The following is a 125,224-nucleotide window of genomic DNA, read 5'->3' on the forward strand; positions in this document are numbered from 1 at the left end:
TGAACTGTCTCCACTATGCACGATAAACTTAATACATGGCTAATTGACATGGCAAGCCGCTGAAAAAAAAAAAAAAAAGGGCAGATGCATTACTGGTCGTGGAGCAGGAAGTCAAGATTGCAGAGGCAGTGATAAAAGAGAGTAAGTGCTCTCAACCTTCCTGCTCGGGGACCGCAGGTTCAGAACCAGCTGTGCACCATAAGTACAGAGAAATGATAAAGACGTGTGTTGAACGTCAGGATACCCTGCAATTGATAAAAGTCCCATGCTTTTACAAATGACACAGAATATCACGTGAAAGTGCATGAAATGAGACGCTAACTTCTGTATCAGCCGGCCTTTTTAAGGCACTCTATATTAGCCAGTAAATGTATTTAGCAAAGATTTTCCAACACAAAGTCAACTTACTTGGCCACCTTGCATGGTCCTCCTCTGGGGATGGAGTTGCTTGGTTGTCAAGAATAAGGTCACCATTCTCCTTGCAGCTAAAAACGCCATGATGGGATGTGGTTGAATTTTTGGAATTGCCAAGTAAGTGTACCTACCTTGCTTTGGGAATTCGTTTTTGCCAAATTGATACTTCCCTGGTCGAGAATGAACTACCAACCTCAGAGGCCAGTATAATTTAGTTTAGTTTATTAACTGCATCCCCATTAGCTGACGCCTTAGCGGCCACTAATCTGCCTGGGGTCCACAGGACGGACCGAATGTAATACATACAAAACTGTGCGAAACATGACAGGAAACAAACAGAAAAAAATAGTACAAACAGAATATTTAAAATTGCAATAGTACAGTTGAGTACTAGGATGTATTTATTGTACAGTGCATCTGTAATTTATACAAAGAAGGATCAGGTGACTACAAAAGCGATGAAAACCGTTGCCTGAGGTGCACCTTTAATTGTTTTTTAAATGACAGATCCTGGATGAGTTATATGAGGAAGTAGTAAATTCCAAGTAGTAGTTGCACAAACAATAATTGTACATTTGAGGAAGTTCATTCTTGGGGTTGGAGGTATCAAATGACCCAAGCTAGCGTTCCTTGTGTGATGGTTATGTCTGTTACAGTATACAGTATGTCCGTCTCTTTGCTGGCTTAACCATGGTGAATACTTGGAGGTGAAAGGTGACAGTCTAGTGACACAACAACAGTATTAAAACCCGACTACAATTTCCTATAGATCTACGGTGAGTTTCCATCTTTTCAGCTCAAACAGATAAACCTGTTGGAGGTAACCTGCACAGCACCAAATAAGTGCTGAAAAGCGTTAGCAACTCCCTGGTAAACATAGTAGAGCACTTAACAACCAAATAGACAGACATTTCAATCCGAAGAAGGTGAAGACAAAAATAGAGCTAAAAAGAGAGTGTGTATAGAGATTTCATTTGCCAGAAACACAACTGCAAATAAATGATATTGTTCGGTATTTGCTGGGTGTGTAAATGCAACTGGTTGTGAACAAATTTGACATGTTAACTAAAAATATGATAATGTTGCTGTTGTGTTTTGTTTCCACTACCCCGTAATTGGCAAAAAAAGAAAAACACAGTAATTACCAGTTTAACAAATAAAAGGCCTCTTTCTACTTGTCCCAGGGTGGTTCATTATTTCATCACAACAGCACTATAGAGTGTTTTGTGTTTTGTTTTCGGACAAACTACGAAATAACTCCTGATTCACGCGAGGTAAAGGTTATACTACCAAAGGTACAGTCCAGTGGGTCTGTCCTGCTCATGCTGTAGACTCAGGCAGTTGGATCCTTGTAGCGATCCATCTTGTCATTGTTGGCCTATTGTGGTTTTGGTATTGTTCTCCGTAGAAAACTGCATTTGTTTTGGTGATTTGTCTTTGCATTCACTCATCTGTCAAATATTATTTCGCACTATCACGAGCCATTGGCATACTGAATAGCCAGGGCAACTCTCTTCTTCTTATATCCAGAATGGTTTGGAAAAGGCTGACATGCATTTTGTTTATAATATAAAATGTTTTTGTTTTTTTTGTTGCTGCAACCGTTCCCACACGTTCCTCAGAGAAACAACATCTCTCACTCTGCTGTATACCTTTCTTTCTGAAGAAAAAAAAAAAATCCACTTTAAAAGACATCCTGACACCTGTCTAGTTTGACGGCCGAGTGAAATTCTAAATCTTTTACATGCCATTTGATGATAAATCATTTCTTTCTTTCTTTTTATTCCTGTTTTTTCTTCTCCCTTTTCCTCCTGCACAGCGTTGTGGTTTAAAGAAGTCTGTTCTCTTCACAGGAGCTCTGTGAGGATGTGCAGTGAAAGATTGACACAGAGCATGATGAGCGCTACGATATTGAGGTGAAGGTGCCCAAGAATGAGAACGAGGTACTTGTCTTTGTAATGGAAATGAACAGAAGTCGAACTCTGTGTCAGAAATTTTGATGAAAGCTAACCGTACTTGTACTTTACCTGCGATAACCTCCAGCCCTTTGAAGATCAAATGCTATACTCTCATCTTAATCCTGCTTCCAAGATTATATCTATTTGCGTCTCTAACCACACCAAAGTGGAATTACGATCTTGATGCACTGCCTGAACTCACAGGGGATTGCAGAGATTGGTATGAAAAGTTATGCTACATGTCAGATTGTATTCTGCAGACTTTGTGATCTGCTCTAATCCACAAAGGACACAGAATATATTCTTCGCATGCTTGTATTTGCCTGCAACGTATCCACACCAGACTTTTGGAAGATGCGAAGAGAAATAGCAGAAATGGAAATATGAACCTGATTTTTTTTCTCTTTCTGTTACTGACCCTCAGATTCATACTGTGATTTTAGAAGGTCTTTGAACACAACCTGAAGTGAGTGAAGCCGTCTGGAGACCAAATCGAAACACCGTGAAGACAGATGGAGGAAGTAAGGCCACAGGCAGTAGCTTACTCTACTTTCTTTTTTCACGGAAGCATGTTATTTTGTATTTTTGTATTCTGTATGTCTACATTTTGAACGCAAGTACGCAGAATTAGGATCAGTGGAATACTTTGATATGGATAATACGTTGAACAAAGGAAGTGCAGTCACACAATGTCATATAAAGAATGTATCCGTGGTTTTCAGTTTTCCTGATAGTGAGAAAACAGAGGCAATGACATCCACTCGGACTAAATGATGAACCAATTAGAATTTGGTCATCAAAGGTTTTTGTGTTTTGGGGCTGTAACTCCAAAATGCATACGCTAATTATGACAATTTCATGTCTAATAGGATGACACGATGAAGGGATTACATTTTGGACGGACATGGATGGAACTGCAGCACGACTGGTTGGCAGATGCGTGGAACAGCGTGACGGTAATTCTAGTTTTTCCATGAGATGTGATTTCTTTCAGATACAGCCACGGGATCAAGGCATCCAGCTTTTTATAGAACAACCCTCGAATAAGTTTACAGGAGGCTGTAGAGAAGAACTAGAGCATTTCTTTTGTATCACATCTACATGTTTTAGTGACCTTCACCTCTATCGTGACCTCAACACGTTCTTATTAGACTGGACACACACAACTATCACAAGGAGAGGAATCTTACAGTTGTCTTCTTCAGGTAGCAGCTCACAGTGTAACTACAGTGAGCATGACACATAGCAGCTCCGAGACTCTTTTGCTGCTGCTGCTGCTGTTTTAGAACATTATAAAACATTTATTTGAAATATATATGGATGGATGGATGGATGGATGGATCTTCAAAACCTAGAGAGAGAAAAGATGTATCATTTTCTAAGATCTTCAGTGTGACACAGCAGAATCCGCAAATTATTATCGCACAGAGTTGTCTTTTACAGGAGTTTATCTACTTTACATTCTGAACTGGTGGTGGCAGTGTAGGTCAGACTGCTGACACCATAACAAATAAGGGATCTGACTCGCCCTGACAATGTTCACTTTATCATAATCTCCACCAGGGGCTGTCCAAGCATCACCCTCCATTCATCCATTCATTCTTTACTGATGCATGAAAAAGGGTTGAAGGAATGACTGGCTGGAAGATTTCCCTTCAGCCCACTGGGTGATTAAAGCGAACTGGCCCGCAAACACAATGCAGTGTAAGTGTGCAATGAGGAAGCCAGCAGCAGAGGGTTAAGTGTTCAGAATTACATGGAGTGAGTGGGTAGAGTTTGAGTGGATTGTTGAATTATTCATGCTGTGATTGCAGGTGGCAGAACTACATGTCCACATGTGCAGTATATATAAAATATACCAAGTGCCAAAAATACAGTTTCCTGATCTCCCATACTCTTCCTCCTGTCATTTCACTTTTTGTATGCTGAACAGATGGCCTTGTTGTGATTGGACCCAGATGGAGTTTCCGTGGCAATCTCAAACATCCCACACAATGTTATATTTGCCCCAGCTTTGACTCCTGAGCAGAAATGATTTCAAAGCTTTATTGTCTGCTGCTGTCTTATGTGTGTCAGGGCAGCTTAGACTGAAACTAGCAAGAAATAAGCTATAGGAGCCCTCATATTTACATTAATTGCTGGTATTACTGTTCAGTCGAATGGCTCGACATGAAATGTCTTTGATCGGCTTTGAAATTACCTCTCGTGTATCAACCAGAGTCTGGGCGGTGAGATCCATCCTGATCCAGATATTTATCTTTTCTGTTTGTTGATGTGGCAGTGCTGGGATTCAGAGGAGCCCCGCTAAAGGTGTCATGGGAGAGATTCAGTTAAACATCTGTGATGGGAGGTGCCCATCTAATAACCCCAGTGACATCCTCTCTCTCTTACTCACTGCTCGTTCTTTACTGTGTATCAAAGCCAGGTTTCTGCATGTGCACTGTTGCTTTTTCACAAGGGACGTCTATATTACTGTGTTATAGTTCATAGGAAAATGAGTTGCAGAAGTCGAGTTGCGATCACAGCTTTTATGAAAAAGTCAAGTGAAATGCCTCATGTGATGATGAACTAACACTCCAGTGATGTCTTTAAATGACATGGCGGGGATATAGCCCCTAACAATACAGCAAAGACCTATTTCTGGGAATTAGATGGATGCCAGTGGTGGATTTTGGGTCATGAGAGCACTTGGCAACTGTTACAGCCAAGTGAGATAAGTTACCAGAGGGACTGTTTATTAGCTCATCTGTAGTCAAATGTTATTTTTGTATTTTCTGTGAGGTGTGTCCAGGGGGTTTAGGTCATAGACGCAGAAAGTTAGAAGCTAGAAATCTCATTCCCATTGATGTATCTTTTCAAAAAGAGGTCAGTTTAATAAGTAATAATGTTAAAATGTCTCTTCGTAATGTTTAATGTGGGCAGCTTCATGCTTTTGGATGTCAGTTCAGAGCTACTTTGATGTCATAAAAGGCAACATTAAATAGTTTTTACCTTTTTAAACCACATTCTTTACATAAATGTAAAAAACAATTTGACAATCTTTCACATTTTCCTGACTATATTCAACATTTAAGTCAACAAACGAGGAATACCGTGTTTGCTTTAGTTAGACTTATAGCTTGTGTGACGGAGGCCCCCAGGGTCCTGTCCTGGGGCCCCTGTACATGTGAAAGAGTTAGAACTTGAGCCAGGTGTGTCTCAGCAAGGCTTTTAATCCCTGTTCGAGCCCTGCTGCACGCTACGTGAAATTGATCATTATAAATCATTTTATATAATGGACATTAGGCGTGGAAGGAGGTCAGAGGGCTCAGTGCAGGCAAAGGATTCAAAGCCGTGTTCATCATGCACATTAACAACGGAGGCTTGAATTTCATTTGGAACAATAACTCCTTCAGTGATCCACAAATATAATCAACCTTGTTCTAACGTTGTCAACCATTAAAGTGATGTACATTACCCATTACATGTCATTATTGTCATCAAGACAGCATGTATGCTTGTGCCCTTCTCACGGATGATGTCAACGTCTATGGCAAACCATCTTAATGGGCTAATCCACACCTTCATACGATCTCGTAACACTGTCTCTTATCTTTGGTGGAAAAGTAGTGCCACGGATGGACACATCAATCTGATATTCTTGTGATAATCATATTGTTTGTCCATGGATCAGTCAGTATTAAGCCAAACATGAACCATGCACTCGGGAAATAATCCAAATGTGTACGAGTGCAGGTATCTATCTTTTGTTGACATTTTTTGTCAAAGTCGACAGATACAGGAAGGAACAGACAAGAATGATAAAAGTCCTAGACTTTACCAAGAATGCTGCAGGTATTTTGGTATGCTTTTGCTACCAATCATCCATGATACATACACAGCTGCAGTATATTTTAATCCATTTCAAAATGATGTCCCACATTGGTGACATTATTTTATTATTGAACAAAGACATGCTGTTTCTATTTAAAGCAGCAGCATTCCTAAATGTATCATGGTTTTCATTGTTGTGAAGGAAACTTTTGTCTCACTAATCCATGATAATGTGGTTGCAGAGTAACATTTGGGACTTTCATCATGAACTCTAACGCTTTTCTACAACTGAATACAACTTTGAAGACAAATCCCATCCTCACCTCTGAAGTCAGTTTCGCACAAGATGGCAACACGGTCTTTCATCTGATTTAAAACAATATGATGAAATGGGAAAATGTCAGAGGCTTTGTTAAAACCCCTATAATTGGTTCTGAGGTGTTTCATCTGACGTAACATTGTGAAGGTGTATGTCAGGTAGATTTGGCAGTAGGGATCTGTCTGGCTGGGGGCTCCAGAGATCTGTGCATCCTTTGACAGCTGCACACAGCGCACAGAAAGCAAAACAACCAAAGGTTATAATGGCTTCTCTTTGGTTTGTGGGCACATAAACATGCACCATTATCCATATGTTTAGTGCTTTCTCGAGTGGTGCTTATAGTTAGGACCTATCTGATGTGTCCATTCTGTTGGAGTAAGGCTCCCCGAGGAGGCCGAGCAGAAACCAAAGTGTGTAACGAAGGTAAACACCTGAGATCATGACGCAAATATGGCAAGTTAGAATCGGCCCTGAATGTGAGGGCTCTACACCAACTATAAACATGCCACGGTCGGAGCATCGCTTTTGGCAATCAAAATATTTCACGAAGCGACTTTGCACGAGGGTCGATGCAGTTCTGGGGCCAAGATGTTGTGTGCCAACTGGAAGGAAAATCTGAAAGAAACCTGCAAGATAAAGGATGACAGGTTTATCTTAAAATACATCATTTTTCAAAGGATTTAAGATAAGGATGGCCTTCTAACCCTCCACTCTGTCTTTGTCTCGTCTCTCTTCTTCTCACTTACACACACACATTCGTTTGCACACAATCAACCGACTGCACTTATTTCCCTTTATCTCAAAGAAACACATGTAAAAGAGCAGCGCTGCATATGGTGCTCATTTCTGCAGCAGTGGCCAAATGCACTTACTGTGAGTTCATTCTTTGTTGTGAGCATCATTGTTTTAAGGGGAAGACAAAGCAGGGCAGTGTCCCCAAGCTGTGGTTTCATAGTAGAAAGTAGAACACTGCAGCTATTGTGTTTGTCACCTCTGAACTCTGTGCATCCTTATAAAAATTGCTGACAGATAAAAGGTCACACATAGCAGGGCTGCATTTGGTGGAAGAACCAAACTTGACACCACACTTTTATCAGTATACCCGGTGCTCGATGGATGATATCATAGTTTGCATTATGAGGGCATTTCAGCAATTGTAGAATTACATTTTAAATATATTAATGCTACGTTTGAGTCACCGACCTAACGTCCACTTTTCCGCGTCACCCACTTGTTTAACTGTTTCACTCCAAAAGATGTTATTCTGAATATGTGCTCTTTTTGAGGAAAATAGTAACTCTGGAAAAAATGGCTGTGAATGACAAAGGTCCATCCTGCTTTTTTTTGCCACGCTAGCTAGCATGCGTCGACGATTATTGGTTGGTTAGAAATTGTCTGTCCCATTCGGGGTGAAATGGAACATCAGGCCATAACTTTTCATCCAGTGTCACCTTGAGGTCAAATTTACAAATTTGTCCATCACTTTAGTTTTTCATCTGCAGAATTAATGACATTAGTGAAACGTAAGCATACTAACACGTCAAACTATCTGTAATGTCAAATGTATTATTACCGGGGTTTTTTGTGCTGTTTAAATTCTCCCAGCATGGGCATAAGTGACATTATTGTGTGCATGGGCTTGTGTCCATATAAACTATACCACCACTCTATAAGTAAACAGGGAAATATACTGAATAAAATAAAATTGTATTCAACCATAAGTTGCTCTAGTTCGATAAACCATCAATGCACATTGATAGGACTGTGTGAAGAAAAGCATGATTTCAACTATCATGACTGCAATTACTAAAACAACACAGACAGCATTGGGTGTGATGGTCATTATTAGTAATAAGTAATATATTGTGTATATTCCCACAACTACACCATATCTTTTCTCCTCTCGGCTCTTCATACACCATATCTTTTCTCCTCTCGGCTACTAACATGTTTTTAATAATGAATAACCGTGAGTGAATGCATTTTTTGGTCCACGTTTATTGATTTATTTTTTTGCAGATGAACAGAATTCCAGTTGTGTTAAAACATGTGCATCTCTTTGGAGTGGTACACATCTCTGAGATTGTTCTTATGATTATTCATGCGAGGCAAAACAAACGGATGTTGAAACCCCCCGTTAACGTCAGCGTTACTATTTACATGAAAGCTTTTAGGCTTATCGGCCGGCCTGTGAGCACACTGCCCTCCCTTTTTTTTTTTTTTTTTTTGGTTCCAAGATTAACATTTCATATGATCGCTCTTGACAGATGATTTTCTTTCAGGGGCCCCCTTAAGGATAACCAAGAAAAAAAAGGGAGGAGGGGGTGCACTTTCTACCGAAAGTCACTTTCGCTTATTAGAAGTTGTGCAACAAGCTGCTTGCAGAGCTGACGCTTGTCATTTTTGCACCGGTGCAGACTTTGCGGACGTTTTGCGGAGCGGTAGTTTAACTTTTCACGGGGCAGAAGACTCGGCCAACAGTAGATGTGCGGTTGTGTCTTAAAGGGAGGGGCTTGAACGGGGTATTCAGTTTGTGTGTGTGTGGTACCATTGAGTGCAGCGGAGGACCGACCGACTGCAGACTGGCTCCCTCTCCTCTCCTCACACCCGACTCAAGAGCTCTACTTTTGTCCCGTTAACATTCACAGGTAAGCGCAACAGAGAAGCTCGGAACACCCGTCGGGGATAAAAAAAAAAACAAAACAAACTCTTTCACACTTTTCGCAGACGCGATTTAGAAGAACGTGCGTGACGCGCTGACGCTTTTTGGCGAATGAAAAGGCGTACTTTTTTTTTTTCTTCTTTTTTTTTTTTGACAATGAGAGATTATCACGTTACGGTTCTCCGCTGCGCGCGTGGGCTGCCGCCGCCTCGATACTTTTCAGGATATCTTGTCTGTAAGCCGCTCCCGCCGTCATGAACTTTTCTGTCGGCCGAGGGCCGACGCTGTCACGTGAATGTTTTTTTTTTTTTTTTTTTTTTTTAACCGCGGGGCAACACAAAGAAAAAGCGCGTGTCCACTCCTGTAGTGCGCGCTCAGTCCTCGGGGGAAGGGGTCCAAAGGGGTCTCCAACGTGTCTCATCGCCTGACAGCACGAGCGGCATTAAATGTGTTGTTGATCATAGTCTGAGCATCCTCCAAATCCTCCCAAAAAATGAATGCTGCGTTGTTCAGCTGCAAAATGTGGACAGACCTGTTGAAATGTGTCATGTGGATGGGAGGGTGTACAAAGTCTGTAGCAAGGATGGGCCCCCCCCCCCATGTTTCTACCAGTACCCCCCTCAAAGTTCAAGTTTTGCCCATAAGACCGTGCAGAGATACACAGGGCGGTCATCCTGTGAGCTTTAAAACATGTCCAGCATCTCCTGCAGACAAAGGCCCCGGGGGCCACTTTAAAAAAAAAAAAGGCCACTCGCAGATGAATCCTCCATCTCATCGTTTCAAGGTATCACATTCTTTACAATCCCACCACCCCTGAGGTGAAAAAAGGCTCCGCTCGACTCTCATTGTACTTTGAGTTGGCCGGCGAGTCTTTTGATCTCGGCTTTATTACATAGTATCTGTGAAATGGAAGCATGGAAAATGGGAGAGGGGTGGAGGGAGGGAGCCGTCACAGGGTGGATCTGTAGGTCCTCTTTTTTCTTTTTTTTCGCTTTCGAAAGCTTTTCAGGGGCCAGAGACAGCGTAGTAATTGTCTATGAAACTGTATCTGATAAGTTGTGCAGTGTTTGGAAAACAGATTGGAGAATGCCCTCCGCTCCTTATAAGGGCGCAGGCCCAACCTGGTGACAGGTGATTGGAATGCGATGCATAACAGTCTGCTGGTACAGCGGTTCACAGCATTTTCCTCTTGTGTACCGTGTTGGTTGAACAAAGGTTCCCCCCCTTCAGGGACGCACATCTGTCACATGCATTTGAATTGATTTCAAACTGGATCATATTTAACATTCAGTGTTATAACAAACAAAACATAAAGTAGATAACAGCTTCTTCATGCGATTGAACTTCTATTTTACTCAAGTTCAAGCGTCGTTGGTCACATGTACACCGAAGAACCCGCCATGTATCCATTACTTTGTGTCAACAGTTCAACCATTATATTTAGCCGATTATTCCAGCAGTTAGTTCGTCACCATTTCCACTGCTGACCCAGAGCTTTGAGCTACATCAAATAGTTTTCACTTTCAATAATTTTTCCTTTTTCACCAATACTTGCTATGCTGTCTATTTGAACTTGTATCCATCGCTTACAGCTAACTATGAAGTATTCTTTGCCTGCTTGTAAACTACTTTTCGCGCACTCTCTCAATCGCAACATGTAGTTTTCCGGTGTTAAAGCTGACTCCTGTTTTCTATTTAGTCAAATTAGTTTCCACATACTACACAACCACTAGATAAGCATATTCTGGGATACAAGTAACCCTGATGGAAATCACTAGACCAGGAGTTTTTTTTCTCCTTTTTTTTCAGTTGTTGCCTGCATGTGTTCACACGCATATATGCTGCTCTCCCACAGCTATTCCTGTGGTGAAACACACACACAGAAAACTGCAGGCAGGCTTTACACTAAAGTGCACGTCGGGCTTTGTAGTGTACTTAAAAAGGGGCTTTTGTAATTGGCACAATATGATATGAGAGCAGAAGAATCTGGAGGTAATTGCACATAGTGATAACAGGGGTTTGGCAGTGTGGGGCGAGAGCCAGGGCCAGGGTTAGGGCTGGGCGGGCAGGATGTAGGGAACACTGCCATGCATTTCCGGAGTCTGGCTCTGGACTGCGCAGTGCGGTGAAGGCTTCTAGTTACTGTACGCCGGCTCCCTCTCCTTCTCCCTCGCTTCTCTCGTGCACTTGATTAAAGTTAAATGTCGGATCAGGTAATTAGTGGACCTTGTTCTTCAGCGTAATCAACGTGTGCTTAAAGCACGGGGCATCCATGAATCCCCCCCCCCCCTCCCTCCCTTCCGCCCCGTGCACTGATGTGTCAACACGCACGCTGTGTATATATGCGAGTGCGTTGTTATATAGTTTGATGCTAGATACTCATAATCCACCACAGTATCAAGTTCCAAAGCAGGAATCCAGAGTTTCCTTGCAAGGCAATAGTTCCTTACCGCCACCGAGCGAAGGCCGCCAACCGAGTGGCAAACTGAATTTGAATAGAATGGAAAACTGGCGGAGGCGATTTTATTTTTTTAACACAAATGATCCAATCATACTGTTATTTTATTTTTTTTGAAATAGATGTTTACCTACATGTGTACTGTAGGTCTTTCCAAGCATTGTTGGGTTTTCAGCGACGTTGGTCCAAACATACATTGTGTCCGCACGGCAGGTGCCAGAGCTATTTTTCTGGTTTCTTCCCACAACACGACTTGCGACTATGTCCAGCAGGTTTCATGTGTTCCAGTCCTTTTGGCTTGATTTGATGCATATTTGTTTGTTCCAAGAATATGGTTTCAGAAAGCGATGCTGCCCTTAGCGTGCTGCAGCTGAAGCACAATGAGCGCTTTCTGTTTCATCAATGGTGTCCTTGTCATCGGCATCGACCAGCCGCTCGGCTACAAAAATTAAGGTTTGTGTCTTCTGGACGACGGCGGGAGCGGGACAGGGTTCACCTCGTTCGAAAGTGACGGTGATTGACAAGCAGCTCTGGCGCTCATGGGACTTTGGCCCTGGACGGGAGCCCCACGGCGTATTCGCTCCGTCCCCCGTCCCCCGCCCACCCCCCTCTCGCCTTTGAATTTGATAGCATGTAATTTGAATGCGCCGCATCCAGAACCGCACACTAAGTTGTATAATATGGTGGGCTTGGACGGACGGACGGATCTGGAGCTTGGAAAAGAATTCTTAACTCTTTCGACGCTCAACAAGCGGGAGGCCAAATAAACTGGTAGAGCTTCTTAATTGCGAAGTCAGATTAAGACAGGAAAACCTCAGAGGACGCTTATTCAGGTCCTGGAAAATATGGCGTAAGAGTTTTGCAGATGTTTGTGCTATAGATTTAAAATTCCTGTTACTTGCCTTTAAAAAAAAAAGAAGAAGAAACACTACACTCCTCATGCTGCCAAGCTGACATGGAACAGTTCTGTAGGGGAATATTCACGGTGCTCTTGGACGTTCTGGCGTTTGTTCCCTGCACAATTAGTCTCTTGGGTGATGGAGAATGCTCAGTCAAACACCAGATTCACCAACAAATTAAATAATATTTAATAAACCACATTTCCAAAGCTTTTCTCAAGCCCCAGATTCAACTGACACACGTGCACGAAGAATTTCATAATGATCCGTCCTCCCTGGATTTCTGTCTTTACTTCCTCTCTCTTTCCAAACTATTTTCCCAAACTTTGATTCTCCTGACTGAAGCAGTCATGTGGGCATGAAAGACCTGTGTATGAATTCCTCTGGGCTTTAGTCACACTCCGGTGAGGAGGGTTTGTTAGATCAGCCTCTCACTCGTGTCGTTTTCTGACTTTAAAGTGCTATCACTCAAGGCCAGATTGCCTAATAGGCAGCATGGCATGTCGGCGTTAGTAATTGGCATATTGGCCCGCCATCTGCTTGTTGCCAGATGCCAACCTCTGCCAGAAGTTTTATAGCTATAAAAAGAGACTATTGTATTTTTGTTCCTCCAGCGAAATCTTTCATTTTTTATTTTTTATTTTCATTTTTACTGGGTGATGATTGAATTCCTGAGGCAGCCTTGTTTTATTTCTTAAAAGGTAAAACCTCCTCTCTTTCTCACGTGGGCCGCATTTTTAGATGTTTTTTTTTTTGTTTTGTGGATGATTGATTGTGTGAGAGTGAGGTCAGTGCTCCTGAGCAGCGCTTCTGATGTCATCCTGCAAAGATGCATGTTCTCCTCGCCGTTCCCCAAAGCCGGTTGTTCCGAGAAGTGTACAACGCCGTTAAGGGGGACGTTTAGCCTTTAGGCTTCTTCTCATCTGATAAAACAAGCACAGGAAATGTCTCTGTTAGCTGATTGGCCTTGTGTTTTCCTTCAGCGTCCTCCCACTGGGACCTCAGACGTGCACAGTGTGTCCCTGTGGCAGAGGAACCACCGTACTCGTCTCCCTCCTAACAGCCACATTAACTTTCCCTTCGCCTCCCTCCTCTCCTTTAACACCAATCTATTCTACCTCAGCCCTTGTCTCTCAAAAGCAAAACGATGACTCTAACGTTCATTCTCACTTCACCCTGCTTCCTCTCGCCGCCAACTTTCCATTCTTTCCTCCCTGTCCTCTCTTCACCTCCCCCTCCCCTTCCTCCTCTCAGCCTCTCGTCTTCCCTCCCATAGCGTCCCGAAGCTAAACAAACACGGCAAATCAAGAGCCTGTCAAGTCACCTTTTCGAAAGTCCCGTATTTTAGGGTAATGGGGGAATTAAGGGAACGTGGACTACATGAGGTGATGTAAATCCCAGCGGCGTGTGAAAAATACCGTTGAGTGTAAACACATGACCGGTGAGGTCATGTGTTGACACAGTTAGCAAGGTTAACCGCTCTATGAATCGCACGGGGCAGTCAGACAGACTCGCAGGGACAGACAGGGCAGTGTGCAGGTCACTTACAGGCCTGCTGGATTTATGCGTGCGGCTATCGAGGCGCCGCGTGTGCTGGAGTGCGTATGGCCAATGGTGAAGGGCAGCTTTGAGAGTCCACATTGGAGGCCTGCCATCATGGGAGGGAGAACTGGAAAGAGCAAGATCGGGCTTGTATGTGGTAATGATGGAAATGAGGACTTACCTCATTCACATAAAACAATCACTGTGTCCTTACATGGGTATTCGCATGAGTCAGACTTCTACTGTGTTTCTCTGGAAGAGCTTCAAAGTTGAGAATATCTTTTATTCCAAGTTCCTAAAACTTGAATATTTATTTGAAGTCCCGGTGTCGAATCTAAGGAGAATACAATATTGTCAGGTAGTCTCACAACGTGTTGCTATTACTAGAGATGTGACTAATGATTATTTACACCATTGATTCTGCCACTTGGGGCAACAGAAATAACCTGCAAACACACGCCTTGTACACATTATCACCATTTTACTTGATAAGGCAAACATCTTCGCAAAAGAGCAACATTATTATTCATTTAGAGTTTTATTTCTGCTCATGTATTGCATGTCCAATATTCTCTCCCTCTCTGGCTCTGTGTTTGGTCTCCACCGACTCCAGTAAATGACAGGTTCCCATCAGCCGTTATGATCATTAACTGATCTCTAGCTTTGTCGGCCTGCTGTTTGGTGCTGGCCAAGTAGTGCTCAAAATATACACCACGATATTAATACAAAAAAAATATGAATTACAGCAGCTTTAAGCCATGCATTGACAATCCAAAGTGTGGGTGACCAATTTACTTTTGGCCGGGTGCTCGTTAAAGCGACCCGGCTCAACAATAAATAAAAGTCCGTGAATTCACAAGTGTCTCAAACCATTTTTGCGTTCCGGTGTCTGATATCAGACTCTACACATGTGTCTCGTACCAAAGGCCCGCTGTTTGAAATGGTCCGCGTCCATCTTTCCCACCTGAATAAGCTAGTCAGGCGGCAGCACAGTCTGAGGTCTGTGTCAGGGCTGCAGTCGGGAGCAGCGGTAATTGTTTAAGAGTGCATTTATAGAGTGTACTCTTTGTGCCTCCTAATCAGAAGCATACTCAGGCATTTACATATGAGCCTCCGAGGATTGCTCAGGAATGCATTACACGCAGGGCAAGAGGACGGGAGAGTCAGAAAGCCGGCTCTAGTGGGCCACTCCGCTGTTGCCATTTCTTTCCACTTCACATGTCACTGCCCTGTTGGGAGGGGGGTGCGATAAGTGTGTGTGTGTGTGGGGGGATGGGGCGGGGGGGGGGGGGGGGGGTTGAGGAGGGTTGAAAGTGATTAAGGCCGAAGATCAAAAGCGCAAAACGGCTGAGGCAAAGCCTTTCCTCCCTGAACACAAGTAATAAATGTAGGGCATGTGTATACATTTGTGTCTTTGAGGCATCGATACCAGCTATTTCTCACCAAAAAGTCGAAATCCAACGCTCTCATCTGTCTACTTATCGGAGACCTTTATAGATTAGATCTGTTTTTGTGGATTCTTTTCAGTATGCATTAGGTAATTTGTCAATTTTTCTCTCTGTACTGCAGCTCGGGTCCGGCAAGTGTGCAAGTTGGACAAAAATATGGCCTCAGAAAACTATTTTAATCAGACAGTCCTCCGCAGGGACAGAGGCTGGCATAGGAGGGCTTTTTACCTCATCAGAGCTCTGCCAGTGGTGATTGGGAGAAACACTCAGTCAGGTTTTTATTGAATAACCCCAGCTCTGTACTGGAGGGGTTTTACTGTAATAGAGCAGCTCCATGGCCGCCGAGGTGACAGCCAAATGGTACTTATTAAACTAAGGGCTGATTCATACTATATGCCCTACTGCAGTTGAACCTTGTTGGAGGCTTAATGTTTGGCTTTAATGCTGAAGTCTAGTCACATTTGTTATGACTGATATCGCACAGTCATGCGCACAATCATCCTCTGATCAGACAGCAGTTTTTGCAAATTCCCCGCGTGAAAAGAAACACACATAAACAATGATTTGATGTGGGGAAAAAATGTGTTCTTAAATCAGTTGAAGTTGTAATATCCACTTGAACTAAGCGTGTGTTTACATGAAAGCGCTCATGGAGATGCACGTTAGCACCTCAACAAGGATAATGGCTGTGGGTCCCATCGTCTGTGCTTATTTACCCAGTACACACAGCTCTCTGCACAAATTGAGCGTGACGTCTAATGGAGTGTGGGCGTGGATTAATTACCCCTGCATTTAGACTAATGGCTCCTTCTCTTCTGATTAATGATGACACATGTCACAGGAAGAAGGGCACAGCTAAAACATACCAACAGTTTTCTATTATAATGAGATGTCTGCCACTTGAATATTATTAGTTTAGGATTAAGGTGTATGGAAACACTTGCTTCTAATGTGACACGACAACCCATCCTTTGGTGCAAAGTCAATGACAGAAATTCTAAACCCATCTGTGACGGTACTGTTTTCTTTTACAGACCCGCAGACACTGTGAGTACCGGTGCTTAAGACCAAAGTTATCCTGTCCTAGTTGTCCTGTTAGCTGTTAGGAGCCGGCGACACAGTCCTGCTCGTCTAAATATCTGAACAGCCAACGTTAACAGAGGTGGCATTGAGATGCAATATGATGCGTTCAAGTTCTGTAGGTATCCTAGTTTAAGCAATGGACATTCAGCGACACGATTGTATTATGTATCGCTTGTAGGAGTCATTCGGTGATGTGTTATGATTTGTAAGTATTGGAAGTGGATGTGCCTTCGCTAACTGATACAGAATATTTTAGGCCAATACTGATATTTAAGTGAGAGAAAGAAAAAATCAGATTTATTGTCGGGCACATGTTGTTTTACATCAATGCGAAATAATTAATGTTGATAATTATCTTAACTATCTCAATTATTATTGTTTTTTTTCTTCTAAAACTTAGCTGAACATTTTGAGGCTACAGTATTAACCTCGTCCTGTTAGCAATACATATGCAATACATGAGATAATATGAATTCATAATAATATAATAGTTTAGGATAGTATCGACCCGGGCAATTTATTGGTCAAGCTGTACTTATGTAGGCTATTGGTGTATTAGCATGGGCTGTACTGTACACGAGCTAAAGGAGAGACAACGGTAGGTGTTTGGGATGATTTTGGAAGGATATGGTTGGAGCAAATGGTTTTAGGTAGCTTGTGGATGGTTCCCTGGATTAGATGTTGAAGAAGGTTCAAATGTGGTCCAGTGCATAAGAGGGATGGGGTGCCCAAGCTGGCTGGCCTCATTAAACCTGCCTTAATGAGAAACACAACACTCAGACGCCTCCCGAGAACAATGGCTTCTTGTTATCAAAGAGTCTGCGTCCCGTGGATGACGAAGTCTGGCTCGCGTCCCGGCAGATTTTTCATGAGACTCGGCGTGCCAGAGTCGAGCCCCTGAGCCCCGCAGTGCCACTCAATTCCGTGACAGCCACCTGGGAGACCACCTTGGAAAATGGTCTCCTATTAGTTCAGGTTAGACTTAATGACCAGTAATGGTACACCGGCCAAGCCAAACTGTGCAAAAGGGCTCCGGGCAGGCCGAAATGAAATACCAGTCACTCAAGCTCTGAACATAAACACAAGGTGGGTGGTGGGTGAGGGTGAATAGGTACGTCTGTAGGTGTGTGTGTGTGTGTGTGTGTGAGGCGGTTCAGCAGACATGCATCTATGTGTTTGAGCGCAGAGGTAATCCAGATGGAGGAGACAATGTTCTAGCGCGAGGAGATGAGTGAACCCCCCCCATGGACAGATTATAACCTGGGGCACGACGACTGTGGTTTTGGATGCATTCCCATTGAGCTCTGCTTTGTGAACCAAATCTCATTTGCAGTTTTGCCATCAGCTCAAAAAAAGCTTGAAGCAACTTCAGCGGAGCAACCAGAGAAGACTCCTAAGAGCACCGCTCAATTATTTACAATTTCATGGTTGTCTGAGATATGTGTTATTCTAATAAATTTAGGAATTACGAGGCTTAAGTACCCCACATATATTAACCTCTAAAGCTGAATTTTATCCTCAATTTAGTAGTAAATGCCACATCATGCTAATGGCGTTCAATGATTGCGTCTTGCATGGTCTAAAAAGTCTGTGGTCTGGAATTAGCACAAGCATTACAAGTAAGAAACTCCACCATTTAAAATGGTATGATATGAGTCAATAAACCGCGGAATAAAATTACTTTTAGCTCCCAGGGCGAATAAGCTGCAAAGCTCCCAGCCCTGCAAAAGGCAGACGGAGAAACATAGTGTAATCTTCAATGAAAGAGACAAAGACAGAGGAAGAGAGAGAGAGAGAGCTTTGTTATGTCTCATGAAGCTCTAGGGTTTCCTGGAATTTCTGGCAATGGATCCCAAAGTCACATAACCACAGAAAGAGAAGAAATAGAGAGAGACGGGTGTGGGGGGGGGAGGGGGAAGGGGGGTAACGCTCCTGAAGGACACAGTTCAAGACGCTCTGCTGACAATAGCTGCTCTGCCACTGTGCACTGTGAATGTGAAGATCTCTCGTGTTTGCGCCGGTGGTCGCTTTTGGCCTCGAGACTGACAGAAACAATGAACACAGTACAAACACACCTGCAGAGAGAATTACCGACTCGATACCTACAGATTAAAGACGCCGGCTCGGGCCTTTCACCTCGAAGGAGGGGGTCCGTCGACGTGTACCCATCCGAGCTGGCTGGCTGCCACACTAATAATAAAAGCCAGCACAGCCACGCACAGATCTGGTAAAGCTTGTGAGCGTTAGCCCAGTAGAGCCCTGAAAGAAAGGATCTGAGGTATGAGGAGAGTGGAATGTATTTTTTGGAAGGAGAGGTGAGCTCTCTGTCACTTAGGGAATGTGCATCCGCTGAGTCCAAAGCAATGCTAATGCTTTAATGCTGCAAAACTTGATACGGCAGGCCGCTTGGAAGATTGAAAGAAATGCCACATTTTCCACCGGGGTGGGATTTCTTTTGGGATTTCATTTTCATCTCATAGAATGTGCTCCACATTTCTAGTTCCTCGCATCATATCTGTCAACCAGTGTAGGTGGACTGGGATTAGGACTGGTTTACTCGACTGCATTTTGTGCTGACTCCCGCAGTCCTTTGTCAAGAGCTATGCTTCACCCTTTTCTATTACTGTACTCTAACTACAGTGTTTTCTCCCCTGTGCTCGGTAGACAGTCGATATGTGCCAGCTTACATTAAGAGAGCAGTATTACTGGAAAATTCATGAAATATTGAATTGGATCTCTTCGATAGACCTAAAAGTACTATTGAACTTTTTGATTTTAATGCCATGCAAAACCAATTCCTGCTGACTGCAGAGTGTGGTGGATTAATGCAAGTGTGTGGTGCAGAAAAACAAGATGCAAAGGTTTCACGCCATTCCTCAGATCAATAATTGTGGATAGTAACAAGCCAAAGAAACTGTAGCAATGCGCAAAAAAAAAGCAAGGGATGGTATCGACTGTGATCCGATGTGAGGAAGTTTACAAATTTGAATTACAGAAATCGCTTTGAAAGAGTTGTATCGGAAAGGAAATGCTTTGACCATGTTTGCAAGGCACTGGAGCTGAACGTGTGAATACGTTTGTCTGCAGAAGGGTTCACGTGACGGGGTGTTCGCAGTTCCCCTCAGCTCTACCAAGCGTTTTTACAGCATGCAAGTTCAGTGATTGGGTTCAGGCCCATTCCTCAGCTTTGTTTTTCGGTCCGAGCAGCTGGCTTAGTTTTGGTTACCTGCCCAGCACCAAACTGCAAAGAGACAGATAACATTTAGCAATTGTTTGAGAAACGGAGCTCAAAGAACAGCAAATATTGGAGTCGCATTTGCCAGGTTTTGCTCGACACATGACTCCGAACGAACGCGTGCGCTGCTAGATCGCTGCTGCACGTGTAAATAACTCGCAATTTAAGCATCCTTAAGGAAGGACACTTGCACAGAATGTCAATGTAACTGTTTGTTTAAGCTTAAGTTTGTTATTTTAAAGCCCAATAGTGAGATATGTTAGGTGTGCAATGTAACTTGAACCTGTTGGATGTGTCTTACTGTTAAAAAAAACACCCAAATGCCTTCCCTTGGTCAGTGTCATGTCAACTGGAGCACATGTATCAGCTGCTGAGTATACTGATCAGAGACATCACACACCTGGCGGAGGAGTCCAAGCTCATCCACTATTAAATGGCTTTGCCCCGCACCAACTCTCAGAGAGCATGTCAGGGCCACCTAGCGGGGGGGGGGGGGGGGGGAGGGGGGGAATAGAGGGGAGAGAGAGAGAGAGAGAGAGAGAGAGAGAAAGAGAGAGAGAAAAACATCTTTTGGCTGTCTCAGAGGCTCTCTATTGTCTTCCCTTTTTTTCTGCCTTGTGTCTATTTTACAAGTTTCTTGTCTGTGTGTTCCCTGAAGAAACCCTCCGATTTCCACCAGTGAGACTGAACTGAAAGCACTGTCAGGGGATTACTCCACCTCTCCACATCCACTGTGAGTAATAGACCAACTCCGGTCAGGTCATCTTGCTCGCCCCCGCCACCCCACCCACAACCCTACCCGCTCCTTAATCTCCTCCTATCTCTCTCCAGGAATGCAGCCCCTTATTTTGAAAAATACCTTGTCATGTAATACCCTTGAAAAGCTTCGCTGCACACTTCAAAAAAATTGGCATTCCACTGCTGTGATTTACTGACTTGTGTGTTAAAACAAGGCAAACGAGATAAAGATTTATGACATTTTGGAGAGATTTAAATAAATGTGTCTACCGCAAAAAGTGACTTCCTTTGTGTTTTCCTGGGATGCGTGTGCAAAAAAGGCAAACTTGTGCCAGGGTTTGCACTCTGTTGTCATGTTTTCAGCAGACACTCAGTATGTGGGGGCATTGCATCATGCTCCACAGCCCCACTCTAACCTCATGTATGTTTCCATGTAAGGTATGATTGGAAGACGCTCTTTCTTACTGTGGTCGTAGCCAGCCACATAAATCACTCCGCCGTTTATATTCCCTTTTTTCATCCCTCCGGTTTTCTCTCCCTCTTCCACCAAAGTGTAATTTCTCTCCGGCCACGGAGAGCCACACGCCCGACACGACAGAAACGTGGCTTTTATAGGAAAGCATGTCACAAATGTTCAGCAGATCCATTTTCTTTCCATGTTTTGCCTTCGAGAAACACATCAGGAACCTCTCAAGTTTTATGAGAAATACATTTTTATGTTCCACTTAATGTTTCCAGCATGTCATGTTATTGCCCGTATACCAGAGGCTGTGGGCTGCTGTGGATCATGCTAATCACATATACTTTAATATTTTAGTCATTGAGCTTTGGTGTATATCCCGAGTGACTTACACTTATTAAAAAAAAGTACAAGTTCGGGCTCTTGCCTGGGGGATCTTATAGGCAGACACGCTGGCTTTTTGTGGCGATTGAAACTGTGATCTTTCAGTTTCTGGTTACAAGAGCTGAACTTTTGCTCGCAGACCTGTAAGAAAGCACAGATTTGAAGCAAAGTAGAGGTCATGTCTGCCCCGTATGTATCCTTTTCCGTTCGACTCTGCTTTATTGCCATCAGCTGGATAAACTGTTCTCTCGCTGCAGCATCGGCAGTAGCAGTGCTTAGACTAAAGCCCGCCATATATCAGCTCTCTGGTTCCACTAGTCTCCCTGGTCAGCTCACTAGTAGCAGATTAATGTCTCGTTGAGGAGACACAGACTCCTTCTCTGGCCTCATATGCTGTGACAGACGGCAGGTGTCAAGACGGTCTGTCCTCAAGGAACGAGAGGAGGCTGCTTTTCCTTTTTATAAATGGGCACAGAGAGAAGGATGAGGAATGGACAAGTCACATGTTCTTCTGCACATCCAACTCTAAATCTAGGACCCTCTGTCTGTTGTCCCTTTGTTTATCTCAAGAGCCGTGCATCCGATTGTATTTCACACTTGGTGGGTGTATTGCTCGGGACCCAAGGGAGTGCTTGTCGAATTTGGTGCAATTTGGACCAGTTAAGATGGAGGCGGGGTTTCAGTTCATTGAGTTTACCATCACCTCCTTTGTCATTGGCCTCATACAGCGTCTGTCTGTCATTATTTATTTACAGTCCTATTTAATAGACTCAAGTCACAGGGCGCCCTACGGCACTGAGAGACTTCATGATGTTGTCCTTGTGTATTCATCATAACTCTGGTTTGTTATGACAGGAAGATTATTTGGAAAACTTGCATGCATTTAGTCATTAGTCCTGGTTTGTCTGATCGTATTAGAAGTGTGTTGTTTCTACAGTATTGACCCTTTGTTCATTGACATATGTTCAGCTGTCACATTTGGTCCTGAGTGAGGAAAAGATGAAGGTTTTTGACTGAAATGTACGTCCTTGTGGACATTACACACTCAACAGAATGTTGATATTGCATGTCAAGTGCAGGGGTGCATATTTATTGAAGTTATTTGATTCTGGCTATTTGCAGCAGAATAGCTGATGTATGTCTTTGACGAGATGCTTATGTAAGAGTGCTGCGGCGCTGAAAGCTAAAACCACCTGAAACCTGAGAATGCAGGAGAATAAATAGCCGGATTGGCTTGTTTATCACTGTGTTCATTGCCGGGCAGCAAAACAAAAGATGTTCATTTTAAAGAGGAATGTTGTTTTAAAAGGAGATATCTCAGTCATGATTTTTTCAATCAGCTTTTGTCCCATCAATCAACAGATTGTTTCTCTTTGGGGAGATTTACAGGCGATTAGCTTAGTTTAGCACAAAGACTAAGCAGGGAGAAAGAGTAGCAAAGCCATATGTTTTTTATGCTGTTTTTTGTGCAAACTAAGCAAAAAAAAAAAGTCTTGCCCTTGAACACAGACCAGGCAATCATAGCGTGCCATCGGCCAGCACTGATGAGGGTCCGACATCCGACCGCAGACTTTTATGGAACTGTGTCAGATTTCCTTCATTCATTTTGGATTTAAGGCTGAATGTGGTTGAACTATGTGTAATAGCAGCGATACTCGTTACCAGCAGAGGTTGGAGGGAGCTAACTAACATAAGCAGAGTACATAAGCACATCATTAACTAGTGTTAGCGCTTCTATGCTATGCTAGCAACTGAGATCCCTTAAGAAACGTGAATATACATATGTTACAAGTCCCTTTATTTGGCCTCTTTTATTTTTCATCCATCGCTGGCAGTTCAAACATCATAATAATTTGATAAGATTCTTGCGAAATGAAATACCCACATTGACTTTTTTTTCAATGGCAGGAGAATGTCAAAGCTGCTCACTATAAGGGAGGAGAGGAGGCGGGGAGTGGAGGGGGGGGGGGGGCAGATAAACAAACTCTCTAACTTAAGCTAGGACTGTGGCGTTTCAGACCGCTCTCTTTTTCACCGAGAGGAATGTTCCGTGGGCTCCGCTCAAAGTGCTCTGCTGAGACTCCGCCGTACGCAAAAGTGAAGAAAGCTTTTGTGTGTTTTACAGGAATAAAAATGAAATGTCAGCGCAGTGAAAGGATCGGCGCGCCGCTCTCTCATGACTCCTGAGTCGTGCAGGTGTTGCGTGTCTGTATATGTGTGTGTACCCAACAGTGTTCGCTGAGATGTCACGGCAGGTCCTGCATCACCATCAGTCATGCTGTTTTGAGAGGGAGCCAACTCTGTGGCCACTGTGTAGTGAGTGTGAGAGCTCTATCTCGCTGTGCACACAGCATGCAAGAGATCTCTCCCCCCCCCCCCTTTTTTTTTTCTTCTTTTTTTCCCAGTTTGGTTACGGGAAAAGGCAGCATTTTTTCTTTCCATATTTGGTCATGTGGAGCACGGCCAGGGAGCAGTAGCCTTTTGATGCCGTACAAACATCCCTATTTTGTGTGGGATTTGTACTTTTTGGAATGCTTTCTCTCCCAATTCTGTCTGTTTGTGGGTGTAGCATCTAAAAGTGCACTTCTAAAAGCGACACAAGCCTTTTAAAAGTCAAAGAATAGAGAGGAGTTGTGCTGGCTCTTGCTGCTGCTTCACAAAGAAGTTGTTTCACAGTATGATTTATGATTTGGGCAGCAAGACTCCAACTTTTAATGCAAATGTCCGTCTTAAAACCAACCTTTTAAAAAGTAAGACAATGTTTTATAACCCTTCTTTTTCTGCCAACCGCGACATCCACTCGTCTTGGACAGCTATTTAATTTGGTAAATTGGACCAGCAGCTGACAAATAAGAATTTATCTCATTTCAGGTTCACTTTTAAGAGCTTCAAGTAAGATTTTTGAAACCTGCTGAAGCTGGATTGAGATCTTCTCCCAAACGAGAATAAAGATCATGTGTTTGCAGTTTAAATGACGCATCTGTGTGCTAAAACCTTCTGTCGGGAAGCTGTGAGACTCGGATGATGGATATGGCATGGTGGGGTAATGTTTTTATTTCAATTTAAGTGTGACTTAGCTTCAGGCGTGAGGTTTAAAGACACATAAACATACTCTCAATCTGAAAGGGGAACGCCGGCTGGTGAGGCTCAGGTGTTTTCAGCCGACTCTCGAGAGAAGGGAAAGGTCATAATACCTTCAGATCTGATGCAGCCCAAATTGTGATGAGCTGCACGAAACTTTCATCCATGTGTGGGACCATGAGAGGAGAAAATATTAAAAGAACAGTGAGTCATAGTCTAAATATATACAACAGATGACAGTGTACTCAGAGTTTAGCGAGGTTATCTTGCTGACAGTGGAAAATCAAACACACAATTCAAGAATGCTACTTTGAGAGTTATTTGTTTAACTTAGGCAACACAAAAGTTTAGAGAGTATCAAACTACAGCGTCCGTTTCCAAAAGAGATTCGTCAGTTTGAAAGATAACTAAAGCAAATGGTATTTCAGAAAATGCTTCTTTGAGAAGGTGCTGACCCATATTCTTGCCTTAAAAAATAGGCAATGCAACATTCACAACATCAGATATCAAACATCTTATACTTGGGCAACAGGTCTTTATACGGCCCTGCACAATGTGCGTATCATTTTCTTTGGTTGTCGAGGGTTCAAGCTGACCTACACAGTACTTAAAAGGGTCATTACAGTTTTTAGGGTCTTGCGTTTTGAAGTTTCAGTCATCATTTTTATTGGCTGTGATAAGTAATTACAGAGATCTGGGAACATGGAGTCATCACTGCAACAATAGATCAGACTGGTTGTAAACATACCAAGAGTCACGCCAGATGATCTAAACCACTTTATTTGGAGGGAAACTGAAAGCATGGCCAAAATGTTGATAAAAATCTTCCATTACGCGTGCACAACGATGGCAAGTACGGTGGGTCAAAGTACAACCAGAATATGTTCTTTAAAGTGAGACCACGTACATGTGCATTGCAGTTGGGGGTGCAATCTTATTCCAATAACAAAAATGAAAAACATATCTATCAATTTGGTTTTGATTGTTGTTTATTTAGTCATGAATATAAATTAATTCCAGCCGTGTTCAGTGTAACCTGTTACCCCCCTGTAAGAGATAATGCATCCAAGGTATTCCATTGAGATTTTTTGGCTTTGTGTGTGTGTGTGTGTGAGAAAAGATAACCTCACTCGGTCTGTCTCGGTGTGTATGATTCACAGGACACAGAGAGGTGTTATGGAATGTGAACCATTGTCTGGGAATGCAGGAGTCTCCTTATTTTTCACCAAATGGAAACTTTACATCTTGAACTACAAAAAAAAAAAAAAATTCCCCTCGCTGGTTCGTCTTCTATCTGAAAAGCTAAAGTCAGCACGCAGGAGATGGGGGGAGGAGATTTGAGGGAGGCTCGTGTCTCATCGCCACATCTAAAGTCCCTCATGGAAACGTATCCCGAGGCATTCGGCAACGTCTGGCCCGTTTCTTGCCCCTCAAAACCATCAGGGCCGTTACTGCGCCGCATTTCACTTGCCACAGTGGCACTAGCTTCTCAGGTTCGCCTATGAACACCGTCTGCTCATGCTCGGAGAATTTTTTTCCTCATTCGAGCCGAAGCCACACTTTCAAAAAATTTGTCTTGGAGGAGATAGAGTGTGAGTGGAAAGCAGATGGTATTGAGATTGAGTCGAGGTCTGATGCAGTTGGCCTCTTCTTATGTTGCCTAAAATATATAGTCGCAGGCGAAGACTTCGGCTCTGACAACATAAGCTATTGTGGTTGATATTCACACTGTGGCAAGAAATGCAGACACAGACAAATGCAGAAAGAAGCTTGGCTGCACGGACATGGATAAACCAATTACTTAACTTAATTCATAGCCAACCCCGAGTCTTCTCATATCTCACATTGGAGCTGAACACAGAGTCCGCAGCTGTTGGCTAAGCTGCTGCATTGTGGTCCAGGAGGAGATAGTGAGACGGTGAGAAAAAGACTGAGCGTTAAAGAAACAGGCGACTGATAAGGTTTTCTTAGGTTGATGTTAATATAAGGGAGAGAGAAAACTACATTAACAACATATCGGCGTATTCTTTTTTTCTTCACATTAACATATAAAACACAAACAGTATTGTTAAGGATTCTTTATGTTTCAATATGTGCTGAGTGTGACATTTTAAAGTAACACCTAAATACTAGCAGCTAATATAACACCAAGTTAGATGAGTATTAATAGTATCAACAACAAAAAACAACATATGGAGCATTTGTGATACAAAATAAATAAATAAATAAATAAGCGTAGCTTCTAAAATTTGTGAATGTTTAATAAAAGCTGTTTTAAAATTACCGCCTACAAAAGTCTCGGCATTTCTGTCCTGCATTTCTGTGACATGCAAGAGCTGTCACTTTCTAACATCCCAAATAAGAGCAAACACATGGTTAAAAACAGAAACAGGGCCATGGCTGTCTTACTTAAGAGACGAGCCACCGTAAAGCGCTATCACGATGAGCTAATGTAAGTTCCTAAACAGCCTTCTCCAAGATTTTTGCACCAGTGGTGATTAAACATTTAATCATGTCCAAAGTTCAAACAGTCATTCAAAATGTCAGATAAACGGTGACAGACATATTACATACCGATACACGGTAATAGTCACGATTGCCAGCCCACCAATGTATCACTCAGAAGGCAAGCAGATTCTACATTGAAGCCGAGAGAAGGCCGATTGGAGAAAGAGAGACATTCTTGGCCTCGATGCACCAAAAACCTCCAGTGAATTTATGGACGCTCATCCACAGCCGCTCTGCATCCTGGGACGTGTTAATGCTGCCGAGGCCTGGACGTGTGAGACACACAGCGCGGGGAACCGCAACCACACGGCCAGCTTTCCAAACACGGCACTGGAGGCGGTGATGGATATCACACGTGTGCACACATGTACGGTTCCATAAACGCACACACACACACTGTGCCTGCAGTGGCTGCGTGTATTTTCAGTATCACACTTGTCATAATATACACAAAAATTCTCGCACGCATTTAAAGTGGATACAAAAAAAGACGCATGCAAGTTGTAGTGCCCCCGTTGCCCATTCAACCACGCACTACTCGGCTGCTCACTTGGGTGTTCGTTCTGACGCGTTTGAATAAAAGACAATCTCCATGTTTATTCTTACTACAACCAAAATAATAGCTTCATCGGCATAACGTAGTTGCCGGTATTCAAATCATAAAACAAACCATACCCAAATGTTCCTTTTCTTCAGCACTGTCCCATACCACGGTCACAAAATGTCCAATACCACGATCACATAAAACGGTCTCATCAAACGTTCCAGTCAAACGGTTAAAAACTATTTGCTTTCCCCAATGAGCAACACCTGACCCCAATTACTCTCCTAATTACATAGGACCGGCCACCGTAGCAGCCGGCCTTGCGCCCCCAGTGGTCCAACATAACCAAAACCTGCAAAATAGCCCTTACACAAGTGTTCTCATGAGCTTCCTTCTTGTACTTCTGCAGACTTTCCACACACACATTTACATAAATACACACAAAACTCATTTATAAATGTAAATCCTGTTTGTTAAATACTGTTTATCGCGATGCACACACCCTAACGCGCAGACTGAACATATTTTAACCGCCCTGTCAGTCTACTCTCAGGAGACTCCTTACCCCTGCAGAAAACGTTAGATTTACCCAACTCAAACTGTCCCCAGAGCCTTAGCCAAAACAGCTGTTAGTGTGCGCTACCTACAGGCATGCAGTGTCTCTCTCTCTTTATCTCTCTCCTCCTCCCTGGTTTACTGCAGACGCTTTATCTGTGTGATAAAACAAGCATAAAATGTTCATTCTTACTTTGCCAAAATACTTACCAGTATATCTTAGCTGAGACCGAACCAATAGACCTCTGCCTCTCTGGTTTAAGTGTAAGTCTGTTCATGTCCTGTCAAGTAAGCATCCAGAAATCATCCAATAAACGGCTTGCATGAATAGACAGTTTACAGTCGGTTGTCCAATAGCTGCATGCAAACGGAGGTGCGTGTCAGTGTTAACCGTTAAATTCCTACAGCGTCCATTAACTCTGAAAGTCTGTGATCTTTAATCATGTGCTCTAGTGCAAAACTATGTCATTCATCTTTTCTTTGGTGGGATAAACTGTAATAACAATATGTTGACCACAAGTGGTGCTGTGGTACAATACAGGACAGTACAGCAGGAAAACCAGAGAAGAAGAAAACTGCTAGCTCGACAAAGTGAATGCTAACAATGCAAAATACATAAATTGGCTTTGCAAACATTTTATGAGGTAGGAAATGCAAAAACCACTGAACATACTCCGGTTGAAGAGAGGCTGTCACAATAAAGGCCTCAAAGAACGAGGAGACAATTGTCTTCAACCTTTGAATAGAAGCCTTTAAATCGTATTATGGCTGACTAAATGTTGATGGATGTGTCAAAATACTTAAATCCTGCTGCTCTTTTCTCACAGTTTAGGGGCCTCATCATGGCATATCCTCAATGATATGCTATGATTCATAGCCTGTTCACTTTTAGCTCTATAAGATTGGACATTATTTATTCTTTATAGAATCAGCTTTCATTTTTTAACAGTCACTTAGCATTTAAACCTCCTGTGTCATCTATTCTCCAAGGTAATTCAAATTATTTCTGAAAACCCAAATGGCATGTGACTGGTAAAAGAGTAGAAGTGGTTCATGAATTCTCTGACATACTGCCGCAGGTGGACAACATTTCTTTTCTTCCATTGATGCAGAGACTAGAAAGACCAGGCTTTGTGCCAGTGTTGTGCCCTCACATTCCAGATACCTGGAATACCTCTCTTCACCTGGACACCGGCACAGCTGTGACTCCAGAGCTGCGAGACAAACTCCTCTCCTCTCCTCAAAGAGCAGTGTGGTCCTCTGGAGGCCGAGAGGAGAGCAGCAGTAAATGTAGCGTGGCTGTGTTTGCTTTAAAATCCCTCCTCTATAAACCCAGCAATGATGCACCATTTGTTTTTTAGGGTGTATGGACACATATAGTAAGTACAGACTGTAGTGTCTACTGGCTCTACTCTTTCACTTTTTACTTTAGATAAAAAATCAAAAGATATAAATAACCAGAATTAAAATTTACAATGCTAAATCTCAAATGTTAGCATGCTCGCAAACTAATTTATCATGGTAAAAATTGTTAACATTTTGCAAAACATTAGCATGCTAGCATTGTTATGGTGCGCGTGTTAGCTTAATGGCGTCACGTCAGCAATCAACTCACGAGCATAGCCTCAAAAAGCTGCTAGCGTGGCTGTCGACTTTTCTCGTCACAGTTGTAAACCGTTCGCACTCTTGATAGGATCATGTTTCTTGTGAATTGATGATACGTGGAAAATGTTTGTCTTTGTTACAGAGACGCCACCTTCCAACTTGTTTTTAATTCTAATAAATAGCTCTTTTTGAACTGTCATAAATGTCACTTTTATTTAAAACCTGAAACCGTATGTAATTTGTGACTGAGCCTCGTAAACCACCAGCTGCAACAAGTCACCATTGTTCTTTTATTTGCCAACCTCACAGCTGGCGAGCACGTAGCTAGTTTTTACTTGTTTATCTTCACGTTAATTCTCTTTATTCAACAAGCAAAACATTCGCTGCACACAAAAAGGGATTCAAAGGAGGAGTCTGTCACTAGCATGTGAATGAGTAATTTGGAGGCTCTTTCAAGTCTCCGCCGCTAAAATCAGAGGCTAAATAGGAGCATTCCTCGCATAGCTCCTTCGACCATAATGTGGAGATTAATGTGTTTGTCTAAAGGTTGTGAGGGGATAGTTGCTCTGAGTATCACAGTAACAAATCTGAGCAGAGAGCTGCAGTTTTTTCCTCTCGCAGAATGCTACGCCAGAATCAGGAACATTTCACCAAAGCCAAAAATAGACGTGCGTCTGGCCCATACTTATTCTTCAGCCGTACTCCCAGACTGTTGCTTGATCTGCTTTGTGCCTCATTTGGCCGATAGGGGCCCATTGTTTTGGTGCTTTTAACTCGAGACTTCGTGAGACGATGGAGGCTTTATAAGGTGGTGTAATCCCAGTGGCTGTCGGGATAATATCAACTTGGCTTTTAAGGCGTTTTAAGAGGCTGGCGCTTAGACACTGGGTCCTGTGCCAGGGTCTGGCAGTCTCGACAGGTAGTAATTTGACTGGTAAATGTGTCATTATAGCCATTGTAGATGGTTGAGGCAGACAGGGAAAGAGAAAGAGGGGGAGGAGGACAGAAAAGAGAGAGACAGAATAAAAAGGGGGGGCGGGATGGACGGATGCTGGATTTTCGAGATAAATAGTGGAATAAAAGGACTGATGCAGCGCAGGAAGGAAGAAGAGGTTTTACAGTGGACAGGCTAAGACAGGCTAAACTTGTAAAAAAAAAAAAAAAGTCTGAAAATGTCACAAACTTGTGACTTCAGGTTGCTCAACTTTATGGAATGCTCTCTCTCTCTCTCTCTCTCTCTCTCTCTCTCTCTCTCTCTCTCTCTCTCTCTCTCTCTCTCTCTTTCTCTCGTTCTGCCTCTGTTAGCTTTTGCAAAGTATGGGTGGTCCCTTCAGTGATATACACAACAGTTGCATTTCTACGTCTTACTGAGGGCCTTGTCTGCGAGCCACAGGCTTCCTCTTCTGCCCGACGCCTGGTGTGTTCTCTCCCATGTGGAGACAAGACAATGTGGCTGTGCAGCGCTCAGTCTCGCTTTCATTGAACAGACCTATTCATACATAATTTATCTGCTTGAAAAATATAATTGTCTCAGGTTTGTTATTCATGTGAGATCTTGTCTAAGTGGTCCACTCGTTGATCATTTTGTTGACAAACCACTTTTATTCAAATTCTCTTGTAAATGACATGTTTTAAATGTTCTATATAATACTTTCTTCTTTTTTTTTTTTACAAAACTAAACGCCAATTAGCAATCTTCTCAGCTGCATAAATCACGTACTATTTGCAATAATAACCCTTAATTTATATGCAGCCGTGCTTGCATTACTAATAGCTTTGTCTTCCTTGGCGTCACTGGTTCTAGGAAGTATATGATTAGACTCGTGACGTTTGGGGGGGCCTAAGATGCCGATTCCCTCCAAAATCCTTCGTTTCACAGACGACACTTAGAGTGCATCTAAACATAGAGAGTGAATTTTTGCGGTGTTTAAAATATCCCTCCTCCAAGGCTTTAACGGTATAATGGAGGGGGTGGAGACAAGTATGTGTTTACTGTACAAGCTCGCAGGGCGGGAGGAGACTGAGTGAGAAGATGCAGCGGGGAGGCTGTGGGTGAGGAGGGTCCCTCGGAGTCATGCTTTCTTTAAACGTTTCATCTTGTGTGTTTCCTGTGTACATTTAGACGTGCTTTGTGGGAAATGCACGCACACAAAACGCTGTAATGTTGCACCTACATGCGTGTGTATACGCAGACACATATACAGATGTGCGTGCACACACGTAGGCTCTCTTTGACGCCCCTGTATGCCACCGCAGATGAAAGAAAAAGCATGCTTACACAGGAAGCTAGGAGTCGTGTCCTAGAACCCGGTTTAGCCAAGCTCTGACATGTATATAGGTAAACAACACAGGAAAGGTTTGCAGTGGAGTTAGGGAGAGAAGGAGAGACAGGACGCGAGAGGGCGGGGGGTAAGTTTGAGGGGAAAGAAGGAAGGAGGCCACTGAGGGATGGAGGGAGGGACGACTAGCAGAGAGGGGAAGGAAACAGGCATTTGCCTTTTCTGTCAGCTGGGAACGGACTGTGGGAGACTGTTGCTTCACGTTGTAGCTCCGTGTCTGTTTGGAGAGAGCATCGTGAGAAGCGGGTATGGTGTGAAGGAAAACACATTGTTTGAAGGCTAATTCAAGGTACGACAGCCGAAGTTCTTCCTTTTTGTTTCTCCAGAATTGTTGCACTCTGCACTTTGAAGCTGCTCATTTTCTGCCATGCTTTCCTACTCGTGTCATACAACCACAAAGGGTAAAGTTGTCTTCCCGGTGCAACTTTACTCCGTGCCGTCTGTTTTGTTGCGTGAACTGTCACGCACCTTTTTGTCTCCTTCCCTCAAGTGCTCAGCTCGAGTGTGTTTACGCTGCTCCTGTGTATAGAAGATGTTGCAGGATGGGAGGCTCTGCAGCTCCTGGGTGGTCTCGGTCCTCACTGTCTCATATCCTAGTGGGGTATTTTTAGTGAGAGTTGCTGTTAACTGATTGAGTTAACATCCTGTGTTGGCTTCTCCCTCCTGTATCTCTGCTCCCTTTTTTTAAAAATTCATTTTCTGCCTCATTCCTCTGGTTTTCACCAGAGTTTGTGGCCATGGCTTTCAGTCTGGCAGTTGTCCCCTATGGCTGAGGCTTTTAATACTCGAGAACATGGCTGCACACACACACTGTGTTTAAAAAGATGGACTGCACTCAAAGTTTTAATCCTTAAGATTGCAATCCTGGTTGATTTGGAAAGAATCGTGCGAACAGAAAGTTTAATAGCGGTTAGATATGACAGCAAACACTCACTGAGCAGCTACTCAACTATTCTTGTTTTTGGGAAGCGTTGATGAAAACATCCTCAAAATGACAGTTTTGATGAACAGTTGCGCTAACCCCCTTGTGTGTCCTGCGGCTGCTTCACAATAAAAGCCTCTCACACGCCTTTAATATGAAGCCGCAGCGGTTGGATGTTCCCTTTGCATTCGCAGAAACATAATACAGCTGTGATATGGCTGTAACGGTAACCCTGGATAAAATGCACGCCTCATTACCTGTAAATCCCTTGTGCGTTTTAATACGTACAGTGTGACTAGATAGCAGAAAACTAAGTCTTCGTTTGACTGGTGAACACATATTTTTGCCCTCTAAGGATGCGGAAATGAATGTGTTCCCGTCTTTCTTTCCTCTCAGCCTTCCTGAAACTGACTAAATAAAAGTGTCTGTGTTTGATGATGTCATCCCTCAGGGCACAATCATGGAGGAAATGGACTTTGAGCGCCGCCGGGAGCTGAGGAGGCAGAAGCGGGAGGAGATGCGCCTGGAGGCCGAACGGTAAAACCCGTTTGCTTGTAGCTCCTTCGCGTTTGCAGATTAGTTCTCCAGGATTATCCAGCTAACTCTGTTTTTTTAAAAGGCAGTCCTCGACTAGGGATTCATTAGGAGTTGTAGGCACAGAACTTGTCACTGAAGATCTTACTACTTAGGTTGTGTGAAGCTGAGGGAGCAGCCTTCGTCGTATAATGAGGCTCTGGTTGTCAGCGCGTATCAACACCTCTGATGTTCATGCCAAGTTGGAACAGGAGGGAGCCAGCTTTAATGGCTTAGACCCTCCTCTAAGTCTTTAAAAACATTGCTCAGCAAATATTGGCTTCCTCTACACAGGCTAAAAGAAAAAAAATAGAGTTGATAAGAAATCTGATAAGCAATGAGATGACCTTTAAGTGGGAATGTTCAATCACGTTCTCCCTCCCCCTTTCCAATTTTCTCTCCCGCCTTGTGAACTCTCTCTGATTCAATGGAAGAAATTGATTAAGTTAAAGTTCATTTCAACAAATTGATTGAGGCAAGTGCAGTAATCAAATCTGGTAAAAGGGGAGTTTTATTGTGAGAACTTGACACAAAGTGTGTGCCAAGGAGGCTTTCTATAGAGCCACTTTCACAAAAGTCTCTCCATGTACACCGGAGCCCTTCCAATTAGCGATGAGCTTGATGTGGATGCAGATACTGGCCAAGGTCACTCGCCCGTTTGATGTATCTGTGAGAAGAGTTTTGTGAGAGCCAGTTGCTCCATCGCTGATGGAAAAACAAGCTGACATAGGTTTGACCACTGAATGCATAGATGTTTCCCTCTGATAATTCTTCTGCGGCACAAAGAAGACGTGTGCAGCAGTTTACCGTCATTGATGAACAGCGCTCTTTGCTCAAGGTAAAATTGCATTTCTTCTATAAAGGAAATCTGCAGAATTGTGCACACCATGCACAATAGTGCAGGAGATATATTAGGTGATAAAATAGAGGGTTAAGACATTGAGAAAGCATACGTGTGCTGTATGAATGGTGACAAGGTTATCTCCACAGGGTTATTACATGGAGACCAATAAGAGTCTTTTCACTCGTCTACTTATTAATTTGGGTAATGAATAAAGCCGATACAGCTACGTGACCAATAGTATTGCTCAACAGCTTATCAGAGAAATAAATCAGCTAATAAGTAACAAGAAATTTCAGTGCATAGATGCCAACGGTGCTGTGTAGCCATTAAATAGTTGTGCATATCTTTTTGTAAGTCCTACATACATACTACTTCAATGGCAACTTTATCTTTATCTTTGTCACCTCATCATTTTTGATAGCTTTACATAAACTTTACATTTGATGGCTTTGTATCGCTGATTTGGAGTAACAGCTATTCATTGTTCTGCCTCTCGGCATGCTTTTAGCTTTTACTTCTTTGAGAATTTTTACGCCTCATTTCCCCAGATGCATTCGAAATAGCTGATTGACGTGAAGGTTAACGCTGTTGTTATGTTTCATGGCTTAAAACCCCCATAAAACCCCTGCTGCTCGAAGTATTTATGCAGTTTTGGTGTGTTTATGATACACGGAGAAGATGGAATTTGGCAGAAAATGTAGACCGAGAAGGGCCTGCAGAGATGAGGACTGTCTGACTGCAAGAGAAATGGACCGTGATCGAAAAAGAGCATGAGTTGTAAGCGCCTTTGACGCGTACATTTTCAGCTCGGCAGGAGTTTGTTCATGACTGTTTATTTGGTCCAGGGAGCAATAATTTCAACTGGCAGGCGACACGCCGCTCCTGTTATTGATGAAAGATTACATCTCTGCACTGTTTCCATTGCTGCCAATATATTGAAACAATCAATATTTACATGCCCCTCTTGGTGGGACTAGTCAAAACCACATGTTGTCTCATTGGCCGGCGTCCATTCAACCATCTCTGGGCACGCTGTGAGAAGACGGAGCGATGCAGGGAGAGTGTGGGGTCATAGAATAGTGGCGGTGGGAATGCCAAATTCCTGGCTATTATAAGTGTTTACTGGCCAGGTCTCCATGAGCTGTTTCCTACATGCTGGGACAGTGAGGTTGTCCGTGTGTGGGAGAGTGCGCGTGTGTGTGTGTGCGTGTGTGTGTGTGTATTTGTCCTATAGTCTGTGTGAGTGTGCTATGCATATGCATGTCAGTGTGGTGCGTGTGCATGCATTCAGATATTAAGTTAGCCGTGCATGCGTGTGTTGATGTGTTTGGATCAGCATCAGGTGATGAAGGTTTTTTTTATGATCTTCAACTCCGTGTGTGTGTGTGTGTGTGTGTGCGTGTGTGTGTGTGCGTGTGGAGGGAGACCAGCCAAGCCGTCCCTGTTCTGTCTTACATCAGCCTCGGTTATAGTTGAAAATGATTGTTTACATAGAGGTGCGCAATTGGCTTCAACTCACTTCTAGTTCCTTTCAGTAAAGCCACACACACACACACACACACACACGCATGGTTTTCTGCTCTGCATAGACTCACACTCTCTCATGCTCGTCAGCTCCCTTGCTCATCAGTCCTATACTGCGTCTCTGTTCAGTGAAACACACGGGAATGTCTCGACTGCCTCTTTTTTTTTTTATTTCCAAAGAGAGCACATGGATGTGGAACTTTCCCAGTCAATCAGTGACCAAACCAAAGGCTATCTGCTTCTGCTATAGAGATAGTCGCATTTTGCGACAGTGATAGTAAACGTTGTTATTGCTGCCTGCAGCTGGAGCGGTTCATTATCCTAACAGGAATATTAACACATCGCACATAGATAGAAACCGCAATGGTGAGTCATCCCTGTTGTATGTCGGAGCAGTTCAAGCAGTTGTGAAATATTTTAATTTGCTGCAAGTTGGATACAATTAATGCCACTCTAGTCGCTGCATCAGGCCACACACATAACCCTCGTAACACCACGACTTGTCGTTTTGAGACATTTTCTGCGGTTTTCAGGCCCGTCCACTCATCATTCTGACGAGGCTGTAGCTTCCTATTCACGGCACAGACATGAGTGCAAGCAATAGACTTGTTTCCTTCAATTAAATATATATATATATATATATATATATATATATATATATATATATATATATATATATATATATATATATATATATGTATTAATGCTTAATGAAATTAATTCAAGACATTGCCAGATTCACAATGTTGATCTTGCAAGGCTTTGAATTTCCTCTTTGATGTCCTTTTTAGGAAGTGTCTATTTTTGACGTTTGGCATTTTCCTTTGTCTCCTCCTCCTCCTCCGTCTTTCTTGTCACACTCCGTCTCCTCCTCTCATTCGGTATGCGTCCCCTCTATCCTCGTCTTCTCTCCTGGGTGTCACTGTCTTTCTTCTCCTTCTCCTCCCTGTCATCACCCCCCCCCCCCTACCCACATCACCCTCCTCATCTTCTTCCATTTTCATTCTCAACCATTCGCCCTTCCTTATTCTCTCCTGATCGTGTTCTTCCACATCCTGGTCCCTCTTCCTCCCTCATCCGATCTCCTTCTCAGTCTCCTCTTCCTTCTCCAGCTTGAGTACTCTCCCTCCACCATTCTCCTCTTCCTCCCATTTCCCCTGTTCATTCTTCACATCTGGGCTGCCCCCCCCCTCCTCCCCGAGGGACCAGGACGGGCCGAGGAAATAACACCCATCCTCCGCGAATGAGCCATGCCAAACAATCCACGCCCCGGGTGAATGGACCCGGTCCTGCATCATAAACCTGTTGGTTCTGTCAGGAAGAGAGAGGGAGGTGCAGATAAAGGGATCGAGAGGTTGAGCCACGTATATATATGTCATCTTCTGACTCGAACAGTCAGCCTGGAAAGGAGTTACGCTATTGCTGCTGATTTCTTTGAGATCAATCTGACTCTTTTACTCCCCCCACAAGCAGCGCAGAATGCGATATTTTTGTTTTAAATGCAGTCATGGGGAATTTTAACATTGTGTATTCTTGGAGGCGGCCCAGCAGAGCACAGGGTGGGGAAGAGAGACAGACGGGGTATGTTGTGGTTCTGCGGGCCGGCAGTAGGAAGGGAAATAGTCCAGAGGGGCCGGCGTGGGAATGGGTCAGCATTTCTAACAGTGTAAGACGAGCCCCCACCCTCTTTCCCTCTCCCTCGCCATCCCTCACCGTCCCTCACTTCTCTCCCCTTCCCCTCCCCTTTTGTTCACAGCAGCTTTTCTTTTGGATCTCACTCCCTACTTTCCTCCCTCCCTTCCCTCCGTCCTGCTCCTCTTGAGGAGGGGTGAAGAAGTCTTTTCTCATGGGCTTTTCCCAAATTGTTTTCACTGACATTTCTGAGATATTTTGCTGTAAAGCAAATATTTGGACATATTTCTCCCTAATAGGCCGGCTGATGGCGATATTTTGGGCGCTGCCGCTTTACAAGCGAGTTACTTTGTGGATGCGGACGCTTCATTGCACTATTTAGCAAAAAACTGGGAATTTATGCACATGTTTGACAAGTCTTTTAGTTTCCTTTTCAGCTGTAACATTGCTGCCTCCCGGAAAACTAAGTGCACACTAGCTGTCAGACAATACTGTGCATTTTGCTTCCCTTACATGCGCACTTTGCATCTGGGCATCTGTTGCATACTATATTCTGACAGAGCCACATATCTAAAGTTTATATCCGTGGCTGCACATCAGTCTGAGCAGGAAAAGATGTCGTGTAGGATCAAACCTGTAGATTACTCCTTTAACCACTATCGTGCACGCCCTTTCCTTTTCCCGCTTTTCATTTCCCACTTCTCCTTTGTATCCTCACTCTCCATTTCACTTGCTTTTTCTCCCCCCCCCCCCCCCCCTCCCACCCCCTCCGATCCCCACTTTCCACCTATCTCCATATTTCTGTGTCAGTATGCTGATAGAGTTTGGGGCCTAGGTAAGGAAAGGGATATTAAATCAGGGCTTTGGTTGTGTACGCGTCTCTCGCCAAGGCTGTGATTGACAGGAATGCTAATTCAGCTTTTAGGAGTTTGTTCTTCTCTCCTACTGAGGAATCTTTAACCCTGAGATTGTCGTCTTCGCCGTCACCAAGGACTCTTTAGTTCCATTTTTAGCTGTTGTCTTTCTCTCTTTCTCATGACATTTGGTGCTGTTTCTGGGATGGCGCGGCCCTTTGGGAGTAAAGGCAGTTGTTTCGCAACTTTTTTTTCCTTCTTATTCTTCACAGAACGAGTTAATGTACTCTCTACTGCAGGGGAACTCGATTGAAGTTGATGGAAGTTGAAGGAAAAAAAAAAAGACCTGGGAGGGTACATTTAAAGCAAGACCATGTAACTTATGAAAGAAAAAATAACACTTTCTTCCTCTTCAAAATATAAAATTATGAGGCAAGCAAAACACTTCTCACTTTAATTCTCACGGGGCTTCGTGTGTTGCAGCCTTGCTTGGTCTGATATGACCCGTAGCTCATTGTGGCTAATGGAAGCTAATGTTAGCAAACCTCGTCAGAAAGTCGGCACACCGACAGTAAGAATATCGATCCTGTCCTCTACTTGTGCGTCGTCATGCCACCTTTCAGCATTCACCATAAAGCAGTGTCTCTGTAACCTGTGAACTCAGTGACAACGTTAAGGCTGAAAAGGATCTGGATGAAAACAGCTGAATTGTCCAGAACTAAGCACACACACACACACATGCACATGTGCAAATCATTGCCTGACGTCACCGATGTCCCTGTCCCGTAGGCCCATCTTGGGCGTGAGCAGATTCATCTGCTCCGTTATGACAACAATCCTCATCTGAGAGGAAGAAACCGGGGCGACGGGAAAGAACAGTGGAGGGGGAAGGAAAGGAAGAAGGAAACTGTTGTTCACAAGCTGTAAAACCTCACATAAACCAAAGCAGCTTTAGCTCGGCTCACCACACATGTTGCAATTAACATGCAATAGCACGCTTTGCTGGCCGACCTCAAAGGCGGCGCTGTGATGTCAGGTAGCTAGGCATGTGGTTAGCAGTGGGAGTGTAAAGGTCAGTCGGGGCAACACAGATCAAACATGGAGCTGAGTTCATAGACGTCAGGCGGTCAGAGAAGCAGCGGTCTGGGAGCCAATTTGATACTCTAACCGTCGTTAGATATGCACTTTTTATGATTCTGTGATTTATAATACAATATTAATCACACTTCACTCTTTTGGGTGTAGCCATTTCCTTAAACTTGCCTACTTCCATTTCTGGTTGACGCTCAGAGTTTCCCAGGGTGACTTGGCCCCAGAAAAGGCCTCAAGTCGTTGCTTTCAATCAAATGTAAGAACATAAGTATACAGTAGCTCACTAGCCAACTAGATTGTGAACAATGGAGTTGTGTTGATGATTGTATGCAGCCGCACCCTTTACTTAAACCATGTCTGCTTTAGATTTTGCGCTATCCAGGATATGGGCGGTGTGTTTTTACAGTGGATTTATCCCCGTTAATGGCAGAGATGGAGAGAGAGTAGGAAGAAGTTTTCAAATTATTCGCGTCTGATGCAGAAAACAGATTTTTACCTGCGATATGTTAGACCTGGTGTAGTGTGCGCTCAACCAGCATAATGAGGAAAAATACATCACTAAAAGGGAACAGAGTTACATATGGCTGAATACTGTACAGAGAATATAGGACATGTATGTTTCTGCCCATATCGCTGCATTTGATACACAGCAGCAGCCGGTTAGCTTACGTCTACAGGAGGAAAACAGTTCTCAAAAACAAATGGATCTAAAGTGTAAATGTATTAATTAAGCTCACAGGATGTGATGTGTTAATTGAGACGTTTTGGAGATGCTCGTCGGCAACGTTTATTTGGCATTTGGGCAGAACCATGGCGATGTTTCCTCTCGCTCCCTGTGGTGTCATATTTTAAAGTACAGATATGAAAGTTCTATTAATCTTCTAATTCTCTGCGAGTGCATTTCCAAAAAGTGTGAAACTGTTGTTTTTAACAGGGAAGGTGCTGAAATGGTTGTCTCAGGCAAAACTGAGGTTGTGTCTAGAATTTCATTAAAACAAAGAGGCATTATCTACAAAACAAAGCTCCCTCCACGTATCTCTAAGTTGTTTTGAAACAAGAGATTTTTTTTTTAAACCCAAGAAAAATGTGATTTCTCGATTTAATATTCTATCACATGCTTTGTAGAAATATAAACTTTCAGGCCCGTTGTTTTCATTGCGCAGACACACAGCAGACCAGTACAAGTTGTGGGCCCAGCAGCTCTGTTTCTCTGGCTCCATCTTATCCTCAGCCAAGCCATGTCTCCGGACGGAGCTTTTATCAGCTCGTGGAAACTGCAGCCGCGATAAGAAGTATTGGTTGTTGCACAGCTGACAGGTCAGCTTGATAGGAGAGAAGAAAAGAAAGGAAAAAAAAAAAAAACTCAGCCCAAATCCACCAGGTTGGGTCACTGAGATGATTACAGTCCAATTTAAAGAATCGTTCACTTTGAAGTTTCTGGTCGGGAGCTAAATTGAGGAAGGAGAGACGGAGGTGAAGGGTTGAAAGTTGAAGCTGTGTGTCCTCACAGTTTCCGTCCTGTCTCCCACAGGCTGGCGAGGAATGATGATGATGAGGAGGAGGCAGCCCGCGAGAGGAGGCGCAGGGCACGCCAGGAGAGGATGAAGGGCAAGGAGAGTGAGGAGCCCAGCGGACAAGCAGACAGCCCGGTCATGACCAACAGCCACAGGTGACACACATATAGCAGCACGGCTTCTGGCCGTGACAAATATAAAGTCAGCGCCCAAATTGGGTCCAGCTGAGGAAGCAAAAGAGGGAACGAGAAAAGGAGGAAAACTGTCACTGTAATATCACCCTGCCCGGTTTTAGTCCTGTTTCCCTGTAAAAAAAATGTCAGGACAACTCGGAAGAATGTCCTCAAAACTTATTTCACAACCTGTGCTTTAAAAAGAGGACAGTATATTGTCGTTTTTTTGACACTTATTTGAAGAATTCTGGGAGGTGGGAAGTTTTATTTTTTCATAAAACAATTGAGACTTCACTGAGTTTAGTTGCAAATGTGAGATTTATTGTTCCAAATGTATTTCTATATTTTTTAACTCTATTTCAGATGGAAATCATTTAAAAAGTAGCTTCATAATTTCTGGCAGGCAGGTATACATAGATATTTTAGCACTCATATGACAACTGACATACAATGTGACAGCATCCAGCTACAACAGCGGATCTAGTAATCATGAACTGGGCTTTTTTTTTTTCCTCTGTCACTACTGTAGGTAGTAGGGTTGTTAGGCAGACATGCTAATCTTAGCAGCTTACATTAGAGCAGATAAAAAACACATTTTTATTCAGATTTTGGGGGGTTTTAGAAAGACAAAACAACACCACAATCCAAAACAGCGCAGTGCACATCACTTCAACAAGTGGAGAAATCCTCGGCGCGACAGGTCTGCTGTGCTCAGTTTCGTTGGCAGCTGATATATTGTAACATTGTCAGGTGTTATGTGATGGCTTTCTGTAAATGTGCATCCTTTATTACATTTAAATCAACCGATTTGACAAAAATTGCACTTTCTACCAAGTCTCAGCTGTCAAGTCGACGACAGACTCATGATCTCATACCTATCCGTCAGAAAGACTGCCATCGGAACAAAAGGGGCTAAATATCCATTTCCATGCCTTTTTCGAGGCCGTTGGATCAATCGTCTTGGCTCCGGTGGAAGTGGTGGGTTGCTCTGACTTCTAGCAACACAGACAGCGCTTTGTGGACATGAGTTTTCCCCCCTCTATGAGCTCAGAGATACATCCTGGCCCAGTGAAACAACAAGGGGATTGTGCAGCAGGATGCCGAGACAGGACTCCGTGTTAAATATCCATTGTCAATTGAGGAGATGCAAGGATAATGTTTGCCAGACTCTGAGGTCAGAATTGTATCAGTCATGCCGGAGGAGGAGGGAGGTGATGGTATTTGGTGGATTGAAAGCGTAAATAAATACATAGTTTTTAGCCAAGCGGATAGTCAGTTGGACAGGTCCAGACTTAAATATAAAAACAACTATTTGGCAGATTGCCGTGGACTTTCGTACAGATTTTCTTGATTCCCAGAGGAGAAATCGTTTTGATTTTGGTAAATCCTTGACTTTTCCTCTTGCATGTACAAAAGAACTATTGAGGAAGGATGACCATGTAACTTGACACGTGGAATCTAAGAGAAATACACTCATTTTCTGTTTATTTTTTAGGCCTGACCAATAGTTTATTTTAAAGAATATCTGTGGTGAAGGCCTCTCAATACAGCCATTTGTCAGCATTCTCCACATACTGGCTGGATGACTGACCCATGTGGCCGCTCTTTAATTTCCTTTTGCAACCCAGAGGAGGTCTGCTTGAACATTGTTGCTCCTTCAGCACCTTTTTGGGGGGTATTAGTGGAAAGTCACAGTCGTGCAATGGATCACCTGCCAAACAGTTTGAGACGCTTCACTGCAAAATGCTTTTGTTGAGTTTTGGGAATAAATATGTTTTCTGTCACGTCCATTGTTTTCCATGTCGGCGCTCTCGTCCTAAGTGAGTCAATTGGAAAATCGTGTGTTTATTTCAACAGCCGGCGTCTGCTGCTGTGACCTCGAGGCTTCTTCATCTTGAGCAGAAGACCCCACAGTGAAACGTCTGTCTCCTCTCTCTCCTCCTAGTGTGACGGAGGCGGTGTCTGTGAGCAGCTCCTATGGCGGCGGCGGCAGCGGCGGAGCTGAAGACGAGGACCAGGCCCTGCTGGATCGCATGGCCAAACGCGAGGAGCGACGGCAGAAACGCATGAAGGAGGCTCTGGACCGACAAAAGGAGCTGGACCCCGCCGCCGCGGACGCCGACGACGGCATCGTCGTGGAGAAAAACGACGCGGAGGAGGAGAGGCCGCCCTCCTGGCGTAAGGGTCGCTACCGCGACAACGACGACGACGAGGAGAAGACGGAGGCGTACAGCTCAAGGAGAGAGGAGAAGAAGCGAGAGGAGCCGAGGGAGGAAGAAGAGGCCGCTCCCGGCGGCGAGGAGGAAGCCGATGAGGGTGTTGAGGAAGAGGAGGACCCGAAAGTGGAGGTGGTGAAGGACAACCCGAGAATGTCTTACATGAGAGAACAGGTGAGTCACCTGGTCATTTATTTCTGCCATTTATTGTGTTATCTCGGTCACTGACAGTCGCTGCAAATGTAACGCTTGTTTCTGTAGGAATCAACCGAAGAACCTAACATGCAAAGCAAGGTATGGTGTTTGATTTGTTCCCTTTCCTCACGCTACGAGCCAATCACGGATCTTCCTTTCAAAGAACTGCTATAAACCTTTTTCGTAGGAACTCGCTGAAGAAGCAACACATTCAGTAGACAGGGAGGTTTCAAACCGAGCCGAGTCCACCCTTTCAGAGGCCGAGGAGGATGCAGTAGCATCAGAGGAGGCGGAGGAGGTACCTGAGGATGATAATGTAGATTATTCTTCAGAGTCCATGACTCTCATAAATGAGTCTGAAGAGGACAATGAGGTATCTGAGATACTGCACTCAGTGGATAATGAGGTATCATTCACGTGGTAAGCTTCACGGTTGAGGTGTGATGCACAGCACAGAAAGTCTCTCTGGGTAACTTCAGTGTCTCGATGCGTCTTCGAGGAGATGTGCAAACTGAAATCTTTCCAGATTAGGCCACAGACGAATTCTTTTAATAAGGCCGTCTTGTTGACTTGTGATTTACCTCGGAGCCAGACGCTGAAATTACCCAGACACCCCGTGTCGTCACAGTGTGGCTTGCACCATTTGCAAACTGGCGGTAAACTGAGCCTACGTTTTAGTGGTCACAGTGTTTTTCTGCATGTCTTCCATCTGCGCGATGAGAGCAGCAACACAGACTCCACTCCAAGGAACTCTCTGCAGCCGAGGAACATAATGCAATTTAAAATAATAAGTGTGTTTACTGCAAAGAGACATCAGATCATTGAGCCATCATATCAAGTGTCTACTTACAGTCAAATGTTTTCCAGCAGGTTCATTTTAGAACCCCTCAAATGAGAAAACAAGCAAACCCATGATCTGATATGAAATGGATCAATAGGGGCTTGTTGAACACAGTGCACATGGATGAATGTAGACTTTGCAGTTTGACGCCCTTATGAACTACGTCAGCATTTTATTCAGTCACTCTAGGTCTGTCCGACCTGTTTCGAGGAGCGCTTTTCCCCTTTCAGATCTGTTTCAAGATCCTTTGATAATGCAAACAAACATGCTCAGAGACACTTCATATTTCTTGGCTCTTTTCACGTTAAAATACATTTCCTGTAACATTTCTTATTCCTCAGAGTAATAAAAGAGTGCATTTTTCCTCTGTTTTTGAGCTGACGTGCTCTTTAAATCTCAGATTAATGCAGACCTTATTACAGTTAGTCATAAAAAAGACTCCTTGTGATGATTATGTTAAGTAGGTCCACCAGCTCAGCCTATGATGTGTTAAAAATGCATCAACTGGTCAAGACAATAACACAAATGCACCATTGGTGCTACAGGTTAATAATATATGATGTTTGGAAGGCTTGACTGGCAGTGTACATAGTGGGCTTGGACACATAATGATTATAATTTATAACCCTTGAATGGTGTTTTCGATGACGGTCAGAGATAGAAAATATAGAGCGGGAGACACTCCCATGGTGATCACATGTTAGGTAATCCTGTCTCAGTAGTTATTCTGGAGTGGACGCTGTGTTATGCGATGTTCTGTGTTATTTGGTTCGGGGTGTGCTCTCGTGCTCGTTCTCATTCGGCATCCCGCATCGTCACGCGCCCGGCTCCGCCCATTCGGCCTCACCCACCAGTCGCACCTTTGCTCACTGTCCCCGGGGTTGTTTCTGTGCAGGTGAATGAGAGAGGCTGGGCCCGGGAGGAAGAGAGGAGGCAGAACGGAGGGCTGCACGAGGAGGAGGCGACTCCCAAACAGCTCAGGAAACCTGAGAGGACTCTCAGGTACACGGACACAATAACACTGGGGACCGCCGAGTCGGATGAATTATTCATTAAACTCCGTTTTCAACAAAGTTCATGTCCCAATTTATTGCCAAATAAAAATGTGTGCCCCAAAAAAATTATTCCCTGAATGTGATTAGCCCCATAGCTGAAATAGTACGATACGGATGCTTTATATCTTTTTTTTCTCCACATGCATTTTCAATATTTTCCCTCCTGGCTGATACTCATTTCATTAAATAAGATAAAAACAAGATTTATCGGTCATGCATAAAATAATTTAGTATTTTGTTTGAAAATGCTTTTATTTAGTAGCTAATTAGATAATGAAAGATGAAGTACATAAATTCCATTCCCACATTATATTAGCAGTAAAACCGGGCCGTCAACCTCCGGTCCTAAAACGTGAAGCCAAATCTTCTTCAATGCAGCTTGATGCTCATTCACTAAGTTATGATCCTATTTAAGCTAGGAGGCTACGCTGTAGGACGTGGCAGGTTTCTACCTCGTGTTGTCCAGTCTGGGAGTTCTTCATGTTTTCATCTTACATCTCACTCTTTCATAGTGTTTTTTTTTAGCTTAAGAAAGCTAACTTGAACATGTTGGCACCCAAAAAAATGTATTTTTCAGCGTTCGGTTTTATGTAGCTCAAACCCTCTCGTGTCTCTTTGGTCGGAAAAAAAACAAGATGGCGAAGACCAAAATGTCTTTAAAATCATTACACAACCCATAGGGTGACGTCATGGTCCATGAGTAAAACATAAAGACATATTATTATAATATAATATTGAAATATATATCGACAGTATGCTGATATATCAGTGCCGAGTGTGCACACTCGTGTCTGCACTTGACCTGTTGTGGAAAATCCCTGCAGTAACTTGATATTCCTGACACGGTCATGAGAGAAGCTCATGTGACACAACAACCAAAGCTCACCGTTTCTTTACAAAGTAAGATCTCCAGAAGTGTGAGGAACGTACACACACACCTGTGAGTGTGTGAGCAGCAGTGTGTTTGGTCACCTGAAGTTAGTCCCACTGGCTGACATTCAAGATGTGCTGTAACATTATCTTTGCAATGGTGATTGCTGGTATTTGTATTTTGTGTGCACATTTGGTTCCGTGTGTGTGTGTTTGCTTGTCCATGAAAGAGACAAGTCCTCGTTTTAAATATTCAGTTTGTATCAAATGTCAAGCGTTAACCTGAATGTCAGCCAGCTTTGCTCGCTCCTTCCACAGTCGTTGTTCCCGCTGCGACCCGCATTGTGTGCTCTGACCCGCGTTTTGTGTGTCCGTCCTAGCCGCGGCAGCGTGCGCTCCCCCGAGGTGTCCGCTGGCGACGACCACGACGACGCCGCCCGCCTGGAGGCCGAGCTCAAGCTGGAGGAGCTGAAGCGCAGACGCGACGACGCGGAGAGCGAAGAGTTTGAGAGGATGAGGCAGAAGCAGCAAGAGGCCGAAGTCGAGCTGGAGGAGCTGAAGAGGAAGAGGGAGGAGAGGAAGAAGGTGCTGGAGGAGGAGGAGAGGCAGAAGAAGCAGGAGGAGGCAGAGAGAAAAGCCAGGGAGGAGGTAAGGAAGCGAGTCAGTCACTTTGTAGATGCCGTTTGATCAGTTCGGCTCTGACTGCCTGTGTCACTACTGTCCCTTTTACCCAGTTTTTTTCTTTATATTGAAACTCAAATAGTCCTTTTTTGTTGTAAGAAATTTAAACCATAAGAAAGCAGGGAGCGTGCAAAGTTTCAAGCGAAGATTCAAGTATTTTTTCTCATTCTACGGGCGCACATAACACTGGTTATGCGCCACTATTGCCATTTAAGACACGCAAACTAATCCTCCACATTTGTAGCCGAGGCAATTTAGCGTAGCTTGCTAATCGGGACTGATTTAAGATTTTGTGGGGGGTTTTTTTCCTGTGATTTCAGTCTAATTAGTTTCATTTATCGCTCTTTATTTCTTCTCGTTATATCTTCAAATTTCACAAGCTAGGCCCTTTTCCCATTTGTTTTTCATCACCGCCACTTCCATGTCGATTTAGCCTTCACGCCGGCGCGAGCTGAAACGCATGCATCACACCACGGCGACGTTATCTCGCCATACTTCGCCGTTATCACGACTCGAGCTATTCGGGTCCCTATCTCATAACTCATGCATGTCATTCCTTCAGCCACCTTTTTTTTCCATAACAACCTCATCATTATGTATCTCAAATGTGATAACCTCCTTCTTCCTATGTGTTCAAATTTGTATTCAGCCACGCAGCGTCGTCCGGTTTCCCTTTCATCCGCATCGTTCTGAGGCTCGGCGTTCTCACTGTTGCCCCGACTGCTCTTCTTTGTTGATCTCGGTTCTGAATGTGGCGGCCCGTCTCTCGCTATCTGCCCCCGTTCTTCTCCTCTTGTGTGATGTTAATGAGGCCTTTTGGTTTGTAATTAAAAGATGGCCCAGAGATACAGAGGGACTAATTAACCAAGACAAGGCTGCTGGAGTAGGGTGACACACTGCCAAGCACCAGCCCTTTTCTGAATACAGTACAAATGGTTCATACAGTCATTGTTTTTTTAAGAAAAATGTTGATAGTCTGCTTGTCTTAAGCTTTCCAAAATAGCTGGGTTTTTTTCCCTGAGGCAACTGTAAATAAGAATTTGCTCTGAGTAATTGAATTTGTTTCTGACCTGCTTCATTAGATAGAGTAAGTAAATCAATTAGAAAGTGGCACATAGCTATTGTGTGGGTTGGCTGCATTCCTGATTGTTGGTTGTCTGTCATTTTGGCCGCTTATGCTGTTCAATATAAAAACCCATACACCACAGGAAAGTCGTTCAAATGTATACCCAGTACATGAAAGATTTGTGCATTTGCTGCTCACAACACTCTGGGTCTGTCAGTTCATTCCAAGGGTAAATCCACTTGTGCATAGGAAGCCAGCTCGAGGTTTCCAGCAGCAACAGTGGTTTGTTTAGAGTAAATACAGGAGAAATGTTAGCCCCAGCAGCAATACCATGCATGGCTGGGCAGGCAAAGAGCAGAGCGCCACCTACGTGCAATGCTCCAATGCTACACTCACAAGTTCACCTGTCAACTCCAAAGATGCCGCAAAATAATAATACAAATGTTTATCAATGATTGCAAACTAAATGCATTTCTGATATTGTATCTTGAACTGCCTCAACACTGTGTCTTTTCTCAGGAAGAGAAGAGGAAGATGAAGGAGGAGATTGAAAGAAGGAGAGCCGAGGCAGCTGAGAAGAGACAGAAGGTGGAGGACACTATGGACGGAGAGGGCAGACCCTTCAAGTGTGTCAGCCCTCGAGGCTCCTCTCTGAAGGTCGGTCCGCCATTTTTAACCTCCAACCTCTTCCCTGCGATCAGCAGAAGAAATGTCAGTCCAGTTTTTTTTTGCCGGTTGACTTTTTTAACCCACATGCTCACAGTTATTTTTATTAACTATGAAAAAAAACTGGTGCTTTTTTTTTGTCTGTTTAAAAATCGGTCCAGTACAGTTGTCAGCAAAAGGGAGTCAATATAATAGTTCTCCAAAACTTGCAAATCCCACTCATCCGGCAGTGCAGCAGAGCTCAAGCTAAACATTCAAAATATTTGGAGAGATTAAGAGCCAGATGACCCGCTCCTGCCCTTCTCACCTCTTGTAGCTCTCGGCAAGTGTTATCTGACTGAGATGAAGGCGTTAAGGAATAGAAAGACCCTCAATGAATTAGTGGGAGAACTGTGGAGAAAAGAAAAGTCAGCTGCTGCCAAATTTCTCCGTATTTCTTTTCGCTTATCACTTTGAAATCCTGCCGACTGTTTGTCACGAGAAACGCTGCAAGAGGAAAAGCAGCTCGACTCACACCGGGAGTGTGGCCCTCCCCGCCTCACCCAAAGATAAATGTTTGTCACGGCGAAGGAACGTTTAATCAACTCAAATGTGAATAAATGTTTCCAGTGTTGCCAAAAGTCAACTCCCACACGCAGAAATTCGAGGGGGATTTTCAGCCAGTGGAGAAAATCTAATTAGTGACAGTTAGCAGTCATATCCATCTGGTCTGTCCTGGTGAGACTCCAGATCCACAGCTGAAAACAGGCCAGAGCTCAATTCTAATGCTCCAGAAGTTATCCCTACTTTCTGAAACTGCAGTCCAGTATTGAGGTTAAAACGGATGCTTCTCAACAGTGAATTGGTTTTAAATGTTGAGTTAAAATAAAAATACATAAAGGCTACTGCTACAAAATAGGTTTGAGGATGAACAACTAGGTTTAGGTGATTGTTTTAATTTTCTTTTGGTAACCAGTAGTCGTTACCAATAGCAGGATCGGATGCCTCTGATGCTGGATCAGGTCACAGCTCGTAAGATCATTAACGCGACACACTAACAACAGCTCCACATGTTACTAACTACCCGATCCGCACGGCCGCGCACGTGCAACTCTCAGCAGAATGAAAGATGCAAGATAGCTCACTCTTTAGCCACTTTCACCAAAAAATAACAAATAGTGTACAAAATCAATGACGGAAGCTAACGGGTGAGCCGCCTCGCTTCTTTCTCATCTCTGCTTTGAGAGTTGCTCATGTGCAGTACAGATCAGGCGGGTGCCAGTGGAGAGTGTAACGTTAGCCACAGCTAGCAAAATGCCCGATTTGGCCAAATTTGACACCGGTAACTCCGTCCAGATCAACAACGAGGTGTTTTTAACACACTGCTATTGGAACGGTACTCTGTGTCAGCTGAGGTTCAGGTTCAGCTATCGAAAAATCTCCGTTCGTTATGTCACAGCACACCAGAGAAATGCTAGCATGTACGACTGAGCTGTTTTAGGAATGTGATGAAGTTAGTTTTTTTGTAAATAATGTTCAACTGTAATTTCCCACCATGCTGCACTGGCCTCACAGACACAACTTTACTTTGTGGTGATGTTCACTGTAGGTACAGCTGAGTTGGTGTGTGTCTGTGTGTCTGTGTGTGTGTGTGTGTGTGTGTGTGTGAATTGTTTCTTTGCCGTGTCACCCTTTATTTGTTTTAGTTTTTGTGACACTGCATTACCATGCTCGGTCTTAAAAACCAGTCGACAGTCGTTTTCCAAATTGCATGCATGCCGTTGTCTTCGTCATTGTCTTTTGCTGCTGACATATTGTGTCTCCTGTTGGGACTAAAAACATCAACGACAGTGCGACATGCCTCGATATCAGCAATCGCCTCCCGGTGGAACACACGGTCCCAGGAGCTCGCCCGCATGCTATCAGCAGTAAAGCAGCATGACCCCGCTGATAAAGCCCCGTGTTCTCTGGGAGAGAAGGACCGAGCGACAGAATGAAGGACAGGCTGCTGGGATGCAGGAAAGCGATTAGGGTTAACAGGATTACTGTAACTGCGTTCGGATGGCTACGGCTCTTTAAAACGCGTCTGAGAATGGGGAATTTCCTGTCAGGGGTATTTTGGGAACTCCCACATTTGGTAGCAGCCGAGCGCAAGGTCCCTTTTCACAAAGAGAGCAGAGGGGGAGTGAGCGTTTTCTGCGGTTTTGTCTTTTGTCTGTCACATGTTTTGTTTTTTGTGAGGGTCTAAGGAACGTCTTTTTTTTTTTTAAAGAATATCATAAACAATCCTCTGAGACTCCCACAGTCCAACAGCATATTGGGGGAAAAAACTTGCTGTGTTTTTTCTGTGTGTGCGTGTGTGCATTTGTGCATATCTTTTCAAAGCATTTTGCAAAGTGAGGGAACAATTACTGACATTGTGTGTTGCTGATCAGACGAATCCAGCTTAGTGAAGAAAACAGACAAACTGGTGTATCCACCTTTAAAATACTAGTATTGGCAGTTATTTAAGTTATGAATCACCTCAGCAACAGTAATCTCTTGTGTGTCTTAACAAATCAGGACTGGTTTTTACCCCGAAAATCAAACTAATAAAGACACAAAGCATGTAAATCAAAAGGAAGTTCGGATTTAACGTTTGTCTTCATGTGACTGAGGAGTTTAAATTAAAATGTGTTGGAGCGGTGTATGCATATGAGGAACAGCACTGCAATATTTACTAACCTCGAGCTCCCATAACCTTTCTCAACAGATCGGGGAGAGGGCGGAGTTCCTGAACAAGTCGGCACAGAAGGGGTAAGAACATACTGAAGCATCATTTCACAGATCATGTCTTTCAGTGGAGCATGTAAGCCTCACAGTCCCGTTCTCCTGAAGAGAAAAAAAAACAACGTTTCCGAGAGTTTAATCCCCACTTGGGGTTGCAAATGTCTTCTTCTCAAGGCACTAAAGTTGGTTGACCACACTGTGTATAATATCCAAAGTGGTCCCATGCTGTGCGTGCTAACCGTTTGCTTCTGCCCAGCAGCGCAGTGAAGACGGCTCATTCTCCCGTTGTGTCCAAGATAGACAACAGGCTGGAGCAGTACACTTCAGCTGCTCAGGTTAGCTTTTCCTCCACTGTGAAAATGCATTTAGGAAGTATGACACTCGTCTTATTACCGTAAATTGTTTCTCTCTGTGTCATGCAAAACATTTGCAATATGGATTATACGGCACAGCTTTATAGTAAACCTCACAAATGTAACAAGACTTCTTACAGTAACAAGTACACAAAACATAAGAAATAGGAAACTATCAGTTACTGCGTGTACTCCTATATCCTATAAAATGACGATTTAAAATCAGATTTGAGCAGCAAGGCTGAGACAAATCTATTGAATCTGACTGACAAGTTGTATCACATACCCCGCAGCAATTTCTCACTCGTCATTAATAGCAGCTCAGTCGTGACATGTATGTGAGTTTTGATGGTCTCTACTATTCACTAATTTGATTCCTCCGCTCTGTATCAGCAGAGGGAGAACAAGGAATCTCGATCCCCTCGCTCTGGGGCAGTAGACCTTCCCATGGTCACTGACAGCATTCGAAACATCAAGAGCATGTGGGAGAAAGGCAACGCGTTCGGCACACCTGGAAGTGGCGGGAGCCCGTTCAAGGTGAGAGACGAGGTGGTGGAGGATGTGAGAAAGCTTATGAAACTTTGTGTGTGACTGGAGCAGAGAGAGAGAGAGAGAGAGAGAGAGAGAGAGAGAGAGAGAGAGAGAGAGAGAGAGGGAGGAAAGAGCCCAATTCACTGGCACTTCCTGCTCTGCCTTGTTGCTGATGACGACCAGACTGCGCTGACCTTTGACCCTATCCAAACAGGAAGCAGCTGTGATGAAGACAGGCGTGGCGGGTCGCATTAACGACTGGCTGAATAAAACCCCGGAGGGCGGCAAAACGCCAGGAGGAAGGCCAACGGTAGGCCATCGCCGTACAAGGAAGTACAGTACAGTACATGCACTGTACTTCTGTACTTCCTCTATAAAACATGCAGCGGTGTGGCTTGACCTGCATTGTGGTTCTTTAGTTTATTTATTCCCTTTTTAAAAGACATTTTTCTTTAAATCTCAAGATCTAACATCCACTTTAAAAACCCTGGAAAAACAATATCTTAATGATTTGTTCCCGATGAGGAGAGAGTAACGCAGCGGCCAAAAGCAAAAGTGCTGCACCCTGACTTTTCTGTTCAGGGCGGGACTCCATTAACCAGGAAAATGGAGCAGAAGCTAGTCCATCATACGGTGGCAGTTTGAGTGGCGATATTGTGATAGAAACAAAAACCATGCGTCACAAAAAAAAGATTATTTTGCCAGAGAAAATAAAAAATCTACATGGACACAAAATAATATTATGTGCTGTTCTTACTGGTATGAACTTAATGTGATGACATCAAAACACATCCACAGAGTTCTGAAGGAGCAGAGTATCTATACTTTTTGACTGGTTTAGAGTTGAGCACATTAATGCAACATTTACTTATAATTATCATTTCTATTTGTCTTAAGGATTCAATAGTCAGTTGTTGGGACACAGACCCTATAACATCTGAACTGCATTCATTGCAGCAACCATGATCAAATACAGGACTCTCACTGGCATCGGTACTGTTATTATGGTTTTGTTCTGTACAGCAGATGTGTAATAATCATTTTCAAAGCTGCAGGTTGAGATATTATCCGTCTGGCACCATCTGGTGGCCACAGAGTAAAAAGCGTGCTCCAGCCCACTGGGGCCTCTGTCATAATACACACATACAGTACATGTAGGTCTTGGTATGAGTTTGTTATACAGTGTCACTTAAGCATTTTATCTTCAGTTTATCATAAGCTTTGCTCGCAGTGGGTTTTTTTCTTCTCCTTCAGTCCGGCACATGTGTCATGTCTCTCTTCAGTCTTCCCCATATTTCACACAAATATTTACATTTAAGCTTTCCGTGATGGAGGCTGAAGATGCGAAAGGAAACTTGACATACGAGTATTTCCGAAAGAGAGTGTCCAGCAAGTAAATATTTCCATCAGCGCTCAACAATTTTGCCAAAGCGTTCCCAATATTCCATCATATAGTGTCTTAAAAAAGGCTTACCAGTCCCTTCGTGAGAGCGCTATTTTCCACTTTCCCTTCGACAAACACCTCTCTGCTTCACAGTGTCTGTCAACCTTTGCTCTTGTCTCTCAAGCACTCGGCCCTCCTCAGTCACTCCCCTCTCCTCCACGTCTCCGATACTCTCCCATTGTCGCATAATGACTACTATTTTCAAATTGACCTACAAATATGATGTTTTGTCTTCGCCTCTGGGTTTCTGCCTCCCTCTGACAGGACCTGAAGCCTGTTGACGTCACCAACAAGAGGAGTCTATGGGAAAACAAAGGTGCCTCTCCGACCAAGGTAGCTAATATTTATTTAAAATGTAAAATTTGTTACGGTGCCCGTAAGTGTTTGGGTCTCGACCGTCTGGGAAAGTCCAAATGAAGCATCCAGACGAAGTTTCAACTCTGCCAGTTCGGTTTGTGGTCTGAAAAAGGATTTCCTGTGGGTTTTTTATAGTTTTCCAGATGTCAATCAAAGGAACGGTTTTGTAAAAGAGATGTTTGTGGGAATATGAAAATAATCTCAAGATCTTGACCCCGGTGTGGCAGCAACCGGAGTAACAATCCCTTTGTGTTTGCTTTTGTTTTAAAGAACTCTCATAGCTAGTTGACCTCACCGTTTAAGCTGGAATAAGCCTGGAGAGGTAACGGCGTCATTCTTCCACGTTTCTTCAAAAGCGCTGATCACAGAATGACCTCACGCTCTGCTGTCACACTGTCCACTTTTTGCTCTGTGTTGTTGGCAAAGCGCTGCTCTGTTCTGCTGTTGTTGGACGCTGCTGCTCATTTTCATCATCCTGATTAGATATAAGGGTTTCAGTCCACAGTATTTATGATTTGGTACGTTCTGGCATACTTGCTCTCTCTTTCTGAATATTATTGTAGTCCCTTTACACACAAACTCACAACATTATTGTGCATTTCGTTATGTGCATTTTGTATATACTTAGCAATAAGCACAAGTCGAGATGCACATTTAGGATCGAGGCCTGCAAAGCATGGGACAAATGTTCTGTAAGTGCTATAGAGGAAGCCACAGTAAAGACGATTTTAAAGCATCACGATGTTGACTCCATTAACACCCAGAACTTGTTAAAGCTGACTCAACAAAATCCAGAAGATTACAGTTCTGTGTAAATTCTGCCTTGTAAAGAAAACCTTTAACAGTGCGCCTGTTGTCCAACTGCAGTCTGAATGCTTCTTTCCCAAATGGCTGTATCACGTCACCGCTCCCTCTTCCGACGACCACAAATCACCGCTCTCAGTCCGACTCCGCTTGACTTTGTGTCGCCCTAATGCAGGAAGTGTTTACGGCATGCTTTACAAGTCGGACGCCTTACCGCGTTGCACAATGTCTGTTTGATCATATTAAATCACTGTTGTCGCCTCGCATTTTCAAACCAGTCTGACTGAACCTGACGTGAATTAATTGTCTTATCTTTACTTCTATAACGGCTTCGGGATGAAGCCGTGTTCGTAGAGCTGCTAAGTAGGACCGAAGCGCCACATTTTAAAAAGACAAAGATGTCCCATCTCCCCGCTTAACTTTAGTATCAACCTTCCTTCCTTCCTTGCTTCCTTCCTCCCTACACTGGCAGTAGCGTGTTCCTGCAGCCAACAGCTGCGTGCGGACCGGAGGCTGTTGTCCGCCACAGCGAGCAGTTGGGTTGGGGGGCACCAGGCGGCGGTCTGCGCTGACGTAAAACCGACCATGCAAAGGAAAGATAGCGGTTAGCAAACCTCGGCATTAGCTAACCGCGCTATGCCGGGACAGCGAGATGAGCGGGCTAATGACTGTTGAGCTCTGGATCGGTTCGGCAGTCTGTAGGTGCAGGCGTGAGCTCAGGAGTGTTTCTCTGCCCTTTGTGGTTCCGCCGTGAGTGTGTCGCTCCCTCTCTGCATCGGCCTTCGTCTTGGCCGCCTATAGTTACCTCCCTGTTCTTCGTGTCTTGCAGGTGGCGGGCAGAGGGGAGACCAAATCAGTCGCCAACGGTGAGTTTTTACGACGCGCCAGAAGTGTCGGTTTGTAACCTAGGAGCTCGTTAATGTGCGCGCAGGAGAACACACAAAGGGGCGGGCTGACGTGTGAGCATGCATACTGGAGGAAGCCTCTGAAACACCACCTCTCGCTTAGCTTCGCTGCAGCACCTTTATGTTTTGGATCCTCATTGGTTTTAGAAACCAAAAGAGCAGAGAGCGTACTCCTTCAGTTGAAGTAAAAACATAGATGTGACCAAAATGAGTTGAAAGGTTTTAACCAGAGAGTAAAAATGTGCTTTTGTAAGCTTGTCGCCAGCCGACTTGCCGACAATACACAGGCTAAGTTTAAAGGGAAGCTGCAAGACGGTGATTCATTCAGAGACGGACGGTGTAACCTTCTTGTTAAGCGTGCCACCTCGTCGCTGGCTCTTTGATTTATACGCCGCCATGTGTCACAAAACCGTCATAGCCTTTGCTTGCGAGTCTTTTTCCAGTTCGCCGTTTGGCCCGCCGCGGCGTTTTAGGATGCCGCTTAAGCATAGCTCGCTATTTTAAAATCCCAACCGAGTCCAGCCTCCCCCCTCCTCCCTTTGTTCTCCCAGCGGGCAGGAGAGGGGTTATGGCCTTGAGGGATTCTGTACATGTCTGCTAAATGTGTGGGTTATTCAGCGCGCAGCATTACACACACACACACATAAATACACACCAATTTCACCTCTGTAGACCCACTCAACAGCCATCTTGATGCCACTCAGGGCTTTCAGCTTCCCCACTGGTGTGCGCCTCTCGCCGGCTTGCGGCGCTCAAACCGCCGCCCTGCCTCTCGTGTTACGGGGGGGGGGGGGGCAGTGATCCTGCCAGGCTGGTTTGTCACAATTATAGCTGGCATGTTGGAGATTAGCACACCAACACAGGCGGACTCAGAGGATGACTGAGGCTTTGGAGAGATCCTGCATGGCCTGCTCGTAGTTGGCTGTGGAACCTCGCCTCACACACATGCGAGTTAGCAGCCTCACACTCTCCACATGCTTGGCTCCATGATAGAGAACTTCCAAAAAGGAGTTTCACCGTTTAGATTTGAAATCGCTTGCTTTATTGAATCTCGAACAATGGCTTTCAATTGAGAATGTATCGGCCTGTAACGGTTTGGGAAATGACCAACAGGCGTTTATGCTATTTGCAAGTCTGATTTTTGGGTTCGTGTTTACCGCAATTTTGTCAAATTCTAAGAGGCTGCAAATCTAAGTAACTAGTAGTGCTGCCAACCAAGGAAACGCCCTCGAAAATATCTTTTTCAAAGTGGTCGTCTGGTTGATGGAATTGCAATTTGAATCATTCTGACCCAAAAACAAAAGCAGTAAACTAAATATGTTTGAATAGAAATGCAGTCAAAGTTGTATTAAAGCAGCGCAGTGGCCTTTAAACGGCGTCGACTGCAGTTAACGGCACGTGGTGCTTGTGGCTGGCTTTGACCCTCCTCGCCACACGGTCAGAGCCGTTAACACACACCTGTCTGCGGACCTGCAATAAAGCCGCTGATGGACTCTTTGTGTCTTCCCTCAGGGATGGGGCACTAATGTCTCGAAGGAGCCACTAAAGCTGGGGACCACGACAATCCAAGACTTCTTCCTTTGACTTTGTCTTAAGAACCAAATCACGATTCCACTTCCTTGAGAGGGAACCCAAGAAAACGGAGGGACAGGAGAGACGCTGTCCAAAGCACTGTACCGGAAAACAGCATCACATTTTTGTACGGTTGCCACGTATAGTGCCTTTGCACAATGATTCTTGCTTTCTAAAAGAAACTAAATGCTGTGAAATTTGGACATTTGTAATTACTATTACTAATTACTTTATACAATCCAGCCAGGAAGAAAAACATAATTAAATTTAGAGTTATCTGTTGTAGTCCATGTCGACGGTTTCGATAGAGACTGAGGCGTTTAAAGTTTCCACATTCCAAAGAGATGGGTGAAATCAGTTGTCTCCCTCATACAGTACATTTTCCATCTCTTTTTTTTATTTATATTTAAAGCAAAAGCTTCACACATTGCTATTTTATTCAACGTTCACAGGTTCAGGATAGAAATATAAGCACTTCTAGAATTTAGCTGATTTCACTTTTATTATTGTCTTACCAATAGTGCAGCAATGGTCTGAGTAATATATGTTAGCACATGTGATGTTTCGAATATGACCTATCATACTGTATCTTATATAACATTTTTATACTCATTACAAAAGGTATTTTTGCTTTTTTTTTGTATCCAGAAACTTTCCAACAACGGGCAGTTCATTTTGGTGGCGATAGGAGTGTTTGATATTCAGAAGGCCAATTATGACTTTTATTATCCTTTGTGTTATTTTATTTATGTTTCAATGTTTATTTTTGTTGTCTTTTTCTATTTCTAGCGGTTTCTGTAGCTTCTGTGCCTGTTTGATCACTTTAAAATCTTCAGACATTCCTCTTAAAAAGCAGCGGTGCCTTTGCTGTAGGTTTTACAATATAGGAAATCTGCAAACCAACCCTCTTATTTTAGAATCTACCTTAACTTCTACTAATTACTAACTTCTGTTTTGCCTCTATGCACACTCTTTCGCTCAGCAATAATTTTCTAATTGATGGCATATAAAGTAAAATCAGGGTGCCGAAGCATATAGCAAGATACTATTACAATGCAAGGATATTTACCACTATGTAAGTCTTCTGGCCTTATGATTGCAACAAAAAAAACACACATGACAGCTGAGGTATATGATAGCCTCAAAGCAACTCAATATGATATTAAGACTTATGATTTTCATGTTTCTTTTTCACTGATGTGGTCTTAAGTAGCACATTCCCTTTGATAGTTGTTTTTCGCGACACAAGCTTTGATATTATTATTGGTTTGCCAGGGCATTAAATTGATCAATGTTACTGCTCAAAAGTCAGACAATCACATTCCATGGCTCCTGAAAAGAGCAGGGGAGCTTGACCAAAATATTTTTAAATGTGATTTAATGTGACATTTATGTTTTGTTTTTAATACAGTGGTTTCATAATGTTTTTTTTGTTTTGTTTTTACAACCTTTTGTCCAATGTATGTTTTTTTAAAGTTCTTTCCATGTTTAACCAGACACTTGTTTGTGTAGCGCGAAGCCTATGCAAAACACACTATCTGTAGCCTCTGTAAACACTCCCAATGTCATAAAGTGGGCCGTTTTCAACTGGACGGATGTTTTAAACATTGTACGCTTCACTCAACAACAGCAATAAAGACATTGAGGTATTCCACATTAAGTCTCCTTCCATAACTCCTTCATACTGCTCTGGACCACATTGGAGATACCCGTTGTAGCACAGCGTCCTGAAACTTTTATTTTATTTCCAATCAGAAAAAAATAAAAGCAACACTGTCACCACCACTAATCTTTTGATTCACAAAGTTATATAATTTTAGACTCCTTAATTACTTTTTTAAAAAATGCATCATTTACAAATTCTGGATTAATGACGCTGTCATTTCACATTATTCTACAATTTAAGGGCTTTCCGAAAATTTGGCACAGCAGATGAAAAATAGCCTCACTAGCTAACTGTTGACTGGTGTGCATTGTCCCTGCAGGAAAAATATATATATAACAAATATGAGTAGCAAGCAGGACAGGATAAAACTTTCTAAGATCAAAGTGTAGTCAGAATATATAACATAAAATATGTATGTATGTTTGTTTTATTAATTTACATCACAATTTCTAGAGAATGTTTTGTAAAGGAGGAAAATGAGTTCTTTTCTACCGTGAACTTTTCTCAAACTACTTTAGTTAAGAGACAAATCAAACTGTTGAAGGCCAACAAACAACAAGACAATAGAAGTACAGAAGACAGTGGCATTGTAGCCTTCCATCAGCGTAAGAATGAGAGTATGAAATGCTGTTAACTATGGAGTTGACTCTGGGCGTTGACTAAATTTGGATAACACAAAAATAATTGGAGAAACTAAAATATGAATCACTTATTAAACAGATGAATCCACAATAGGACTAATCGCTAGTCGAAGCTCTTATAGCATATATAACGTGTTATGTGATATCGAGTATGGATTCAAAAGGACAGCTTTAGGACTCGGTCACTGTCACGTCCTCTGCTGCCTTCAAGTGCTCTTAGAACTGTTGTAATAATCAGCTTGTGTGGAGGGTTTTGTCACAATCGAGGTGACAGGCATGAATATCTACACACTCAGAAAGAAGCAGCTCTGTCCTGTCAATATGCAAAAGAAACAACAATAAAAACTTGTGTTTGTTTTTTTATCCTCCACCCCAGACTTTGAACCAAGTTGTATTTACAATTTCTGGCCTTGAATGTCGCAGATTACACGGAGCACTTGAAGGCAGCATTCCTCTACAGGTGTAACTCATCTTCTGCCTCCAACAATAGAACTGACAAGCCACCAGTCACAGAGGAGCTATGCGGTCACATGATGGACAGAGTTGTATTAAGTGTGCTTTCTGGTGGCGGAGGCGGGGAGGATGATTGAGCTTGTGTCTGTCTGGATGTGAAAGAATCCGACCTGAATTTGCTGCTAATCCTACCTCATCCTCGGGGATATTACACGAGGTAAGCGCTGAGCGTGACCTCTCGATGCATGACAGCAAAAGGGTCAATGAATGCATTGTGTTTTTGACTTGCCACTTCATAGGTTGACATTTCTCATTAAAACTAAAATGCTAAATAAATCCTGCCGTCTGAAGATCCTAAAGCGTCCCCAGCGAGATCTAATAACTGTTCCTCATACCAAGCCATGAATGCTGAATTGAATTAACTTTTTGTCTGAGTGGAGTCGTAAAGATGTTATGATGGCTTTTTTCTCTCTCGTGTGTTCTGATCCGAGCAGCGCACAAGCTGGTGAAGAAGGTGCTAAGCTCGGCCCCCCCTGAGACTGCTGTGTTGGTAGCATGCTGTGGGCTTGGACTAATGCCGCCTAAAGCCCAAACCAGCAGCCGCAACATTCCTGCCGCTGTCAGACTGTGTGTTGTTTCACAGATCCGGCCAGACGGGGACTGACCGCATGCATTAAAGCAAATGCACATTTAATACCCTCAGCCGTGACAAGCCCTCATACACTGTGAATTCTTTCTGGGTTTCCAGTCGGTGATTTTTCTTCAACCAGATGGTATTCCTCTACTTCCCAGCCTCTTCCTCTTCACTTTCTCCTCTTCACGTTTCCCGTTCCCTCGCTCGCTTGACGTCAGCGGCTCAGTCTGATCGGGCGTGTAACGACCACACAGGGCACCACAATGTTTGAATATGAGCAGATATGTAACACAAGTTACACCAGAAGCGTGACTTTAGACTGTAACTGTATACAGTGAAGGTGTAAATAGGGAATGTGGAGATTGAATGTGCAGCTGGCCCTTTTTTTTGTTTTGAAAACGACGTGGAAAGAACGAACAGGCCCGAGGAGGAGGGACTGGGGATGTGGAGCTCATTTTCTTGGTTTCCAACATCCTCCCCCGCCCCTTCAGTATATCAAATAAGTCAGTGTTTTGTTGAATCTGAGATGAACTTGATGAGCATCATGTTTAAAGAGCAAGCCCTGCGAGATGCTCAGGTATGGTATGCTCCCAACCAGCAGCTGACCAACCGCAATGACAGAAATAGCTCGTCTGAATGTGGGTCCCAGCTCACTGATTTACTGCGAGTACGGTGAGGTGAACCAAACCTATTGTCTGGAGGAGTAACTCCACACCTGTTCAAGCGCACGCTTTATTATTCTTAAAAATAGACCCCCCCTCCCACCCTCCTTCTCCGCTGTTCAGCCTACTGACACCGGTTTTTATGATCCGACGATTTATAAGGCCGTGGAAAAGAACACGGTCCAGAGGTTGTTCTGACACGTAACGGATATATATATTTAATAGGGAGGGGACTTAAGATGCCATACAAAGCCTTATTGAATGTATCCGTGTGACCTTGACCCCAAACCCCCCCCAATGTTGTTCGTTTAAAATAGAGAAAATCAAGGGAAATATACTGTAATCATGCATAGGTTTTTTATATTCAAGCAGTACTCCAGTGACTTATTGCTGCACCTTCATTAAGCTGTAAGAATAACATGTTGAATAAGCTTCTTTGCTTCCTTGTGGGGAGTGTGAGAAGATTGATAGCATGTCTCTAATATGAAGGAATGAGTGGTTCAGCTAAGCCCGGCTCTGTGTAAACATAAATCCACGTAAAGCAGCACCTCCTCACTCCGTAATTAACACGTGATCGGTGTGGTATTTGATTACAGGGCTTCATGTGCTGGACTATTTCTTGAACATAAGGAGCGACTTCCTTCAAATTCCCCACAGTACCTAAAAAGTGGCAGCAGAGAGCCTCCACCGTTTTAGTCCGAATCTCGGGCTCCTCGGAGTCTCGGGCTCCTAAAACGCACCTTCCTGCGTTTCTCCTAATGCAAGTCAATTGTTTCTCATCAGACGGCGTAATGTTTTCTGACTTTGGAAAGCTTCCCCAGAGCCGCGGGGCTCGTCGTACAACTGTTTTCACAGGCCGAGCAGGGCTCGTCGTGACGAAGGCGTTTGAACGGCCTTTAACCAGATGCGTGTCTGGAGGCTTTTTGATGCTCCAATCAGATGGTTTTTCTCGAGATGCACCAGCGGCTCCCTGAAGGACTCGTGCAGTCCTGCTCGTGTCTGAGCTGTTCAGACTCCCGTCGGCTGCTGCAGCCTTGATCATTGCCAAGAGGAAATGGCTGAGGATTAGCCGCCCGGAGCTGTTTAAAGCCCCGCGCCTCTGCTTTCAGTGCCCATGGTGGAATCATTTCAATTTCTACAATTGCTCCAATCTCCCAGCATGTAGCCGAGGGTATTTTTATGTCGTAGTTTTTGGTTTAGTTGTTTGCTCAAATAATAAAAGCGAAGAAAAGAAGAATAATACAAACAATCTGGGCGAGGAAACGAAACCTCAAGGGCTTGTAAAAAGAAGTCGATAAGACAAAGGGGACAATATCAAGAGGACAAACGACAATAAAAACAAATATTACCTCTGCTAATTATATTGATCCCAAGAGAACTGAGTGTTTTGAGTTTGTCAGTTTGACAGCTGTATTAAAACTCTTTGTCTTGGGGGGGAAAAGTGTATCTTGTCTGTGTGGTGACTGGAATTGGTGATTCTTGATGTTTTTATTGCCTGCTTTCCTCTTTGTTTTAGTTGATTCAAATCCAAGATGTCTGGAGAAGAAGAAGTCGAGGAGATGCTGTGAGTACCTTCATTGCTTTTGAATTGCATCTCAACTGGTTTTGAGTGAAATCGACAAAGATCTGAGCTGAAATTGACCATTCGCTCCAAAAAAGTTCACCCCTTCTTCTCTGTTTCAGGGAGGAAGGTACGTCCGGTTTTGAGAGCGTTCACTTTGTTTTTTTTGGAAGCAAAATGTAACTTTCAAGACGTAGCTGACCTTATTCTGTCTTCTCGGAGGTAGAAACCCAGGAAGCGGAAGGTAAAAGCTCGTGCATGGCTTGACGTGTGGTCCCGTTCCCGTTGTCTACTGTTGTCTGTCAATGACAAAGGCCATCGCAAGCTGACCTGTGGTTTCTTTTTTTTTGTGTCTATATTGGTGCAAAATAACAATGGAGAGTTAAACAACATTAAGACAGGACAGCAAAACAATGTTGACATTGAACATGACAAAGAAGGCGTCGTCAAATGGAAGAAAAAGTGTATAAAGTACTAGAAGTGTATGTGTGTGTATGTAAAGTTTTTTTACGTGGGTTTTTTTTGGTACACTGAACATAATTCACTGACTACATTTGTTTTCTTATTAATAATCTATCTGATACAACGACGTATTGGTTGTTATACGTAATCAAAGTATCAGATTACTTCCTCCACTACTGATTAGCCTTGAATAAAAAATGGCTGACATGGCGTGGGGGGGGGGATTGGCTGTGATTTCTGAGCCGTTACGGCTCGCGGGCTCATGATCCCAGATCATTCTAGCGTTGGTTTAGCGCGGCCCAAGAGGCAGCGTCAGTGTTCCAGGTTTGACCAAATCCAAGCCTCAAGCTATTCACCACAGTCTTATTGAGCCAATAATCCATATTTTGTTCACTCAGTCATGGAGACACTGAAAGTCTTGTTTTGTCAGTAAATATTTAACCAGCGCTTCACTACACACCTCAGGCTACAATTGTAGTGCAGTGTGTTTGTGTGTGGTACCATGTATTTTGTTCAGTCACAGAATTTGGCCTCAATAATTCTTATGTTCTTGTTGTGTAGAAGTTGAAGTTGAAGAAGCTACACCTGAAGTAGAAGGTAATTCTCCTCTTTAGATATTAGGTCATAATTCCATGTTTTTATTGAACATAGTCATATGGAAAAAGGTGAAACATGTAATCGTTTACTTGACGGGATATTATTTGTATGTGTAGTACTGCTCATGTACTGTCATAAATATTTCATACACACCCATTGCATATTAATAACACACCAGTAAACCTCTTGTGCTATCCACCTGCTCATGAACTTCAGGTTTTATTTCCACTTTTTTTTATATTGATTTCACCTTTTTATTTGAAGTAATTATGAATGATGACATCTTCTCAGACAAATTAACTGAACGAATGTTAACATTTTCGTGGTTTACATTTTCTAGAGTGTTAAAATATCTCATTAATTTTGAATCCCATCATACTGAATGTCTTTATTTTATGTTTACAAGAAAAGCTATCATATACGCGTGTAATCATATTTCCATTATTTCACATCTTTGAACCGCCTACGGAAGATGAATAAAGCATTATTTTGTCATCTCTCACAAGGCACAGGCTTCTATTCTTTAAAGTATAGTTTAGATTGAATCGTTCCCGAGATGACGTTAACTCAGTGTTGCAAAGTCGTGAACGTTTACTGATGAGCTATTCTTTGATCACTGCCTCTGATCTCTGTTCCCATTACTTCCACAAAGATCCTGCAGAAGAAGGTAAAGCACAGTCTCTCTGCATGGTGTGACTGAATAACCGTGCATCACTCTGCGGTGTGCATCCCAGAATGCTTTGCGTTCATTTAGTCGGGACAAGAAGACCTCAGTGTCGAGATATTTAGGACGAATAGTAATGTTGACTTTTGATCTTTTGAATTCCCTCTACAGATGAATTCATGCTGATGTGATGGTGTAATGTGTTTTCTCATGCTTCTTCATATTTATTCTGATCACACACTTTTACTAAATATAAGCCTGCATTGTCTGGAAATATACTAAGCTGTCATGGCTTCAAACCCCGAGAGTATTTACACCAACGCCCTTATGACAAAGCACACGGAAACGGTTTAGACTTTCTATTTCTCCTGACAGGCGAGACAGTTTTTCATATGAAACTATATGAAGTAGATATCTGTCCTGTGTGAAACGTAGTGAATGTAATTGTGTTCTGTCAGCCAAGGCTCCAACGTGCCCTCACGTCCTTCGCTGTAGAGTCTCCAGCTGAAGGTACTTTGTTTGGGACCGTTACCGTCTCACATGAACGTCCAGTGTTTCCACTTGTTCACTGGACGGCTGCCTCGTACAACACGCTCTCAGACACGCCGGCTGCCAAAATAAAGACTATTTTAAATACAACTTCGGGGGAGTATAACAAAAATAACTTTTTTCGTATACTCAATTTCAGAAAGCTGCTCATGTAACTGTATTGGACGTCGTGCGTACGATGGACACAGACGGTTCATAATAGAAAGGTCTATTGTATGTCAGAATATTGACTTGTAGATTTCTTCTTCTAGTACTTTATACACTTCTGGATGTGTGTTTTGTGTATGAGCGTTGATCCTTAGTTTTAGCTACTAAAATCAACATCAGTTGGAAATTTCTAACTACAAGTAACTGTTTTAATGTTTGTTTTTGTTGTTGTATTATTACAGATGAATCCAAACCCAAACCAAAGTAAGTTCAACGCCATGTGCATTTTAAAAACTGTGTGCATCAACCAAGTAGTGGTCAACTGGTCATTCAAAGTTATACTAACCAAGATGTGTTGTTTTAGGGCCTTCGCTCCAGCTGTAGCTGTGCCGAAGTTACCAGAGGGAGACAAAGTCGACTTTGATGCAAGTGATGGATTACATTTTAAGAGTCAGAAATATAGACGTAATGATTGGTGTTTTTTTTGTCTAAGAGTTTGTCTAGAACGAAGACATTTGGTCCTTCATAATCGAGACTCAGAGATCTGCTGCAGTAGTTGAGAGCCAAGACTTTGTCCAGTGGAAATGCAACACAAACGATGTGTATGTGTAACTGCAGGACATCCACAGGAAGCGTCAGGAGAAGGATCTCTCCGAGCTGCAGTCTCTGATCGAGGCCCACTTCATTCAGAGGAAGAACGATGAGGCGGAGCTCGCCGCTCTCGTGAGCAGGATTGTACGTCTTCCAGGAAAATGTACCAGAACACTGTAGTTACGCAACACTCGGCAAGCCACTGAATGAGGCGTGTGTGTCTGTGTGTCTGTGTGTGGGCATGGATGAGCAGGAGAAGCGTCGTACCGAGAGGGCCGAACAGCAGAGGATCCGCACTGAGAAGGAGAAGGAGAGGCAGGCTCGTGTTGCGGTGAGTGTCCTCCGGTTGTCGGCACATCGTTTCCCACGACACGACCCTCACGTATAGTAACGAAACGATGGTCCTGGACCAACAACTGACACTCTGTAGTGTCAGCTTGCTTCCTGAATACAGCTAGAGCGTTGGGATGTGTGCATCCTGCTGGAGCATCTTGAACTCTTGAACTCCTAAACAGCCGCAAGCCGATCCCCTTTCCTTGATTTCTTCTCTATTTCTTCCAAATGAAAGCCACTGATGCTTTCAAGTACTTTGCTGGCTGCAGTTTACTAATGTCATTACAAGATTGCCTTGTGCAATTTAAAATCAGCTCTGATGACCTACATTTTGATTAACTTCGAGGCTTTTATGGGGACTTCTTTTTTCGTGTTATTTGTAGCAAATATGTTTCTTTAAAGTTGCTATCAACATTTTTATAATAACAATGAATCAAATGACTGTTTAATGTGGGTGGAGTCACCGTGGTGTTGCGCCTATACAGGGAATTATCATCCGACACTATCTCGTTGTATTTTATTGCATATGCTTGTTCATCGCTTTGGTTTTCTGCCTCACAATCTTAACGTCACTGTTTCGGTTCACTCTCTCAACTCTCATGGCAGGAAGAGAAGGAGAGGAAGGAGCAGGAGGACGCCCGTAAGAAGTTTGATGAGGAGGCCAAGAAGAAGAAGGCTCTGACGAACAGGACTCAGCAGTACGGTGGCGTCCAACAGAGGGTCAGTCATCGCCACAGATACACAGGAAATATCAGGAAATCTGTTTCTCATAACGGACTGTTGCTGAGATGAATGACAAGACAAAGATCGTGTGGGAAGAAAAGGAAACAAGATTCAGACTTTTGTGGCCTCTTTTGTATTCCCTGTCTTTTGTTCATTCTTTCTTTTATTCTTTCAACACATCCACTTGGATTGGTTCTCCGTCTCCAGCAAGAAGGGAAGAAGGGAGCGAAAAAGCAGACAGAGAGAGAGAAGAAAAAGAAGATCTTGGCAGAGAGGAGGAAGCCTCTCAACATCGACCATCTCAGTGAGGACAAAGCAAAGTAAGGACAATGTGTTTTTACTTGTAGTCATGGCAAAAAAACACATTTTTAGTTTTATGCAGGTGATTTGTTTGTGAATAGACTTTTCATCTTTGAGTTTTACAGCATCAATGGGGCTGTTTTAGTTTCCTGTGACTGAAATACTGTCGGCTTTTGCTCCAAAGGGAGAAGGCCGCTGAGTTGTGGGAGTGGCTGATGACACTGGAGTCTGAGAAGTTCGACCTCAGTGAGAAAATGAAGAAACAGAAATATGAGGTAAGAACATTGCCTTGATGTTCTTGTGGCTACCACTGGATGAACCTGCCCGCTTTCATAACGGCGTTGGTGTAAATGTGAATCTATCGATCTGGTTTGGAAAGTAAAGAAATGTTTTTCAAGTTTTTTTTTTGACGACCTTGGAAGGTCGATATAAATCATGTCTGTATGCTAAATAGAAAAGTGCAGCCAGTAAGCTTAGCTCAGCAACAACTAGAAACAGCTAGCTTAGCTTTGTCCAAAGAATTAAAACATGTTGACTTGGAGCTTTTAGAGGTCCTGTGTGCAATGTCATTCTGTATCTATATTTGTCACTACTGCTTTTTACGACTTTAAATTCCATGCCCCCCAATAAACCAAACCCAACCGCACTGTCAGAGTGGTAAAGATCTGCTTTGGCACGATATCTCACTTGTATAGGATATCTTAGTATGTTGTAAACAAAATAAGATACATGTCCTATAATGTGGCTTTAAAGGCACAGACTACCTCGGGTGAAATGATTATGACAAACTAATTGATGGAACACCGCCTACAGCCCTGAAAAAGCCACAGAATGCTAAAGCTGTACTCGGTATGTGAAGTGCTTTTTGAGTGGAAGATTGTCCAGAGGGCGCCTGTTTACCATAAATGTGGCTTGACTTCCAGATCAATGTACTCCAGTCCAGAATCACTGAGCAGCAGAAGTTGTGAGTAACTGTTAATGATGAGTGTGGGTTGTTTGCTGTGTACTTTTTTGCCGTCCGCGTGTTGGAGAGCCTCGGACAGTGGAGCGGGGAAAGTCCCAAACAGGTGAAACGAGTAGGCGGCCATGCGGTTATTTGATCCAGCAAGAGATGTCCCGAAGGTCAGGTATAGTTTTGGCTCCGTCTCATCAGTGATGCTTAAATGATGCTCTGTCCTGGAGACTCGAGGTACGTCTCACTCTTTGGGTCAACAGATTTCTCCCCGCTGAGCTCTGTGCTTAGCCAGTCCCCACACGCACAAGGGTGACTTTTACTTTCTAAGAACAAAAGTAATTAAAATGCCTTTTTAAAAATAAAAAAGTTATTTAATACCATAATGTGATACAAAAATGTGTATGCCATAAGTTGTGAAACATGTCACAGTTGGGCTTTTTGAGCCAGAGCACAAGCACAAACTGAGAGTAAATACGATGTAAAAGCTGATTAATGAGGGCGGATCAGTCACAAAAAATTAATCGTGAAGTAAGCCAAAAAGACAGTCCTTAAAATTATTAGTAGAGGAAGTCATGAAAATTGAGTATAGACTGTTGAAGTCATTAAAAAGGAGGATTATACTATATCGGAAAGTAATGAGAAATTAATAATAAATGCTATAGTGTGTCGAAAAAGTCAGTATAGTCGGTTGAAATCAGACAAATCATACATTATTTGATGACTTTTTCCATAGTGTACTGATTTCTTTCTTTCAAAATAAAAAAATAAGTGTTACACAAATCGATAAAAAATGTGATCGGACCCATCGTTTCAAGAAAGTCTCAAAGTTTTTTACGTCGAAAATTTGAAAAAGCAGAAAGCAAGATGTCTGTTTGATCGACTGTAAAAAGTTCACACTCGGTAGAAAGAAAGGTTCAGAAGGAGAGCGGTATAACGGTAAGGCTGCTGCTGAGGACGCTCATGTGCACGCTTAACCTTTCCTCACAGCATTGAAACTGCCCGTGAACAGGAGAGGAACAGTTTCATATTTTTACACTAAGTGCAATACTCTTTTTGTTGTTTATAAATCAAGCCAACGTCCTTAGATGTCAATGTATTTTGTTGAACCTGATTTGCCATCACTTTGTCTTAATAAAACTGTAAAATTCAATCATTTTCGATTTGAATCGTATGAAGAACCAAAATGAAGACGAAATAAAATAGTAAATGTTACAAATGTTTGATTCCACAGCGCCAAAGGAAGAGGCAAGGGCAAAGGCAGGAGATAGAAGCAAACATCAGCAGGAGCTCTCCAAGCAGACGTCTGAAAGGAGCAGTCGTTTGGACTTGGATAACATTAACGTATGCTTGAACAATAAAGAAAGTTCTGTACAACCTGTTTGAGTGGATTGAGTTTGAAACAAACGGATATTTTAATTCTTTCCACCAATCACGTGTCAGGTTAAAAGTAAATGAATCCAAAACATTCAACTGGCATTAAAATACTTTTTTTTTTATTCCTCTGGCAACCATACACGACACACAGTGCACAATGTATTTTACATATAGGCAGCGATATGTAAACATAATAAAACAACTTAGTGCTTGACGTTATCCGTACATTTAATGATACATTAATAAATAAAACTTCTCATGGCAATAGTGGGTCAGAATAATAGACTTCCTATACAGTACAGTATAGTGACAACAGTGCAAAAGATAAAGTGATTAGGTATGTACACAACAGGCAAGAGAACTAACATTTGCTGCAACTCGTGTATTTATTTACAGGTAACCAATCCCTCTGTATTGTTGCTCTATATAACTTCTGAGGTTTTTAGAGTTTGACACATGACAGCTACTCCTAAATGAAACGGGAGGAGATGATTACTTTAGATTTTTGAATAACTTTGAGCCCAAACATTAGTGCTTTGTAGAGCTGCCAAGATGGCATCAAAACTTTCATTTCCACCTCACACTAAAGTCCATTTCTCTGCTGGTTAACCGCAGTCTGTCAAAAATGTAAAGTAGTTTGCTTTCGGCTGCACTCTGTTCCTCCAGGAGCCATGGGGTGGCAACAGCAGTTTCTAACATCTCCTCTTTTGAGGCAGTGCATTTCCATATAGTCTATACAACACCAAGTATTATAAATAAACAATTAACTGACATTTCTTCCAGCTAGCTTCTTCGCTAACATGATACCCACTTCGAGCAGGAAATCAGAACAGTGCATTTTCTCGTTCTTAAAGCCAAACTTCATGTTCTGACATGAATGCATGGTGCGTCGGTCCTTTCGGCATGATGATGCAGGAAGAGATGAGGCTCAGCTCCCTTTGTTGGGTTTTCACCACATATGCGTTTCCCGGATCTCAGCGATCACCTGGCTAGCTTTTTGCAACGCCTGTGGGTAAAATAAAGATGTACTGCTTCACAATGCAACCACACGTTTCGCTTTACATCCATGGCTGTCCCATACGTCATCATTTGCATCACACAGTTTGTGAGAAATGTCATAATTAGCATATAAAAGTTACGGCCCAAAAATGTGTTTTCTGAGGCAACAGTGACCGTGGACTCAAGGATGGACCGGTTCTGGTCGTCAAAGTGGATGTTTGTGCCAAATTTGGAGAAAATAGCTCAAAGCGACAAGTCCACAGTGACTCTAACCTTCAAAATCAAATCAGGTCATCCTTGAGGCCCGGTGGCCATTTGTAGAAATTCACAGAGGCGGACAACAAAGAAATTACTGATGAAGGATCCTCAATTAATCATGGCGAACTAGACACTACAAGGTGGGAATCTGTTACCTGCAGCATGTCGGCGGCCTCCATGCGCCGCTGGGCCATGTCCTCCGATTCAGTCAGCAGATTGTTGAGGAGGCCAGATTTATACAGCTGGCCAACAAGCTCGCTCTGGAGGCTGTCCTTCACATGGTTGACCAGGAAGTGCATCACTGCCTTCGGCACACTGCGAGGCAGAGAGGAAACAGACCCAACAGATGGCTGAGAACAAGGAGGCAAGATGGCCGGGTGATTGTGTTGTCCCCTCGATGGAGGGGCTCGAGTTTAACCCACCAGGTGGCCGTGCCTGTAGAATTATCATGTTGAAGAGCTATGAATTGAATCCAATAAAAGTATTCCTATCAAATTGTTAAAATCTCTTTTAATTCATTGAATTACATTATTATTCCAGCCATGGTTGTTGACAGTAATTGTCCTAAGTATTTGTTGTGGTGGAGCAAGACTTAGTTACACACGTTACACCCACATTGTGAGGATGAATACACATTTGGTACATTGGTGAGCCTCTACAGCAGCCGACATTACTTGTTAGTTAATTCATTGTTGGTTTGGCGCAAATACAAAATATTGACATTCACCAGGTTTCCTCTCTTACGAGGCGCTAGCCGGCTCACCTGTCCTGGATGTTCTTGCGAACGATGAGGAAGTAAGACTTGATGAGGCGCTCGATGACCTCACAGTCCCGCTGCTCACGTGACGACAACTTCCTGGCAACCGGCACAGGCTTAAGGGGGAAGAGAGATGACGTTATTATCAATTGTTCACTGCAGAAATACTGTGATCTTCTTAACGGGGAATGTTAAGCGTATGATTAGTTACCACATCCAGCAGGTTAACGGCTCCTTTGAATGGGCTTCCAGGTCCAGAGCCAGGGCCTTCCTCTCCTTTCTTCAGCATCCCCCTCCAGTTCCCCGTGCCTTCCTGCTCCCCTGCTGCTAGAGCCTGACGGACCAGCAAGACAAACAAATATGAAAAGAAATGGTCATCACACCACCCAGGCCAACAAATGATGACAGCAACACCTTCTCGTCATTGAGGTTGACAGGGGAAAAGATGGTTACGGTACGTGGTGTTATAACCTTCACTGGTTCGTATGCAACAGTGCAAACACAAGTCAAACAAGCACGGACACAAAAAATGTTAATCAAAACTTGGAGCTGAACATCCAAAATTGAGCACAGTACAGCCACGGACAACGAAATGCAAGAAAGGAAATTAATTCACGTTAAAGACAAAGAAACAATGGACATATATTTTATAATGAATGAAATTCATCGGTGCTTTAAGCTAAATCCTTACAACACAATGACGGTTCTAAACTGATCATGTAAAGCAGGTATAATGTTAATCCTACTAACAAAAATCTTAGTTAGCTAATAAGCATTAAAACACAAAGTATAGCTAACTAATTTAAATGTGAAAGATGGAGATGAAAAGTTGATGGTGGCACTAGAGGGAAAGTCAGGGGATCACCAAAGCAGGTAGGTTTTGTCCTCTGGGGTCCATGTTTAATGTTTACACAACATTTCATGGCTGTCCATTCACATTTGAGCTATTTCTGTCTGGACAAAAGTGATGGAGCAACCAGCTGACCGGCTAGTCGGCATCTCTAGAGCAATGCCGCCAGCAGGTCTGCGGGGGGACAATTACAAAACAGGCCTTGGGTTGATGATGCACAGCAGAAGAACTTCCCCTATCACATAATTCCTATACACTACACAAATATACACAACAAAAACAGGTAAAGAGGTTTGAAAAGGAAAACGGGGAGAGAAAAGGCATTTTCTGTGAGACAGGTGGACCGACTTTGGGGGCACAGAGTCTGCAGGAAACACAACGGTTGTTAGTGCAAATCCACACAGGCTGAGGAGGAGCAAAACAAGAGCATGGCACCAACAGACAAGGATCAAAGTGCATGCCAGCAGCCCATGCTTATCCACCCATCCATCCACCTATCCATCCATCCATCCATCCGTCCATGCCCCACGATCAGATCTGCACAGAGCCAGCGAGCTGCGGATGTGCCCACCTTGGCACCGTCCATGTCTGCTCCAGATGCAGAAGGCTCGCCAGAAACCCCAGTTGGGCCAACCGTGCCTCTGCCAACAGACTAACAGGAATATGAGAGCAGGAATGGAGAGAGAGAGAGAGAGAGAAAAAAAAGCACTGAGAAGAAATGTGGAAAGACAGAGAAAGTCATTTGAGGGGAGGAGAGGAGACTCTGAGAGGAGATGTGGGATAAAATTCCTCAATGGAAACTATCCGAGGCATTCGCTTCACAGACCCTCATCCTGTCGCGCTATGAGCGATTAACACCGCACAAGTCCCCTTTATATACGACTGGGGATTCTGCAGACTGCAACCAGCCATTAGAACACATGAGCTACTGGAATATATTTTTAAAATAAGGTTGTTTCTTTTACCTTGTCCCTGGGCACTGCGGCAGGCAGCTCTCTCATTCGGTTCCTCCTCTGCTCCTTCAAATACACAACAACCCATGCTGGTGAAAATAATGGCTCTTATCCTACTTTAGTTCAACCAACTATTATGATCATTAAACATAAATGTTCTCATGTCACAGTGGAAATTATTTTCTGTGTAATATATACAAACCCCACCAGTGATTTTTCAACAGACTAATGACTTCATAAATAACAATAATGCAATTTAAAGAAAGAGGACATTTCTGTGGAAAGAAAAATGGTGTAATCATTTCAAAGGTATAGGAACCTAAATACCCAATAGTAAACTTTAATACCTAATGAAAAATGTATAGCATTGAAATATTAACTATTTGAATGTATGCGGTTTAGTTTCCCCTTTTTAAAAATTCCAAAAAGGTAAATTCAAGAGTCAATTATTTGAAAAAAAAAGTTCAAATTCATTTGGTTGATTTCTGATGAGGCAACAATGAACAATTCATTTATCATCCTTTGTCCTATGAACACATTACATTCTGTCAGTCACATGATCCAATTTAAATGGAATATATTTCACTGCAATTTCAATATTAGTTTATCATTTCATAATCAGGTATTCAACTGATTTTTAGATTAAATATACTGCAGTTTTTATTTGCTTTCATACATTCTAATTGAACAGCATGTCACAAGTTTAAAAACTTAAAAATATGAAACTATACAATCTCAGGCTGATAAAAGAGCAATGCTAGGTTAGCGCCTCTCCTCTCTTTATTCTGCCAGGAAAAGTTCTGTGTTTCATAGTATTTAGTTATGAGTACCTCTATATTGTTATTCATAACCCCACAGGCATCTGCAAAGTCTGGATGCTTGGTGTTGATGTAGGCCAGCTCTATTGCAACCAAGTTATGCACCTGTGACAAGAAACAAAAAAGACAACTTTAGTTCCAAAACAAATGTTGTGATTCAGGTTCTCATTAAACTCTGCACCCTGAATGATAAAGACTGCAGGCCATGGAAGCACAAATGCAAAAAAAAAAGAAAGAAAAAAACCCCCGAGACAATCGTGTTAGTACCATTTCATTGGTGATTGGCAGCCTCTTCCTCAAGAGGGAGGTGACCACTTCCACAATGGCCTCATGCAGCTTAGGGAATCTCTGCAGCTCCTGCAGGACAAAACATTGTGAATAGGAATGTGTGTCTGTGTGTGTGTGTGTTTGTCAGTGTGTGTTCGCGCGAGTGAAAGATCAATACATGGGAAGATGAGAGCCGAGCTGTTTACCTGTGTGCTGTAGTTGCTGCAGTGCTGGATGATCCTCTGCATCTCCTCGTGGACCAGCTCCACGCAGCGCAAACTGGGCTCCTCGAGGCGTTTCACCTGCTTCTTCACCAACAGCTCGAAGGAAATCTCAGGCACAAACAGGGACGGACGCGGGCCCTGACGCAGGGGGAAGAGGGGAGCTGCAGGTTAGCGATTATTACCCAGAGTTCTGTTTGAAGCAAAAGCAACGGAATAGGCTGCATCTCACAAAAAAAAAAAAAAAAAAAGAAGCTGTGTCTCGGTTACATTATAATAGCTCACTGAAGTAACGATGACAGGGGACCTTTAGTGTCTCTAACGATGTCATATTTATGAAATAATGCAGCAGCACTCACTGTTGCGTTTCTTATGGCTGTGAGGATGTCTATGGTGCTGAGTCCTCCCAGCGGATCCACAGACTCCAATGTTCTGCCAAAAGTCTCGTGGAATATGTAACAAATTCTGGCTCCACCACACCTGAAAAATAGCAACGGGGGGATATTAGCTGCGATGTGAACCCCGTGCCCTACGCTCCCATCCGCTCCTTCTCCACGGAGGCTGTGCGTGCCTCAAATTACAAGTTGTATCATATCAAATGACGAAACCAATGCAGTCGTTGAGCTCATTTTCCCAGTGCTGGACCTGCAGCGCCACCCTGTGGCTGAGCAGGGAGAGGCAGCAGGTACTCACAGTTCTGCCGTCTCAATGTATTTGGCCGTGCCCTCGATGGTGTTGCAGTATTCCGAGGCGAATTTGGTGATGAGCTGCAGCAAGGTGGCACTTTGGTCTTCCACGGGTTCACCGTAGCTGCTGAGCAGGGACTGGTACTGCGCTGCCAGCACGTTGATCCGTGTCTTCAGATCGGGGAGACAGTCTCTGATGTGATGCATCAGCAGCCTGACATTATGGAAGTAAAGGGCAGAGGCTTCTGTTTTCATGCAGATATGAATTGTGATTTGTAAAGCTGAACGTCTGTTGTCTAAAAGAAAGATAATTTCTACGATGAATGTTATTAATGATTTATTTGTCTGTGTCGCATCTTATTTTTAGCGCACTCTCCGTCTTATAAAAATAAAGAATCATATATATTTTTCTCAAAGACAGGCTGTGGGTAGTTGGTGCACAGGAAGATTACTACCTAGTAAAGGAAAATTAACTGAGCAACAATAAAAGCATTCTGCACAGTGATAGGCTGCAAAAAACACTCACTCATTTGCATATTTATTTGCCTGAAAATGCCACAAAATTGAACAGTTGACTATTCTTGAACTCCTTTGAATGCAGTGCTGATCTCCTTTGAGTTTACTGGTCGAATAATAATGACACATTTACAGAAGGAAACATGGTGAAAATGTTCTGTTTTGTATGCAACCATGCTGCGGGGACACAGGGATTGTAAAATGGTTTACACCGATACCAACATGAGCCTTCCACGTGGAGTTTAAGTTTACCTGTTGAGGGTTCGGGCCAGGTATTTGGTTCCGTTTCTGTTGGCAAGAGACGGATATTTCTTCTGCAGGAAAGCATGTTCGTCTCGAACGGCATCGCTCACAGACTTCTTATTGTTGATGTCCAGCTGGCTCCTAAACGTTTAAATACAATACACCATCAATTAGTCATGGGCACTAAAGGAGATGGTAAATAAATCTCCTCTAGAAGTTCTTGAGTCCATCAGTATCTCATATCTTATGCAACCTAATAAACTGTGTGTCATGATACTGCATCTGTTTTTGTATGTAAAATAGTTATTGATGACTGAACTGAATGATGATGGATTTAAGGCTGACAGTTTTGATCAGATTGTATAATGTTAAAACATCCCTCAATGTATTCCTTTATCACTGTAATCACAAACAATATACACTGATACACTAACATTAAATATGTATAATAGTACACTCATCTGTTGTACAATCATTGAGCCTCTCGTCTCCGTCAGTACACACTTATCTCTATTATGAGTGATGGTTATGTATAATATATTCCCCAACAGTAAGCATAGTAGTCCAGACCTGTTGACGACTCCAATGAGGCCGAGTTTGACAGGAATGACTCTGCCCATCAGCACGTCCATAGCATCAGTGCCGGCGTCCATGAGGTCCAGCTTGGTGACCACAGCCAGTGTCCTCCTGCCTAAGGAGTCGCATTAGTCATTATCTTTACAATCATAGATTTTATTCATCATCCTTTTACCATTTACTGTTTCAGTCACAAGCTACATTTACATTAAAAATAAGAAAATAATGATAATGTTTCTGGGTGATGTCTTCTTCAGTTTTTTCCCGTTCCTTACCGTCGGGGTCGACCTCCCGGGCCACCTTGAGCGCCTCCGAGGTGGCCATGTCCGTGTTGGCCGCGCTGACAGCCAGGATGATGCAGTTGGGGTTAGAGATGTGCTTCAGGATTAGATCCTTTATCTGAAGCTCGATGTCATTAGGTTGATCACCCACGGGCACCTAAAGGTGGCAATACCAATTCAAAGAAGAAGACAGTAAATCTCAATTTGATTCATTAGAAACTAGAGCGAGAGGGATTGCTCAAATTCACACATGTCCAACCGCAGGGGACGAATTAATGAGGCTGGAATCAAAACCTGCATACACTTGGGCTTTGACAACAAGTGGTCTGGAAGCATCAAGAACCAGTTATAGTTTGCCCGCAGTCTACAAATAATAAACACGCAAAAGCAGAGACCAGACAGGGAAATTAACACCAATGAGTGCGACAATGTGTTTTTATTCAACATTTATACCTTCTTTTTTTTTATTTTTTATTTTTTAAAGGGAGTGTAGTATTTATAATACATTTCCCCAGGGGCATGAGATGATCAAAGCCTTGGGGAGAAGGCAGTAGGAAGTACAGCGTGCGTTACCTTCGTTATTCCAGGCAGATCCACCAGCGTGAGGTTGACAACGTTTGGAGAAAATATCTTCAGATGAATGGGATCGTCGCTGATCCCCTGCAGAGGGGTGAGAAAAAGAAATCGACGTGTACTGGATAGAATAGCTCAGCGGCGTTCCACAGAACATGTTATAATGGCTGTCAGTTCGGATGATGACAATATTAGAGGTGTTATCTGAACTCTCACAGTGCCGATTTTGACACCGCTGGGTGTCTGCCATGCCCCCGTTTGCACCTCTCATTCAAGTCACAGAGCAGAGCGTTGGGTTCTCTGAAAAATAAATATCCAGCAATGTTTGGAAAAATAAACCCAGATTGCTTAACAAGATTTACGACTCTTCTGAGGTATTTCCAGAATCCTTTTCTAAACATCTGGCTGAAAAAAAGTCTGCCTGCTGCACAATTAAAACGATTTATTAAATCGCTTCCCCGAGCTCTGTTTCCTTTCCAGGTAGCCACCGGCTCCATCTCCGCTTGGACGGGGATAAGAAGTTGCAACATGAGAAACTGGTTAATTATGGTTCATCATGCAGAGGACAGAATAATATCTGATGCAGATGATTACAAGAGCTTTGAGGGGTCTGGAAATACTTAAAGAAAAAGTGTTGAACAAACTTTTGGGGTTTTCGAAAGATTACTATCTATTTATTTATTTTTTTCCAGAGAAATTAAAGCTGGGCTTTGTGACTCAAATGAAAAAAACTAATATTACCTTCATAGTAATCATAACTTAAGTTGCAAAGTCCTTGAATAAAACGTTGTTAGAAAAGATCCAGAATTTTACAAACAAGACACAACAATCTAAATTGTTACAACATTAGAAAACCAAAAAGAAAAAGCCAGGAGATGAAAGTGAGACTTAAAAAGAAGATACTGAGTTTATACAACTGAGGTGTTGGAACAGCTTAAGGAACCAAAAAAATAAGCTTTTGAATGACTGTTGGTGTCGCAGTGTAAGCTTAATGTATAGGGGGAGGGGTCTCTATCATTACAGGCACTTCTGATGAGGTAAAACCGTAACTCTGCCAAGCTGCTCAGATCACCAACAGAATGTAAATAACCCAAAGTTTTACAAAGCTACATGAAAGCAGGTCTTTCTTATGTATGCTTTCTGGAAGCACCAGTAAACCCTCTGGGCCCAGGTAGCCTGGAGCTACATGCCAAAAAAGATGTGGGTGTGATTTCCCACTGTGGTCTCAAATTTGATAAACACACGCTGTACCAGCTCTGCTGTGAAACACACTTTCCTGAGCTCAGGGCGGTCTCCAATGTTAACTCACATCCTCAGATTTTTTTTAAAACAAGTTATGTATGCTTTCATCTCATTGTGTCTGGATTACTGTAAATCTCTGTACAATTTATGTGCCAGTCACTAATCCTTGGTTCGCCTGCAGCTAGCCCAGAACGTGCACCTAGTTTTCTAACTGGCAAAAGAAAGAAAGGATACATTTCTCATGCACCGGTGGCCCATACTTTGCTGCCACAGTAGTTAGAAATAGTTTGCACTAAAAGAATTGTTTGTGTATATATTTAGCTTTGATTATGTTCTTATTATTTGAGACCTTTGAATTACTTCCACCCCGTTAATCACAGTCATCAAACCAAATCCTTCGGTCCATTCAACGCATCTTTGTTCAGTCAGGACGATGCTACTACGAAGATGTTTACCATGTGAAACATCATTAGGTCCTTGGCTTTCATGTTTTTTTTCTTTAATGTTTTGTCTTGAACCCAATCCCGTTTCTTTTTTTTAAAAGGACCTTGCTTAACATCTCTAAATTAGTGTTCTACGCAAACTGAGTTTACTACCAGACACGCTTTATGAGGATAATTTGCATCACAGTTGTGTTTCCAACCAACAGTACTGACTGTGGTTGAAACAAAACATTTTGAGTTCCTCATTTAACAGTAGAAATTAAATCCCCTCTATCCGAGACTCACCTTATTATTCCCAGATATTCGCTCCGTTTCATTTTCTATTTCTTGCCTGATTTCTTCAAAATCTGTGTAGATCTGGAAAAAAATTAAATGAAAGAACATAAAGACAAGTAGACGAGTATTAATTGAATATTTGGTTTTACAAAATTCATACCTGGTTTTTTGTATGCAGAAACTTTCCCCAATCTTCACCATCTTTGCCTGAGAAAAATAATAAAAACACAGTCTGGGTTATAGTTGTGGTATGGTATACTCAAAGGAGGAAAGCGCAGGTGTTCATTCTTCAGTCAACTACCAAAGCCTAATTTAAGGGCCGAAGCCTAGTGACAGTCCCTAGTCTAGTGAATAAAGCAGCTGGAACCACAGATGTGGCTTCGAGGAGGAGGGGGAGCAGAACTATGAGTCTAATCCATGTGAGTGAGTGTGAAGACACATGTACAATGCACCTTTGTGAAAGCAAAGAACTTGTTTATTCCCTGCAATCCGCAAATGATCAGAAACACCACCACAGAGACATAACTTTAAAATGGATGACCTTATGTGTGTTTATTAGCCTTTACAAAACGATTTATATGCACGAATCCAGCACAACATACAAATAATTAATGCGAAATCCGAAAAAGACAGCAGTGGACTAATTAGTAGAGTCATTAGTCTGAAGCCCTGCCGAGATTAGAGGGATGTTGATGCTCACCACCGTCTTCGTTTTTCCTCGCATCTCCAGGATCTACATGGACCAATTGGAGGATGAGAGGTCGCCTGGTTACGACACCAGTCCCTCGGGGCAGCAGGTCCCTGCCCACCAGGCTCTCCAGCACGGAGCTCTTACCGCTGCTCTGGAGACACGAGACACAGATAAAGATACGAGTTAGGCCTTTACTTTCTGACTTAACACACCTGGTGACATGGGACCATATTGGGTCATGGCTAAGTGTTTTCTTCCCGCAGTGGGCTGGTTTGGTATCTGCATGGAGCTCTTAAAATAGCACTGTTGGAAGATGATCAAAATAGTTTTCGCTGCCACTGACAGTGCAGACACTGCAAATGAAATGTGCAGCAGGCGAACACAATTTGCATTGCTTTTATGTTTAATAACAGAGCTGCCTGGTGTTTGCTGAGGCCTCTGTGAAGCCTCAGTACATGTTGGTTTCTGCTCAGCATGTTGCTGCATGTCTTGTCATAATGCTGTCTCTTAGCTGTGCATGCATTACTATAGAGCACGGTTATCTAGCTAGCTTTGCAGACACTATATCACAAAGTGCACACAGCCGGTGCATCTTACCTGAGTCCCCACTACTGCTATCTGCGGCAGGTGGATGATATCCGCTCCCACTGTGTTGAAAACATCCTGCAGCTTATTTATCACGGGTATAAGAGCCTCCATGCTCACTGTTTTAGAATAAAATGATATAACCTAACGTTAGCTATCTTCGTGGTAGAGCCAAAGTCATTCAATGTCCCACCGACGCCACCATTGCAACAACACCCACTGGATGGACAAGAAATTTAGTTTGGTTTTGGGAGTTGTAGTTCTCTAATTGGGAACCGCTCATACACTGAGCATAAGAAGGCGGATGAAAGGACTACAGTACTTGTTCTCCCAAGATGACGCGATAGCCGATATTTCTACGCGCATGCGTATTGTTGATGACGCGCTCGCTTCTTTAGCCAAGTCGATTTGTTGATTTCCTCCTTCTAACTGCTTGACTTTGAGTCAGTAGATTAGTCTGCTGTTGCCAACCCTTCGATACTCCACCATGCTACAGTTCCTGGTGAGTTTCATTGACGTCCTAATGCATGACATCGTCTAGGTTTGCTAAGAGATGCTAAACTACACGAGCTAACCTGTTAGCACAACTTGCTGTCAAAGCCCTTCACGGGGATAGTTAGACATCTCAGACGTTTGCAAATACATATTTAAAGTATGCGTCACCAGTCGCACAGCGAGCAGTTAAACATGTCACCTAATAAAAGTGCTCAAGTTAACGTGGACATGTAGCGTAGTTAGCTGTTACTTTATCAGTCAGGCAGACATTTTGGCCTTAATGACAGTTGTTGTTTCTCCTCCAGGCTGGCTTTACCTTGGGAAATGTCGTGGGGATGTACCTGGCTCAGAACTACGATGCAAGTTTGTTATCTATAATTGTTCAGAATTTGAATTCAACGAGTTTGAAGTTATCTGCTTCTCATACATTGACCCATATCTAGTCTGTGCAGACCTTCCGGGTGCTGCAGGAGTTTGATACCCAGTGATAAACATCCATTGCCATTTTATTGTGCGTGTGTGTGTATATATATATATATATATATATATATATATATATATATATATATATATATATATATATATATATATATATATAGTCGAATCAATGTCTCGTTTCAACTAATACCAACCTAATTAACTGGCGACTGTATGATAGTATTGACTGTCCTACTTTCTCCTTTTCTTTCTAGGTTCCCAACATAGCCAAGAAAATTGACGCCTTTAAGAAAGATGTGGAGGCCAAGAAGAAGCCCCCAGAGTGAGCAGAGCGAGACCATGATGCAAGAACAGATGCACTCTGTAAAGAAACTATTTATTTTACAGGGACATGGGACAATGAGTGTACATTTGATAAAATGACTTTGAGTATGAACAGTGCCTGGAACAATATTTGTTTCTTCCCTTAGTTTTATAGGCAGTTTCTCATGTGGCCTATTTTTATAAGATAAATTGTGAAAAGATTCAAAGAATATAATGAGTGGCTACAGGGATCACTTTAGGTCCAGTATCATGGCACTGTTGGCTGGCCTTTTGACAGGATGCACTGCCGTTTTTAACTTGCACATCATGTTCAGATTCTTAACATTAGGTGTATATTAGGTGAACATTATTAGAGCTTATGTTGTCTTCCACAAAGTTCAAAGATTTCCTTCACAAGTTTCAAGTCTATCAATAGCAACCAACTTTTATACACAAGTGTATAACTCTGGATCCTTCCGCTTACAATAAAGTTGCTGTGTGTGCATTTTAAAGTCTCTGCGTCATGAATGATGAAGTTAGACGTCACCAGCACGATTTAGCTTTCCTGTATGGACTAGTGGAAGAAAGACAGAACATCTATGTTGCTGCATTGCACTTGTTTCAAAAGTCAGAACTTTGTATACTTGCGATCACTACAAATGGGTCCACCAGGTGGCGCCATTTGCATTTAGCTATCAGTTTAACTAAACATGGAAAACATTTACTTTGATTTGGCTAAAAAACAAATTCACTTTTTCTTCTTCTGTTTTTTTCCCTTCTTTTTCTTATTTGAATTTGACCACCCAAAGCCTCTAAACTTCAGACAGTCCGCTGCATTGTGAGAAATGTAGTAGAGGTTCTCCATGGCCGCTGGGCTGAGGAGGTCCACCTCTGTCTTGGTGGATTTGGCACTAGAGGACGTCTTTTGGGGTGTTTTTGGACTCCCAGTCTTCTTGGCGGGTCTAGAACTGTGGGACCTTGATTTCCTAGACTTTGTGGGCTTTAAAAACATACAAAAGAGGTTAACTACATTCAGGTTATGCTCTACTGACAAGTGTGGGTAGCTCAGATAGTCTACAATGTTACATGTTTTACCATAGTGAAAGATGTCTAGGTCACTTCCAATAGGAAGAGATTATTTATCCATCTGGGAAATTAGATGTGTACACAGAAGAATGCTATAATTAATGGATGTTTTTATACTTATACAAGCTCTAATGACTAGTTAGTACTTTCTCAAAACTGTTCGTGCTCGAAATTACCCGAAAGAAAAAATATATTGCATGCCTTACCAGTTCAGGACTTGGCACTGTAGAAAGTGGTCAATGAAATGGCTTCAACGAGGACAGTGATACCCCATTTGTTTACGTCCTGTTGTCGTAGAGACAGATCAGACTCACTCATGAATGAAGGGGTTGGCAAACTCTTTTGTTGCATCCAAGATGTAGTTAAGCCGTACATACAACACTAAGCTAAACAAGAGAGTGCAAAATACCTTATAGTTAAAAAAAAATTCAACAGCCAGCTATGTTTATATTTTTTTATTTTTAGTGCAGTGGAGCTCCTCACTTGTTAAGACAATTAGCTTTCAAATTCTTTGGCGATTTTCACCAAAGTCTTCCAATTTAAAAAGCCCTTGCATTCACAACGTGAAAGTGTATTGACATCACGGTAACATTTAAATACATTCAGTGAATGTAAAACAGGCCAACACCATGCAGAAGAAGCTCTTGGATCTCTCAATCATGCAATACAAATAAATATTCACAAGTATGCAGCCATTGTCAGTATAAGAAATCCAATATGGACCCAAGAAACTTCTCAGTTGTGAGCAAGACACAACCTAAAATAAAAATGCACTATAAACAAATGAGACATAAAATTCAACTACCAAACGTGTGCCAATTTACTAAAACTACAGTTGTAGTATGGCATCAATAATTCTTTTCTGTTGCATTTGAACATCAAAATAAGTGTTTTATTCCAGCAAGAACAATGATGGAGGTTTATGGATTACCTGCATAGACACAGTTTTGTCTTTAAAGGCAGAATTTTGAAAAAGTTTTAAATTAATGTTAGCTTTTAAAAAGCATCTAGAGCAAAACAGAGTAATATTTTGTTTTAGTGGGGGTGGCCGCAGTACTTCAACCAGAGGACATACAGTATCTGCCCTGCCGATCGGTCTGTAATGGAACAATACACATTTGAACCAGTTGCAGAGTAGTTGACCCCGACAACCCTGATTATTAAGTAATTTATCAAAACTGTGGCAGTGACGCAGGAGCAGACAGACATTTTTACTGCAGAGTTCTATGCATTTAAGTCCTTGAGGATAACAAAAAAAGGGATGAAGGGGGCCGTTAAGTAGCAGAGCTACTGTGTGGAGACGAGTTGGACTATCATGTGGATGATGCGGGAACCGCGGGGGCAGCTGCACAGGTCAATGCTCGGGTTCCTGATTTTATCTTCCAGCAGCTGGTCCAACTCCCAGCGCAGTTCCTTCACCAGCTCAGCCACCTGGATAACAAGCACACATATTTAGCACCAATATCTGAAACAACATAGCGAACAGCGTCAACGTCTGAACACAAAGCATCATTTGACATGTAGAGCAGACGATACGATCTCCGACCTGATGAGAAGCGGCAGCAAATCGGATCCATCCATCGTCGAGGGAGACGATGAACTCTCCCTTGTGTAGCTCCACGTTGACCTGCCCGCCTCCAAACAGCACCAGCGGGTAGACGGACACCATGCTGCAGTCCCTGATGAAGATGCGGCTCGTCTTCACCTTCTCGTGGTAAACCAGATAGGGGCTGTTGTAGTGGCGAACCTGGAGTACAAAGACAAGTCTCAAGGGGCGTGTACTTTTAAATAGCTGTTGTATACAAGGCCACATCTTCTCTTATCTCACCGAGTAGTTGACAGACGACGGGTGCACATGGACGCAGCCGTCATCCTTGGTCATGAAACGGAGCTCGTTGGCTTTGGGCTGCATCTTCATCGCCCCTTTGCTTGTCATCTTGTAATTCCCCTGAGGAGCTCGTACCTTGAACAACAAAAAAAAGGACAAAACGCAGGAGTGTGAAGGCAAGGCAAGGTATGGAACAGTTTTATACTCATAACACTGGCTTGAGTTTGTTATTCTGATGAGAAATAATGAATAAGCACCTGCACCACGTTTGGATAGAGGGCAGCACAAAGCATGGCGGACATCAGCCGGATGTTGTCTGAGTTCAAGTTCGCCTGAAAAGGAATGACATTTATCATCATCATCATCATCATCATCATCATCATCATCATCATCATCAGATTCTCTTTAATACGAAGGTGACATTGTTCAGTATCTGTGTGCTTAAAAGCAGACTCAAATGAGTATGTGGTCTCATTCCATTTAGAATTTTAAGTGACATGTGCAGCTTATACAATTGAAATAAATGACAACTCATATGGGCAATGTAACAACCAAAACAAAACACCTCTAGCACTACAATGTGGTTGTGTGTGTGTGTTACCTCGGGGCCAGTGGCCTCTAGAACACCATCGGTGCCTTTAGAGGACTTGCGCTCTATAACCCTGGCCCTCAGTCCCTCCTTGATGAAGCCAATGTCAGACAGCAGTTCAGCAAACTGCCTCTTCAGACTGGCGATCTCCTGCGCAGGTCAAAACAGATGTTCTTCAGAAAATGTATGACAACACAGTTGTTAAAGACAATGACGTAGAGGCTTCAGACAGCACTCCCTCACCTGTAAGACTCGTCCAGACAGGAAGTTCTCCCTGCAGTAAAGGAAGCCAGCCTGGTGCCCATTCTTTGCCGCACAGCACCATCCCTGCAAGAGAGGGATAATCCATGACATCTGTCATTTGGCAACATCATATTTCTACATTTAAAAACTGCATTTTGCGTGTTTCTTGCACTAAGAGGAGTCCAGTCCTTACCTTGTATGCCTGCAACAAAGCCAGATGGTCACTACTGGCCAGGGCAAAGGCCTGTTTCTTCTCATTGGCTTCTTCCCGCTTATCCCATGGAGACACCTGGAAAACAGACAGAGAACCAATATAAAAAGTATGTCTATAGAAAACATCACCTTTTTATTTATAAAAAAAATCAGTGTGTGGGTTCTTCTGTTAAAACATAAACAAAAAATAATTGTGATGTCAAAGGAGTGACACATACGGTCTCTTAACAAATGGTCATTCTTACAAATGGTGATTTGAAGGCCAGACTGGCTGCGATGGTGAGTGCTGGGTCGAGACAGCGAAAGATGGCACCGAACAGCATGAGTTTCCCGATGCGCACGTCAACGGGCAGGCAGGCCAGGTGGTAGCCCAGCGGGGTCAGTTTCTCATCTGCAGTTAGAGCACCAAGGTCCTGCAGGCGCTGCTTGGCTGCATCCAAGCTTTCCATCGCTGGGGGCTCGATGAGCCGAGAGAAGACCGACTCCAGCATCCGCTCAGCAAACAGGTCCAGGATCTTGATTCTGTTGGAGAGAGAGGGAAATGGTGACTACAAGCACAGGGAGATATTGTATTGCATATCTTCACATTTGACATGGTGCTACAGATAAAGCCAGATAACGTCTGGAGAGGGGAACCTCTCTCCATTGTCTTGGCCATTTTTCCTCATAAACCCCAGTAACCCTGTCATACTAAACAAAATCTGATAAATCTACCGAAGGCAGAGCTGCTCTAGAGGAACTCTCTGGATCTCGGGCAGCTGCTGCTCAGACAGCTGGTGCTGGAAGCAGTGGCTGGTGAAGAGATGGAAGCAGATCCCAGAGGCTACACGACCTGCTCGACCCCTCCTCTGCAGAGCGTTGGCCCGAGAAACCCACGTGTCCTCCAGGCTCTCCATGCTTTTAGTTGCATCGTACCTAAAAATACAAATCAAGAAGAAATGTCCATTTTAAAATAGGTCTTGCAAATCCACGTTGCATCAAATACATGCACAGATTTTAAAACTAATGTATGATTGGTATTGTGTGTGGCAACAAAAAGATGGTATAATTCACTGGGATTATTCTCGGAAATGCACAATTCTATCAAAAAAAAAGATATAGTTCATCCCAAGAATCAACTTGGTTACCTTTTCTCCTTCATCTTGCCGGAGTCAATGACATATACAACGTCGTCAATGGTTACCGAGGTCTCTGCAATGTTGGTGGAGATGATGATCTTTGTGACACCTTCCGGGGGGCGGCTGAAAACTGCCTGCTGCTCCTCATTGGACAAGGTTGAATGGAGCGGGTACACCGCACACCTAACAAAGGGAAAGCACATCCAGGAATAAGCGTTCGACTAGTGAGCATTTATCCTCTTGACAATGAACATTTGATAATAGATTTTTAAAAGTCTCATACCAAGAACACACACAGTACATTTTGAACAATACTAAAATAACTAATTTGTATGCTTGTGGATGGAATTTCTAAAATGTTATGGGAGAGACTTTCTACTTCTGTAATGACATAGTATTCATTCTGCCTATAAAAAACACAAGTATAAAACCACGTAGTCCAGGACTTTGGTCCTCAGAATAGAGAAAAAAAGAAACTACCACCGAGCCTTTATCATATACCCTCATGAACACCAACAATAATAGCAACTAAAGTTGCAGAAAGTGGAAGACTCAACACAGACCTGCTTGCGCCCCTGTTGTTGAATATTCTGTTGGACATGAGCTGCTCGTAGAGCATCTTGATCTCCGCCAGCCCCGGCAAAAACACGAGGACCGCACCTGCATACAGAAACAAAAAGTTCACTCTCAAACGTCCACCCTTGAATTCATCTTGACTACTGTGATTATTCATGGGTGATTCTTACCTGGAGGGTAGTTGTGTTTTCCATCTACAATCCACTCCAGCACGCTCTCCACCAGGTCCATGTTGATCTTGTCCAGATCCATTGCAGCAATAGTCTTCAGCACAGACTTCTTAGTGTCTGCAGAAACAGCAAAACAATGTAACAGTCGTGCATTAACAGGCAGCAACAGATTATTTGGAGAAGACCAAGGAGGTACAGTATAAGAGCCCACAAAACAGACCTTTGTATCGGATCGTAAGCTCCTGCAGGCTGAGCTGCTGGTCTGGAATGGAGTCTTTGACAAAGTTCTTCTGACAGAAAGACATGAAGTTCCACATGTCGTCAGCCAAGTCGTCCACCATGTCCCTGGGATCGCTTTTGTTTCCTCGTCCACCTGTGGAAGACGAATTCTGTTTCCCTGAGCGCATATAAGGGCTGCCATCCTCGATGACGTAGCTGGGAACAACAAATAAAATTTATTTGAGTATTCCGTGGAAGAAACAAATTTAACTACATCCTTTCAAATATATATTTAAATATTTGTTGGATTACAGTATTTACCGCGTTTTAGCGATGGCATCTTCAAGGAAAAACTGGTCCACGGGAAAAGTACGACCTGAAACCAGAGAAATTCACTTAGTAGGGAACAAACTGTCTATGGAATGAGATGTCTGAGTTGAATAGCACATGTCTAAAACAAATACCACAAGTGGTTGATTACCTGGTATGTGGACAGTGGGACAGTTATAAAAATACTCAGAGAAGAGGTTGGCATTGAGCGTGGCACTCATTAGAATGATCTTCATGTCCGGCCTCTGCAATATGAGGTCTTTTAACACCAACAGCAGGAAGTCACTGACCAAGAGAAGAGGAAATAGAGACAGAGGGTGAAGCCAGTACAAAAAAGTAAATACTTTCCTGTTTGAGAAGGCAATGTTGGAGATTGACTAAAAGACAAAGGCTATTTGGTGACCACTCAAAGTACAATGTACAATGAGGGCAAGTGTTTGATATATACTCTGCTGTTTTTTTGATTTTATGATTTGTACCTTACTGATTGAAGCTTTTGCAATATTGTCTCCATTACACTCGTGTCACGGAAGCATCGGGAATTGAAAATGTAATACACACTTTCTGTACCACGTGTGACTAGTCCATGTAATCTCACCTCTCCTCCGTTCGCTCGTGCACCTCATCCACAATGACGTGTGTGATTCCTTTGAGGTCTGCCTCGCTCTCCAGTCTCCTCAGTAACACACCTGTGGTGCAGTACAGCAGTCTGGTGGCAGACGACTGACGGGAGACATCAGTCACAAAGAGAGGTAGAAGTCATTGTTTCAGAAGCTGAAGCTTGGCTACGTATACTTAGGTCAGTGACGAATGCTGATGGTTAACCACCCGGCACACGACACACATGTACATGTCAGATGTGGCCGTACCCGAACACTCTCCAGGCGGATCTGGTAGCCCACTGAGTTGCCGAGATTCTCTGCACGCTCCTGTGCCACTCTCTGGGCCACAGAGATGGCCGAGATGCGGCGAGGCTGAGTACAGATGATGTTGACCACCTCGTCCGCTGGCCCACCCAATGAGGCGTCCAGAATGAACTGAGGGATCTGAGTGGTCTTACCACAACTGCAAAGAAGCAACAGAAACCAAACATTAAACAGAATCATATCTGTTGCAGAGAGGTATGAATCTTTATATCTTCCAAATATTTAGTCTATATAAAAATATATATACCCTTATGGGATTATATTTTTTATAATAGATTTTCACATATTCTTTATTGGTATTGAAATGAGAAAATGGAAAGAAAAGAATGACATATTGTCATATTAACATTAATTTATTGTTTGTTTTATTTGTTTTTCTTGAGTAGCATGAAGAGACTTCATGCTACTCAAGAAACTGTAATTTGGTGTGTCACCCTGTGTACAAAAACTACATTTTCACCTTGATTTTCTTCACCTTGATCAATAGTGGAAAAACGTGGGTTCACACATTTGATAATCACATATTATGAAAGTGCTGAGGTGCAGATTGTGGCACAACACTTAAGTTTCTCAAAAATCAAGCCAATTCAAATTCTCCAATACACCCTTGTGTGTACCCAAATGACATTATCAGAAATAGCATTTCACCCTTTAAATCTTAACAAATGCACTCAATGCCACCCTATGGGACCCACCCAGTCATGCCGCTGACAACCAGCACCTGGCACTGGTCTAACAGGTCGAGGATGTTTTCTTTTTCATTCCAAGCCGGCAGTTTCCTCCTCTGCTCCAACATAGACCTGAAACGTCCGGATGACTGGGTAGACAGAAGGATGAAAGAGCAGCAATCCATTAAAATACATTGTGTTGGAGAGGACGTGATTTATTATACACAATGTAAAGACTAGCCTTCTTTCACCTCTTTCTTCTTGAACTCTCGGCACAGCTTGCCATTTTCTTTCAGTAGGTTGTCGATATTCGGGTTGTGCCTATTCCCCAACTTCTTCCTCAGATTGACATAACTCTCACTCTCGACTGGAACATCCTTGTCATTGTCGTCCCCGTCCTCCTCATCCAGCTCCTCTACCAATCTGGTCTCTTTCACTTTAAAGACAAAGGTGGGATTTTAACTCACAATGTTGCACACTATTTGGTGAAAATAGGGAAGATAAAAAATAAAAAGCTATTCATCTGGTTAACTCACGATCTATTGGTCTCCGGTTGGCAGGTTGAGCCATCCTTCTGTTGCTGGTATAATTACCATTATTGGTACCAATACTTCTGCTTTCTTCAGAAGCATTGCTCCTCGGAATTGTACTCTTTGCCACGGGAAGAGTCGGTGGCGGAGGAAGCACCACAACAGGCGGTGGCGTGCTGTATTTGTGATGACCGACGGCCAACAGTTCTTTCATGTCCACTTCATCCTCACATATAGTGATCAGAGTGTAAACGACAGGCTCGCTGCTCTTCGCGGCAGCCAACGCTTCTCCGAACAGTCTTTCAGTCACGCTGAGCCTCCCTGGAGCCTTGAAAGACTCATCGGTGGTGCTGAAGGCAACTATTGGTGCCTGGAATGGGTAACGGTTCCCTTTGGGGAATCGAACCTCTAGCTCATACTCTGGAGGAGAATAGCTGCTGAAGCCAGGCTGGCTTGGGCCATCCAGGTCTGGGGAACCAGCCCCAGATCTTGCTTTAGTGGGGAGCTGGTGCTTAAACTTGCACTTGTCCCCAAACCGGCAGCCTTGCCCTTTCAAGAAGAATCGACAGACATCTCGGATGCTAACAGCTCCTGCTTGACTCTGGACTCGCCGGTCATTCTTGGCAGTGATGTCTGAGAGGAACGAGAGGTCCAGCGTTACTGTCCAGACTGAATTGGCAATACGCTCATTGAAGCGCTCACCATAGATGGCAGCTAGAGCCAGAGCTTCCTCCTGCCTCTGGCTTAGACACTCATCCATGGGCACCGCTTCAAGGCCATCAGGGAAAACTGATTTCTGGCCATAGCGCTCACTGAAGATCTGACAGAGGAGCTGTTCCAAAGTAGCCCCAAATTCCCCTCCACTAGACTCTAATGCTTTTTTGCCACGTTCCCTGTCAAAGCCATACCTAAACAAAGTCAAGATGAGAAAAAAATGGTTAGAAGACAAGGGAAACATTCAGCAACCAAAATGTTTTAGCTTCCTGAAAGCACAGCAGCAAAAACACTGCCTTAAAAGGAAATGCATGATCATTTCCCACATCACAATAAATAAAGCACCTGCAGAGTTTTCCGATGGCAAATAAGGAGATGACAGGTTCAGGGGTGGGCCGTTCATCATCAGACTCTGTCTCATATGCTGGGCTCTCTGCCCTCTCCACAGGCTCATCATTAGTGGCCCAAAACTGGCCTTCGGCACGGGGGTCCAACTCATCAAATTCTTCCTCGTCCTCTTCGTCCCCTGAATAATCTGAACCGGATTCACTGAGGCAGAGAAGATAATATGAGTTCATGTCAACGTGCAATGAAAGAACTAGTTTCTTTATAACAGATAAAGTGATGTACAATATTTGATGTATATTTCGTAGAATGTACTTACTCATATGGCTCATCAAATCCCTGTCCCTGCAAATTCAGCAGAAGCTCCTTGAGTTGCTCTTGGTTCTCATTCGTCATGAAGAGCCTCTGCAAGGGCATGGTGCTCATCTCCGGCCTGATGCTGTCAGTTGTCATTGGGCTTGGTCGTGTCCTCGCCAGAGACCTTGGTAGAGCTTTGCCGCCAGGACCACTTTTCCCATTGCCTCTGCCGTCCCTGTCTCGATCTCTGACTCCCCTTCCTCGACCTGCATCCCTGCCACCACCACGGCCACCCCGGCCGCCGCCACCACCACCACCACCACCACCACCACCACCACGGCTACCCCCACCACGACCACTGCTACCTCGTCCTCTCCCAGGTCTGGAGGCAAAGAGAGAGTGAGGGAAGATGTGAGGGAGAGAGGAGAACAGGCGAGATCAGGGGATGAGAGATAATTAGCAGGAAATGGGCACACTGTGACGTACTTAAAACCTTGTATTTAATTCCTTCATAATAAATACCTGGCAGGACGAGGGGGTCCAAATTCAAGGCTGAAATCATCACCGTCATCCCAGCCACCAGCTAATCCTTTCTTACTTCCACCGCCGCCGCCACCACCACCTCCACGGCCACCACCTCTTGGCTTGGCTGACCTCCCCCCTCCTCTGTTTGGCTTTCCGCCTCTTCTCCTTGTACTCATTTTTTCTCTGTTAAAAACATACACATATGGCCTCTCAGACATACGTTTAAATATCACCACCAACAAATCTTTGATTGCCTCAACAAAAAAAACACAGTTGTTATTCCACAGCATACTCACCTCTAATTAGTATCCCTTCATCATAGCAGCAATCAATCTGTGGCGAGAGACATCAAATGCACAGTTTTAAATAAAACCTTCTTATCCCTGGGAATGTACAAGAATCCTGGATAGACCAGAGAGCGAAGCCAGGCGGGCGGACAGCCACTGTACATCCACCGCAGAGCAGTGGCGCACGTCGCTGTGGGGCGGCTCGTTGTGGCACTTTCATTTCAACTGTGAGCAATGAGATGGTGGCTGACACACACAATGACACACACACAGCGCTGGTGGCTACACTTATGCAATCAAACGGGGCATGCAGACTAACAACCCAACCAGGACAATGGCCTTTCAACCCAGCGCCCGGCTGACACACAGTGTGTTTTGTTAGAGAGTCACAAGATGTAGTTCGCCGATGTGAACAATAAACGTGGCGTCGTGTCGGCACACCGGTCCGTAAAGTTGGTCAAGCTTCAGCTAGCTAACAAGCTAAACAGCTAGCCAGCTCACTCCTCACTGTTGAGTTAACAGACGAACAGAGAAAAGCTTCCTCACAAGCCAAGCCGAGAGCTTTGAATTACCACGCAAATCATAAACGTATGGGAATATATCACAAGCGAGAAAGTAGAAAAGTACTTGAAACAAAGAGCGTAACTTGCATTAGTATGGACATACCTGAGGCAGCAGTTCCGAGTACCGGCAACCTGCGTGTCTTTCATTGGTCGAAACGAACTTCCTCTTCCGGTGTTCGGTAACGTTTTTAGGATTATAACACTTGTTATGTTCGATATATTTTTATTTATATATATTATTTTAAGTGTCTGTAGGTTTTAAGACTTCATATGGCGATATATACTGAGCAAAATTATGCTTGTATTAAAAAAAATCCCTTTTGTATTTTAGGTTAGTTGGGTCTGTGCCAAATATTGTAACCATGGCAACTGCAGTGTACCTTCGAGCATGCAGCACGTTGATGCAGGCCGGCACAGTTTCTTCATTCATTTTTCGAGGGTAATTCAGTGAACAATTATAGTTGTTTCCAACTTTTTTTAATCGAGTTGTTTGACTTTTTACGGCCCATAAAGTTCCCGCTACCTCGCGTGTCCTGTCGGTTCTGACAACCATCTGCCAGCTGGAGGAAGCCGTCACGGATGTCTGGTGGGGTGTGATTGTGACTTTTTATCAACGCACACACAACATATTATGTCTTTTCTATCTGCTGTTTAACGCAGTATCATTTTCACTTTCAGACCAGAAGGAAAGGGATTTAAAAACTCAAGGTATAGAATACATATGCACGTTTTCATGGTCTGCAAATATTGCTTATTCATCTGACAGATGAGGTAGTAAATGTGAGTATTTGTTCATAGGGGAAGGGCCTATAAAGGTGTCCTACATTTTCCCCAATGGGGACAGATATGGTGAGTAATCACTCAATACGGCATTACACTTTTACATCACATTACTGCATCTGATTCAACTTCCATATATTCTCGACAGAGGGGGAATGCAGCAAGTCTGCATCAGGGGTGCTGATGAGGAGCGGTGCTGGTAAACACACGTCAGCGGATGGCATCATATACACTGGACAGTGGCTTGAAGACCAAGTGTGTATTTAATACTCCTGATGTCTGTTACTGGATGGTTGTGCTGTGTGGTTAGTCATACATGTGTGTTCTCTGTCAAGCAGATGCAGGGCCGAGGGGCCTTGCAGCATCCCTCTGGAGCGCTCTACGAAGGAGAATTCAAAGACAACATGTACCACGGCATGGGAACGTATACCTTCCCAGATGGCTCCACTTACAAAGGTCACTTTCACAACAACAGGTAAAAGGCAATCCATTTTTGGCACTTACCGTGTGTGGGATTCCTGTAATGTTTTCTGGAAAGAGCCATGTCTTTTAGGAGTTTCCAAATTATTATACTGTAGGGCGGTGGTCTAATTCAGTGGTTCTCAAACTTTTTTCAGTGATGTACCAAATCAGTACAAAATCAGCCGTTTCAAAGTTGGATACAACATTTTATTCAATATGATTCCATTAGTTGTATTCAGACTCGATGTTTATTATTTTTGTTTTGCCATCCGTGTAAATGTAACACACCTATCTGGTGTGTTCTAGGTTGGAAGGAGAGGGGGCGTTCACTGACACAGAGGGACTTGTTTGGACGGGAGAGTTCCACGGCAAAGCAGCTCTGGGCCTGAAAATGCAGCACACTTACTAAGCAAAACAAGCACAATTGTATTAAAACACTGTATATGTATAAACACTGTATAAATCAAACTATATATATATATATATATATATATATATATATATATATATATATATATATATATATATATACACTAATCTAAAAGTGTGTATACGTTCAGCCTGTCTTTATAGATGTGATACATTTATTCACTATACTTACCACTAACAGATGGACCTGTGTTTCTCCCAACATCCACATACCATGTATTTCTGTGTATTGGTGTGTAAATAGCAAAGCAATCAGTGAGTCATGTCTCCTGCCCGGAGTCACTGCCGCTGAAGCTGCTGCTTTACTGGTCGCGGTGCTCCCACACAGCAAAGTGTCTCTTTGTGTAAGCTTCCTTTCACTCAGAAGATGTCACAATGGGGTTATTTATCTGAACCTATTCACACCACTTTTGTGCTGCCGCGACAGAAATAGTGTAGTACACGCTACACTTCTTAGCAGACTAAATAAATCAATGAATACTAGTGGCAGGTTTATGCAGTTGTTTCATTATTACTCACTTTGCTATTTGTTAAGGCTTGATTTTTGACAAATCTTTGATGTCATCTTGGAAATATATGCATTATTTATCGTAAAATAGAAAATAAACTCTGCATACACATTTCTCCATGGCTATCTTGACTCCATCAGGGTGAATACAGAGCAGTTTGATATCATTACAGCACCAGCCAGTCACAAAGGGAGATACGCTCGCGTCCCCATTCACAACAGCTGCACTGAAACTGTTGGAACATTGGCCCGAGGAAATGTGTGATGTGATGCGAGTGTGTGGTCAGTTTGACCTTCAGAGTCGGTGTGTGTGTGAGAGGACCAGCTCTCAAGTCTCTGTAACCATGCACGACTTCCTCAGCTAATGAACGATAACTTTACAAATCACAACTGTTCAACATTGTTTATTAAGCAACTTTGATATTGTACTTTGTCATTGCATTGAAGAATGCCTATACGGATCTGTAATTGCACATACCCCTGAACAACTGCAGTATTGAGTATTTATTTAGACTATTCAGATATGGAAATGTAACAAAAACACACACATATACATACTGTAGGAACACCTATACATTGCTAAACAATTCTGGTATAATACTGTACCATATACAAGAAAACAGCTATTTTTATTGATTGTACAATTTTCAGGTAGAAAATAAAAATTTTGTATTGCAAACCTGTAGCTGTGATTTGAATGAAGAACCTAACATGTGATCACAAAGGCAACGCTGATGAAATAAAAACAGAAAATGGCACTCAAATTTGGCACAAGATACAAAAAAATTACATCTGAACTTGAAATGTCGCTGACGTGACTACAAACTCACAATGGGTCATTGTGTTGAGTGAAAATGTACAGCCTAAGCAGTAAATGTTTAGTGCTTGGGGTGTTATTTTCGGATAGGAATGCGATGATAAATGTGTATTCATCACTGCACGTAGTGAGCTAGATGATGGCAAGGAAGCTTTAAAACTTTTGAAATATATTATCTCCATAAACCTGAGAATTTATAAAGTATAGAATATTATTTTGTAACATTTTCACCTTCCTGAAGAAGACAAAAAACAGCCATGTATGCAGAACACTGACTTTGAGAGGGTGGGTGGGTGGGGGGGACTACACTTCTAATTGTGCTGGAAACATTAGAAGAAGCCATTCCAAAGACCATATTTAAATGTCACCAGGGGCCCAAGGCAAACAACACAATTCCATAAAAAAAAGCAGGAGACTGAGTGTCAAAAGTATTGTTCTCTGCAGAGCTAATAAACGACTGCTTTTGACCCCTCGAGGCAAGTCGCTAACAATCCGAACAAAGCGAGAATGATATGAAAAAAAGGTAAACGTGCTTTTTTTTTTTTCCTGTGCTTGTTTGTGTGCTTCAGTTTCAGACATTTCAGGGAAACAATCCAGAGTTCTCGACTCTGGAGAGCCCGCTTTAGGTAGTTGGACGTAAAGGAACGATAAGTTACAGTGAAGACGAATCAGAAAAAACAGCACCATTTGTGTGACAGCTGTGTTCTTCCATGCAAGGGTGGCAAAGTTCTCTAATAAGGCCATCTCTGAGGGGCCCAGCGGGGTACGTATTGTGATGTTTGTCAGGCAGCTCGATAGAGTCGGAGACACAATTGTTAATTATTCTCATTGCTGAGGTTTGATTAGCCCAGCAGGGTTCCATAAAACCACTCAGAAGTGTCTGTCTTTCACAAGTGACAATCAAGAGCCTGATTCACACTCGAAACCTTAACCGCCACAGATTTATGTTTCATCATAACAGTTTTTAAACTGTATTTTAGATCTTAAAATAGGTCAGACATCAAGGATAAAGACTTAACCGGCTGCTTTGGTAAATAGTCTGGTTAACCAGCACAGCTCTGTGGAAGAGCAGTGCGCTCACTGAGCTTTCCTCCGGGACCATAACGGGACGCAGGTTGGATTTGTGGGCGTGAACAATCCTGGATGACATCGGTGCTTACAGATTTAGTTCTGTGATTACTAGATAATAAGTTCCTGGACATATCTGGAATAGCATGGACTCTACATAACGGTACATTTTCTATTTTAAAAAGAGAACAAATACAATACAGTTTCTTCCAGAGGATTCTTAATATTTCTTACCCCAAACTATCATCTGCACAAATCATTTTCTTCTTTGTGCACACACACACATACTTTTTACGTTCATAAACAAACTCTTACCCAACCCCACTTACTGCTGGTATATATTTTTGGCGACATATTATGTGGGATCACTATGCCATTAGTGGAAACTGCTCCCATGTCTACATTTGGACTATCAAAATTACCCTGTGGTTTGTTTCCAAAAGGCCTTTTTTTTCTTCTTTTTTTAGAAAATACATAAGAAAAACTTTCAAACCCATCATCAACAAACTACAACCCATTACCTACAATAGGCTTTGTGTGAAAAAGAGAAAAAACTGATTAGAAATCATGTAAATTTACAAAAAAATAAAAAAAATAGTTTACCCAAACACATTGATACAAATAAATAGGAAAAAAATGTACCAAGGATTCAAAAAAGCACCAACATTTGAAAAAGGGGGACATATAAATTGACAAAGTGGTGAAGATATTTTCTTTTTGGGGCGAGGGGGGTGTTAACTGGCCGAAACAGTCTCCTGCTGCAGCGGTTTCTTATCAACTGCCACCTCTGTTCTCGCCGCGTCCATGTGTGTTCACAGTAGTCATAGGCACATGTTAGCATCGGTTTGTGCTGAGCTCACAGTCGGCTGCTCCATTCCTTCCTCAGAGTTGCTCCATATTCCCCTTCAGCTTCCATCTTCTCCCATCACGGGAAAGCCTGGGAGGTGGCTTCTCCATCTCCTTTCTCTTGACTATGCCCCATCCCTCCATCACCGATGAGAAGATTAACCCCCAGTCCTTCTGCTCCTCCTCCTCCACCTCCCACCCTGAAACCAAACAGACCCCCCCCCCGCCCCCCCACCCCTCCCCGTCCCTCCATCATGGATTCTGCAGCAGCCCCTCCCACTCGATGGGCTGGGAGAAGACCTCTCTCTCCAGCCACATCTCGTAGCTGTAGTGGAAGTCCTCGGGCAGCTCCACGCGCTGGCCCAGCACGCTCTGCAGGCAGTTGTCCACGGGCACGAAGTCTCCGTTCTTGTTCTTGTCGTAGCGCCGGCTGTTGAACTTCTCGATGCTCTCCCGCAGGGCGCACTCCTCCGCCTGGAAGTCCCAAGGGCGTGCGTCGATATCTGGGATGAGAGGAGGGGATACCATTATTGAATAAACATTTGAATGTTCACACTCAAGACTTTTCCCCTTGAATCGATCCTTCTGGATTTTTTTTTTGTCTCCTTGATTTTCATCATTTTTTTCTTGTACTTTCTATGCATCTTCTCTCCAACACTCATGTTGACAGATCACTCGCTCTCCCGTGAGGGACGCTGACCCTGAAAAGTCCCCCTTCCTCTGTTACTATGGCAACACAATTTAGGCTGTTGGCCAATGGCTGCTGGAGCATTGTAGCATCCACACAAGCACAGTGCAAACACACAGACGGGTACAGATACACATCTACCATGAAATTATGATGTATTGACCTATATTAAATTATGTTTACAGTCATGTTTACTGAGCTGAGGGTAAATGTATTTTTTACATGGTCGTCTTCGTTCGATGAATCAAGTTTAAAGATAAAGGACGACTGCTGGGTATAATTATCTCCATGACCGTTTCTTTATGACGATGTAAGAGCTGTGGGTCCAGGAGAATGAGAATATATTTATTTTTTTATTTAAGCTGCATCTGGTCATTTCTTAATGATATAATACTGTTACCATTAATCACGATGTTGAGATGTATCAAAGAAAAGTATCCCATCCATACTAAATGACATACAGTTTTAAAAAAAAGGTAGAAAATGGTTAATGGAAATAAGAAGATTACAACAGATAAAAAATGTTTCTTCAAATTGTCAATATAATGTAAAAAATATATTGTACTTTCCCTTTTCCTTCCCTTTGCTGTCGTCTCTCTTATTTTCTTTCAAACCTGGTCTAGAAAACATACCATCAATCCTTTTATTGTTGTAGATTTTATTATTTGCTTTTCTTAGTTAGTTAATTAGTCATTGTTTAGATCGTAAACTCTTTGTATTATCAGTTATTGGCTGCATAAACTGTGAAAAAAAAGGAATTCACATAAATGAAGCATGTCATTTGTAATAAACTACGTCCAGTCTGGCATTAAACTGATGACATTTATCGGAGCTGAACGCAAAGTGAACCGTTAGAACGCTTCATGAATCTGACTCCACAGACGGATATTTACCATTTCCGTAGGCCCAGTCGTCATTGAGCCTGTGGCGGACCTTCTGGTAGATGGCCGACATGGTCTTCATGTTGCTCTTCCTCCACTGGCGGCCCAGGTACTTGGTCTGAATCTTAAGCAGCTTGAGGACGTAGAGCTGCATCATGGCCTGCTTCACCTTCAGAGCCCTCTTCAGGATGGGGGCGGACTTAAACACCACCAGCATCTGAAAAAGGAATTCAATTGACTAGAGGAACGTGTGTGAGCGTGCGGCGGTGTACCGGAGGCACGCTGCAAACCCTTTCCTGTGTAATATACCAGTGAACATGTGCATGGACTGTCTGCTCGGTCCAATCTACACAGATGCTGATGGGGACCCGGAGATGGTAGATCTAGTCATGTGTCCAGTACGGTTTACAGTAGAAAATCCCTCCTTTAGGCTCCAGTATAAGCCTCTGCAGAATCACTCACCATTGTCCTGGAGTGTTTCCACTTGGTCAGCTTGTTTAATATTCTCAGCAGATTAATACAAGAGAACAAGTTTCTCCAACAGAACTGGTTGCTGTCTCCCGCTTCCTTAAAAGACACACAGACACACACACGCAGGACGCACAAATGTTACAATGACACTTAGAAAGGCTTGACCTTCATGCAGTGAGCATCAATCAGGTGTCACGCTGACACTGTTTTAACTCACCAGGCTCTCAGCTGTGAGCTCGGGCATCTCATGGACCACACAGTGGGGGAAGTCCAGCACACATATGCTGCAATGAAAGCACAGACAAACCCAGCGATCACTTTCCAAATCCACCCGTCACTTTGCATACCGGAACGTCACTGGGATCTGTCCCGTTTCCTTGACTTTTACATCAACATCTGGGGCTGCAAACGCTTTGATTGGGTCAAAGTATGTGTACGCTTAGCATATACAGTACATAATGCTTTTCTGCAGTATTGTACCTGAGCAAAAAATGGCCCGACCTGGCCCTGTCACCTATTGCAAAAGCCTCCTGTCACCTAATGTGTGGCATTATGTTTATTTCTCTTCTTTCACACATGAATCTCCTGCCATTGCATTGCTACTGTGAGGCCATCTGTTCCACTTCCGAGACGCCTGCTGAGTCACGCAAGGTTGCAGTCATGTCTGTAACACTCTGTTAGCCGCCTCGACAGCGGGTCCTCAAACACGACCCTTGTGACTCCGTCAAGCACATTCTTATAGGTACCAGAGTAGTACTTAAGTGGAAGCCATTTCCAGGATGAGTCACTGGAAACGGAGACACAATTATAGAATTTTTCCGCGTCTGTTGCACCAAACCAAGCGTGTCTGTTGTTAGACAGCTGAACAAGACGTGCAGTGAGGGTACAGAGGAGGACACAAGGATCCTACCTGTTTTTGGCACTGATATAGGACATGATGTTCTGATTGAAGAACTTGAGGATGAGTGGGATACAGTTTGCAAACACCAGGTGCTGGGAGACAATCTCGAACTGCAGGAAAAGAAGAGGCGGCATAGCGGAATAATTTGTTTGACACACTGGAAAAAAGCAACAACAACACATTCAACTCGTCTTCAGGTCTGATGATGATGTTGATGGGAAAATCCATTAAAAACAACAATCCTGTAGAAGGTCAAGGACCTGGATTTATATTCTCCTACAGCAGCTTTACAAATCCTTCATCTCACCTGAGAAGCTTTACTAAGATTCAAAGCAGGCGAGTCTGCGGCTGAGCCATAGTTCAGTATTTCATTGCCTGTGGTTGTTTCACATGTGCTATGTTTCACCTTGTTTTCTGAATGTGATATTTTACATTATTATGTGATGAATGTGTCATCAAAAGCAGTTCTGAACATAGATTGTTTGTGCAGGTGCCAAATAATGTCCTCGACTAATCGATTAGACTTCCCAACTGCAGCTGCATACTGATGTGCTGCATGTAATGCCGCTCTGTTGCAGCAGAGGGCGCTACCACTACAACTCTACTGAGCAAAGTCCCTTCCTAGAAACAGAAAATATCCTGTCCTTGTCACTGAACAGAAAAGCAACTGATGAATAAAACAAGATATAAGTGCTTGAAATGGGGCCAAATCCTCTTCTTTTTTTTAAAGAGCAGATTTCAGACCAGATGCCTTCTTTCAATCTATTTTCTGTTTTGATTGAGAGGAATGGGTCCATCGGGCTGATGCAGGAGGTTGAGAGACGTGAGGAGGGGATGGAGGTCCAAAGGTTGGGTGGGTGGTGGTGGTGGTGGGGGTGAAAGTAATGGCACGCTTGACTGGATAATCAGATGGAGGGTATTGAAGGTAGCACAGGGGGAGGTGCATGGATAATTGTGTACAATTGTGCTGAGGGAAGGCGACAGGGAGAAGAAGAATGTAAAAGGAGAGAATGATCATATGAGGTGCCTAAAGGAGGGAGGACTGTGTGTGTGTGTGTGTGTGTGTGTGTGTGTGTGTGTGTGTGTGTGTGTGTGTGTGTGTGTGTATATAACCTGATAAATATGGTTGAGCTTGTAGTGTTTGAGGAGCAGCAGCAGCAGAGCAGAGATGGCCTTGACGATGATTTCCTTGTGACGGTTCACGTCAATTCCAAGCTTCATGCTCTGAAGGACTGTGATACTGGAGGACACACACACACACACACACACACAAACACACACATCTCTAATGATAATACAGCTTTGTCTCAGTAAAAGAAAGACATGACTATGAGGAGACTGACTGTGGAAAACAAACAAGTATTCTGATGAGGTATCTCAACAGGGAACAGAGCTCTGGTGGAGTGTCAGCTCGGCTAAAACTAGGACATACTGGAGACAATAAAACACTCAAAACTCAAAATAAGTGCATTTTCAAATCGTATTCCATCCGCCAAAATGTTACATTTTCTTCCAGAAAAAAAACAGACAATAAGCCTGTTAATCTGTTATGTGCAGATCTAAGTGATGGTGACATTTGACAACATACATGCATCTTTTATGTGTGGCTGTAGATGGCAGCACCATGAGAAAGAGTGTGGTCCAACTGCAGCAGTCTTTAGTACTTACGGCATCTCCTCAGGCAGCACATCAGCCAAGATGTTGATGGAGTCTGTTTTGGCTTTGGAGGTTGGAGCTGCAGCCAGCAGCAGCTTCAGGAGGGCGATCTGACACACAATGCAGAGCTCGATATTGTGTAGTGGAAAAGGTCTTATCATATGTGATCTGTGTGATCTAATATTGCTGCTAAGAATGCCTGATGAAGACTTTGTGTTCAAATAATCGTCAAGCTGCTACAATATATGTGCATCAGTGCTGACAAGCTATTAATACTTATTTTCCTCAAAAATTAATAATCAATTTTCCCTTTTGTTGGGAGAATCTTAACAAACTGTAAAACAGCGCTTATGTGGTTTAAGTGTTTTTACACAGCCAATGGAGATGGTGGGAATCCAGTGTCAAAAATGTTTGGATGGATTGTGTAAAAGGTGATGCTGAGTGACCATAAAAAATACATCATGGGCCACTCACCACGTACTGGGAGAGGTTGGGAAGCATGCCCAGGTAAAGCATCTCTGTCGGTGTCTCCGCCACCTCCTCTTCGCCCTAAATGATGCACAAAAAATGTAATAACACCCGCAAAACACTCACATTCAGGACACAATATGTTTGTTTTTTTTAATCTTGATTTAATATTCACCAAATGAAATATTCAGTTATATCCCGTGTTGCTTTAAAACATAAAAAACAGAGTGATGATTGTTCACAATTGTCACGGTGAAATGACTGACCAGACTCATTGGACACTGTTGCAGCTCGTCCTCCTGTTTGATCTGGACTTCAGCGATGGACACATATTTGTGCTGGAGACGACGAGAAAACCAGAGAGAGGAGAGGAGAGAGGAGAGAAATAATTAACACTCCTCGCACGACAAAGTGGGTGAGACGCTACATGAGGCAGTGATTTCCCCACTCACCTGTTTCAGAGTCTTGACGCTCTCATGGATGGGTCTCGGCAAGCCCACCAGGGTATCTGTGTCACTGCAAAACAACACACAGTTACACCAGACTGGAAGAAGACACAGTTTAAAATGTCTGACATCAAATACCTACTTTCCCAGAGTGAACCCGATGAACTTGTTCCTGCTGGTCTCGAGGAAGTGCTCGATGTCTTTCTCCCTGCACAAGCAAAAAAGACAGGCCGCGGTCAGATTCAGGATTCATTTTGAGAACACCTGCTGCGCCCCACACACACACACACACACACACATACACAAACACGCAACCGAACAAACGGTTTTCACGGGAGCACTCACACGTGTGCGCACACCCACACAAACGCGCAGAAGAGCAACAGCACGCATTAGCTTCCTGAAATCCCATCAGTCACACTGTGTGCCGCTGCTCTCCGTGAGCGTCCTTCTGAATCTGCCCTGTATGTAGCAGCACTCTTGATCCAGAGACATAGCAGTGCACGCACACTTCATGATTCGCTTTACTAATGGACAGGCAGAAAATAGGTTTTAAGATAACGACTGCATAATAAATGGGCGCTATAAAAACACTTGTGTCCTCCCTCAGAGGCATTATTGATGCACCCTGGGAAGACACCACGCGCTACACTGTCAGGAATACACAGATGGAAAGCATATTGCTGGATGACAGCGAGGGGAGCAAACTGTGAGACGACTTTCTAATTTGGTTTTAACCTAACACAAATGGTGGCACAAAATCCGGGTGCGAAGCTGACACCAGCTGCCAGCCAAATGGTGTCGTGGCCGTGGGTGGGAGACTTTTCTCTACTCTACAGTGGTCAAAATGGTAAATTCAGGGGTTTCATTCAGTCGAAAAGTGTAGGAAAGTGTTTTTGAACGAGGAAAAAAATAGGCCAGGGATCACTTTTAGCAGCTGTAGTAATGAGTATCGGTATGATTTAAAGGTTTTACTTCAGCCGTTTATTAATGTGTGCAGAATCTGAGTTCACACCTCCTTTCTGGCTGTGAGTATGTTGTGTGGATATAATCAGTGTCATTTATCCTGAAGGAAGGCAGTTTATTGAATGTTTTTTACATTTCTTTTTACTATTAATGGGTGTTTGTATCAGACTCCAAAGTGCAGAAATGAAAACTGTGAATTAACCTGACTTTAGGGGCCCAGGGAAGGCCCTTGGGGAAGTTGACCCTTTCTGTGGGAGGTCTGAGGGGAGGCGGCGGAGGTGGTGGCTGGATGATGACATCGCGATCCAAGGGGTCCACCTCGCCCTCGATGCCGCTGTCTGTGTCCTCGGGGTCCTCCTCCTCGTCCCGGGCGTCGTCGTTCTTGAAAGGGTCGCGCTCGTTGTACGTGTCCAGGCTGTCCTGCTTGACCAGGGGCTGAGCGAGAGAGAGAGAAAGGACTGCTTATAACAAATACAATTACATATAAAACACATAGGATGAGTAATTAAGTCATTAATATATGGTCAACTCCAGTTGTACAACTGCAAAACTGAGGAATGACCTACATCCACCACCTAAACTTTACCTGACAGCGTATATATTACCTTTAACCCCTTAACAAGCAGACTCATGCTGTGCAGCCAAACACTGCTCCAACACACTTGATTTTCAAAAATATATTTCCAAGAATGTATACTGTGCGATACTGAAAAACTCATATAAAGACGAAAACTCTTCAAATTAAAAAAGGCACTACTTTAATTTTAAGGTTTACTGGTAATACATATCTCCCAATTGTATGGACTTTATGAATACATTTGCAGAGATAATGTTAAGTGCACCATTTTAACTTCAGCTGTAGTGGAGCAGATATGTTTTGGATTGCCTGAGGTACACTGATGTGTCTTAATGACAGTGCTGCTGACAGGTATTTCCGATATTGTCGGTGAGCATCCTAATAATAGCTTCATAAATATTAACATGCGAGCCATATTTATGGAATAGATCCAAATGTCGTATTAAGGCCTTCAGCATATGTTTTTATTTTTTAATAAATGGTTCAACATTTTGGAAAACATATATTTGCCCGTTAGATTTGAAGATACAGTCAGGATACTGTTATCTTAGCTTAGCATAAACAGCTAGCCTGGCTCGGTCCAAAGCCGGCAACATTTCAGTTTGAACTTACCACGATCTGCACTTCAAAAGATACAGAGACAAATGCAAGCAAAAGGCTTTTATTGAGCTCTTATCAAGGAAAAACACACTAAGCTCAAGTGCAACACACACATTCACACACACACACACACACAAGTGTCGCGGTTCAAACAATTTCTCCGATGAATGACTGTGGCAATAGTGCAAGCATCAGGCATGAATCATCATTTAGTACATTAGCTGAGCCGGTGCAGTCGATGAATGGTGCACCAGTGGTAGGACCGATGCTGGACTAAGTGAGTGAGTGTATGGTTGGGAGGAGGGAGGGAGGAAGAGGTGAAACCGTGTAGTGAGCCATTCTCTATGGAGAAGCCATTCTCTGGTATGTGGCAGGTAAAGTGGCGGGGTTCGATCAGGGTTAGGGGACAACCGCTTTCAATGACATCCATGTGAGAGGGAGGTCAACTGAGACCCAAATGCAGCACCTACAGAAGAGAAAGTACGGTCACGGCGATCTCAATTCACCTCCTCAATGAATGCATTTTAAGGACATTGGCCCCTAGTCCAGAGTCTACAGTGCAAGGTGACAAACCTGGGAGCGATGTGATGAGAACTACAGGGAGATGCTACTGCAGCAGATGTCTGAAGTGACTTTGTGGGACAGTGGATAAGTGACCGCTCCACACCAATGACAACAGCCAGCAAGTCAGCCCTGATTCTCAAAACCCCTCCATCCCCCCAAATACTGAGCGGGCCACAGTGGAGGAAGAGGAGGAAAAAGGAGGAGTAGAAGGAGTGAGGGACAGGATGTTAGTGGATAGTGTGGTAGAAGAGGGAAATGTTGGAGAGCAGGAGGGCAGAAGGAAGATGAAGAGCAGGATGATAAAAGGCAAGGAGAAATACAAGGAAGACAAAAAAGGAAACTGAATGGAAGTCGAAAAAACATGTGTAAACACGTGTAAACAGGTTAATGGAAAAATAAAAACTAAATTGAAGAAAATATGCAATTGACGATGACTGAATTAAAGGTTCTAAAGAAAGAAAACCTTTCTTCTCAAGCGTTAAATGAGAAGATCGATACCAATGCTTTATATACATTCTTGTAACGCTTTTGGCAGAAAAAAATCAAAAGGGTAAAACTTCTGACATGTTAAATATTGCTTCCCCAGCTTTTGGTGCCAAATGATACGATTGGATGGGGTTAAATGACAGGAGGGGGAGGAGAATAGAGAAAGAAGGGAGGGCAGAAAGAAGAAAGAATCTGATGGCGGGGGTGTGGGATATGAGTGCAAAAAGTCCAGCTCAATGCAGAGAGAAAATGCAGAAGGAAAAGAGGGAATTTGTGGGTAAAGACCTGCTTCTTGGTAAAGGGACTGTCTCCTTCCAAGCTATCAACAAAGGCACTCTGTGGGAACACAAGGAAGAGGGGCAATGAGAGACCAGAGTGCAATTAGAGAGAGAGAGAGTCCAGTCAAAGCTCGGGAAACAGCGCTGCCCCGGCACCAACTGCGTCTCTGACTTACGACAGAGACCCAGCGATGTTGGCGCCGAAGAGCTTTTGGAAAGGCGGACCTGGGAAATGGTTAGAGGGTGAGTTAAAGAAGGAAGTGTACGGGATCCCTTCAGAAACAGATGAAGCAAACAATGGAGAAATAAGTAGCATATACATGTTATGTTAGTAATAAAGTTTAGTTATGTGGTCGGGTTAAAGGTAGCAAACACACCCTTTCCTTCTGCAAAATACTGTAAAAACACACTACATCTGTTGCATCCATGTCGCCTTGTGTAAAAAAGTAGGTGTATTTAAAGTGAATGTGTCAATCATTGTGCTCAGTGTACCACTACTGGTAAGTTCGGGATGGGTTCGGTGTGTTTGGGTCAGTACCCTGCGGCTGCGGCGGCCTCTCTTCTGCTGCTGCTGCTGCTCAATGAGCTCCATGGCAGAGGCCGGGGGCGAGGCCGCTCGCATGGCCCGGACCACCTTGATGCTGTCCTCGGGCAGCGGGGGCAGGTTGAGGCGCTCGCGGCCCCGCACCTTCATCTCCTGGAGCTCCAGGAAACCCCCCACGGTGAACTGGAAGACACGGACGGCGAGGGAAACGCAGCGAGCCACAGGCCCGTGGGCAGCGAATGAGAGTCTTAAAATATTGTATGGCCAGGATTTTAAATATCCACAACAATGCTATCGGTCATAATGGACTCACCAGTAGCGTCTTCCAGAGCAGCAGGAGCACTTTCTTCATGGGGAAGTGCGGGGCATTCATGCTGCAGAACTTGGTCACCATGGTGAAGAGGAGCAGGGCGAAGGGCTCGCCGTTGTACAGAGGGGAACCTAAGGGGTCAAAAAGGTCAAAGCCTGTGTTTTAGAGATTGGATATCGCAATAAATGAAAGCGCCCGCGGAGACGGACTCTCCTGCGCTTTCGAGAAATGATGGCAATGAAGCAGGGTTCTTCTAAATCAAAGGATTATATATTTCTAAAAAGTACCGCAGCAACCAAGCAAGTAAAAGTACCGCAGCAACCACTATATTTCAGAAGAAGGGCTCCTTATTTGTTAAACACACACACACACACACACACCTAGCTCATTCTTGAAGGTTTCTCTTGCTGCTCTCCACTCAGGTCGGTCATCCTCCGTTTGCACTCTAATGGTCTCCACTATCAAGTACATGATGCTCAGAAGGACCCTGCAAAGAAAAGACATAATTCTCAACATGACACAATGTGCGCGCATGTGTATCTGTGTGTGTGTGTGTGGTCATTTAACTGGTGTCTGGAACAGTAATAATGGGCCTGAAAGGTCAACAAGTACAAGAGGCAATAATATAATTGAGGAGATGATGAGTAGCAATGAAAAGTGCAAGAAGCAGAAGAGGATTGTCTGCAATCTGCTTCTACGTTTAAGTTATTTGTACTCTCCGCCAGGGTAATGCATCATCCATTCACAATTACCTGATGCAAATCAGGCGGTGTTTTATCCATTAAACGCTTTGTTCGCTCAACAAAGCCTCACAGTTCAAAATAACTGTAATGGCTTTTAATTGTGTGGAGGCAATTAGGCGCAGATCCTCTCCTCAAGCCAGTAATCATTTCAAAGTGTTCAACTGGGAAATGCACAGACGGAGCTCTGCCAATGTGTGAACATATGAGTGTGTAGAGGGGTGTTCAGCCTATTTTGTAAAAAAAAAAGAAGCAGAAAATAGAAAATGAATCTGAGGGAAAAGGATAAAGAGTATTTTTTTACACAAAAAATGTTGTGGATTAGGTCTGTGTGTGTGTGTGTGTGTCTGTTTGTGTGTGTGTCAAAATGTGTGCTTGTGGCCAGATGACAGACAGAAAAAGCATGAAAAATACTATTTTCTTGAGAATTGGAAGATATTTTCCTTCTTGTGAGAGGGGAATGTGGAGTCGGCTGCGTTTCATGCGGTTGCATTACACACCTGAGCTCTGTGCTGTCTGCGAGAGAGATGGCCGGCTTCCTCACCGCACTGCTGCATGCCTGGTTGTTACTGCAGACACCAGAACACAAGGAAACATTGACATCGTCTCAGCGGGCTCTTCGAAAAAGAAGAGCAAGGACATTTTTGAACAAAAGACGAGGAGGTTATGATGATGCAGTTTCTTTTTAAACACATTACCAGAGTCCCATTTTCTTTAATGCGATGCCCTTTTCATGCTTCTTCTATAAGCAGCACTGTATGTGTGTGTATGTGTGCGTGTGTGTGTGCGTGTGTGTGTGTGTGTGTGTGTGTGTGTGTGCGTGTGTGTGGCTCGCTTACACTGCTTTGAATGTGCAGCATATTGAGGGGCCATGATGCCTCAGAGTAGCTTATGTAACAACAAAGAAGCGCCGGATCCCAACTGAGGCCGACACCGGCAACAACAAAAGCAGACTTGAAGGAGCCGCTGCCGCAGCGCGTCCTCGACGGAGGGTTTGAAGTGCGGAATCACAGCCGGTGTGTTGACTGTATTGCTGCGTTTCAGTCCCTCTCTCTTTCTCTCTCAGTGTCCGTCGATGTCTTTCTATCCCCATTAAACTCAGGAGGGTGCTGAGGGACCAGAGCTTCCAACACTGAGCGAGAAAGGAACATTGACTCTTTCGGGGTTTAAGCCAATCAATAACATGACAACCGTTAGGACAGCCTATGAAAGACGTCCGGATTTCTGGATGAAGATTCTTTATCCGAGGAACACATTATGTCCCTTTTACCTCTTATTAACGTCCACTCCCTTCCTTTACTGCCAGCAGGCCATCACCCAAGGGGGCCATACATTCATGAAAAGGCACCTTCAGTCTGCGCTGTCCGTTTCTATCGTTCACTTGCCCTTCATGTCCCTTTCTTACACCCTCGCGTGTTGTAAATACACAAGCAGCAAGTCTCTAATCTTATCTTATCAAGCAAATCCAAGGTGAAAGTGACATTGTAGCTGGCGGGTTTCATTTGGGGAGTTTTATTGAAGGACTCACATGTGCCCAGCATATTCGCCGCGTCCTACTCACTCTATCTCCATGCTAAGCAGCTCCAGCAGTGCCGTGAAGATGCCCATGTCGTAGAGCAGGAAGACGTTGTGTCTGGACCAGTGGAGCACGTCCACCTCTGTGTCACACTCGTCAAACACTCCTGGAGAGGGGGGAAGAGGGGAAGAAAGGTGTGGGGAACTTTCAGAAGCTATTTTAAAGTTCAAGTAAAGAGAGAGTTTAGTAGTTTACAGCCATGACTGCTGCAGCGTGGAAAGAGGCCTCGGGCCTACGCACCCTGAGCCAAGTAGAGGATGGCCCTGGCCACCTTCAGCCTCTTGTCTCTGTCCGTCACCTCCAGCGCGTCCAGCAGCCTCATCACATAGGACCTCTGCTCCTCCACCGACAGCTCGATCCACCGTCTGCCTCGAGCTGCGGGAAGGACACGACAAATGTTTGCTAGGAGGCGAAGCCACTCCAATAGTAGTAATGGATTGGATTTAATACATTACATCAAACAGTCTGAATGTCCTTCAAAATGAAGGATGGGCTGATTCCCACTCTCCGTAGCATTTCTCGTACTCTTTACTTCCTGCTTGACATGTCTTACCACTCCCTCACCTCCCTCCTCCTCCACTCTTCCACCCATGTTTCATAAAATATTAATCAAGCTCAGATTGTTCGGGAAATCGGGTGGCTGCAAATAACCGATGTGTGACGCATGCTCGGCTGTAATCTCGCCTGTTGGATACTGTAAATATTTTTGCACAGCAGAGCCATATTCGTCCTCCTCGCAGACATGGACTCACACAGGACATTTGATTGAAATTGAAAAGAAATTTAACATTCGGTCCGAGTAAATCTAAATAGCCTCAGAGTATTTTTTACTCTATTCAGTGTTCATCTCTAACTCTACATGATAATATATATAACTCTACATGATGATATTTCACTAGAATTGGATTTAACTCTATATAGAATTTTATATCTGATTGAATTGAATCTGATTCTGTTCTAGAATCCTATTCTAACATTCTATTCTAGAATTGTTCATAGAACTATTCTATATAGAATTGAATCGAGTGTAACGAGAGGTGTCATGGCGGCGGGAACAGAACTTAAGGAACCGTTGTGGGCGTGGTCACGCTGTTTTACTCCAATAGATTGTGTGATGAATATTTGCTGCTACTCTACTGGTTTTTCCTGTGCAGTCACACAGCCCATCCGCCCGTCACCTCTTCCTGTGTGACACTCCCCCCTTTGCTTCCCCACCGCCATCAATAAAATACAGCTCTAAGTACCTTTGCCTCAGCCTGACGGATAAACTGTGACATCTTAAACAAAGACTCTGCCGCTCTCGCAGTCAAACGCCACCTCCTGCTCCCTCGGCATCGCAGCAGTAATAACGCTCGCCCCTCACACATGGAAACCAGCTCCTGAAATGTCTTCCTCCCAACCCGCCTGCTGTTCTTGTTTGTCGAATGCCATTTTCTGAGCCTTACTGGTTTCGAGAATGACGGCGTACGGCCTGTGAAAGCTGTATTCCTCGAGTCTAATTTGGGTAAAACTGTAACCTTGTTCTGGATATTCACAGCACTCATGCTGTTAGACTGTGAATGGAAATATAGAGACTGACTGACTGACTGCTGCTGCTTTGATGTGTCTGTCATTATGTTCAGGCCCAATGCATCAGCTCTGCAAATAGCTGAACGCTAGTAACTGTTGAATATTACAGAGCAGTAATTACAGTGAGTCAGTGGGGTGAGCAGAGACCAGTACTACGACTACAATAAATGACAGCTTTTAAAGAAATGCACACCTTCTCCAGCGAAAAGCCTTTTTTTTTTTTAAAACAGTGTTAGTCTTCTATTCTCAGACAGTAATAGGCATTAAAGCAGCGGAACATCATCGTGATCGCTGGAGCTCAGCGCGTCGAACTTCAGCAGCGTCGCGAAAGAAATCTCCCTTCACGTCAGTAAAGAGATTAAAACAGACACACTGTGGTAATCACAGTAATGCAGATGATTGGGAAGCCGCGGTTGGTGGTGAAAAAAAACCTTGATGAGCAACGCTGTCGGTGTCATACACACACAAAGAGAGAGAACCACCTTTGACGACTTGCATACATTGCTCACAGAACACACACACACACACACACACACGCACACTGATGAAAAGAGCATAATGCAAAGAGGCAGCTCTGTGCTCTATCTCTGTTAAACAGCAGCCGGAGAAGCTCTCGTCTAATCCCGCTATTCATTACCGCTCAGCTCGGAGAGGAGGTGACAGATGAAGAGGAGGAGGCTCGTCTCGCTCTTCTTCGCGACCAAATGGAAAGACGCCACGGTGACTCGAGACCTTGGTGGCTTCTTAGCGTTTCATCCGAGCGATGTCTGCGGCATGTCGTTCGATAATGACATCACATCAAAACAACCCAGTGCAAGATACGGTGAAGGGTTACAACAAATTGTGGTTCTTTGTTTTCTCTTTTTAATGGAATATGTTACTTGGAATCAAACTAGATGTTTTCTACACAAGACAGCGTGATTAAGACTATCTGGTAAAGAGAGCATAATCTCTTGGCAGACTACCTGGTGTTGGAAAAGCTGCTTTGTTCTTGGGAACCAAATATTAAATCACATGGTTAGGATGGGCCCATGTGAATCTGTGGGGATATTCATTCTTTGACCGGCTTATAGGAGCAGAGCTCTGATGTGCCCGGTCACCCGCCTCGCACAGGTCGGCTTAATATTTTGGATTTTTTTTTTGTTAAACTCGCAGCAGCAGCTGAAGAGCGAAGACGCCGGCTTGTGTCGCCCTTCAGAGGTGAGAAAACGGAGCCGAACTGAGCTCAACACATCCCTCTACAGCTTCCAGTGTGAAGCCGAGAACACGCTGGAGCGGTGGAGTATTTCAAACTTGTAAAAGGAACGATTCTGAAAAGCGTGGGGAAGTTTCAGGGTAATTCTTTCAATGGAATGAAAAAGAACATTCCCTTCAACACATATTTTTATCATGTGTGCTCTGTGTCGCGAACATTTGGTTTATTTAACCTTCATCATCTCGCTCATGGTCACTCTTATCAAGCACTGAACTGGAGCCAACCGGGTCACTGAGAGCGACACAATAGGACCGTGACGGCGGTCATACTGTTGCAGGAGCCATCGAGGACTCTGTTAGAAACAACATGGCTGGCTTTGGACTTCACTGTGTTCCAGTGAGAGCATTGGTGAACACGGTTTTGTGTTTCAAATGGAGCTCAGTTATTACTCCTCATGTGAGCCACTGGCAGTGACGGGAACGTCACCCCGGGCGTCCGACTAGTGCTGTTCTTAACACAATATTGCAGTGGTTTTTAAACTGTGGGGCGCGGCCCTGTAGTGGGACTCGGAGGTATTACAGGTGGGGCGCAGGCGGAGATGCGGATTCTTTATTAATCCCACAATGGGGGAATTATTCTCTGCATTTTACCCATCATCCTGAGTAATGAAGGAGCTTTGTGCTGCTGTGAAGCTCTGGGGCTTCAGTGCCTTGCTCAAGGACACTTCAACATGAAACTATGGGGAGAAAACAGGGACCCAACCGGCTTCCTTGATATTTTTCTTGTGCCAAATATGAGTTATTGTTTTTGCACATATAACCTTATTTGCATTGTTTTAACAAAGCGATTGCACATGTTATTAGTTTTTGTCAAAAGGATCGATCTTCAAGCACGGATGGAGGAGCCTCAAAAAGTTGGACCATTTGGTTACAATATTATCGGGGCGGTGGGCTCGAACGTTTTGCTTCCTCCCAAGTGGGGCGTGACAGAAAAGGTTTGAGAAGCACTGACTTAACCTATCACATTAAGGGATGTGCAAACAGCATATCCACAGCCGTTTAATAGATCTCATAAATACATAGTCACACACACACACACACACACACACACACACACACACACACACACGCAGTACCATGGCTCCTGAAGTCCTCCTCAAAGTAGTCTCTGTTCAGGGCGAACTCTGGCTCCTCTGTGTAACTGTAGAGTTCTGTAGACGGAAAACAATACAACAGAATTAGAGCTGAAGCAATAAGTCAATAAATCAAAATAGTTTTTTTACAGCAAAGCAACATTGTTGTCTGATTGCAGCTTCTATACTTGAGACCATTTCCTTCTTTTCTCTGTATGTCTGAATGCTTTATAGATCAAATAATTTGTCATTTAATCAAAAACAACAGATGACTCGATGATGACACAAATGGGTAGCGAGAACCCTAAATAGAAAAGAATAGAATCCAATAGAAAGAGGAGACGGGTGCACTGCTGCAGGTAAACCCTCCTAAAAAAACAAAACAAAACAAAAACAGGTCCCGTCTCCTCAGTGGTGAGCTCATGCGCCGTCGCCATGCTTCTCCTCCCGTGCTCAGAGCAGGCGGCGCTGCTCGAGCCCGAGGACTGTCTGTGTGACTGTCTGTGTGTGTGTGTGTGTGTGTGTCTGTGTGTGTGCGCGCTTGCCAATATGACTAACACTCAGCTGCCGCATGCCATCGTCCAGGAGGACAAGCCACCCAAATCACACACTTGAAATAAACGACGAGGTGCAATCAGCAACATCCGTCGGCATCGATGAAGTCCATCCTGTCCTTTATCCATCTTTTGGGCATTTATAATTCAAACTCCAAGTCACGCGTGAGCCGTTACCAGATATGCAGATGCTGAACAATCCAGTTAGCCTGAATGTAGAATCACGCGTACCACTCGTCATACAATGTGTCCAGAAAACGTGTCAGGACGAGATGTTGTCGTGTGCCTTCAGCAGCGCATTGTTTTGTTTTAATGAATAACATTGTAACATGAAACAGCTGAAGAAAAACCTGAGGAATGCAGAAACGGCATTATATCTTCCAATCAATAGCACATTGTAGTCTGTATGCTAAGTAGAACCAGAGATGTTACTGCAGGAGTGGAGAGAAATCCCACGTCAACCGTTCAGAATGCTATGGGTGCAAGTCGGGTTAAAGGTTGATGTGAAAAGAGACCTGGACAAAAGCGAAGGATAGTGCAAGGGACTGATTCAGAGTTGGTGCCATAACTAAGAGTCTTGTAGTTTAGTTTAGTGCGTTAGCGCGCTAAGCTGATGTGGATGTCGTTAGTTTTGCAGATACTTGGTCATAAACTAAAATATTGGAGCTACTTTGACCTAATGGCGCTAGAAGAAAACGTCTGGAGATCATGGAAGTCATTCAGATTCATCCTCTGGGTGGCACGAATGCAAAACGTCACGGCAGTCGATTGCAGAAAGCAAGAATCGTCAACCTCGTGATGGCGAAAGAGGAAAAGTCAGGGGGACCATCAAAGTCAATGTGATTCATCCCCTGGGGACCATGAATGTCTGTACAAAATGTGGTGAAAATCTATCCAGTATGTGTTGCAAACATGGCGGCAGAAACCAACAGACATACTTCTTAAATTACAGTTCTTTAATCAAAAGTAATCCCTCTAACTCAGAGGAAGTACATTGAATGCAGACCCTGCTGTAGGAGAATGTGCTGCAAGCTTTTGTTGCAGTTATCAGAGGACATAAATGTTCATGTTTCTAACCATTTGGAAGACGAACCCGGTGTTTAGCGGCCGGTCAGTCTTACCTGAGAGCTCGGCCGTCAGTGCGTCCGTGTCTCCGTACTCAAACTCCAGGTTTGGAGACTCCATGGAGCTCTGTGAAGAGCAAAAACACACATTTGCATAGATATTATAGTAGGACTGCGATCTCAGCTCAAAATCACAGATGTCCAGACACCCACATGCACGCAAACATACTGCAGGCTATTCACATTTCCCCACACACCTACTGGAGCACTACTCTGCAGTCCACTCGCGGTCACACACTTCAACTCCACACATCACCCACGCACACGCACACACTCTCGGCTCGTTCACCGTTTTCGTTTCATCGCGCGTACTTCGGGGTTTTTGATTGGCTGCTGAATATTCAGGGTGGCGTTGATTAGTCATTTACATTTTTTTTTTCCCCCGCCCTCTCTCACATATCTGACTCACAATTACACACGCTCTCTCTATGGGCACAACCAGCTCCAGCTTTGATCAGACCGATTGGACGGTGGGAGGATGCTCTCTTCCTTACAAAGACCCAGATAGAGTGAGGCGAGGGGGAGAGAGAACCTGGCCCCTTGTTTCAGAGCAGATTAGCTCCTGTAGGCAGTCCAGGGTCGTGATTAGCACGGGACCGACTGCACACGCCCTCACCAGCTCCATGCAGTCGCACAAACGCTCCGCTTGCAGCCTTGCAGCACCAAAACATCAGCTCCTGATGACAAAGTGGGATCTGCAGGATTTTTGAATGACGTGCATGTGATTTACATGCACGCTCACACGGAGGCCCAAAATGTAGGCAAACACTCCGGGAAAAGTCTTCTTCTCTCTAAAATAGAGGAGCGATTCATGATATCAATAACCTTGAGAGTGTAACCTGGTTATGATTAACGCCTGGGGCAAATAGAGGCTGAATGGCAGGAAGAGAATAGGCTGGTGGCTGGAACATTCTCGTTATTTTTTAATCTCTTTATCTTTTTCTATAGCGGATGTGAACTGATGCAATTTCTCCGAAGGGATGATTAAAGATTATTTTTATATTAATGACATTGAAGGAAGAAAAAAAATCCCTCCTGGCTGCACTGGGAGGCTAAAAGCAACGAGTGTTGGATGTGTTTAACCCTGTGAAAATCACCCAGGGCCGTGACTGTAAATAAGGATGTGCTCCGAGTCAGCGATCCTGGTTAAACAAGTCTGTCACGGAAGCGTCTCCTCTGAATAAATACCTGTTGCAACCGAGTCGGCACAAACTGTTTACGACACTGTGCCAGTGCTGCGAGGGTCGATGTCACCGCCGCGCTTGTAAACCAGGAAGTGGGAACCACCCGGGAGCGCAGATGATTCAACTAAAGGACCCCGCAGCTCTGATCTCGCGGGAGAAGGAAGCCTGTGGGCGCTTTGTGGCCGTGTGCTGCCTCACTTATCATCACAGAATCATCTGAAGCCAACTTACTTGTTTGCTTTGCAATATTTCTCCACTCCACTTAAACGTCAGTGCATTGAGAAGAAGATGAAAGTACATGACCTTGCAGTTAAAAGCGCCACAATGTCTCCTCTTCAGTCCCTTCAGCTTCCTTTACACAACACATAACGTTATGTTGTTTATGGCGTCTGCTTAATATTGATCCGGCTGCAAGAGGTCCATCACTGACACCACCCTCGGAACCAGCTGCCATACAATGTGTTAAAATCATTAATCCATTAAGTACATCTATAATATAATGGGGATTAATTGCTTAACTCACTGCAAAGTGTAAAATCAATGAAAATCCTTTATAAGCTCTTTTATCAACTGACACCCTGTCTTCATAACCTCAGATATATAAAAGCTATTAAACACTTGCTGCAAGCGGCTATTCCAGCTGTCCACTGCTCCCCACTCATCCTGTGTGATGCTTCAGTCCGGCCCGGATCGTTTTTATTATCAACGAACGTGTTGATTCATTTATTTGATCAGTCTATAAAAAGGAAAACTCGTGATAGCCTCCGAACATCGGTCTTGTTTTGCCCAACCGACAGAGCATCAAACTTTGGATTGCACGCAGCTCTCGTCCATAAAACCATTATTTTTCAACCTGAAAAATAACAACAAACAATGATGACATCACACCAGCGTGATATTACAAACTGTGTGTGTGGAGTTTGAGAGACATAAAACAGGGAGGGTCTCATGGTTACATAATGGGAAATGTAGGATACTTGAAACATACTACAGAGTAGAAGTTATGAGAGCTCAACTGAACTGAAGTACCACTTCAACTCTTTTAACAAGAGCCACATTTTCCTCAATAAAGAAATCCTATTTTGTGATGAATGAATTAACCATTTAATCTAATACAGGTCACATAATTGGGAACATTTGGTCTTCAAATGGCTTATGTTGTCCAACCAACAGATTACAACCAAAACATATTACACAACCAGACAATGTTTGACCATTTTACTAACAGATGACTTTAAAAGCTTACTGTTGTGGTCAATGACTATTACATTGAATGACTCATCCAACAAGCCGCCTCATCCACCATCCATCTGGTGAATAACCCGGAGTCACCCAGGGACACCGAGGTGGCCGTCCTTTCCTAACTCAACCGGGATGGTTCTTTAATTCCTGTGAGCGTCAACAAAGAAAAAACCCGTCTGTCTCTCTCCTTCGTTTTCTCATCCAGTCTCTTCCTCTCTCTCCCTCCCTCTCTCTCTCCCTCTCTCTCTCTCTCTCTAGCTGATAACGAAAGTCGTCCTCGCTCCGAGCTTCTGTACGCCGACACTCTGCCCCACATCAGTGTGCAAACCCTGGGCTCAATGTCAAGGCAGGCCACCTCCTACTCCTGCCAGCATATGCCACACACACACACACACACACACACACACACACACACACACACACACACACAGAGAGACGACCGCTCTACCCAGCACAGGTTTACACTCTGTATGTATGTACATGAACGAATCAGATCTGAGGTTGACTTAACAGACACATGAGCCCAGTTCGAGTGCCGTGGCCAGGGAGTATCAACATATGGCCTTGATGTTTAGTGCTTTCAGCATCCATGTCATTCACCCCCCCTTACACACACACGCTCACACACCATCCCCAACCACTCGACCCAAAATCCAACGGCTGTGAGATGAATATGCTCTAATTCCCTCCAAAAAAAAAAATCATTCACTGCGCTCAAACAATAACACAGACATCAGGGGTGACTGGATTTTTGCCTGGACGACAGCTTTGACTGTTTAACTCCTGGGATGTATCTTGACCGAGCAAACCCAGGAATGAAAAACACATCTTCTTCTCATTTTTTTTTCATGAGGGGATGAAATACAGCTGCACGGCGCAAAGAGAAAAAAAAGAGCAGCAGCGTCAGGCCGAACATGAGCCATGCTGCTTTCGTGTTCAGAGAAGACAGCAGACCTGCAGGTCCATGTTTCAGGAGGTTTGTAAACGTCTCAGCCTCCATGGTCGGATTCAAGGAGATCTTGTGAGGTTGCAGTTGTTTTTTTTTAATGAATTGATCAATAAAATGAGACATAAAATGAGCAATATGAAGGGAGTCATGTTGGGAAAGAAACATTAGAAAATACAATGGGCTTTTCTTTTTTTTTTACTATCTTCCATGCTGCGGACCAAATGATTAATTGATGAGTAAAGAATTGATGTTTGCAGATCATAAAAACCGTTGCAGTAGATAAGAAACAAATCATGCTTTTATAGAATATGCATTTAATATCAATACATATTACCAGAGACCAAAGTCAAGTCTAAAAGTGGGCACTTCCTTTAACCAGCGAAGCCATTTATAATGACATGAAGTGAGACTATTTCGCCTTTGTGAAGGTTGGACCTGCAAATGTTGAATGACTTGATGAATTGCTTGATCAAATCAATGAACTGACAAACACAAGCACATGTTAAACATCAGGCATATGACACATTGTACATTATACTTCATATATTCTTTACCGCAAGAGAATAAAACACCAGAAATATCAAACCACTACAATTCTGAGAGCTGTGCTTCACAGTTGTAGGGTGAGCTGCTCGGACTCCACATTTCACCACCTGCAGTCTCCACGCTGAGCACCGCTGTGGGATTACTGCGGGGTTATTTTTAGGAGCCCGGTTGCCAAAATAACACCTCGGTGTCTGCCTGCCTGCCCGTCTGCATGCTCTCCAGCCAAGACGTCTACTCACTGCTGCATGGGAAGGACATTCAGCTGGACGGAAAGCTACCCAGCAACAACACACACACACACACACACACACACAATCTCTCTCACTCACACACACACACACACACACACACACACCTCCAGTGCGCTCCTGTGCCATACGCGGCAATAGCTGACTGCACGCAAACGCCTCTCTCCAATTTACCTCCGACTCCTTCTGCTGATCCTTGAACACATCTTTCCCTTTCGGCCTCTGCCTGTCGCCGTTACCGTTAAGGTTACTATTAATGATAGGTACCTCCATGTCCTCCGCCTGCATCTTGCTCGGTCGGTGCGGCTCACTTCCTCCCCCGCAGATAGTGCATACCGGTCCGGTGGCGAGCTGTGACTGCACCGCGGCAGGAAGAGCACCGGCTCCTGAGCCCAAGTTGTGGATCTCCGCCTCCTCCTCCTCCTCCTCTTCCTCCTCCTCCTGCTGCTGCTGCTGCTGCTGCTGCTCCTGTCTGTTTGGTTCACTGTCCCTGTGCGCTCCGAGAGGGCGGGGTTAGAGAGTCAACAGCAGAGAGGCGCGTCAGCTGACCACCTGAAAGTTAAGCGAGGTGGTGTTACGCAGGGTCAGTGCAGGCCCTGATATAGAGAGATAGAGAGGTGGGGGACATGCACACGGAGCTCTGATGCGCCTCGTGTCAAAATAAGAGCCCGGGGTCAATACTCGGAACTGCATATTTATCATCTGGAGATACGAGGGTGCTCTCTTTAAAACCAAATCCTTCATGTATATATAAAATATAAATACATTTACTTCCATACATTTATATAGAAATATATAAATGTATATATATGTAAATGTTTATTCATAAAGCACCATTTCCCATAAATCCCTTCTGTTTGTGAAGGCAGACTCCACCACTAACGAAAGAGTTATTACAGAATGTAAATACATTGAATGACTAACTACATACAAAATATGTTCTTGTTTCTTCATCGGCCTTCTTGTCTAATCAAATGTGCTATGAATTGACCTATAATCTATTACATTTGAATGTAATTAAAGGGTTAGACGACATGATAACAGCTACTGCTAGTCTGCTACGCTATGCTACTTACTTGTAGCAGGACAATCTGATGCCTTTTGTTTGGTTTATTATTACATTTATCTATTGGCTCATTCATATTGTCCAACAAACTCAATTAACACTTTACTACAATAGCTTTAGCGACAGCCATTCACCAGCTTTAGCTAATTAATGATGTTTCCTCACATCTGTGTCAAACCAAATTCATATAAAAGAAGATGTTTGTAATCTTCTCCTTGGTAATAAAATGCGTTATACTGCAATTTGCTGTCTGGGGTCTCGGTCAGTGTGCGTGTGTCTACCTTTTCATTTCTGTGACTCCTCAGTTTGAATGGGAGATGGAGGTGCAGGTTGCCCCCCTGCATATCCCCTCCTGTCTCCTCACTTCCCCTCCTGTTCCCCTCTCTGCAGAGAGGAAGTGAATTATTGATAGGCAGAGGTGGGGGGTTGGTGTGTAAGTTGCCAAACAAACCACCACACACACTTTGGTAAACCACTTAAGGTGACGTGATTGGATGGCACAGTAAAGCCTTGAGCTTCTGGTGGAACGTGACCACATGGCAGGACAACGGGGCACACATTCATTATTAATGAAGGATTCACTGTGGGTTATATCAGTTTAGACTTGAGCCTGACAAAGCTATATATAAATACATCAATACTGTGTGTAACTCTAAATCAGAGTCAACCATAAAGAGAGAATGAGTTGCATTTCACAGAAGAAATGTATTTGGCTGACTTAGTGGATGTTTACTTTGAGGTAAGCTAAAAGGTTACCATTCAAAATACAGGGTTTTTCGCAGAACTTCAGAAAAGTTTGGGGTCAAAATCAAAGCGGCAAGGGCCAAGAAAATCTGATCAAGTTGTGTCAAGCTCCAAAAAATACTGAATCCCAGGATTCCCAAATTGCCCCCAGTTTCTTCCACAGGCTTCCTGTTCTAAAAGTAGTCTTGAACCCGAGCTGAACTCACCCAGTGACATTATCAGGGTTATTTACTCAGACCTAAGGCAGCTCCTCTTGATCTACAGAAGACAGTCAATTATTTGGTAATCGACACAAGGCCACTGATCTTTAGTATTTTTGAGGGAGTGCCGATTGAAAAATCTGAGTGAAGCTTTTGCACACATTATTAATAGCATTTCAAAGTCTACAGATAAGAGCATCTTAATTGGAGATTATCTTGAGCGAAGACGTGATACTCCCAAACTTTAAATTGTACCGTAAAATAAACTTTCTTTGAAGGTCTTTACTGGCAAGCGTTTTCTTTTTCTTTTCGTTTTTCAAAGGAGTGAGAAAACAAACATGAATCCGTGCTGACATGTCAATCTTTGAGTCATCTCATTCTATATTTGTCAAACTATTCCCCTTTAACCTCTCGGCTCTGATTTGTGTGTCAGGAATAAATACGGGATCAGAGCCAGCTGTTGATGTCAGAGATGTCCCCGTCCGTTCACTGGCTCAGATGAGATCACTGTGGATCACTGACGGTCCTCAGCAGCTGCACATGGGCTCCCCTCCCCCAACACACATCAACACAACACCAGGAAAAACACACAGGAAAAACACACCTGCACAAAGCGGGCGACTAACGTCTTGAATCAAGGAAATTGCACACAAACGGATTACAATTTTACATCTTTATTCATTAACATTACAGAATGCTTTTTTTAAATTATTGCTCATCATCTACCATTATCACTTGCAATATTTAAACATAGGATATTTTTCTTTATTAGACAACTTAAAACATGTTTGAGAATTTTGCCAGTTTGCACTGTATGAGGATTTACAACAATAAATACAGGAGTGGATTCTTTTACCTTCCTATACTTGTAAAGGTTGTCATATCTGTATATCGTATACATATATGATGCTGGTGTCTTCCCCCGCCCGCCCGTCTGTTGGTCAGCTTACGGCTGACAAAACAAACAACAAAACTTGGGTTCTCCCCGTAACGCACAGCCTAAGATCCTGAGGCAGCTGTTAAACGAAGCAGCCATGGCCAACTAAAAAAAGGATGTGTACCACACAGAAAGACATTTAGACACGCACACACACACACACACACGCACACACACACACACTTCAGCTTTCTCTCAAGAGGGAACATACCTTTTGACACACATTCACACTTACAAAAGGGAGAAATAAGACTCCAGACAACAGGTTTAAGAGCTACACTGACAACAGGTCACACTACTTGAAGAGGGGATTCTCAACAGTACAAGGAGACAAAGAAATTGTCGGGGAACAAAGTGGCATTGAGGTTGTGTGGACCGCGACACAGTGTAGGATCTGGTCTTTATGGACGTATGCTCTAGGTTGATGTTCCTATGCACCTTTAAAATAAAATTTCTTTAGACTTTGAATCTGCTCTTACTAAATTTTAAAGATATAGTTTGACAGTTTGGAGAAACAGTTAGCCTGGCTCTGTCCAAAAGGTAACAAACTCCCCACAAGCACTTTGAAAAAAGGTCACATATCGACATGCCCGAAAACTGGGCTTGAGAGGCGCTCGTTGTTTAGATTTTGTTACCTTTATGCTAAGCTAACTAACTGGCGACTAGCTCCTGCAACACATTAATCATACAAAAATGAGGGCAGAGAACATTTTCTTAAATCTGCAAGAAAGTGACTATTGCCATTTACCAGAATGTCGAGAAAAAAACTCCTTGAAAGACTTTGGTTGGTATTAAATATTGCGTCATGCTATATTACTCATGCATGAACAAATGCATGAATTGCGCATTTTTTTTGATCGGCAAAAATATTTATTAAACTGCAAAACAAAACTTTTTGTGCCATTTCAAAATCTGTAGGATTAAATTTGTTTTCCATACAAAGTGCAGTACATTTTCAGAACCGTATGAAGAGCGACTGTGTGTGTGTGTGTTACAGCGTTTGATTCTCTGTGAGAGCAGAGCGAGCAGCGTCTCCCAGCAGGCTAAAGGTTCAGGTGCAGAGCCGGCGTAGCGGCGGGGAGCACTTGGCTGTCAGGTGAAATGACCGTCAGGACTTTCTAATTTCCTGGTCAGCTGGGGACGAGCTGCCGAGGGCGACGACTGTGCAGATCATTATACTGGCCGAGTCTAAGCCTTTCAGGTGGGGGACATAAAACTAAAATATATCAGGGATAGAACGCCAAGTTTGGGGAGATTGAAAAACATTTTTTAAATCCCTTTACAGGCAAATGCTTATGAATTTGCAGTGAAGGTAAATGTGCTTCTTGGAAAGTAAAGAAAATAAATCACGGTGGCATTCAGATCCCAGATTTTATTTCTCAAACTGAACCCCTCGACTTCTTCGAGTACCAAAGCGTTGTGGTGTGTAGTAAGTACAGTAAATCTTAACGAGGAGGACCTGATTGAAGAGATCTGTACCGGTCAGGTAGCAACTTGCTGCTCATTTGGTATCTCTGTAAATATTTTCTGTCACAGTATTCAAAGTGAGTGTTAAGTATATTTATTACACTGATCATTAGAACATTTAATTGCTTATCTTATTGACATATGCTGATTTTTTTTTAAAGTAATAATATTAGATGAGAGAAAAAGATAGAAAATCGTAATTTCAATATAAATATCTGAATATACAGTATACCCCTTGTAATGATCTGTCAACCTGTCATGCTTCAAATATAGTTTAGTTATTCTTGGTGAAGAAAGAGACAAAATGAAAAGGCTAGCTCTCACAAGTATGAAATACTCCTCAACACTGGCGCCATGTGAGCAGCTGCAAGCCGAGAAAGAAGCAGCCAATGAGATGGTTTCACTGTGGCTTTGAGTGACAGGCGGAAAGTACCGGTCCCCATCCAGTCATACTACGAAAGTAGTTTTGATGAACTACAGGTTGATCCCAAAGGACATAAAACAAATTTTTAAAAAAA

General features: G+C 43.4%; 8 protein-coding genes across 17 annotated transcripts; 4 read left to right on the plus strand and 4 right to left on the minus strand.

Annotated features, from left to right (window-relative positions):
- Window positions 1–8,932: 8,932 nt before the first annotated feature.
- Window positions 8,933–59,127, plus strand: cald1a (caldesmon 1a). 7 transcript variants are annotated; one of them, XM_068586554.1, is made up of 17 exons: window positions 8,933–9,152; window positions 20,490–20,564; window positions 33,419–33,504; window positions 41,018–41,155; window positions 43,119–43,563; window positions 43,651–43,683; window positions 43,772–43,882; window positions 45,321–45,427; window positions 46,731–46,998; window positions 48,617–48,754; window positions 51,495–51,538; window positions 51,771–51,846; window positions 52,258–52,401; window positions 52,610–52,705; window positions 54,104–54,172; window positions 55,830–55,866; window positions 57,418–59,127. In XM_068586554.1, exons 3-17 carry the CDS (start codon window positions 33,428–33,430, stop codon window positions 57,429–57,431), a joined length of 1,797 nt encoding a protein of 598 aa, XP_068442655.1. In that variant the 5' UTR covers window positions 8,933–9,152; window positions 20,490–20,564; window positions 33,419–33,427; the 3' UTR covers window positions 57,432–59,127. The 7 variants fall into 7 exon arrangements, 6 of the variants coding, with proteins under 6 accessions (XP_068442655.1, XP_068442656.1, XP_068442653.1 ...); XR_011078033.1 differs by lacking the exons at window positions 8,933–9,152; window positions 20,490–20,564 and adding exons at window positions 32,216–32,334; window positions 54,467–54,518; XM_068586555.1 differs by lacking the exon at window positions 20,490–20,564.
- Window positions 59,128–63,065: 3,938 nt separating this feature from the next.
- On the plus strand, window positions 63,066–69,683 carry tnnt2e (troponin T2e, cardiac). The gene is made up of 12 exons (XM_068587015.1): window positions 63,066–63,097; window positions 63,217–63,224; window positions 64,806–64,820; window positions 65,756–65,777; window positions 65,878–65,938; window positions 66,132–66,248; window positions 66,358–66,435; window positions 67,044–67,157; window positions 67,368–67,480; window positions 67,645–67,735; window positions 68,384–68,424; window positions 69,647–69,683. The coding sequence occupies exons 1-12, from the start codon at window positions 63,066–63,068 to the stop codon at window positions 69,681–69,683; spliced, it is 729 nt and encodes a 242-aa protein (XP_068443116.1).
- A 187-nt stretch (window positions 69,684–69,870) lies between these two features.
- On the minus strand, window positions 69,871–81,229 carry LOC137791455 (dynamin-1-like protein). 2 transcript variants are annotated; one of them, XM_068586417.1, is made up of 19 exons: window positions 81,037–81,229; window positions 80,449–80,590; window positions 79,909–79,955; window positions 79,758–79,829; window positions 77,788–77,874; window positions 77,209–77,371; window positions 76,928–77,048; window positions 76,367–76,498; window positions 75,606–75,812; window positions 75,272–75,392; window positions 74,898–75,053; window positions 74,692–74,781; window positions 74,437–74,529; window positions 73,619–73,672; window positions 73,225–73,305; window positions 72,015–72,137; window positions 71,810–71,919; window positions 71,202–71,361; window positions 69,871–70,795 (listed from the first exon to the last, which is right to left on the minus strand). In XM_068586417.1, exons 1-19 carry the CDS (start codon window positions 81,136–81,138, stop codon window positions 70,739–70,741), a joined length of 2,118 nt encoding a protein of 705 aa, XP_068442518.1. In that variant the 5' UTR covers window positions 81,139–81,229; the 3' UTR covers window positions 69,871–70,738. The 2 variants fall into 2 exon arrangements, with proteins under 2 accessions (XP_068442518.1, XP_068442519.1); XM_068586418.1 differs by lacking the exon at window positions 73,225–73,305.
- A 167-nt stretch (window positions 81,230–81,396) lies between these two features.
- Window positions 81,397–82,772, plus strand: stmp1 (short transmembrane mitochondrial protein 1). The gene is made up of 3 exons (XM_068586800.1): window positions 81,397–81,526; window positions 81,825–81,878; window positions 82,212–82,772. Exons 1-3 carry the CDS (start codon window positions 81,512–81,514, stop codon window positions 82,281–82,283), a joined length of 141 nt encoding a protein of 46 aa, XP_068442901.1. The 5' UTR covers window positions 81,397–81,511; the 3' UTR covers window positions 82,284–82,772.
- Window positions 82,773–83,008: 236 nt separating this feature from the next.
- On the minus strand, window positions 83,009–83,358 carry LOC137791831 (small lysine-rich protein 1). The gene is made up of 2 exons (XM_068587016.1): window positions 83,347–83,358; window positions 83,009–83,260 (listed from the first exon to the last, which is right to left on the minus strand). The coding sequence occupies exons 1-2, from the start codon at window positions 83,356–83,358 to the stop codon at window positions 83,009–83,011; spliced, it is 264 nt and encodes an 87-aa protein (XP_068443117.1).
- Window positions 83,359–83,817: 459 nt separating this feature from the next.
- On the minus strand, window positions 83,818–92,398 carry dhx57 (DEAH (Asp-Glu-Ala-Asp/His) box polypeptide 57). Its single transcript, XM_068586790.1, has 22 exons — window positions 92,135–92,398; window positions 91,816–92,019; window positions 90,763–91,664; window positions 90,478–90,662; window positions 90,254–90,375; window positions 89,502–89,697; window positions 89,231–89,355; window positions 88,784–88,917; window positions 88,624–88,678; window positions 88,304–88,518; window positions 88,084–88,200; window positions 87,901–87,997; window positions 87,347–87,520; window positions 86,934–87,134; window positions 86,465–86,741; window positions 86,200–86,295; window positions 86,007–86,090; window positions 85,776–85,913; window positions 85,432–85,506; window positions 85,175–85,309; window positions 84,893–85,093; window positions 83,818–84,777 (listed from the first exon to the last, which is right to left on the minus strand). The coding sequence occupies exons 1-22, from the start codon at window positions 92,266–92,268 to the stop codon at window positions 84,634–84,636; spliced, it is 4,011 nt and encodes a 1,336-aa protein (XP_068442891.1). The 5' UTR covers window positions 92,269–92,398; the 3' UTR covers window positions 83,818–84,633.
- Window positions 92,399–93,875: 1,477 nt separating this feature from the next.
- On the plus strand, window positions 93,876–96,345 carry morn2 (MORN repeat containing 2). 2 transcript variants are annotated; one of them, XM_068586966.1, is made up of 6 exons: window positions 93,876–94,073; window positions 94,166–94,195; window positions 94,286–94,336; window positions 94,416–94,522; window positions 94,603–94,742; window positions 95,036–96,345. In XM_068586966.1, the coding sequence occupies exons 1-6, from the start codon at window positions 94,067–94,069 to the stop codon at window positions 95,136–95,138; spliced, it is 438 nt and encodes a 145-aa protein (XP_068443067.1). In that variant the 5' UTR covers window positions 93,876–94,066; the 3' UTR covers window positions 95,139–96,345. The 2 variants fall into 2 exon arrangements, with proteins under 2 accessions (XP_068443067.1, XP_068443068.1); XM_068586967.1 differs by having other exon boundaries at window positions 94,606–94,742.
- A 2,300-nt stretch (window positions 96,346–98,645) lies between these two features.
- strip2 (striatin interacting protein 2) lies at window positions 98,646–120,692 on the minus strand. 2 transcript variants are annotated; one of them, XM_068586485.1, is made up of 22 exons: window positions 120,560–120,692; window positions 116,121–116,190; window positions 114,449–114,523; window positions 110,790–110,924; window positions 110,535–110,655; window positions 109,474–109,542; window positions 108,614–108,720; window positions 108,237–108,364; window positions 107,918–108,106; window positions 107,387–107,437; window positions 105,077–105,309; window positions 104,051–104,116; window positions 103,915–103,978; window positions 103,729–103,800; window positions 103,469–103,543; window positions 103,007–103,104; window positions 102,452–102,578; window positions 101,348–101,448; window positions 100,655–100,721; window positions 100,429–100,533; window positions 99,979–100,183; window positions 98,646–98,900 (listed from the first exon to the last, which is right to left on the minus strand). In XM_068586485.1, exons 1-22 carry the CDS (start codon window positions 120,578–120,580, stop codon window positions 98,650–98,652), a joined length of 2,430 nt encoding a protein of 809 aa, XP_068442586.1. In that variant the 5' UTR covers window positions 120,581–120,692; the 3' UTR covers window positions 98,646–98,649. The 2 variants fall into 2 exon arrangements, with proteins under 2 accessions (XP_068442586.1, XP_068442587.1); XM_068586486.1 differs by lacking the exon at window positions 107,387–107,437.
- Between the last annotated feature and the right edge of the window lie 4,532 nt (window positions 120,693–125,224).

The sequence above is a fragment of the Clinocottus analis genome, unplaced genomic scaffold (genome assembly GCF_023055335.1).
Source record: "Clinocottus analis isolate CAN_PGR_092001 unplaced genomic scaffold, fCliAna1.0.p SCAF_20, whole genome shotgun sequence".
NCBI classification, from domain to species: Eukaryota; Metazoa; Chordata; class Actinopteri; order Perciformes; family Cottidae; genus Clinocottus; species Clinocottus analis.

What these genes read in the sequence shown, in the direction of transcription:
- morn2 (XM_068586966.1), top strand. An exon ending in AAGGGATTTAAAAACTCAAG is followed by an intron (nt 94,196 to 94,285) that starts GTATAGAATACA and finishes ATTTGTTCATAG; the next exon opens with GGGAAGGGCCTATAAAGGTG. An exon ending in GGTCACTTTCACAACAACAG is followed by an intron (nt 94,743 to 95,035) that starts GTAAAAGGCAAT and finishes GGTGTGTTCTAG; the next exon opens with GTTGGAAGGAGAGGGGGCGT.
- LOC137791455 (XM_068586417.1), bottom strand. Translation starts at nt 81,138, where the DNA reads ATGGAGGCTCTTATACCCGTGATAAATAAGCTGCAGGATGTTTTCAAC. An exon ending in TAGCAGTAGTGGGGACTCAG is followed by an intron (nt 80,591 to 81,036) that starts GTAAGATGCACC and finishes TCGTGTCTCCAG; the next exon opens with AGCAGCGGTAAGAGCTCCGT. An exon ending in GAATATCTGGGAATAATAAG is followed by an intron (nt 77,875 to 79,757) that starts GTGAGTCTCGGA and finishes ACCCCTCTGCAG; the next exon opens with GGGATCAGCGACGATCCCAT.
- stmp1 (XM_068586800.1), top strand. An exon ending in ACCTGGCTCAGAACTACGAT is followed by an intron (nt 81,879 to 82,211) that starts GCAAGTTTGTTA and finishes TTTTCTTTCTAG; the next exon opens with GTTCCCAACATAGCCAAGAA.
- strip2 (XM_068586485.1), bottom strand. Translation starts at nt 120,580, where the DNA reads ATGCAGGCGGAGGACATGGAG. An exon ending in AACCTTCAAGAATGAGCTAG is followed by an intron (nt 108,365 to 108,613) that starts GTGTGTGTGTGT and finishes TTGACCCCTTAG; the next exon opens with GTTCCCCTCTGTACAACGGC. An exon ending in CGACTGGGCCTACGGAAATG is followed by an intron (nt 98,901 to 99,978) that starts GTAAATATCCGT and finishes CTCTCATCCCAG; the next exon opens with ATATCGACGCACGCCCTTGG.
- dhx57 (XM_068586790.1), bottom strand. Translation starts at nt 92,268, where the DNA reads ATGACAACTGACAGCATCAGGCCGGAGATGAGCACCATGCCCTTGCAG. An exon ending in GAGAGTTCAAGAAGAAAGAG is followed by an intron (nt 90,376 to 90,477) that starts GTGAAAGAAGGC and finishes CTGTCTACCCAG; the next exon opens with TCATCCGGACGTTTCAGGTC. An exon ending in GGCAAGATGAAGGAGAAAAG is followed by an intron (nt 87,135 to 87,346) that starts GTAACCAAGTTG and finishes TTGTATTTTTAG; the next exon opens with GTACGATGCAACTAAAAGCA.
- cald1a (XM_068586554.1), top strand. Translation starts at nt 33,428, where the DNA reads ATGGAGGAAATGGACTTTGAGCGCCGCCGGGAGCTGAGGAGGCAGAAG. An exon ending in CATCAGAGGAGGCGGAGGAG is followed by an intron (nt 43,883 to 45,320) that starts GTACCTGAGGAT and finishes GTTTCTGTGCAG; the next exon opens with GTGAATGAGAGAGGCTGGGC. An exon ending in CTCGAGGCTCCTCTCTGAAG is followed by an intron (nt 48,755 to 51,494) that starts GTCGGTCCGCCA and finishes CTTTCTCAACAG; the next exon opens with ATCGGGGAGAGGGCGGAGTT.
- tnnt2e (XM_068587015.1), top strand. Translation starts at nt 63,066, where the DNA reads ATGTCTGGAGAAGAAGAAGTCGAGGAGATGCT. An exon ending in GAGACAAAGTCGACTTTGAT is followed by an intron (nt 65,939 to 66,131) that starts GCAAGTGATGGA and finishes GTGTAACTGCAG; the next exon opens with GACATCCACAGGAAGCGTCA. An exon ending in ACGGTGGCGTCCAACAGAGG is followed by an intron (nt 67,158 to 67,367) that starts GTCAGTCATCGC and finishes CTCCGTCTCCAG; the next exon opens with CAAGAAGGGAAGAAGGGAGC.